The sequence below is a fragment of the Homo sapiens genome, chromosome 13 (genome assembly GCF_000001405.40).
Source record: "Homo sapiens chromosome 13, GRCh38.p14 Primary Assembly".
NCBI lineage: Eukaryota > Metazoa > Chordata > Mammalia > Primates > Hominidae > Homo > Homo sapiens.
In genome coordinates, this window is record NC_000013.11 from 22,830,677 (window position 1) to 22,974,855 (window position 144,179).

Sequence of the window (144,179 nt, forward strand, 5' to 3'; positions counted from 1 at the left end):
TTACAAACGTCCAGCTAGCCACAGAGCACTGATTGGTGCATTTTACAAACCTCTAGCTAGCCACAGAGCAACCATTGGTGTGTTTTTACAGAGCACTGATTGATTGGTGCATTTTACAAACCACGTGGAAGAAAAGTTCTTCAAGTCCTCACCCGACACAGAAGTCCAGCTGGCTTCACCTCTCACCACCATGCCTAGCTAATTTTTGTATGTTTAGTAGAGACAGGCTTTCCCCATGTTGGCCAGGCTGGTCTCAAACTCCTGACCTCAGGTGATCTGCCTGCCTCAGCCTCCCACAGTGCTGGGATTACAGGCATGAGCCACCGCACTGGCCAACTTTTCTTGAAAATCTCTCATTTTTTGAAACTCCATCTAGTTCTCAGAGACTCAGATCTCTCTGATCTTATTATTCCAGCACTTCAACATGTGTGGTTTCTTTTTTATGGTGGGGGAGTGGCGAAGTCTCGCTCTTATCCCCCAGGCTGGAGTGCAATGGCTCGATCTCCGCTCACAGCAACCTCCACCTCCAGGGTTCAAGCAATTCTCTTGCCTCAACCTCCAGAGTAGCTGGGATTACAGGCACCTGCCACCACGCCCGGCTAATTTTTGTATATTTAGTAGAGACGGGGTTTCACCATGTTGGCCAGGCTGGTCTCCATCTCCTGACCTCAGGTGATCCGCCTGCCTTGGCCTCCCAAAGTGCTGGGATTACAGGCGTGAGCCACCGCGCCCGGCCGTGGTTTCTGAGGTTTCCACGACAGAGGAAGAGTTGCCAGAGTTGCAATATTCTTAACTGCTTCATGCCAGAAGAGACATATATCCTTCTCTTCAGAGTCCATTGACAATAACTAAGCACACCGCCTGTCCTAAAAGCAGGGGAATCCAGGGAGTGTAGAGGAGAACATGGAGTATTTGGTAGCCCTTGTCTTTGCCAAACTCCTTATCCTCATTCAGCAAAATTAGGATTAAAGCTGAATTTGATGGTGAGGTCTTCATGGATGCAATAGTCCACTAATTTTGTACCTATTTAATTGTCCTCCATCTGAGTGGACTGAAGGAGACTCACATACTAGGCTACTGGCAATTTGGCCAGCACAACAGGTGCACCAGGTTCCTCCTAAGGTGGAAAAATTTGGGTCAAAATTAATGATAAATGAAAAAAAAAGAGATAATACCTGAATGCAAAGTGTGGAATATATGGACACTGTTGAAGGGAATATCCAGCACTATATCAGTGCCTTGAGAGTTCCTCAGAGCAAGAGAATAATGTTTTCTCTCAGCTTAAATTCCAGATGTTCAGAGGGGGACGTAATACTTTTGCTAACGTTGCACCAATTCTGAAATCTTACTAAGTAGAAAGGCAACCAGCATCCCTAAGTGCCATCTCTCCAGGGGACACATTTCTCCCATGTTGTGCTAAAGAAAAAGGAACAATTCCTGATGAGTAAGCAGGACTCTTTTTTTTTCTTCCAATGCAAAACATTTTAATAGGTAGTCAAATATACAGTTATTAGAATTATGTAAATATCACGTATAAAAATTGGTATAACACATTAGATGATTCTATGAAATAAAAACACAAATCACACATTGACAATAACCCCTGCAGTCCAAATACACCCCCACAATACGACAAATTACAAACACATTTAAAAAAAAAACCCTACAGACATTTATACATTTAACAAAGTAACTGTGACTAGACTAAATACATTCATTCATCAAGTACAATAAATTTAGCATTGCTGCTTATAGTCACTAATAACACAATTTTAGGTGCAATTTCACATGCTTTCATAAATCTTCCAGTACAGTTCCCATAGTAAAGTGTCTTTGTGCACACCATTTCCATTTATCTGCAGGTGCATCATACATCATACTTAAAACTATTTCACTTCACCAACTGTTAATATATATTTTAAGTGGAGAGCAGGTAAAAAATTTAAACCTCAATGATGACAAAATTTAAAATTAAAGAAAAGTCTTGAAAGCCTACAGTGATTTGTTTACTTGCATAAGTAATATTTTCACTTAGTACAGGCTATTAAAATAAGTAATGAGAATTTAAATATTAACTCAAAAAAAGATAGAGGCTCCAAACTTTTCTAAGAAATTAATGCATTTTCAATATAATCAGTCTGTAAGTCAAAAGTAATTCCATATTCATTGCCAAATTTAAAATACCAGTGATGTGAAGACTGAGGCCTAAAACTGTTGTGCTAAATTGTAAAATACAGTAAAGAAGATGCAGCTCATTTGCTTGGGAATATGTAATGGAATGTTTTCCACAGTAATGTTTATGTTAAACATTACTTTAAATGGGCAGTCTAAATAAACATACCTTTGCCAGCAAGGAAAGTGAAAAATTAAGGCTTTTCTATGCTATCTGTAACTACTACCCAAACTTAAATAGAGGTTACAATACTGCAAAATATTACTTCTAACTTCAACTATTGTTGGCTGCTTCATTTCAACCTTATTATCTTATTTACATGCCTATTTTTCTATATCTCTATTTCAATTAAGTCCCCAATCCCACCCTATCCAAAGAGAATGCTGAAAATGGTTAGGCCCTTACCTGTTTGGTTCACAGTTGTAATACTGGGGGCTAAAAATGCTTAACACATGGCATAAATCCAAGAAATACCTTTGAATGAACTAGAAGCCTGGCCTCCAAAGGCAACCCCACTTGTTTTTCCAAAGCATTAACAGATAATTGTTACCTCTTTAGATAACCAGATTGACAATTATTAAAAAGGAATCGGTGTTTCCTAGGCTATGAAAACATCAAAAACATGTAATAGAAAGGGTAACTTAGGGTACAAACGTATCAAATCAAAGCTAAAGGCACTGGAGAAAGAAGGTAAGCATTGTAAACAATTTTTAAAGCAAATCAAGTTTTAAAGTATAAAACGCCAAGCTACTAAGAGAAAATGTATTAAAATGATGACAATGTTTTACTATAGTGGACACAATTCCTGTAATTTCGCAAACAGAATTCTTTCGTTGTTCTATCGTTTTCTTTCATCCTACATCTTCTATAATATTCCAACCCCTAAAAACAAATGCATTTTCAGCTGTGTGAAACAAAAAAATGCAACTGAAGTATCTATGGAAATTCCTTTCTCTTAAATGATGTTATAAATTTGATACATAAACTTGATAGACATAAGAACATCATCTTGGAAATCATAAAATACTAAATTATGCTCAATCGAAATACAAAGGTTCTTATTCAGTTGAACAGTTTAGAGCCCCATAAGAACAAATTGTAGTGTAAAGAGGAAAAGTAAGTACAATCTTTCCAGACACACAAAACAAAGAATAATGAATACTGAGTTGAAATACCACAAGCTCCACATTAGAGCCATTTAATATACACATTTTCATAACTGTTTCTTGAAAAACTATTTAGGTAAAATATTTAGAATTTATCATTTATTTTAATTTATTTGAATCTATGCAATGTCCATCCATATTAAAATATCAATTAAATACTTTATTATAAAACTATTATACAATTTAAATTTTTATTAGAAAAAGGTATTATTCACATCCACAATTTCTTAAAGTCCTTTTTAAATACGTGTATTCCATAAGAAACACACTAAAATCATTACTTATGTTTCATAGGGGAAAAAACTGTAAGGATCCTATTAACCCAAACTATATCCGTATTATGCTTATTTCTTAAGCATTTACATGTTCAAATATGTTTGGTGAGTAGTGATCATTCATCCCCACAGTGGTAAATTTCAGCACAATATTAAGTGACTGAGAGAGACTAAAATAGTCACATGTAGATTACATAAACAGATACTTATTCTGTTATACCTAAGCTTACTTATAAAGCAACATAAAATGAGCATTGGATAACAATGATAACAAATGTAAACAAACAGAATTAAATATTAATCCCTTCCCTGAAAAACAACAGATAAAAGGGCTTCTTGCTTTATTAAAAATAAAACATGATCTATTGTATCAAAAAGGTAAGACACTGATTTTACAAAATTATATTTCCAAATACAGATAAAAAAAAGTTGAACAGTTAATTCAGATTTTATTGAGCTAAAATGTGCAAAAAATCTGATAATACTTAAGTTTATTTAATTCATTGTGCATAGGTTGATAATATCCCATCCAAAAAAAGCCTCAGTATCTTGTTAAGACTCAAAATAGTATTTAATTATCTGAGCTTAAGATTTATTGAACCACTATCCAAATAACAACAAAAGTCCATATTGTAAAAGAAAGAAGTGAAACTAAAAATTTTCTGATTGTTAATTATGACTTGAAATTCATTCATTCATAAAACTATAGCCAATATTCATTTGAAAAGTGAAGAAAAATTGGAAGTCCCTATGATAAATACATCAATTCTAAATAAAAAATTAAAATCAAATTTTTCTATTACAAAATGCACATGATCGGTTTTTTTTTTTGGATGGAGTCTCGCTCTGTCGCCCAGGCTGGAGTGCAGTGGCGCGATTTCAGCTCACTACAAGCTCCGCCTCCCGGGTCCACGTGATTCTCCTGCCTCAGCCTCCTGAGTAGCTGGGACTACAGGCACCTGCCACCGCGCCCGGCCTATTTTTCGTATTTTTAGTAGAGATGGGCTTTCACTGTGTTAGCCAGGATGGTCTCGATCTCCTGACCTCGTGATCTGCCTGCCTCGGCCTCCCAAAGTGCTGGGATTACAGGCGTGAGCCACCACACCCGGCCAAAATGCACATGATCTTTTAAATTATTCAAGTTTAATAGATTTACTAAGGATAGAGTTCATAGAGCATTTATTTGGTTCTTCTGTTTGGACTCAGGTATTTGCAAAACACCCCCAGAGAAGGTTGAGAAGGTAAAATAAAGATAAAATTGTGATAATTTTCTCCACACCACAACAAAGGTACTCAGATTTAAAAATTCAATTTGTAACTCTAGAAGAAAAATAGGAGAAACAATTTACATCCCCAAAATAATTTTCCAGAAATATGACAAAACGTATAACTCCCTAGAAATGTTATTAGTGAATCAAAGTGCAAGTAATGACAACATTCACGTCATATGTATTTGAAGACTCAAATGTTTTAAATGTTTTCAATGACAAATAACTGGTTGATTTTTTTTTAAGGTGGTGGGTGGGAAACAAAGATAATACAAATCTAATTTTTCCAGGAACTGTAGTACTGTCCCTGTCCCCATGAAATTAAGTTATAATTTCACTGTTCAAAATAATATAAAACTATTTTGAACAAGAGTGAAATAGAAGCATGAATTTAGATACGCACCAAACCCTATATGACGGACTAATTTACACATAGTATTTTTGATAACAACCTAATTAGATATTATCTTTCATTGTTTACTATAATTCCGAGAAACTGCTTTTAACAACATACATTTACACTACCACTTAACTAAATGGGGACATATAAATACATAAATTTTTAAAGAAAACAATTCAAGTTATTTAGAGGAGAAATAAAACTTCAATTATTTACTTTTTAAAGCTGCATTTAGATAAAAAGTTATATGGTTTATGATACTTTTCACAATGTTATAAATTTATATTCCAATTTTCTCATAAATGAAAGATTGTAAAGAAAAATATTTTGTTCCTTGAAAATAACCTCTCTCTTCCCCTAACCCCAGTAAGGACAATTAGTGTGCCCTTAATTTCGAGACTTTGTTGTTGTCATCCACATCAACTGTCTTTTTCATGAAGTATAATATTTTGAGAGAGAGATGTAAAAATTAAAGAGAAAACCTGCTTTTGGAATGCAGCAATTCTAAATCATTTCACTAAGAAGCACCCTTTGATATGCTGGTCCGAACTTTTAATATAAAACCTAAACACCACTTATTTCTGAAGTAGAATTTTCACCAGTTTTAGTAACTTCATACATAGCAATACTAAGAACAACAACCTGTGCTTTCGAGATCTTGGTAGGTGTTCTAATAATGGAATATTTTAGATATGGCTCATTGTCAAGGCTGGGTGGACAGAGTTGGACATGAATTGGCTACAGAAAGCTAACTAAACACTTAGTGACTGAATAATGATTTGCATTTTGCTTGAGCCAAAAAAGATGTTTAAGCCATGTACCACCACATTCCCTGCTTAACATTCCTAAGTTTCTTTATTCTTCATAGCTTTCTAATGAACAAATAATTAGTTTTCCTGAGAAAGAGTATAAAAAAGTTAACCTTTCTTCCAAAAGTATAAAGACAAATAAAATGTTGACTCACAATACAAATTTTTTACATAGCATTAAAGGTGCAGAGATATTGACTGCTCCTCTTCATTATGATTGGCCCACCCCTTAAAAAGACTGCAACAGAGGATTCAATTGTCTAAAATACTTCGAAGTACAGAAATTAAATGCTTTAGCCCATAAATATATCCCTCATCTATTGTGCTGCTAGGGAACACATGAGCAAAATCTATCATTCGCACTCCTACTTCAGCAATCTCTTGGCAACCAGTGGGAAGATGGTAGAAAACTTTTTCCAGTTGGGAAAGTACATTTCCATTTAAATGTTCTGTGACATGCTTTTCCACTCATTGTCTTGCTCCAGATTTTCAACTTTCATTGAAGTCTGACTGTGATGGTTTTTGTATACATTTTCCTGTGACGAGCATACATCTTGGACAAGTTTTTGCCCACTTAAGCCTCTATTTTTCCATTCACTGTGGAACTTAATACATGAAAGTTATTATTGTACTCTAGTACCTCTGTGTCTGACAGTTGTCCTTTGGACAAAAACTTTTCTGCCAAAGTTCTGTCATTCAATTTTGTAGTGGTTGGCTGAGATGAACTTTCATAAACCAATAGTAATGAACTTGCATAAAAGTTAAGCTGCTTCTGGTTTTCAAACCACTGCAGAATTTTCTCAATCTTCTGAATACTGGCAGCAACAGCATCTTTTCTTAAGCAGTACCCATTATGAAAAAATCCGGAGACTCCATCCTTTGTAGTTCCTTTTGTTAAGCTTCTTCCATAATGCTGGTTTTGTATATCATAGCTATCGGAATGAACATGGTAAACCCTCATGCCAAGCACCAAGAAACCCAATCTCTTCCATTAATGGGTACTTGCTGAATCTTCTCAGATGAGGCAAAAGGATCATAGCTTTTTTGCCCTATCTTTATATTCATTATACAGGGCTTATTAAATTTATGTGTCACATCTTCCAGTTTTAGGTATAAATCGTTTGGTGCAGTGGGAGGTGACCAGATGCCATATTTTGGCAAATATTTTCGTAGCTCTAGAAGAACACCATCAGAACAGTCAGCAGCATAAACCGTATGCTCTCTTGGGCCCCTTGGAGGTGGTTGTAACTGTTTCAAAGCTGTGCCATCTGAGTGTTGCAGTATACCCACTTTGTCCTTCCCGTTCATGTGTCCGGCCACCTGATACGAGAGGGGCACTTAGCCGTTGAGGAGGCGGAGTCTGCCGCCCGCCGGCTGCCCGGTGCCCTCAGGGATGGCCTCGATCGCCGGTGGGGCCCGCATTTCCGGGGGGCTGGCGCCTCGACCCGGAGGGGTGATGGTGGCTCTTTTGCCATAACCGAGAGCAGAAGCGGTAGCGGTAGCGAGAGCAGGAAAAAAATAGGGCGAGGGAGGGGGCGCCGGAGAACCCGAGGGTCGCTCAGGCTCGGGCGCGAGGAGGCCCGGGGGTTCCCGCGGCTGGTGCCCGCTGAGGCCCCGAGAGGGGGCCCATGACAACCAGGGGAGGGGGGGCGTCTGCCCAACTCTTGGCGGAGCGCGGCTCCCGGCTCCGGCTCCTGTGCAGCCGCAGGCCCCGGCGCTGCCCAGTAGACAGACTAAGCAGGACTCTCTTAATGTCCCTTAAGTCTTTTGGTTCTTGTTTTACAGGACATATCAATTAGATTGCAATTAAGGAGGGATCTCGGAGAGTTTCTCCCTTCTGGCAGCTATGATGTACAGTCATATCAGGCAGGCAGACTAATCATTGTGTCATTAATCTGATGGCCAAATGCTTAGGTTCCTGAGTATAATGGAAAACAAATAGTGGCAGCTATCTCCTAGTGTAATGTATAAAAGAACTTAAACCTTTGTCTTTATGGATGGACAGATGTCACACAAGATTAAAACAAAAAATTACTTCAGATGCTGATAAAGCATTGGGCTCACATCCCAACTGAAGTTAACTCTGCAGCGAGACAATGGGGGGTTATGGGAAGCTTTGTGGCACACTAAAATGTGTATGAATGACCACTACACATTTGACCTTAGTATAGAGGACCCGACAATTTGGGGTACAAAGTATGTATTTTTATTGTTCCCAGGCAATTAGCACTCAACAACAACAGCATGTGTAGTGGATTAAAAGACACTGGGCAACAAGATGAAAGAGAGCTCTTTGTGAAATAGGTATGGGTATAGGCATGGTAAGACAAGCAAAGTTTTCCTTCAGTATAAAGGACATTCAAAAGAAAAAGATCAATAGCAAAAATAGACAAGTTGGAAGAAATTATGTTCAAACAGTAAAGAACAGAATCTATTGATGCTGCTATGATGTGAATGCTTGTCCCCTCAGAAACTCCTATTGAAACTTGATCCCCAATGTGGCAATATTGAGAGAAGGGGCCTTTAGGAGATGATTGAGTCATGAAGGCTCTACCTTCATGAGTGAATTCATTCATTCATAGATTAATAGGTTAGGCCAGGTGTGATGACACATGGTGGATGGCTTCCAGCACTCTGGGAGGCAAGGCAGGAGGATCACTTGAAGCTAGGAGTTCGAGACCAGCCTGGGCAACAAAGCTAGACCCCACCTCTACAAAAACATACAAAAATAAGCCAGGTCTGGTGGTATGTACCTGTAGTCCCAGCTACTGGTGTGGCTGAAACAGGAATATTGCTTGAGCCCAGGAGTTCAAGACTGCAGTAAGCTATGATTGCACCACTGCACTCCAAGCTGGGTGACAGAGTAAGACCCCATCTCTAAACAAACAAGCACAGGTTAATAGGCTACTGGATTAATGGACTGTCATGGGAGAGGGACTGGTGGCTTTATAAGAAGAGGAAGAGAAACTTGAGCTAGCAGATTAGCACACTCAGCCACTTCACTATGTGATGCCTGCCTTGGGACTCTGCAGAGAGTTCCCAGCAGCAGGAAAGCTCTCACCACATGCAGCCACTCAACCTTGAACTTCTGGGGACTCCAGAACTGTAAGAAATAAATTCGTTCGCTTTATAAATTACCCAGCCTCAGATTTCAGTTATAGCAACATAAAACAGACTAAGACAGATGCCCTAGTAAATCAGGTCATAGAAACCCAATCTACCATATTAGAAAATGACAAAACACAAAAAACTCATTATCGGAAAAGAGCACACAAGCTAGTCCAACAGAGCCTTCAAATCATGTTTCTTGAAATGGAGGTCAAATGAGTCATAGGCGGTGACCTACCGTTTTAGTTGCAGCAGAAGCTCTAGAAGTACACTTCTGAAAAATACGTGATCTCCTGAACTTATGAAAATTTTCTTGAGGCAAAGGCAATTTATATCAATGTTCCCTAAATGCTCTTATTCCAAGAATAAACCAAGACGTGACATATTGTGTAAAGAATATAATAAACAACACATGTATACTCCTTGTGGAATCAAGGAGAGCTTTTTTACATATGTAACACCAGATGGGAACCTTGTATCTGTGCAAACATACTGACAGAGGCTAAGAGATTAGCTTTGTACCAGTTAGCCTGAAATCCAGAAGTAACAGAATCATAAGACACTGGTAACAATCCCAGCTCATAATAATATCTAGTATATGGGTAAAGTCCAAATCTACTAACATGATTTTAATAATGCTATAATGCTCACCCAATTATTTTCTAACAATACGAAAGTATAGCATAGGGCTGGGCGCGGTGGCTCACGCCTGTAATCCCAGCACTTTGGGAGGCCGAGGCAGGCTGATCACGAGGTCAGGAGTTCGAGACTATCCTGGCTAACACGGTGAAACCACGTCTCTACTAAAAAAATACAAAAAATTAGCCGCGCGTGGTGGCACGCGCCTGTAGTCCCAGCTACTCGGGAGGCTGAGGCAGGAGAATGGCATAAACCCAGGAGGTGGAGCTTGCAGTGAGCCGAGATCACGCCACTGCACTCCAGCCTGGGCGACAGAGCAAGACTCCATCTCAGATAAATAAATAAATATATAATAGCACTGTGGCTCATACCTGTAATCTCAGCACTTTGGGAGGCTGAGGCTGGTGGATCACAACGTCAGGAGTTCGAAACCAGCCTGGCCAACAAGGTGAAACCCATCTCTACTAAAAATATAAAAATTAGCTGGGCGTGGTGGCACTCACCTGTAGTCCCAGCTACTCGGGAGGCTGAGGCAGAAGAATTGCTTGAACCCAGGAGGCGGAGGTAGCAGTGAGCTGAGATCATGCCGCTGCACTCCAGCCAGGGCGACACAGCAAGACTCTGTCTCAAAAAAAAAATAATAATAACATAATAATACTCCAATATGGTGTAAAATTGGGATTATTGGTAAAATTTGGCTATCTTATATAAATGCATCAAATGATAGTACTAATGTTGAGTGAATATACTGAGAAATTGAGTTAAAACTTCCTTGGGTTGTAATATCAATAGAGACACTAATTGGCCTGAGGAAGAATGAGATTTAATTAATCAATTAATCACTATAATAGGTGTTTCTGCAGAGTTTTCTCATAAAGTAAGATAGCCATAGATAAGTAAAAATCAATAATTAAGTTTATATAACAGTAAAAAGAAATATGTTGTGGAACATTGAATTTAACAGATTATTTCTTTAAGTCTGCCCCCCTTCCTCACTAACTTCTGCAAATGATGCATGTATTTGCATTACCATTCCTGTTTTACCCTATAAATAAATGGTACACTACATGTAGATTTAATAGTGTTATAAATAATTTCTTTGTAAGGTGAAACTGACTAAGGGTCAGAGGTAAACTGCAAGGAATAAAATAACTCAGCAGGTCTGTTTTATCATTTTTGCTTCTTTCTGTAGCCATTGTAATGCCTCCTGGCTAAGTGCTGAGAACCAAGTCCCGGCATGTGCACATGGTAACTGGTTAATGATATTATTCTGCATGCCCAAGGCAGTGGTCAGGATGCATCAGACTGTCAGCATTATGTAAGGTAAACCTGAAGGTTCATGATGTGATCCTGATGCCTGGTTTGGGACACTATTGCTGGTCATGTAACCATGTGACCAGTATGGATCACAAGGATCAAGTGAGCTTCCCAAAGTTGAGACATCTTGGACATGACTTTTCTGTTTGCAGCTGGAACCCTCATATGCTGGTCCATGCAAGCCTCATATGTTGAGTCGCGTAATTTCTCCAGTGAATCACCAAATTTGTGAGTAGTTATATGACTTCCCTAAACAATCAAAGGATCTGCATTAAACCTATAAAGTCTTTCACTAAATTCCCTCAACATTTCTGACCCAGCACCATAGCTGTGGATGTTTCAGTGGTATTTACATATAACCCAAAGTACATTCCTAAAGAAAGTAGCCATTTTTATCTTTTTCAGCAAGATATAGTTGAATCCATCTAATATCACCATTGCCACTACAAGTAAGCTATCATTAAAAATCTTTGCTATTTTAGCCAAAAATAAAATAAAATAAAATAGGCGAGATGAAATATTTTTTCAAATAGTTATTTGCCATTTTTATTCACATTTTGGTTAAATTGTATAATTTTTGTTCTTTATCTTAGCAGTACTTTTTTATATATTTAAACAAATTCAATATTTTGCCTGTCATCTTAGTTGCAAATAATTTCCTAGCTTCCTAGATCAGAAATTTTGCTACAACAAATACAATCCTTTACTCCAATAATATATTTTACTTGGTTATTACTAACATATAAAAAGTATTGTCTTTATGTACTTATTTAGAAATTATATTAAAGTTTTCGATGGATTCAAGTGGATTCTCACTAGATTCTAACAGTTGTTTCCCAGGCAGTACTCAGTAAAGTTTAAAATGATCATTTCTCCCTTATTCATGTCCAGGTTAAATAATAATTATTCCTAACTTTAAAAGTGTCTGCTAGTATTTCTTATTTAAGAATGTTATCAGGTTTAAAATTGAGATGTTATAAAGAATATTTAGGTCAGGCACGGTGGCTCATGCCTGTAATCCCAGCACTTTGGGATGTCGAGGCGGGCAGATCACGAGGTCAGAAGTTCAAGACCAGCCTGGCCAACATGGTGAACCCCGTCTCTACTAAAAATACAAAAATTAGCCAGGCATGGTGACGGGAGCCTGTAATCCCAAAAAAAGAATATATGATAAGTTTGATTTAATGACTTCAGAAGATATTTACATAGTGATGCACTATTTCTCATTTGACAGTTGGTGTGAAATCCCGAAAGTCTGTTCTCACTCTGCACAGTAAGTAGTGCAGGACTGTAAGAATAATCCATGCTGAAATCATGCAAACCAATCTTTTTTTTTTTTTTTTTTTTTTTTGAGAGGGAGTCTTGCTCTGTCGCCCAGGCCGGAGTGCAGTGAGGCAATCTCGGCTCACTGCAAGCTCCGCCTGCCGGGTTCATGCCATTCTCTTGCCTCAACCTCCCGAGTATCTGGGACTACTGGCGCACACCACCAGGCCCGGCTAATTTTTTTGTATTTTTAGTAGAGACTGGGTTTCATCGTGTTAGCCAGGATGGTCTTGATCTCCTGACCTCGTGATCCACCAGCCTCCGCCTCCCAAAGTGCTGGGATTACAGGCGTGAGCCACCACGCCCGGCCGCAAACCAATCTTATTAACTAATGGGAAGATTATGATTATTCTAGGGCCTTAAAACTTTTGTGAATATATTGAAAAGAATCTGTTGCTGTCAGCTACTAACACACATTACTAAAGCTAAGTTTATTTAGTACACTATAATTTAAGAATTGGAAATGTTGATGATTGAAGTGTTTCATTGCTTTATTTAAAACTTCCAAAGAAAAGTTTGAATGGTGTTTGCCTTCCTCTCCTCCTCATATAACTTTTGCTATGGAGTGCTCATCTTTTCTATGCCTGGGTTTATTGTCACGCTCCACGCTCCTTTCTAAGTCTGGATCAGATGCTCACATTTAATCCTTTGCATCTTTGGTCATGCAGTATTTCTGAAAGCCCTGTAATGTGAAGCGATGTTTCGCCAATGTCACTTACTCTGGGACATCTTTGTCCTTTATATCATAACCTCTCTCCTCCTTTGTACTGATAAGCTCACCTTCACTAAGTTCCTCTGGCTGCGTATCTAGTGTCAGTAGTGTCAGCCCCATGGTCAGTTGTTTCTTCTGTAACTCCATTTACTTTTGTTTCAACTTTTACTTCCAGCATTACCTCTTTTCATTTCATTTTACTTTTATCTTCACTGTTCAACTCTCTTTTCCCATTGTCCACTTACTTTTACATTCAGAGAGCAGATTCTTTTGACTCGACAGAGTCTCACTCTGCTGCCCAGACTGGAGTGCAATGGCGCGATCTCGGCTCACTGCAACCTCCGTCTCCCGAGTTCAAGTGATTCTCCTGCCTCAGCCTCCAGAGTAGCTGGGAATACAGGCGCACGCCGCCACGCCCAGCTAATTTTTTACATTTTAGTAGAGACGTGGTTTCACCATGTTAGCCAGGCTGGTCTCGAACTCCTGAGATCAGGCGATCCACCCTCGGCCTCCCAAAGTACTAGGATTACTACAGCCGTGAGCCATCGCGCCCAGCCTTTTTCATTGTTTATTCAGCAATTTTTCATATTTATAAGTAACATCAGGCACTACTTTTTTCAGTAGCTTGTTTTTTCTACTTTCATGTGCCATTGACGTTAGAAAACTTGATGAAATGGAACAGAGGAGCTTCATGCTTTCTACGTTTCTGAACAACAAGTCGTACATCTGGGAAATAACTTTTTTTTTTTTTTTTTTTTGGCGGGGCGGGTGGGGACAGGGAACGGAGTTTCACTCTTGTCGCCCAGGCTGGAGTGAAATGGCTCAATCTCAGCTCACTGCAACCTCCACCTGCCGGGCTCAAGCAAGTATCCTGCCTCAGCCTCCCAAGGAGCTGGGATTATAGGCGCCCGCCACCACGCCCAGCTAATTTTTGTATTTTATATTTATATTTATAAATATATATATATTTTTATTTATATTTATATTTATAAATTTTGTATTTTAGTAGAGACAGGGTTTTACCATGCTGCTCAGGCTGGTCTCCAACTCCTGACCCGCCCACCTCGGCCTCTCAAAGTGCTGGGATTACAGGCGTGAGCCACCATGCCCGGCTTGGAAATAACTTTTTTTCTTTAAGTGTTTTAAAATGAACTCACATGACCCTTTTTACTAGTAGGTGCTGGATTGCCCAGCTTCCTTTAGCTGTTGTTAATATTATCACCCTCGATTTCTTTCAGTTAACATTTGCTTGGTCATTGCTATTGATTATATTCTTATTATTATGCTTCATGTTTGTTGTAAAGAGCATATACTTGAATTCTGTGTGCATACGGGTGTTTGCGTTTTAATTCTATCTGAGTCGTTTCAGGATGACTCTTTCAATTTGATCTTGCTTATGTCATTTTCTCTTATGATTTCTAAATTTACGTTTCCTTTCTAGTCTATTTTATTTTCTTCCTGAATGATGTTGTTTGCTATTTTTTTTCAATCATGTGGATGATATATAACCTGCTATAAACCCAATAATGGTTCTCCTGCCATTTAAAAAGACATTTGTAAACTGCTTTCCTGTGTGTTAGTTTAATTTTTTCATCATTCATTTTGGTATTAAAAGTTGACAAAGCATTAAATAAAATGTGAACAAATATGTAAGGGCAAATAATCTCAAAATATAGGAGCTATAGTTTGGTAGTCACATAAAAAAGGCTGCCAGATTTAGATAAGATCATGTAATTATTTTCTACTTGAATGGTTTCTGTAGTTAGGTGTCCCATTTTCCTGTCTTACTTAAAATAAGGGGAAAGAAAGGCAACAGCAGTAGTTGATCATGAAGATTCATGATCTTTTCAAAGACATCGACTCCCTACAAAACAGAAAAAGGAGTCTACAGAGACTGTCTTTGCAAATAATTATCTTTGCGCAGATGTTTCTGTACTTAGACGTACTCCTTTTCATCATTAGTTTCCAATTTACTATAGGGAAGTTGTCTTTCCAGAATATTTTACATTTCTTTATTTCTTCATTTCCTTTTTTCCTTTCTTCTCTTCTTTTTTTTTTTTTTTCTTTTTGGTATAGGGTATTAAATCTAGAAGGTATCTCAGAGAATATCTAGTTTAACCCCTTAGAAAGTCGATGTGACTTGTCAAAGTCACTGACATTCAGTAACAGAAGTAGCATTTGAGCACTGGTGTCCAGGTTTCCCGCACATCAGTCCTGTGCTCTTCCCATCACAGTTCCTTGTCTTCCCTGTCTTTCATGTTTTGTTTCTTTCATACTCAGAATAAATAACACAGTATTTTCCCATTTAATTGTCTGGATCGCCTCAACACAATTCTAGGGGCTCCTAATCTGAATGGCTTCATTCCATAGATTGTGAAACTAAACCAAACGCACACAGACACACAGTGAGGTGCTTAGAGTCAGAGGTTGCATGGGCACTTACTACACTGGAGTGACACCGCAGGCATTTCCTTTCTGATCACTCAGTCCATAGGGTGATAACCAATAAATACGAGCAAAACCAGTATAACTGAGATTGGCAAGAAGCCTCCTGGACTCCAAAAGTGTGACTTTAAAGACAGAAAATACATTATTTTCCCTATGGCTAGTAAGATTCAGATATTTTTATGAGCCATCAGAGGTACCTTTGTAGGAGTCCTTTAGAAAATCTTTCAGGCTAACATTATTTTGTATAAACCAACACTGATAGGTAATCAAAGTGAAAAAGGGAGGAACACACGTTCCTATCTATGGTTTCATTGATCTCATCTTACCTCTGGCCTTCACCAGTCTAAGTGATCATTTCCTCAGACTGACATGTCCATCACCAAGGCAGTTTCTGTAGTTTGACATATGACCTACTGAAGCAAAAATGCCCCAGGGTATACTCCAAGTGAAAACAGATAGTGAATAAATAACGTGGATTCCAAAGCAAGTAGCATGAAGTGTTGAAAAGTTCTCTGTGCCAATTCTTTGACTTTTCTCTAAATTCTGAAGAAGTTCTAAGTTAACAATTCATGATTATCCATGAAATGAATTAATCTGAACCCTGTTGACTTTTGTCTGATGCAACTGTGCTTTAATTCTTATTTTAATTAACCTGTAGATGAAGAACACATACCAGCTCAAAGCTCATTTCCCAAATGAAACATTGTTTGAGCTGGTGTGTGTTAATTTCCCAAATAAAACATTGTTGTTTCACTCTTTGAGATGTCAAATTAAATTGGTTACAAGAAAAAATTCTGACTTTGATCAGTCCTCTATGCCAGCCAGGAACATTTTTATTATAGAAAATCTGTATATGCAGTGAAGATGTTGCTTTCTCACTGATACAAGGGCGGAGTAGTCATCATCCTTTCTGATGAAACACAGATGGTCTCTGCAGAGCCCCCATTCATCTTTCTGCAACAGTGTTGCAATTATTCAGCTACCTTCTCCTGTCACCTTCTTTGAGAAAGATCATCCACTCCAAATACTCTTGCTCCCTTTTATTGGCACATATTCAGAGCCACATATGTGACATCTTGGACAAATACACCCATCTTAGGAAAAAATTTTAACAGGAGTATGCAGTAGTTAGATCTCCTAGAAAAACTTTTTTTGAGTTCCATTTATTTCTATCTTGAAAATAAAAACGATGTACTTCCAAAACAGTTGAGAATATAGAAAAGCATAGTGGCAGATAGTAAGTCACGTACAATCCCATCAGAAGGGGTAAATATTATTAATATTTTTACATATTTTATTTCAGTCTTCATTCATACATATAATATGTCTATTTATTAAACTTCAGCATTCTTTTTTGAACAATTTATGGATAATTTGCCATATCCTTGTGTATATTTCTGAAACATGATGTTTAATTGCTAATAATACTCTACTATACACTTAGCCAATCCTTACTGGTTTGTTTTTCATTTTTAACTTTTAAAAGTAATATTCTGATTAACAATGTTGTGTATAAGTATTTCTCTATGTTTATGATTAAGTTCTTGAAATAAATTCCTGGAATTACAATTAAGTCAAGTAATTAAATGTTCTCAAGACAGCATAATATAAGAACCTGTATTTTCCAAATACTCACCAGTAAAAGCTATTTTAATAAGTTAAATTTGTTTGACATTCCATTCAATATTAAAGGATTGACCTTCAAATATTTATTGTCCACTTATATTCTTCCTGTGGACATCTTTTTGTTTTGTTTTGTTTTTGAGACGGAGTCTCCCACTGTCACCCAGGCTGGAGTGCAGTGGCGGGATCTCGGCTCACTGCAAGCTCTGCCTCCCGGGTTCACGCCATTCTCCTGCCTCAGCCTCCCGAGTAGCTGGAACTGCTGGCGCCCGCCACTATGACTGGCTAATTTTTTGTATTTTTAGTAGAGACGGGGTTTCACCGTGTTAGCCAAGATGGTCTCGAGATCCTGACCTTGTGATCCGCCTGCCTCGGCCTCCCAAAGTGCAGCGTGAGCCACCGCGCCCGTCCGTTTTTTCCCTTTTTTTAAAAACACACTTTACTTTTACTTCCAGGTGAGTATTTTTAATACTGTTATATTTTTGTAAAATATTATAAAAATACTGTAATAGTTTTGTAAAATATTTTGTAAAAATTTTTAAATGAAGCTATTTAACACATATGACATGCTAATGTTACTTAATGGATTCCTATGTATTTCATAGGAATCTCGGCCCAGTCCAGGCGCCGCGCGTGGCTGGAGCTCTGGCTGGCTGCCTTAGTGTCATGCGGAGGCGTAGCGAGGATTCAGGGACAGTAAGCTCTGTTCTCGCCGAGCAGGGGGCGGGCTCGCGAGATCAGCTGCTTCTGGCCGGGCGGGGGCGTGGACTCAGCGTTCTGGGTGGCCAGGCCGTCGACCTGCGGCCTTTGTTCCGGGCCGCTGCCAGGCCTGAGGCCCTCCTGGGTTTCGGTTCAGCGTTAGTTAACAGTTAACCCGCCAGGGCAGGCTTCTGCCCAGGCACAGGAGAGCCAGTGAGCTTGTTCACCTTGAAACTTGGGCCACACCTGAGACCTGCCACCTCAGGGTGGTAAGCAGGCCGTTTCTAACAAGCTTTCATGGCATTTGTGCGCTTTAAAGTATAGAAGCTGCTCCAGGGCTTCCGCAGCCCCGGCCGTCCTGGAGATACTCGTTCCCTGGAGTCCGTAGTTGAGAATTTACAGCTCCTGGACAGCCACGTGCAGTCTCAGAACTGCAGGCGTCTTTACCGAAATGTTAAACACAGCTTGAAGTTAGGCAGGATAACTGCCAGAGCTGGATGGACCTTAGAGGTGCCAGCTAATGCGCTGTGAGCGTTTTCTGAGGTTAGGCCTGCTCTAAACATTTGATATGTGTTAAGGCATTTATGTGCTTTGCCCACACCCCTATGTGGCGGGCCCTTCTTACAGTAAAAGAAACTGCAGCACAGCGAAATTAAGCAACTTGCCCCAAATCACGCAGAACTGGGATGCAAACCCAGGTCTAGCTCACTCGTGATCACAGTTCAACATCAGACGATGATGCCAATTTCCAGAACAGCTACGTGACTTTATATAAAATTATTGGGCAAGCGTTCAATTGTAAACATTCGTGAACATAGCTGTTGCACATTAGCTTTCCTATTTTTTTTTAAATTCAGGACCATGTTTGGTGACATATAGATATCAATATTATATATATCACCAATATACATCTTTGCTTTGCTAAAAGGTTTTTGTGTCTTCAGGATAGTTTACTTGTAAGCCACATGTTTTTATAAATCCGTGGGTGCAACCTGAATAAAACTAATGCCTACCCCGTGGCGGTTTTGTGAAGAGTAATGAACTATTATATTCAAAGGGTCCAAGCAGTAGGCACTTACTGAAGGACAGCTAGTTTTATCTATTATTATTCTGCCATTCAGAGAGATATCAAAACTACTCTAAGGCATTTCTCTTCCCTGCACCTAAAAGCAAGGGTGTCATACTTGAGATAAGCATTCTGATAATGTGTAGGCAAAGTTTCCAGACTTAGTAAAAGCAGCTTAATCATGGCTCAAGAGGAGTGACAAGTTACCACCTATCTGCAATTCAAGGAGAATATAAGATAGAGAAGAAAGCAGTGAATGAATTTCATTTGATTAGCAGTAGATTGGACACTCTACTGGTCTTGCCTCTCTACAACCTCTCTTCCACCTGACCTCTAAATGTTGAAGTGCTTCAGGAAATGTCTTAGACCTTCTTCCTTATCTACACTTCCTCTCCAACATGAATCTTGATGGCTCTGCACAAGATACTGAAAAGAGGGAATATTCTTCTGTCTGGGTGGGCAGAGAAGATGACATTAAAAAATCTGAAAGAATAATAGCTGTTGTCCATGATAGAGAAGTGGTCATTTTCTATCACAAGGGAGAATATCATGCTATGGATATTCGCTGTTACCACTCAGGAGGACCTTTACATTTGGGAGATATAGAGGATTTTGATGGATGACCGTGTATAGTTTGCCGCTGGCATAAATACAAAATTACTTTGGCAACAGGAGAAGGTCTGTACCAGACTATAAACTCTAAAGATCCATCAGCAAAACCCAAGTAGTGCTCCAAAGGAATAAAGCAAAGGATTCACACAGTGACAGTAGACAATGGGAATATTTATGTGACTCTTTCTAATGAACTAATGACTCTGATTTTTATGCCACTGGATACTTCAAAGTAATTAAGAGTTCTTCCTGATAAAAAATACATAGCAATGAAAAATATTGTGTATGCTTGAAAACATTTTTAGAATAACTCTGCTTCAGTTTTAAAAGGGATGAAATTTTTCAACATAGGCACAACTATTTAAAAATCATATAAATTTGAGAGGTTTAAGAGCACACATACTTAGTATGATATAAGGATTATCATCAGGATCAATAGAATACATTTTATCAAATCCTCTGGATTAATTAGAACCTGAAGGTTATAGGTTTGGTATGTTCTGTTTAAGAAGGATGAAAATAAATTTGGAGTAAACAAAATAAATAATAGGTAAAAATTAAGGTTTAGTAAGAATTTTTTTAATTTTAAAAATTTAATTTTTAAAATAGGAAAAAATCCCTGTTTGATGTAGCAGACTTAATTCTGGAAAAGTTTTAATATATACAAAGTAAATAGACTATATAATGAACTTCCATCACTCAGCTTTAACAGTTATCAGCATTCTTCCATTCTTGTTTTATTTATACCTCTATGGATTCCCTACCTCTCCTATTTGATTGTTATTTTTACATTTTTAGGTAAAGCTTAAATACATTGAAATGTTCACATCTGAACTGTACAACTTTCCCAAATAACATAGCAGATTTTGTATACTTAAAAAATGCCTCCAAAAATGAGATAATTTTACCTGCTGAACTTGAAAATAAGAAACTTAACCACTGTGCTAGACATCAAAACCAAATAAGCCTTGGCTTAGTTTCTCTATGATCAAGGCAGATCGAGCAGTAAGGAAGCCACACACACCTGCTGCCCAGCCATGAGAGATGTAAAGTCTCCTGTTCAATGAGTCAATGTACTTTGAATGCCTATATGAAATTTTCAAATAAAGGTTTTTTAAATTTTTTTTAAATAAAAAAATAGGCCAGGCGCGGTGGCTTACGCCTGTAATCCCAGCACTTTGCAAGCCCGAGACGGGCAGATCACGAGGACAGCAGATGGAGACCATCCTGGCTAACATGATGAGACCCCTTCTCTACTAAAAATACAAAAAAATTAGCCGGGCGTGGTGGCGGGCACCTGTAGCCCCAGCTACTCGGGAGGCTGAGGCAGGAGAATGGCGTGAACCCGGGAGGCGGAGCTTGCAGTGAGCCGAGATCGCGCCACTGCACTCCAGCCTGGGTTACCGAGCGAGACTCCGTCGCAAAAGAAATAAATAAATAAAAATAAAAATAAATAAATCTCCCACCTGTGTTAAGACAGTTAAATATTTCTTGATGTTAGCTTGAGGACCAAGTGAGCCATCTTGCCAGTTAAGCAAGTCTTATTTCAGAGGACCAAATGGTTAAAAGAGGAGAATTTGTACATTTGTTGAGCTTCCCCATCTGAAGCTTGGGTTCCGTACTATCCTATTACTATCCATCTTCATACTGAATGAAACAAACTGAAAGGGAATTCATAATCTTTTTTCTTAACTGAACAGGAAAACTTATGAAAATCAACAATAAATCTGAATTTTAATTTTCATTCAACAGCTGAAAAACCATGTCTGTTGACCACATTGGACTATTGCCTAGTTAAAATCCATAAAATTCTCTATAAACCAATGAAAAGAAAGTAGTCTGGCAATAATTTCCAACTTTTTAAATCCTAATTTTTAGGTCAGGTGCAATGCCTCACGCCTGTAATCCCAGCACTTTGGGAGGCCCAGGCAGGTGGATCACGAGGTCAGAAGATAGAGACCATCCTGGCTAACATGGTGAAAACCCGTCTCTACTAAAAATACAAAAAAAAAAAAAAAATTACCCGGGTGTGGTGGCGGGCACCTGTAGTCTCAGCAACTCTGGAGGCTGAGGCAGGAGAATGGCGTGAACCTGGGAGGGGGAGCTTGCAGTGAGCCGAGATCGTGCCACTGCAGTCCAGTCTGGGCGACAGAGCCAGACTCCGTCTCAAAAAAAAAAAAAAAAAAAAATTCTAATTTTTAGTTACAAAGAAAAAGGATAGAACGAGGCTTTTCAAGGAATTCTTGCTCATCCCTTCAATAATTTGGTAGGCAACACAGTCCTAGAATTCAGCTTCCTTTTTGGTTTTATTACTATTAAATAGATACTTTCATATAAATGGAAACATTTTTCCTCAAAACATCAATTCAAAACATACTCCTTATATTAATGGCTATGGCACCACATTTTTGGTAAATTCCCTATGTGTAACTTTTTCCTGTTGGTATGTGATTTTTTTCATTTAATATGACTATCTGCTGGTGTTGGGGGCAATAGGTTTGTGAATATTCTGTGGATATGTCCATGCATAGGTGTATATATATACCTATATTTTTCCAGCTAATACCTCAAATGTGTGATTGTTTAATATATACCACACTATGTTTGCACAGAGCAGGGCTTCTATTAGCAGTGGATATTTTTATTTCTTTTTTTTTTTTTTTTTTTTTTGTTTTGAGACGGAGTCTCTCTCTGTTGCCCAGGCTGGAGTGCAGTGGCGCGATCTCCGCTCACTGCAAGCTCTGCCTCCCGGGTTCACGCCATTCTCCTACCTCAGCCTCCCGAGTAGCTGGGACTACAGGCGCCCGCCACTACGCCTGGCTAATTTTTTGTATTTTTTGTAGAGACAGGGTTTCACCGTGTTAGCCAGGATGGTCTCGATCTCCTGACCTCGTGATCCACCCGCCTCGGCCTCCCAAAGTGCTGGAATTACAGGCATGAGCCACCACGCCCAGTGGATATTTTTATTTCTAACTTTGAAAATCAGTCCACACAATTTCATTGGTGTGAATTCTTTCTGTTGCTCTTTTTCATATTTTAATGCAGAGATTCCTCTTACAAGGCCCATGCTTCAAACACAATTATATCTTTCTATATCCAGCCAGCTGGAAATATATAGGGGTAAGAAGTATTTCTTGAAAAGTCCTTGTTTAGTAAGTTAGTAACAACTGGGATGACTAGTTGCCAAGATGTCTTGTAACTGCCTAGCAGATGACACCTGCCGTGGCAAGTCTCATTCACTTCAGTACAAGACTCTGTACATTTCAATCTGATATTCTATTTTGCCATTTAAGTACGCCATTAAAATCATAGAGATTTTCAGTGACATTGGAGTACTGTAAATATTAGTTTCAAAAAGAATTATTTTGAATAGGATGATTAAACCAATAAGAAGAAAGAAACACACAGAAATGATATTTTGCAGTTTATCTGTATTAAGAAATGCTTCTTGCCAATTTCTGGTTTTGGTTTTTGGATTGCTACATAAGACTTTCTTTCCATTTACTTTATGTGTTTTTAAAAGCTGCAGGTGATTTTTAAGGTTTGATGGAATTATAATGGGAGCCTTGTATAAGTTAAATGAAACTGGTAAAGGAGAGCTTACTTTGTCTATAATGCTTTCAGGATTATAACTTAGATTTAAAAATGAAATGTCTGACTTGTAAAATATTTAATGTTATATCAGACTTCAATAAAATTTTCTGCGAGAACTCAAAGTAAATGCATTAGATTTTTAATGAATGTTCTGAATGAAATATGAATTTTTGTCTTTCAGTCTCTGTAGTTTATCTCAATATATTAATAAAAAGGTCTGTTCTCACTGTAAAAAAAAATTCATATTATAATGACATGAATATACAGACTTCCAAATTAGTTCTTTTTATATCTGTATTTTTTAAACCTCTTGAGTTGGGTTATTTTTATTTCCATTTCCTGGCTCTTCTGCCGCATGAAAATCATGCTTCCACTTTTCTTGCACCCTTTGATAAGCCTCAAAGTTACTATATGGGGTACCCGAAAGACAAGATATTGTCACTAGCCTCAAAAATTTTACTATTATGGACACACAGACACCAATGGTTTCCCTGTTTCTGAAAGCTCCCAGTTTACACAGATAGAACTTCATGCTTTATATTCTTTATCAGACTTCACATAGTTGAAAATTATTTCCTTCCAATCTGGAAAAGATGATTTTTGAGTTGTAACTGATCACAAATTGCTAGTCAGTCTGTGTGTTCATCCTACGGTTTCAACATCTTCTAAACTGTGTTTATGGTACTAGTCTTAATTCATTTTTATATTAAAAACAGTCATTTTCATCACACATACCTGCATTTCAAAATTTTTTATTAGAAGATGACACAGTACAAGGCAGTTGAACACTAACTTTTGATATTTTGATAAAAACAAAAATGGGAATCTTTCCAAGTGACTTTTGAGCAAGGATCTGGTCATCTATGTATTTGATACCAGTCGCTCAATATTTTAAGGTAAATTTAATTGAAGTATATTACACATACATAAATGTGCATAAATCATAAGTGTAAATCTCAATGAATTTTAAAAAGAAAACACAACAGAAAAACACCTTAGCATTCTCTCTAATGCCTGCCCCTAGTCATAATCCACAATCCCCCTCCTAAACAGTAACAATTATTCCTTAATTACCATAAATTATTTTTGTCTGTTTTGAAATATTTAGGTAAATGCAGTTAGATAAATGTACTCTCTTTGTTTAAGGCCTCTTTTTATAAACATTGTATTTGTGGCATTTATTCATATTTTGTATGTGGAAACAGTTCATTTATTTTTACTGGTGAATAGTATTTTTCTCCTGTGAAAACACCATAGTTGTATTCCTCTGTTCTACTTTTGGTGAGCATTTTGTTTGTTTCCAATTTTGATATTTTGATTAAGTCTGTGATGAACATTTTCTTTTCTTTTTTTTTTTTTTTTTTGAGACGGAGTCTCACTCTGTCGCCCAGACTGAAGCGCAGTGGCGGGATCTCAGCTCACTGCAAGCTCCGCCTTCTGGGTTCATGCCATTCTCCTGCCTCAGCCTCCCAAGTAGCTGGGACTACAGGCGCCCGCCACCACACTCGGCTAATTTTTTTTGTATTTTTAGTAGAGACGGGGTTTCACCATGTTAGCCAGGATGGTCTCCATCTCCTGACCTCATGATCCGCCCGCCTCGGCCTCCCAAAGTGCCGAGATTACAGGTGTGAGCCACCGCGCCCAGCCGAACATTTCCATACATCTATTTTGGTGCACAGATGTGTGGGGTTTTGTTGCAGGGTCATAGGATATGCATTCATTTACCTTTACTAGATACTGTAAAATGGTTATTCACAGTGATTGTACAGCAAAAATTTCCCCTCCTTACAATGTAAATGAGAATTCCAGAGTTCTATATCCTTGCTCAGATCTGGTAATTTCTCCTATTTTTGATTAGCTCTAATAGTGAGTGCATGAAGTTGTATTAACTTGCTATACTATTGATCCTTAATGAAGCATGCCTCCTGGTATTTTGCCATGTGTATCCCTACCCACATTGACTCTGGTCTTGGCCATGTGATTAGATTTGGCCAGTGGGTGCTTAGCAAGTATGATGCAAGAGAAGGATTTACAACCACTTATGAACACTGGGAACTCCTAATCTTTGAATGCTCCTTGTTGGAAATCAGCTTCCACACTGAGAGGAGCCCAGTAATCCACGTGGAGAGGTCTTTGGGGGAGAACCAAAACTTCTGGTCATAGTCCAAGCTAAGCTTCCAGCCAACCATGAGCACTACTTGCTAGACACATGAGTGAGGTCATTTTGGAAATTCCAGCTGTCTTAGCAATAGTCAATGTCACCGGAAGCAGAAGAACCATGGCCCAGTCAAGTCACAGAGTCATGAATAATAAATAATTGTTGTTATATTAATATGTTAACTTTGGGATGACTTGCTACCAAGTAAAAATAACTTAGACAAAAACATCTAACTGGTTTTAATGTTTATATATCTGGTGATTTTAAATGTTGATTATCTTATTGATATTTGGCCATGTTCTAGTTACTATTGATGCATAACAGGCCACCCTGGGGCATTAAGCAACAGTCAGTTTCTTATACCAGTTTTGTGGCCCAAGAAATTAGGGCTCAGCCATGAGAGTGTGTTTCTGCTACCCAGCACTGGGGGCTGAAGGCTGGAATCATCTGGAGACTCCTTACTCACTCGTATGTCTGGCTCCTGGGCTGGGATCAGTGCAAGTCTGGGCTCACCTGGCACTTGATTGGAGCACCTACACTTGGGCTGGCCATGTAGTTTGGCCTCTCACAGCATGAAGACTTGATTCTAGTATGGAGCATACCAACAGGGGGCCTCTTGAAAACGAGATGGCGCTCCATGGCCTCTTATGATCTGGCCTCAGAAATCTCATATCATCATTTCACCACACTCGATGGGTCAAAACAGTCACTGCCACAATATATTCAAGGCCACAGAACCTACTTCCTGATCAGAAGATTGTGAACGAACAAACTGGGGACCATACGTTTAACCTCTCATTTTGCATCCTCTAAAGTATGGTGCTTGTTCAAGTCCTTGGGACAGAAAAAATTTGTTTCACTTAGGCTATTTTTTTCTTGTTGCTGTGTAGCTGTTACATATATATGATATGTATGTGTTTGTATATATTCTCTTTTCCCCATTTTGTGAATTGTTTTATCTCAATAGTACATATTAATAAACAAAAGTTATAATTATAATGTAATTCCATTTGTATTAGTCTTTTTCTTTTTTTTGGAGACAGAATCTCACTCTGTTCCCCAGGCTGGAGTGCAGTGGTGCCATCTTGGCTCACTGCAACCTCCGCTTCCTGTGCTCAAGTGATTCTCCCACCTCAGCCTCCCAAGTAGCTAGGATTATAGGCACCCACCACCACACCTGGCAATGTATTAGTCTTTTTATGTCTGGTTTAAGAACAATTGGTTTAACCCAAGGTCAAAAAATTATTCTCATATGTAATATTATAGAAACTATATTTCTTTACCTTTCACACTTAAGTCTCCATTGGAATTGACTTTAGTATATGCATTAGGAAAAAGACAAATTTTTTTCCTTATGTGGTTATCTGATTGATCTAGTCTCATTTGCTAAAAAGGAAGAATCTTTTTTTCTAATTTGGGTAACTATGTATATCTGGATCTGTTTCTAGACACTCTATTCTATTCCATTAGTCTATTTTTCCTATCTATCTATCCCAACACCAGAATGTCTTAATCACTGTAGCTTTGTAGCTTTATAATACATTTTGATATCTGGTAGTACAAATCAGCTTGCCACTACACACACACACACATGCACACACACACACACAAAACCCTACTGAGATTTTCACTGGGATTACAGAAAATTTATACAAAAATTGGAAAAAATTTACAGATTATAAATAATGAGTCTTTCAATCCATGAATATGGTATATATCCCATTTATGTAATTTCTCTCAATTATGTTTTATGGCTTTCAGTGTAGAAGTTTTGCACATCTTGATTACATTTATCCTGAAGTCTGTAATGTTTGTGTTGCTATTGCAAATGATATTCTAAATTCTAACTTTTTTATAAATCTTTTTTCTATTTTTTGCTAGTATATAGGAACATAATTATTTCACTTAATCAGCAAGCTTGCTAACTATAATTATTTTTGACAGCTTTTCCAAAGATATTTTTGGATTTCCTACATAGCCACTTACGTCTGCAAGTAATGAAAGTTTATTTCTTCTTTTCTAATCTATTTAGATTCCTGCTTTTAATCATTTATACATATTTCTTGCCTTATTGCACTGACAAGACATAATGTTAAATATCGCAGTAGCAGCCGATAACTTGGTATAATTCCTGATCTCAAGGGAAAAGCTTTTATCATCTTTCAGTTTCATACTTGTGATTTTTTTAGTAATGATTATTAAAATAGAGAAAATTTATTTTTTTTGCGATGTTTCATTTTTAATGTATAACAGTTTTCTGAAATATTACCGTTGTTTTCATTGTATAGGTACATGTACATGTGCACACACAGACACATGCATGTGTGTAAATACTAATTTTTATTTATTTATTTATTTTTATTGATCATTCTTGGGTGTTCCTCGCAGAGGGGGATTTGGCAGGGTCATAGGACAATAGTGGAGGGAGGGTCAGCAGATAAACAAGTGAACAAAGGTCTCTGGTTTTCCTAGGCAGAGGACCCTGCGGCCTTCCGCAGTGTTTGTGTCCCTGGGTACTTAAGATTAGGGAGTGGTGATGACTCTTAATGAGCATGCTGCCTTCAAGCATCTGTTTAACAAAGCACATCTTGCACAGCCCTTAATCCATTTAACCCTGAGTGGACACAGCACATGTTTCAGAGAGCACAGGGTTGGGGGTAAGGTCACAGATCAACAGGATCCCACGGCAGAAGAATTTTTCTTAGTACAGAACAAAATGAAAAGTCTCCCATGTCTACTACTTTCCACACAGACATGGCAACCATCCGATTTCTCAATCTTTTCCCCACCTTTCCCCCCTTTCCATTCCACAAAACCGCCATTGTCATCATGGCCCATTCTCAATGAGCTGTTGGGTACACCTCCCAGACGGGGTGGTGGCCGGGCAGAGGGGCTCCTCACTTCCCAGTAGGGGCGGCCGGGCAGAGGCGCCCCTCACCTCCCGGACGGGGCGGCTGGCCTGGCGGGGGCTGACCCCCACCTCCCTCCCGGACGGGGCGGCTGGCCTGGCGGGGGCTGACCCCTACCTCCCTCCCAGACGGGGTGGCTGCCGGGCGGAGACGCTCCTCACTTCCCAGACGGGGTGGCTGCCGGACGGAGGGGCTCCTTACTTCTCAGAGGGGGCGGCTGCCGGGCAGAGGGTCTCCTCCCTTCTCAGACGGGGCGGCCGGGCAGAGACGCTCCTCACCTCCCAGACAGGGTCACAGCCGGGCAGAGGCACCCCTCACATCCCAGACGGGGCGGCAGGGCAGAGGCGCTCCCCACATCTCAGACGATGGGCGGCCGGGCAGAGACGCTCCTCACTTCCTAGATGGGATGGCGGCCGGGAAGAGATGCTCCTCACTTTCCAGACTGGGCAGCCAGGCAGAGGGGCTCCTCACATCCCAGACGATGGGTGGCCAGGCAGAGACGCTCCTCACTTCCCAGACAGGGTGGCGGCCTGGCAGAGGCTGCAATCTCGGCTCTTTGGGAGGCCAAGGCAGGCAGCTGGGAGGTGGTTGTAGCGAGCCCAGATCACGCCACTGCACTCCAGCCTGGGCACCATTGAGCACTGAGTGAACGAGACTCGGTCTGCAATCCCGGCACCTCGGGAGGCCGAGGCTGGCGGATCACTTGCGGTTAGGAGCTGGAGACCAGCCCGGCCAACACAGCCAAACCCCGTCTCCACCAAAAAAATACGAAAACCAGTCAGGCGTGGCGGCGCACGCCTGCAATTTTCGCAGGCACTTGGCAGGCTGAGGCAGGAGAATCAGGCAGGGAGGTTGCAGTGAGCGGAGATGGCAGCAGTACAGTCCAGCTTCGGCTCGGCATCAGAGGGAGACCGTGGAAAGAGAGGGAGAGGGAGACTGTGGGGAGAGGGAGAGGGAGACGGAGAGGGAGAGGGAGAGGGAGACGGAGAGGGAGAGGGAGAGGGAGAGGGAGAATACTAATTCGAAAATTTATTTTTTAATTGTACATTTTTATGGGAGCTTCCTGATTGAGGTATACTCCACCCAGTCTTAAATCTGAGCTCCATAGAAACTGAGGCAAAGACAGAATCATGACTAATTACATAGCCATCATTGTTTACTAGAAGGAATCATACCCAAATGAATGAAAGCTCCATGAGAAAAAGAACTTCACATGGAGTCTTCAATGTCATGTAACAAGTGCCTAGAATAGGGCCAGGCAAACAGTAAACATTCAATTAACATTTGCTGGCTGGGTGCGGCGGCTCACACCTGTAATCCCAGCACTTTGGGAGGCCGAGGAGGGTGGATCACAAGGTCAGGAGATCGAGACCATCCTGGCTAACATGGTGAAACCCCGTCTCTACTAAAGATACAAAAAAATTAGCCGGGCATGGTGGCAGGCACCTGTAGTCCCAGCTAGTTGGGAGGCTGAGGCAGGAAAATGGCGTGAACCCAGGGGGCAAAGCTTGCAGTGAGCCAAGATTGCGCCACTGCACTCCAGCCTGGGTGACACAGCAAGAATCCATGTCAAAAACAAACAAACAAAAACATTTGCTGAATGAATATCGATTATGTGGGTCCTAAGAGGACTTTGTTTTGCCTAAAGTTCTTTGTTAGAAGTTCTAATCAACTAATAATGACACCCTTGCAGAAATTTTATTTTTAAATGAAGACATGTTTTATATTTGGCTGTTTCTTAAATGAGCCTCCGTGAAAGTCATGGGCAGTAGAGTAAATTGTACTTGTGGGAAATGCAATTGTACTTGTACTTAATGCAAGGCCAAAGTGATGTAGTTTGGGTTTGCAGCTTATTGGTTCAGTACAGGTTTAGTGCCAACTTTCCAATAACTTTAAATAATAAATGCTGCTCAGAATGGAATAATCTATTATTCTAAAGCACAGTTCCATTTGCTTAAGAATATGTAAATATCGCACCTTCTTGTATAACTTCTATAAAAAGATTTTGAAGTTTTAATTATTTAAAGGTTATATACAAAAAGCTACTTTAGAGGGAACTTTTTTATAACACGGTGTTCTTTTATTTTCCAGGAAGAGAGAAAAGCCAAAAAGTAATTAAAATAATGAAGGTGAAAGTGATTATTATCTCCATAGTATCTCCAAAAACGAAATAGAATGAAACACAACGAAAAACGAATTTAAACAATACAGAAAATAATTAAAACCTTGCTAAAATTGTTTAGGTTCTCTGGCTTCCAGTGAAAAATCAGACTAAAGGATGACCAATTAAATCAGTGTTTTCACTGTAGGAAATGCTAACGTCTAAAGAGGCAGAAGAAGAAAAAAATATTTTACAGGTCAGGGATAAGTCATGAAAAGGATAATAGGGAAAAAGGATAAAATAGTCAAAAACAGGTAAGGAAGGGATTAAATGACAGTAATACTGCTCTTTTAGAAACTCTATTTAATTGACTTTGCCACCATGAAAGCTTTCATATTCTCCAAATATCACTAGGGAGTCCTCAGAATTATTTATATATGACTTAATGACTCATAATAGAAAATATATTCGATATAACATGGGACTCTGTGTAAACTGGGGGCTTTTTCAGAGTAACAGCTTGTCAATAATTCATCTTGTCCATGGTCAAATCTCGTCAAAGTTCACCTCATGGCTATACATTCGAAGTTCAAATCTCTCACCAAAATACAACATAAATTTCAGAGAAACAGACCTGCTCTTGTATATGTATATATACATATCAATTAAGTGGTGCATTTTCTTTTTTTTTTAATAATGAACATCGTTTATTTTCATAAAGGAAAAATACCTTTTTTTTATTATTATTATACTTTAAGTTTTAGGGTACATGTGCACAATGTGCAGGTTAGTTACATATGTATACATGTGCCATGCTGGTTTGTAATAGAAGTAACAGCTGCAAGAACTATCTGACAAGGTATTATAAAACTCTAACCTACTGCATCAACACTTAGTATCATAAAGCTATTGTCCTGCCAGTCTCTCAGAGGTAACTATGAATAAAATCAGGTTAAGAATTCTACCATATCATCCTCCTATTGATGATTTGCATAGGAACTATGGCAAGCAGCTTAGGCACTGGAATATTTCAAATAAATTAATAATGCTGAAATAAGTCAAACACCATTTTGCTTACTACTGCAGAAAATATAATGCTATGACTGCTGATAATCTCTGAAAGTTATTCATTGTGTATAACTGAAACTGTATATACATTGAACAGCAACTGCCTAATTCCCCTTCCCTGCAGCCCTGGGCAGCTACCATTCTACTTTCTGTTTCTCTGAATTTGACTATGTTAGATATCCTATATGAGTGAAATTATGTAATATTTGTCATTATGCTGCTGGCTAATATCAATTAGCATCATATCCTCCAGGTTCATCTATGTTGTAGCATGTGACAGGATTTTCTTGTTTTTTTAAGGCTGAAAAATATTCCATGGTATGCATTTACCACATTTTCTTCATTCAACCATTAATGGACATTTAGTTTATTTGTATATCTTAGCTACTGTGAATAGTGCTACAGTGAACATGAAATCCTTTCTCAAAAAAAGTAAAAATAGAACTACCATGTGCATTTCCACTCTGCAATCTCACTCAGATTACATAACCCAAAAAAATTGGAAACAAGATCTTAAACCACTTTTTTTTAACAAATGGTGATTTGAGTCAAGAGAGTAGTAACTTGAGAGATCACATAGCTAAGAAATGGTGGAGTTAGAAATCAGATCCAGATGTGTCTAACTCTAGTATGTATTCTTAAACAAAACATTAATAATTGTTTCAGAAATAAGTAATATATATCTTTTTATCATTTTTTAAAAAACTGTGAATGCATAATAGCAGATTACCTGATGACCATATGAGCCTGTCAGAAAATGAATTTGTAGTGTCTGTTTTAGCATAAGGAATAAAGGAATATAAATGTACAGAAACACTTATGTAAATCCCATTGTGCTGGCAGAATTGGCTAACTGGAAGAAAATGCTGACCACTTACTGCATATCATTAAAAAAATTAAATTTTAAATGGTTTCAAGTTCAAAATATGAAGAGTGATAATTAAGAAAGTAAGGCTGATGCCATGTCTCAAGCCTGTACTCCCAACACTTTGGGAGGCCGAGGTGGGCCGATCACTTGAGATCAGGAGTTCAAGACTAGCCTGGCCAATATGGTGAAACCCCCATCTCTACTAAAAATACAAAAATTAGCCGGGCGCGGTGTTGGGTGCCTGTAGTCCCAGCTACTCGGGAGGCTGAGGCAGGAGAATTGAATTGCTGGAGCGCAAGAGGCGGAGGTTGCAGTGAGCCAAGATCGCACCAGTGCACTCCAGCCTGGGCAACAGAGCAAGACTCTGTCTCAAAAATAAATAAATAAGAAAGTGAAAAACTAAAGAGTTCAGGGGAACATCTTAAAATAATGGAATGGAGCCTACTGAAGCAGGATGTGATTACAAATGAATTTGAATTCATTTATATGACAATATGAATTGGGTACTTACCATGTATCAGACACTCTTCTAGGTACTAGGGTTATGGTATGAACAAAGCAGACAATAATACCTGTATGTGGAATTTATATTTTACTGGGGAAAAGACATGATAAATACAATAATTAAGAAAAATAATATGAAATGGTGATTAGTGCTAAAGAGAACAAAAAGAAAATGGGACAGAGAATGCTGGAGCAGGACTGATGGATTTTCACTGAGATGGACACGAGAAGCAGTCCTGCAATGGGACGTTTAAACAGAGATCTGAACAAGGCAAGGGAGTGTACCATCGCGGTAAGTGGCGAATGAGCTCTCCCAGGAGAGAGGCGCACATGAAGTCCTGGAGGTAACAGTATAAGTACCAAGCTGGAGCAAAGTTAGCAATGGGGAGGGGCTAGTATGCACAGAGCTGCTCCTATATTTTAATGGTTGCAGAGCTGCCGAGAAGTCCGTGTGCACATATTTTTCTTAATAATTAATAATCAGTGTTCTGAGGTCTTTGTAAAACACACAACTTTTAGCAGAATGACTGCCCAGCTGAAAAGTTGAGCGTTGACTACAGGGATCCACTCAGAGGAGGAGGCCAATCCCAGGGCAGTTCACCTCATACCCGGGCAGGCTGGTCTGTAAGGTCCCTCAGCCCTGCTGTTGACTATGAACAACTCTGGAAGGTGAGCATTCGTAAGAAATGAGCAATGTCGGCCAGGCGCGGTGGCTCACGCCTGTAATCCCAGCACTTTGGGAGGCCAAGACGGGCGGATCACGAGGTCAGGAGATCGAGACCATCCTGGCTAACATGGTGAAACCCCGTCTCTACTAAAAATACAAAAAAATTAGCCAGGCATGGTGTTGGGCACCTGTAGTCCCAGCTACTCGGGAGGCTGAGGCAGGAGAATGGCGTGAACCCGGGAGGTGGAGCTTGCAGTGAGCCGAGATGGCGCCACTGCACTCCAGCCTGGGCGACAGAGCGAGACTCCATCTCAAAAAAAGAAAAAAGAAATGAGCAATGTCTTCTGCAAGCTATACGTCCACTCTACCAGAGGGTGCCTCCCCTGGGAAACAGCCTTCCCAGGAAGCCCTTTATCCCAAATTCCTTTTTGTTCTTGGACAAAGAAGAGAAGGTTCAAGTTCCTACTTCACACCTCTCCCTGGCTTCAGATAATGGACCCCAGATTGGGAATGAGATTGAGAAAAGGGGAACAAGAGAAAAAGGAATCCAGAACCGGCCACTTCACAAGCAGTAACAACCAAATTTGAAAGGACTACAGTGTTGTTGCCAGTACTGCCCTCCGTGGGCCTCCATTGGCCCTTCCACTGGTGGGCCCCAGGGTACTTGGTTCATACTCAGGCTCTGAGTATGAATGGAAGGGCCAATCTCTTAAGCCTGACACTCTTCAAACCAGAGAAAGGAAATCACCTGCACCATTCTTTGACTGGAAAATAATCAAAGTTGAGGTATTTTATAAACTTTAAGTTTATTCTTAATATTATTACAAATACTTTAAGTGTATCAATATATGTTCTATCAAAACCAATCAACCTCATTTTAAAAAGCACATTTTCTTCACAAACATTTCTGTCATCTTTAAAAAGTCTCCCTTTTGAGACAGGCCTTGCTCTGTCACTCAGGCCACAGTGCAGTAGCATGATCATGGTTCACTGTAACCTTGAACTCCTGGCCTCAAGCAATCCTCTCACCTCGGCCTCCCAAAGCACTGGGATAATAGGCGTGAGCCACTGCACTCAGCCAAAATCTCTTTTTTTTTTTTTTTTTTTGAGACAGTCTCGCTCTGTCACCCAGGCTGGAGTACACTGGCGTGATCTCTGCTCACGGCAAGCTCCGCCTCCTGGGTTCATGCCATTCTCCTGCCTCGGCCTCCCGAGTAGCTGGGACTACAGGTGCCTGCCACCTCACCCAACTAATTTTTTTTTTTTTGTATTTTTAGTAGAGACGGGGTTTCACCATGTTAGCCAGGATGGTCTCGATCTCCTGACCTCGTGATCCACCCGCCTCGGCCTCCCAAAGTGTTGGGATTACAGGCGTGAGCCACCGCTCCCAGCCAAAAAATCTCTTTTAAATGTACTCGTCTGAGCAGCTCATCTTAGCCCTCTGAGAAAGCCAATACACTGTTACAGAAATCAAAACTCTCTCTCCTTTGTTCATGACCTAGGACACCAAGAATCAATCCTGCTTATACATACAGTCGATCAGTTATAGAACTTTGTTTTAGCCTATTTCCCCCTACACACCACACAGGCTTCTGACTCAGTTTTGCTCTGTGTGGAAGAATTTCAATCCAAATCTGTTGGGGTATGGTAGCAAGGCCATGTTTTCCAATTCTTTGGAAGTTGGTGGTAACTAAAATGGAAAAGAGATTCTTAGCACAAGGAAAATTAGAGATTTGATTAGCTATATGAAATTTAGTCAATCAAATATTCCATGGTATGCATTTACCACATTTTCTTCATTCATCCATCAATGGACACTTAGTTTATGTGTATATCTTGGCTACTGTGAATAATGCTACAATCAACATGAAACCCTTTCTTAAAAAAATTAAAAATAGAACGACCATGGGTAATTCTACTCTGCAATCACACTCAGATTACATAACCCAAGAAAACTAGAATCAAGATCTTACACCACTTTTTTTTTAACAAATGGTGATCTCAAGAGAGGAAAAGTTCAGATTCAAACGACTCAAAGAGGTAAATTTGTAGGTAAAAAAAAACTGAGGGCCTCAATATGATAGTTTCTCTTCCTTGTGCTGGTACCGTGTACAGCAGTGTGGCATGCCATATGACAAAGGTGACTGAAAAACAAATTCCAATGCTACAGTGTCCAGGACCTAGCTCATTCTTTATAGTCTGTGATCCACATCACCACCACAAAGTTCATCCCTGCACTTTGAAGGTCCCAACTTATGTAAATTCCACACATCACAGGACAATAAAAACAAGTTATTCTAAATACTTAGAAGGGAGGAAAGAATACAAAGTATGAAAGAAAATATGTTGGCCGGGCGCGGTGGCTCACGCCCGTAATCGCAGCACTTTGGGAGGCTGAGGCGGGCAGATCATGAGGTCAGGAGATCGAGACTATCCTGACTAACATGGTGAAACTCCTTCTCTACTAAAAATACAAAAAATTAGCCAGGCGTGGTGGCGGGCACCTGTAGCCCCAGCTACTCAGGAGGCTGAGGCAGGAGTATGGCGTGAACCCAGGAGGCAGAGCTTGCAGTGAGCAGAGATCGCACCACTGCACTCGAGCCTGGGCGACAGAGCGAGACTCCGTCTCAAAAAAAAAAAAAAAGAAAATATGTTATGCACATTTCTTTCCAGTTATAGCCAGTGACAGCTCTTCTACTGGATCAGCTATCGATTGCCACAACAAAGCTGCATAACAAACAACCACTCAAGCTCAGTGCTCTCTTGGCAGCCACAGAGGAGCTAGAGAGGAAGTGGAAATATGCAAGGGCCTTGTTGAGGCTCTGTTTTTGTCATGTCTGTTAGTATCCCTTTACCAAAGCAATGCACATGGGCAAGGCCAGTGTGAGAATGGGAAGGCACTGCAAAGTCACGTGACTGAGGGCAACAGGCAGAAAGGAATGATCAGATGCTTAACGTGTTACTATATTTCAGTTATTGAATACTCATTTGATTATTGTTTTTAGATTCAATCTCTTAATGATGTTTTCCACCTTGGCATCTATCTTCCTGAATATACTAATCACTATTATGTCAGTCTGCCTCTGTTAACTTCAATTTCTGGATCAACTCTGCATCTGTTTCTATTATCTGTTTTTTCTTGGTCTTATACCTTAGAATGCCTAATAGTTTTCTGGTTCTTTCTTTAATTTAATAACTGATGTTGTGGATGAAAAAATATCAATTCATTAGAGAGCATTATCTTCTTTTAGAATGAATTTTTGAGGCATCTGGCAGGGCAGTTATGTTAAGGGAAATTTCCATCATCTTAACACAATGAGGCATGGGGCTGGTTTGAGATTGGATTTCAGTCTTTCTAAGTCCTAATATAATTCTTATTTCCCCTGACTCCTATGGTGTTGTCCTTCTGGCAGCACAACTAAAGTTGAGGGTAATTACCAGTGAACTTCAGAATCCAAAATTCCAATGTTCACCTTTTCAGCACTCATGAGACAGCTAATAGTTCAGCTGAAATTTTCTGACTTTTTTCACTTGGCATCATTCCCTAGAATGATGTTCCATAGAAATTGTTGTGTACATCATTGTTCATTTCTTTGTATTACTGAGTAGTATTCCATGTTATGGGTGCATCATAGTTTGTGTAACCATTCACCTATTGAAGGACATTTTGACTGTTTCCAATATTTGGCTATTTCACATAAAGTTACTATGAATGCTTGTGTACAATTTTTAGTGTGGACATAAGTTGTTATTTCTCTTGGATGAATACCCAGGAATGCAACTGCTGAGTTGTGTAGTAAGTGCATATTTAGTTTTATCAGAAACTGCTGAATGATTTTCCAGAGTGGCTGTGTCATTTTTAACTTCCACCAGCAACATCTGAGTAATCCAGTTTTTCTGCATCCTCACCAGTACCTGGTGTCATCAACATTTTTTATTTTAGTCATGCTGATAGGTATATAGTGACATCTCATTGTGATTTTACTTTTGTATTTCTCTAATGGCTGTTAGATAACTTTTTGTGTGCTATTAATCATCTATATATCTTCATCAGCGAAATATCTGTGCATTTCTTTTGCCCATTTCCCAATTGGATTCTTTATGTTTTACTGCTTATTTTGAGGCTTCTTTATATATTCTAAATACTAGTCTTTTGCCAGATACGTGAGTTGAAAATATTATATTACTGTCTGTAGCTTATCTTTTCATTCTCTTTACAGGGTTTTAATTTGATAATGATCAAGGATTTTGACTCCTAGGTAATTCCTCAAGAAGCTACATATCTAATAGAACCTAATTCTACATTTGCTAGGGGACACATGAAAGAGTGTTCCAAGCAGAACCGTTCACAGTACAAAAACCCTAGAGATAATATGTCCACTGACACAAGTAAATGAGTAAGTGCTAAGATATTCACAGAAAGGAATCGTATAAAGGAATCAAAGGGAATAACCAACCATGTGGTTGAATTTTAGAAATAAACTATTATATTTCTAAATATAATATAATATATATTATATTTCTAAATATAATATAATATATATTATATTTCTAAATATAATATAATATATATTATATTTCTAAATATAATATAATATATATTATATTTCTAAATATAATATAATATATATTATATTTCTAAATATAATATAATATATATTATATTTCTAAATAGTATATTTAGAAATATACTATTGAGTGGGGAAAGAAGATTGCTTAGTATATGTTTTCTATAAAGTTAGAAATAAAATATATTGGCAAAATTATAGAAGCAACAAAAATACATAAATAAAAATGGGTTAATTAACAAAGTGGTGGGATGACTGTTACTTTTGGTGGGAAGAAGAGAAGGTTTTGAAATGTAGGGGGACTATAAAGCTAAATGTAAATTATGGCCAGGTTAAAGCAATGAGTAGTAGACTCACAGGTGCTTCTTACCTTAACAAGTAAGCAGTCTGTTGAAAAAAACAAAAAAATTAAGTAAACCAGCACACTAAATTCAGTGTGTTGTGAACATGAGTCACATTCAAAAATTTTTAAGGGGAAGAAATAGCAAATACATGATTTCAGTTTTATGTGGCATTAGTTTATTATGAGATGGATGAATGGATGGATGGATGGATGGATGGATGGACGGAGGACAAAATGGAAAGATTTTAGTGTATCAGTTACTATTTATTGCCTACCTGACATTCAAAGCTGCTTCTTTCTTTCTGACATGATATTGATTTTTTTTTTAGGTATCCACCCTCCTTTATTTAACTCATGCTTGCTTCACAGATTCTAAAAGGCAGGTTTGGATTCCTTTTATGTGTTCATAAGGGCCCCACTCCCTTTGCAGCTAATTGATGTAGACAAGCAATTAAGTGGTTCTTGCTAAACAGATTTGAATGTTACTCTACTAAGAATCTTCTGAAAATGTATCTTCATTCTTTTTTTTTTTTTTTTTTTTTTTTTTTTTGAGACAGAGTCTTGCTCTATCGCCCAGGCTGGAGTGCAGTGGCACAATCTCCACTCACTGCAAGCTCCGCCTCCCGGGTTCACACCATTCTCCTGCCTCAGCCTCCCAAGTAGCTGGGACTACAGGTGACTGCCACCACACCCGGCTAATTTTTTTGTGTGTGTTTTTAGTAGAGATGGGGTTTACCATGTTAGCCAGGATGGTCTTGATCTCCTGACCTCATGATCCGCCTGCCTTGGCCTCCCAAAGTGCTGGGATTACAGACGTGAGCCACTGTACCTGGCCCCCAGTATCTTCATTCTTAAGAAGGTACATTATTTTATTTTTTGCCTATCAATGCTTCCTAGCCTGGAGGATATGAAAATATATCTAAATCAACTGCAAGGACCATGCCACCTTTAGAGAGTGATCTAGAAGATCAAGCCCACACATTGAGTTTGGCAGAGAAGAAAGAGGGCCTTAGCCTTACTGAACTGCTGGACTTAAAAAACCTTGGACCTAACCTGCCTTTGCACTTATTTTGACATTTACTTTCCTATTAATCCAGTTGATTTTTTTTAACTTACAATGTAGATATATAGATGATACATAAATCACTTTAAATGACAGGTTAGAAAACATTTACTTCAAGTAGCCATATTATATGGTGAATACTGTCAAAAGATTCAAAATCATTATGTGATGGGCCTGGCCAAGACAATGGTATGCATCAGGGATCTGGAAGAACCAGCACATTCAAATTGGGCAGGCTGAGACCAGCTTACAAAGGTCTGGGTAGGATGCAGGGAATTCCCAAGTGATATGGTTCGGCTGTGTCCTCACCCAAATCTTATCTTGCATTGTAGCTCTCATAATCCCTGTGTGTCATGGGAGGGACCCAGTGGGAGGTATCTGAATCATGGGGGCAGGTTTTTCCCATGTCGTTCTCATGATAGTGAATGTCTCACTAGATTGGATGGTTTTATAAAGGGCAGTTCCCCTACACATGGTCTCTTGCCTGCCGCCGTGTAAGACATACCTTTGTTCCTCCTTCACCTTCCTCCATGATTATGAGGCTTCCCCCGCCATGTGGAACTGTGATTCCATTAAACCTCTTTTTCTTTATAAATTACCCAGTCTCGAGGTATGTCTTAATGCAGTGTGAGAATGAACTAATATAGTAAACTGGTACCAGTAGAGTGTGGTGCCGCTGTAAAGATACCCAAAATGTGGAAGTGAATTTGGAACTAGGTAACAGGCAGAGGGTGGAATAGTTTGGAGGGCTCAGAAGAAGAAAGGAAAATGTGGGAAAGTTTGGAACTTCCTAGAGACTGTTGAATGGCTTTGACCAAAATGTTGATAGTGATATGCACAATAAAGTCCAGGCTGAGGTGGTCTCAGATGGAGATGAGGAACTTGTTGGGAACTGGAGTAAAGGTCACTCTTGCTATGCAAAGAGACTGGTGACATTTTGCCCCTGCCCTAGAGATCTGTGGAACTTTGAACTTGAGAGAGATGATTTAAAGTATCTGGTAGAAGAAATTTCAAAGTGGCAAAGTGTTCAAGATGAAGCAGAGCTTAAAAGTTTGAAAAATTTGCAGCCTGACAATGCAGCACAAAAGCAAAACCCATTTTCTGAGGATAAATTCAAGCCAGCTGCAGAAATTTGCATAAGTAACAAGGAGCCAAATGCTAATCACCAAGACAATGGGGAAAATATTTCCAGGGCAAGTCAGAGACCTTTGCAACAGCCCCTACCATCACAGGCCCAGAGGCCTGGGAGGGAAAATGGTTTCCTGGGCTGGGTCCAGGGCCCGCCTGCTGTGTGCAGCCTTTAGACTTGGTGCCCTGCATCCCAGCTGCTCCAGCCATGGCTAAAAGGGCCAAGGTACAGCCCAGGCCGTGGATTCAGAGGGTGCAAGCCCTAAGCTTTGGCAGCTTCCACATGGTGTGTTGAGCCTGTAGGTGCATAGCAGTCAAGAATTGAAGTTTGGAAACCTCTGCCTAGATTTCAGAGGATGTATGGAAATGCCTGGATGTCCAGACAGAGGTGTGCTGCAGGGGCAGAGCCTTCATGGAGAACCTCTGCTAGGGCAGTGTGGAAGGGAAATGTGGGGTGGAAGCCCCTATACAGAGTCTCCATTGGGCACTGCCTAGTGGAGCTGTGAGAAGAGGGCCACTGTCCTCCAGACCCCAGAATGGTCGATCCACTGACAGTTTGCACCATGAACCTGGAAAAGCCACAGCCACTCAATGCCAGCCCGCGAAAGCAGCTGGGAGGGGAGCTGTGCCCTGCAAAGTCACAAGGATGGAGCTACCCAAGACCATGGGAACCCACCTCTTGCATCAATGTGACCTGGATGTGAGACATGGAGTCAAAAGAGATCATTTTGGAGCTTTAAGATTTGACTGCCCTGCTGGATTTTAGACTTGCATGGGGCCTGGAGCCCCTTTGTTTTGGCCAATTTCTCTTATTTGGAATGGGAATATTTATTCAATGCCTGTACCCCCATTGTATATAGAAAATAACTAACTTGCTTTTGATTTTACAGACTCATAGGCGAAAGGGACTTGCCTTGTCTCAGATGAGACTTTGGACTTGGACTTTTGGGTTAATGTTGAAATGAGTTAAGACATTGGAGGACTGTTGGGAAGGCATGATTGTATTTTGAAATGTGAGGACATGACATTTGGGAGGGGCCCAGGGAAGAATGATATGGTTTGGCTATGCCCTTCCCCCAAAATCTCATCTTGAATTGCAGCTCCCATAATCCCCATGTGTCATGGGAGGGATTCAGTGGGAAGTAATTGAATCATGCGGGCGGGTTTTTCCCATGCTGTTCTCATGATAGTGAATAAGTCTCATGAGATCTGATGGTTTTATAAAGGGCAATTCCCCTGCACATGCTCTCTGTCTTGCCACCATGTAAGATGTGCCTTTGATCCTCCTTCACCTTCCTCCATGATTGTGAGGTCTCCCCAGCCATATGTAACAGTGAGTCCATTAAACCTCTTTTTCTTTATACATTACCCAGTCTCAGATATATCTTTATTAGCAGCCTAAGAATGGACTAATACACCAAGAGAGAGTATAATGCCCCAGGGCCAGGGCCACTGTGACCTGTGGTAACAATGGATGGGCACAGTTACTGGGACCTGGAGCACAGAACATGTGTCAAGATGCCAGTTGTCAGGAGCTGTGTGGCAGTTATCTATTCCACAATAAAACTGGGGATATCAATATCCACAAGATATCAATAAAATTGATTATCTCACAGTTTCTGTGGTTCAGGAATCTGAGAAGGGCTTACCTGGAGGCCTCTGGCTCAGTCTCTCAAAAGCTGCCATCAAGTCACAGGCCAGGGTCATCTCAAGGCTCACCTGGGGAAGGATCCTCTTCTAAGCTCACACATGTGGTTGCTGGTATTTGGAAATGGAGTCCTTGGAGGTTATAGGTTTAGGCGAGGTCATGAGGGTGGGACCCTCATGAATGGGGTTAGTGTCCTTATAAAAAGGAATACCAGCAAATTCTCTCTCTTTTTCCCATGTGAGGACACAGCAAGAAAGCAGACATCTGCAAATCAGGGAGACAGCCCTCAGCAGACACAAGACCTGTTGACGCCTTAATCTTGGACTTCCCAGCCTTCAGAACTGTGGAAAATAAATGTTTGTGGTTTAAGCCACCCAGTCTATGATGTTTTGTTATAGCAGCCTGAATTGACTAAGACAGATACCTTGAAAACCACCATCCCCTGCTGAGCAATATTGTTCTGCTCCTTAGGCTGATTTCAGTTTTCTTTCACTTAGCATTTCATAACTTTAATTTGCTTGTTAAAAAATTTATCTGGATCTTTTATTCCCTTTATCCTAAACTTCAAACCACCCACTTTCTTTTGCAAGTTTTCTGTTTGACACCATTCACTTCCTTTTCTTTCTCCTTCATTCATTTCTCCCTTTCTCCCTCTTTCCCTCCCTCCCTCCATTCCTTTTGTCCTTTCTTCCTTCCTTTCTTCTTTCTTCCTTTATTTTTTTCATCTGACTCTTTCCCTGGCAATTGTCCTTGGCTCCTTCGTTTACAGTAGTCACTCTTGATGGTGAGCATTTTGAATCTCCAAATGACTATGAAATCTTTTTATTTCTCATTAGCGCATGCAGGTAGTACATGTGTTTCAGTAAAATTGAGGAAGCCTGGCAGACACTCTGTGGTCTCTGCTGCATTTTCTCTGGAATAGCTACAGCTCTGTGTAGCAATATGGTTAAGGCACCATATTGTGTGAAGGCCCACCTAGCCTGGGCATCACTGTATCTCTGTCTTCCTAACAAAATGAAGTGGAAATTTCAAAAAAATCAGGAGATGGAACAAAAGTTTTCTCATGTTTTTTACTGCTTATTAAATGAACAACGAACAATAATCCAATGTTAAATGTAAAGTTTTCAGCCCTCTGCCTGAATAGGCTCACCTAGTTATTTGAACATGCCTCACTCCAAATCTTGTCCTCAGCAACTGTGGATAAATCATGACAGAGAAGTTCCCCTAACCTACAGCAGAGGCTCCTCAAGCTATGCCACCCTACTGATATAGAAGTGGAGAAAGAGTGCTGGGCGTGGTGGCTCACGCCTGTAATCCCAACACTTTGGGAGTCTGAGGCAGCGGCTCACGAGGTCAGGAAATCGAGACCATCCTGGCTAACACTGTGAAACCCGGTCTCTAATAAAAATACAAAAAATTAGCCGGGCGTGGTGGTGGGCGCTTGTAGTCCCAGCTACTTGGGAGGCTGAGGCAGGAGAATGGAGCGAACCCGGGAGGCGGAGCTTGCAGTGAGCCGAGATTGTGCCGCTGCACTCCAGCCTGGGCGACAGAGCGAGAGTCCGTCTCAAAAAAAAAAAAAAAAAAAAAAAAAGAAAGAGAAAAAGAAAAAAAAATAATGGAGAAAGAGGTGTTCTGGCCCATTTAGTTACATTTTCCAGGGCAAAAATCACGGATACATGGTGAAATTCAACTATATTCTCTGCCCAAGATAAAATCCAATTACAGCCTCTGCTCAATGAGGAAATCCCATCACAGGTTCCTTTTGCTTCACTAGGAGACAAAGAGACAAGTTTGTTTATAATCTATTTATAGAGGCATACACACCTTAAAAAAAAGTGGTCCTCAAGTAGGAGATTTGCATTTGTTGGTCATTTTATTTCTGGGCAGATGTTCAGTCTTTCTAACTTGAAAAGTGTCTAGCAACTTTGGCTGACCTTATTAAGATTAATGGTCATAATGTATTTAAATCCCCTGTTGTTCTAAGAAGGATTAAACAAAAGTTATGGGAGGCCCTTGTTTTAGACTGAGCTATTACAAATTGGGCCACAAGAGACCAGACTAAACCAAAATGGAGTCACTCATGCTAAATACCATATAATTAAACTGGAACTCTAAGGAAACAGGTAGATCCCACATCAGACTTGTTTTTCCTGAAATCAGGGGATACAAGTCTGAGTCAGTATACTAAAAAAGTCCCCTCTGCTTTAACGCTTATGAACAAAGTAACCTGCAGGAACCTGAAGTTAACCAGTCAGCTTTTGTTCTATTGTTCTACTTCCTTGTTCTCAGTATGACCTCTCATTCTATTTTGTAGTATGGAGGCATCTCTGATTAACAAATCATGAGAAGAAAGCCAATTAGATAACCAAATAATTATTATCTCTTACTGAAATAACTCCCAAGGACCTTTGGCAAGATCTAGCACTAACCAAATTTTCCCAGAAAAAAATTTTGGGAAAGGACTATTTGTGGATTGTAAACCACTACTAGGGCAGATCCCAACTGATTAGAGATGGATTTTGAGGATGCACTCAAGAAAAAGAAGCACAAGTTAAAGTAGTACCTGTCACCTGTGCTTTTTCCAAAGAAGGTTTTGTGAACTTCAATATTTAAACAGGAAAGAGTAAGAAGGAGTGGAAGAAACAAAAGGAGGGAGGGTAGGCATTGATGCAAGTGGTGAGGCATTGATTAGCACTCAGTGAATCTATATTTTACACATGCAAAGAAGGGCGTAGAGGAAAAAGTCAATTATGCATTCATTTCATGCTCAGTAAATCTATATTTTCCGTAAGATAAAGCAAGCATGTGAAATCATGGTTCTTTCTGTTTGGGAACAAAAAGAAGGCAGTTTTATGCGTGACTCAGTTCCCACTCTTAACTTTTCGCTTTGGCATAGTGAGACGGGAGTCCTAAGACGTTATTTATTTATTTATTTATTTATTTATTTATTGACGGAGTTTCACTCTGTCGCCCAGGATGGAGTGCAGTGGTGCCATCCCTGCTCACTGCAACCTCTGCCTCCCAGGTTCAAGCGATTCTGTTGCCTCAGCCTCCTAAGTAGCTGGGACTACAGGCACCTGCCACCACACAGGCTAATTTTTGTTTTTTCAGTAGAGACAAGGTTTTACCATGTTGGCCAGGCTGGTCTTGAACTCCTGACCTCAAGTGATCTGCCCACCTCGGCCTCCCAAAGTGCTGGGATTACAGGCTTGAGCCACCGCCCCTGGCCCAGCCAAGGATTTATTTGTGCCTGCAGATAGCTGTATGAACAGACACCTGTAAGAATTGGGGGAATTCCTCTCTTCTCAATGTTCCAAAGTAACTTGAGGTTCCGGGCCATTCAAAGGTGAAATTTTTTACTCACCACAGGTCAGGAGCTTTGTAAAGGAATTGCATGCAGAGGGTACCATGCCAGTTTTTCCAAGGGGTTTTTCTCAGCCCTTAAAGTCAATTTTAATTCCTCAAAGCAGTCTGGTTATTTCTGAAAAAATGTCATTCCAGTCAAAGACTTGATAAAATATCCAACGTCTCCAATTGGGTTCTGTTACAAGAGAAAACAGATTCTTATTGAACTTATGCAAATAATTATATTGCCATAAATTAAGGATTGTCAAAAATAGTTTCCAAATTCGGCTGGGCGCAGTGGCTCATGCCTGTAATCCCAGCACTTTGGGGAGGCCGAGGAGGGCGGATCATGAGGTCAGGAGATCGAGACCATCCTGGCTAACACAGAGAAACCCCGTCTCTACTAAAAATACAAAAAAATTAGCCGGGCGTGGTGGCGGGGGCCTGTAGTCCCAGCTACTTGGGAGGCTGAGGCAGGAAAATGGCGTAAACCCGGGAGGCAGAGCTTGCAGTGAGCGGAGATCGTGCCACTGCACTTCAGCCTGGGTGACAGAGTCAGAGTCCATCTCAAAAAAAAAAAAAAAAAAAAAAAGTTTCCAAATTCTGGAGAAATCAGGTAAAAGAAAAAGAAACGTGGCTGGGCGCTGTGGCTCACACCTGTAATCCCAGCACTTTGGGAGGTTGAGGCAGGTGGATCACAAGGTCAGGAGATCGAGACCATCCTGGCTAACATGGTGAAACCCTGTTTCTACTAAAAATACAAAAAAATTAGCTGGGTGTGGTGGCGGGTGCTTGTAGTCCCAGCTACTCAGCAGGCTGAGGCAGGAAAATGGTGAACCCGGGAGGTGGAGCTTGCAGTGAGCTGAGATCGCACCACTGCACTCCAGCCTGGGTAACAGAGCAAGACTCCGTCTCAAAAAAGAAAATAAAAGAAGAAAAAGAAAAAGAAACGTGTTTCAGATTCTGGTCATAAGAGTATACTTTACTCAATTGTTAAAAATTATAAATAGATCAAAAGAAAAAAGCTATCTTTTTAAAGTAATTTCTATTTTTATTTTAGATTCAGGGGGTATATGCACAGGTTTGCTACCTGGGTATATTGCATGGTGCTGAGGTTTTGGGTACAAATGTTCCCATCACCCAGGTAGTGAATATAATACTCAGTAGTTTTCAACCTATGCGTCCTCCTTCCCTCCTACCTCTAGTAGTCCCCAGTGCATATCATTGCCATCTTTATGTCCATGAGCTCCCAAATGTTTAGCTCCCACTTGTAAATGAGAACATGTGGTATTCAGTTTCCTATTCCTGCATTAATTCACTTAGGATAGTGGCTGCATCCATGTTGCCGCAAAGAACATGATTTCATTTTTTATGGCTGCATAGTACTCCATGGTGTATATGTACCACGTTTTCTTTATCCAATCCACTATTGATGGACGCCTAGGTTGATTTCATGTCTAAAAGTTTTCTTGACTGAAAAAAAAAATCAACAATGCTTCAAACAAAAAGGGTTATAAAATATATTTCAGTCCTCTGTTAGTTCAGTTCTATGAAATTAATTCATTTCATTTGATATTGGGATTAGTAATCCTCATGAACACAGTAGCTCTACAATGAGAGTTCTGGAAGTTTGTTTCTCTACTCTACTGATGAAATCTCCAAGGTTGTCAGAAACTTACATTTGAAGCACCCATCAGAATCCTTTCTGTGAACTACCCTAAAGAAGCAAGTTTTGGACTATAGCTGATTATTAACTGCTTTTTGAGAAGAATCAAATAAAATAATAATTGTCTGTGGATGACAAAAGTTTTAGGACAGCCATGGTTAAAGATAAGGAAATTTGGTTATTTCTGTGTCATACTAAAATTTAACTTAATAATACTTATTTTGATTATTATGATTATCAGACAAATCAGAACTATAGGATCTCATTGTGCCACGGCATTCCGCCTGGGTGACAGAATGAGACTCTTTCTCAAAAAAAAAAAAATTATAAGATCTCATACAATTTTGGAACACATGTTAATAACACACTTATGTAAGTAGAACCCAAAGAAACTTAAAAACCATTTCATATTTGAATGTTTCCTATATGATTTTAACATATCGAATAAGCCAAATGTGTTTCTTTTAGACTTCAGGGGACCTATTATCTAAAAAAGCTAATGAAGTAAAAAAAATACTGAATTACAATTGAAATTTTAATGTTTGAAAGTTTCTCAAATGTCAAATGTTTAAAACACTCTACACCGCAAGATAGAATTACAGGTCACTATAAAATAAATTATTCACTTAGCCACAATCATAATTCAAAGACTTTAAAAATCATTCACTTTTTGATAGAGCAGAGACTCAGTTTCCCAAACAATATGACCTAATAAAGATCGAATGAGGCGAACTGAATATCTCCCTCTCTCCCTCTTTATTTTATAGTTTACTCAAGAGGTAAACAAAAATCTTTCTTTATCAAAATAGAAAACCAGCCGGGCGCGATGGCTCACGCCTATAATCCCAGCACTTTGGGAGGCTGAAGCAGGTGGATCACTTGAGTTCGGGAGTTCGAGACCAGCCTGGCCAACATGGCAAAATCCTGTCTCTACTAAAAATATAAAAATTAGGCAGACATGGTGGCAGGCGCCTGTAATCCCAGCTACTCTGGAGGCTGAGGCAGGAGAATCGCTTGAACCTGGCGGAGGTTTCAGTGAGCCCAGATCAGGCCACTGCACTCCAGCCTGGGTGACAAGAGCGAAACTCTGTGTCAAAAAAAAAAAGAGAGAGAGAAAACCAAATTTTACTTTTACATTAGTGTAGCATTAACACTAAAGATAATTTTTTTTTTTAAATTTAGAGACAGGGTCTCGCTATGTTGCCTAGGCTGGAGGGCAGTGGCTATTCACAGGCCCATCCCATTACTGATCAGCACGAATTTTGCCCTGCCCCATTTCCGACCTAGGCCAGTTCACCCCTCTGTTGGCAACCTGGTAGTCCCCTGCTCCCAGGAGGTCACCATGCTAAAACTAATTTTTAATGAAACCTTATAAACAAATTCATCCAATCTTAATAAGTTTGATCATAAGGTAAGATTTCCATAAACCTCTCATAGCCTGTTATAGTTTTCTATTAAAGAACAGATTAATGCTCCAAGGAAACCATTGTTGTCACACAGGAGCCCAGACTGTGGCATCAGTGTGCTTTTGATATTAATCCTGAATTTATAGAAAAACTAAATAATATCTTTTAAATTTTAGCCAACTTGATCACACACAGAATTCCTTTTACAAGATCTGTCTTCCACAAACCTTCTTCAATTTCCTAACACCTTTAGCCTTATCCTATCATTCTGCCTTAGCACAAAAATTTACTTTCTTTTCAACTTTCTATATCCGTTTAGTTTTTAGTTTTATTCATCTTTTTTCCTCTTTTAATTTAAGAAAACCTCTAGACTAGGCAAAATTACTTCCCCTTTAAGAGAAAACATATTTCCATGCCTTCTCATAAGCTTTTTACCAAAACGTATCTACTTTTCTAAGTTTGCATATTAAATTGTTTCTTTTATATCTAGTAGTTTTCACTACATACATTGATTATGTTAACTGTTAGTAACTCTTATTTTTAGTGAAAAACTTAGGAAGTAATTTTTACTGTGTACTAGATGCAGAGTCCAGAACAAAGGACAATGCCTGGAAATAGGGCTTGTTATATTTTAGAGGCTCAAATCTAAAACCATAAGTTTATTTAAGAGTTATGTATCAAAAATTACATAAAAGCAAGTTTTGACCTTAAAACATCTAGCAGATATAGTATCAAACCAGTAGACCAATAGTCTCAGACAAAATGTCTAAATTCTGAAGATGTTTCCATTTTATTTTACCAATAATTTTAAAACTGTCTTTATTTACTAAAGATTATTAAAGTCACATGAACTAAAAGGCATTTAAGTTTCTATTTTTATGATAAAATATTTGATTTAACACATTTTCATTAAGCCAATTAGAGTGCTTTCATATTGAAGGAAGACCCTCTCATATTATTTTATATTGTTTTATACTCAGTACCTGTTTTAAGAAAAAACAACAAGGAAGTAAAACCAAAGACAGGCAGCCCAGCGCCAGGCCCGAAACCAGGCCTGGGCCTGACTGGCCTAAACCCAGTAGTTAAAAATCAACTCATAACTTAGAAACCGATGTTATTCATAGATTCCAGACATTGTATAGAAGAACACTGTGCAACTCCCTGCCCTGTTCTGTTTCTTTCTGACCACCGGTGCATGCAGCCCCTGTCATGTACCCCCTGCTTGCTCAAATCAATCACGACCCTTTCATGTGAAATCTTTAGTGTTTTGAGCCCTTAAAAGGGATAGAAATTGTGCACTCGGGGAGCTCGGATTTTAAGGCAGTAGCTTGCCGATGCTCCCAGCTGAATAAAGCCCTTCCTTCTACAACTCGGTGTCTGAGAGGGTTTGTCTGTGGCTCGTCCTGCTACAATATATTTTGGTAGTGAAACATCACATACACATACAACATATAAATAAATAGATAAACAGAAACATAGAAGCAGTTCTTACAGATGTATAAGATTTTTCATCCATCAGTTTTAAATAGTTCGGTTTTTTTAATTCATCCTACAATGACCTGTTTTACTGCCCTAGGCAATTGTTAGCTAGGCAACCCTAAATTTGCATTTCTAAAGGAGAAAATTTGCATCTCAAAGTATAGAAAGAGACTGGGAATTTAAGCTTTTTTTAAAAAAAAGAAATTTGGCTGTGCTAGAGGACAATTTGAAAATTAATGCCAGGGTAATACAAAATTATATAAATGTATTAAAAGATTTTATAAGGAGATCAATTTCCTTTACATAGGTCTCTACCTTTTAACTGGACCGCTGAACTTAGGACAGAGCCCACACTGAATTTTAGGTCTGCAAAAAGAGACATGCCATGGGGACGGGACCATACAATGTTTTCACAGTGCATTTCATCACAAAGACATTCCCCTTGGGCAACCCAACACCAATCAGCCCATTCTGTGATCTGCCCATTCCCTAGCCATTATACACACCAGAGTCAAGTTTTTCAAAATACAAAATAATTTCTGTTACCACCCCGCCCCTCAACCAAAAAGATCAGGTAATGCAATACAAAAGAGAGTAGAGTTTTAGATACGAGAATACTCTGTTGCAGAAGGTAGTCAGGCAGACATGAGCAGGGCAGGAGAAGGGCCCCCCACCAGGATTGTCAGGCAACCATCAAGTGATGGTCAGGCAGTTGTTAAACAGTCGCTCTAAAATAATAATTGGTTGCAGCTGGCGCCAGGGAACGACAATCTCCCAATAAATAGAAACACCTGTAACTAGTGATCAGCAGCTTCCAAATAAGATCTCAGAAGTTAGGTGTGTGAAGGAAAAATATCTTGGGTCCCTTCAAGATGTGAACCGCTCAGGGAAATCTGCCTCCTATTCTGTTCAAGTCATCCATTTGCTCACAGAGACAGATGCATATTCTGATTGCCTCCTTTGGAAAGACTTATCAGAAACTCAAAAGAATGCAACCATCTGTCTCTCACCTACCTGTGACCTGGAAGCCCCCAGTAGGGGGGCCTTGCTTTGAGCTGTCACCGCCTTTCTGGACGGAACTAATGTACTTCTTATATATTGATTGATGTCTCATGTCTCCCTAAAATGTATAAAACCAAGCTGTGGCCGGACCACCTTGGGCACATGTCATCAGGACTTCCTGAGGCTGTGTGGTGGGCGCGGCCTCAACTGTGGCAAACAAGCTTTCCAAGTTAACCGAGACCACTCTCCTAAGGCCTTGCTTTTTTTTTGAGCAAAAGTTTGCTTTTGTATTCTTCTCAGTTGACTGAATTCTGTTTTCACCTGATGTTTTGACTAAAATAGTATTGCAACAGAAGCTACTCTTGGATTTTTAAAGAAGAATGTAGTTTAGACACTCAAAAATGTCTTTAAAAAAAAAAGTACACTGTAAAAGCATCTCCCTCTAGCACTACCAGACGTTTTTTTCTGTACCTTATGATGTAAATTTTGCTATTTGATTTTCACCTGAGTTGTTTCCTTTAATGTGCAAATTTAAGGCTATTTAGCTGACAACTGCCTAGGGCTGTGAAACCAGTTATCTGGAATCTGAAAGTCTAAGACAGAAAAAATGCAAAATGCAGGGGTCTTTTGTCGTTTTTTTGTTTTTGGTTTTTTTTTTTTGAGACAAAGTTTCACTCTTGTTACCCAGGCTAAAATGCAATAGCACCATCTCGGCTCACCACAACCTCCTGGGTTCAAGTGATTCTCCTGCCTCAGCCTCCTGAGTAGCTGGGATTACCAGCATGTGCCACCATGCCCAGCTTTTTTTTTTTTTTTTTTTTGTATTTTTAGTAGAGACAGGGTTTCTCCATGCTGGTCAGGCTTGTCTCCAACTCCTACCTCAGGTGATCCACCTGCCTCGGCCTCCCAGAGTGCTGGGATTACAGTCATGAGCCACCACACCCGACTGGGTCTTTATAAATCTATAAAATGTACTTCCATCTGTATGCCTAATACGTCTTTTTGTGTATTTATGTGTTGTATACAAAATGTTTCACTACTAAAAAGAGCTCTAGTTAATTGACATAAAAATAAAAGTGCTTAAATCAAATACTAAAAAATGACTAGTCAAATGCTTTTTCAAGTTTATGTAACAAATAAAATCTTTAATAAATAAGCTAGCTTTAAAATTATTGGCAAAGTAATATTAGAAATGTGTTAAGAATTGCCAGCAGACATTTTTGTTTGTATTTGTTAATCAAGCAATTTCATACTTACCCCCACCAAATACTATAAGGTGTCAAAATTTGGCATAAGGGTTATAAAACCCAACCCAAATCAGAATGATCTTTGCTTGTGTAATTTTTAATAAATAGGACATTGACATGGGTATAATGAAAATAGCTGCATCTTGAATTTAGCAAGATTACTATAACTTCTAATCCTGCGGCTGTAGGCAGTCTAATTCACAGACAATGGGAAGGTTTGTTGGGAAAGGGCTGTTATCATCTTTGTTTCATAGCTAAATTGTAAACTAAGTTCCTCCCAAAGTTAGTTCGGTCTATGCCCAGGAATGAACAAGGACAGCTTGGAGGTTAAGAGCAAGATGGAGTCAATTAGGTCAAATCTTTTTTTTTTTTTTGAGATGGAGTTTTGCTCTTGTTGCCCAGGCAGGAGGGCAATGGCACCATCTCGGCTCACCGCAACCTCCACCTCCAGGTTCAAGCAATTCTCCTGCCTCAGCCTGCCTGAGGGAAGAAAGAGACCCTCTCATATTGCTTTATACTCAGTAGCTATTTAAATAAAAAAATAAGGAAGTGAAATCAAAGACAGGCAGCCCAGCCCCAGGTCTGAAACCAGGCCTGGGCCTGCCTGGCCTAAACCCATTAGTTAAAAATCAACTCATAACTTAGAAACCGATGTTATTCATAGATTCCCGACATTGTATAAAAGAACATTGTGAAACGCCCTACCCTGTTCTGTTTCTTTCTGACCACCGGTGCATGCAGCCCCTGTCATGTACCCCCTGCTTGCTCAAATCAATCACGACCCTTTCATGTGAAATCTTCAGTGTTGTGAGCCCTTAAAAGGGACAGAAATTGTGCACTCAGGGAGCTCAGATTTTGAGGCAGTAGCTTGCTGATGCTCCCAGCTGAATAAAGCCCTTCCTTCTACGACTCGTTGTCTGAGAGGTTTTGTCTGTGGCTCGTCCTGCTACATTTCTTGGTTCCCTGACAGGGAAACGAGGTGACTGATGGATGGCCGAGGCAGCCCCTTAGGCAGCTTAGGCCTGCCCCGCGGAGCATCCCTGCAGGGGACTCCGGCCAGCCTGAGTGACGCGATCCAAAGAGCGCTCCCGGTTAGGAAATTGCCCCCATTGGAACGCCTTGCCAGAGCAGCACGTAGCAGGCCCCCGTGGAGGATCCACACAGTGGCTGAACACTGGGAAGGAACTGGCGCTTGGAGTCTGGACATCTAAAAGTTGGTAAGACTAGTCTTTGGAACTTGCCCCACTCCATCTGAGTGGAAGCGTGGCTTGATCACCCACGGTGTGCCTGCATTGGCACTTTTGTTCTGGATTTGACTTGATTTGAATTGCTGGATACTTTGGTTTGGTTTTGGTTTTGACTTGGCTTGAATTTTTTGGTACTCGGATTTTGAATTTCGTGATTTTGGTTTGGCTTAAACGGTAAAAGTGTGTGTTTGCCCTCTTTGCCCGTTCTTTGTCTTGTGGTGAGTGTGTGTGGTGTGAGCGTGGTATTCTGTCTTGGAGAAAAAAAAAATTTTTTCAAGAAAGAACTTAAGGGAGATTACAGTGCTACTGTGACACCAGGAAAACTTAGAACTTTGCGTGAAACAGACTGGCCAGCATTAAAGGTGGGTTGGCCATCTGAAGGAAGCCTGGACAGGTCCCTTGTTTCAAAGGTATGGCACAAGGTAACCTGTAAGCCAAGGCACCCAGACCAGTTTCCATACATAGACAGTTACAGCTGGTTTTAGACCCCCTTCCCCCCTACAGAAGTTAAGAGAACAGCAGCATGAGCAGCTGGCAGAGGCAAGGAAAGACCAGCAGAGAGAAAAAAAAGACCATCTATACCAATTCTAGGTTAATTTAGACTAAACAAGGTCTTATTAATAGCAAAGGATAATTGAAATCCCAAACTTACAAGGTTTTCAACAAAAGTGAAGTTTGCTAAAAGTTAAAAGTGTAGCATGTATTATGGTAACTTCTAATCTTGTGGCCTTAGACAGTCTAGTCCAAAGACATAAAGAAAATTCGCTTTAAAAAAGGGGAAAAAAGGGGGGAGGCAGAATTTATATAAAAAGAATGTTATATGGTAAATTCTTGTCCTGAAATAAATTAACTGATTGTTTAAAGAAAAAAAGTTTGTAATAAGTCAGAAAGTTAAGACATGTTAAAAAATTGTCTGTGAAAGTTGTGAAAGAAAAAATGTTATCAAAAATTTTATGCAAAAAATGTTGTATAACTTAAAAGTAATAAGGCCTCCTGAGTACTACTGAAGAAACAGTTTATGTGCAAGGTGTATAAAAAAATATACCTTTGATAAAAAGATTATAAGGAGGCATAAGAATGTGAATTTTTACCTACATTAAAAGGTTAAAAAAATATTGTTTTAAAAGTTTAAGCAAGTTTTAAAACGTTAATTGTAAAGAAAATTCTGTGTGTAAACATATTAACTAAAGTTAAAAAGGTATCATCCAGTTTTTCTGTAGACTAGACATTAAAGTAAAAATGCAACAGATTTTTCTTAAAGCATCAACCTGCTCTTTAACAAAAATTATAAAAGGTTAAAGAGTCTATAAAATCTTACCTTATAGTCAAACATGAAAAATTGGATAAATATGTCTACAAGGTTTTATTAAAATTAAGTTTAACATTAATAACACACTAATATAAAGATAAAATTTAGCTTCTCTGGTATAAAAATCATACAAGAAGCATTATTAAATATAAAATGGTGTTTAGCTTTCTTTGGTCTAAAAACTAACAAAAATAGGTGCTAAAGGAAGCATTCATTTTACTAAAGGATCATAGAAGTTAAAGACTTAAAACAAACTTTGGCAATTAAGACAGGATACCAAGATGCAAATGCCTGGATGAAATGGATCAAATATTCCATCTGCACGTTAAACAAAAGCAATTGTTATGCTTGTGCACATGGCAGGGCAGAGGCTCAGAATGTCCCCTTTCCACTAGGTGGTCCTCCAGTCGACCAGGTGTGGGCTGCATGGTAGCTCTTTTCCAGGATTCTACAGCCTGGAATAATAAGTCATGCCAAGCTCTCTCTGCTATATTCCGAAGTCCCTGGGGGCAGCCACCGAGGGCCATCCAGCTTCCATCTCCCAACACTAACTTCACTTCGTGTCTCTCACGGCAGGGAGGAGACTTAGCATTCCTTGGAGACCTGAAGGGATGCAGTGAGCTTAAGAATTTTCAAGAGTTTATCAATCAGTCAGCCCTTGCTCATCCCCGAGCGGATGTGTGGTGGTATTGCGGTGGACCTTTACTGGACTTACTGGACACTCTGCCGAATAACCAGAAGTGGCACTTGTGCTTTAGTCCATTTGGCTATCCCTTTCACCCTGGCATTTCATCAACCAGAGGAAAAAAAAAATAAGACATCATAAAGTGAGAGAAGCCCCTTATGGGTCTTTCAACTCTCGTATATATTTAGATGCAATTGGAGCCCCGCAAGGAATACCAGATCAATTTAAAGCTTGAAATCAAATAGTTACAGGACTGAAGTCAATATTTTGGTAGATGACAGTCAATAAAAATGTAAATTAGATACACTACATCTATTACAACCAACAGCAACGAGCTTTTCATGAGTTAAAAAGAAAAACTCATGTCGGCCCCAGCCCTGGGGCTACCTGACCTGACAAAACTCTTTACACTCCATGTGTCAAAAAGAAAAAAAATGGCAGTTGGAGTTTTAACCCAGACTGTAGGGCCCTGGCCAAGGCCAGTGGCCTATCTCTCAAAACAACTAGATGGGGTTTCCAAAGGCTGGCCCCCATGTCTAAGGGCCCTGGCAGCAATGGCCCTGTTAGCATAAGAAGCAGATAAGCTAACTCTTGGGCAAAACCTAAAGTCCCCCCATGCTGTGATGATTTTAATAAATACCAAAGGATACCATTAGCTAACGAATGCTAGACTAACTAGATACCAAAGCTTGCTCTGTGAAAATTCCCGCATAACCACTGAAGTTTGCGACACCCTAACCCTGCACACCTTACTCCTGGTATCAGAGAGCCCAGTTGAACATAAACTGTGTAGAGGTGTTAGACTCAGTCTACCCTAGTAGGCCCAACCTCCGAGACCAACCTTAAACATCAGTAGACTGCGAGCTGTATGTGGATAGGAGCAGTTTCGCCAACCCCTGCAAAGTGACTCTGAAAAAGACGACAAGCCCTGCTCCAGTCGCACCCGGAAGCTGACTGGTCCACGCACGGCCAAAACATGAGGAAACTCATCGCGGGACTCATTTTCCTTAAAATTTGGACTTGTATAGTAAGGACTTCAACTGACCTTCCTCAGACTGAAGGCTGTTTCCAGTATATACATCAAGTCACTGAAGTAGGACAAAAGATTGCTACAGTCCTATTATTTTATAGTTATTATGAATGCCTAGGAACTCCAAAAGGAACCTGTTTGTATAATAACACCCAATACAAAGTATGTAATCCAGGAAGTGACCAGCCCGATGTGTGCTATGACCCCTTTGAACCTCCTATGATCACAGTCTTTGAAGTAGGACTGAGAACTGGTCATTCTCTAAGTGACACAAGTAAAGTAATAGCTAGAACAGAAGAAAAAGGGGTCCCAAAAATGTAACCTTAAAATTTGACGCTTGTGCCACTATTGATAGTAAGCAGCATGGAATAGGATGCGGTTCTCTAAATTGGAAAAAAAAGTTACACGGTAAAAAAAAAAATAGGTATATCTGTCCAGAATCATATGTGAGATGTGTCAATACTGGTCTTGTGTCATCTGGGCTACTTGAACAGAAGATAAAAAAGATCCTGTTTGGCTCCAAAAAGGAAAAGTCAGCCCCTCCTGCACAAGTGGGAGCTGCAACCTTTTAGAAATGATAATCACAAACCCCTCAGAACCAGAATGTAATAAAGGAAAATATGTATCTTTAGGCATTGATGGAAAGGGACTAGATCCTAGCGTGAACATCCTAATAAAAGGAGAGGTTCAAAGACACTCTCCAGAACCAGTATTTCAGACTTTCTATGATGAACTAAATGTGCCAGTACCAGAGACTCCAGGAAAAATCAAAAATTTGTTTTTGCAATTAGCCGAGCACGTAGCCCAGTCTCTAAATGTCACTTCATATTATGTTTGTAAAACAACTGTAATAAGAGATCAATGGCCATAAGAAGCCTGAGAATTAGTGCCTACAGACCCAGTTCCTGATGAATTCTCAGCCCAAAAGAATCACCCTGATCATTTCTAGGTTCTAAAAGTTTCAATTATTGGACAATATTGCATAGCTAGAAAAAAAAAAAGAATTCACTCATTCTGTAGGATGACTTAGTTGCCTAGGACAAAAACTATAATAGTACCACACACACACAAAACAGTTACATGGTGGAGCTCCAATTACACAGAAAGAGATCCATTCAGTAAATTTCCAAGGTTGCAGACTGTCTGGGCTCACCCAGAATTTCACCGGGACTGGGCTGCCCCCACCGGGTTATACTGGATATGTGGACACAGAGCTTATGCTAAGCTGCCTGATCGGTGGACAGGTAGCTGTGTAATTGGCACCATTAAACCATCTTTCTTTTTACTGCCCATAAAAACAGGTGAACTCCTGGGCTTCCCTATCTATGCTTCTCATGAAAAATGAAGCATAGCCATAGGTAATTAAAAAGATGATGAATGACCTCCTAAAAAATTATATAATACTACGGACCCCCCACTTGGGCACAAGATGGCTCGTGGGGATATCGGACCCCCATCTACATGCTCAACCAAATCATATGGTTACAAGCTGTTTCAGAAATCATCACTAATAAAACTGGTCAAGCCTTGACTATTCTGGCCCGGCAAGAAACTCAGATAAAAAATGCTATCTATCAAAATAGATTGGCTCTCAGCTACTTGCTAGCAGCTGAAAGAGAGGTCTATAAGACATTTAACCTTACTAATTACTGTCTATACATAGATAATCAAAGGCAAGTAGTTAAAGACATAGTTAAAAATATGACAAAACTGACACATGTGCCTGTACAAGTGTGGCACGAATTTGGCCCTGAAGCCATGTTTAAAAATTAGTTCCCAGCACTAGGAGAATTTAAAACTCTTATAATAAAAGTTATAATAGTAATAAGAACCTGCTTACTGCTCCCTTGTTTACTACCTGTACTTCTTCAAATGATAAAAAGCTTCATCACTACCTTAGTTCACCAAAATGCTTCAGCACAAGTGTACTATATGAATAACTATCAATTTATTGCACAAAAAGACATAAGTAGCAAAAATAAGAGTGAGAACTCCCACTAATAAAAAGTGAGAGTCTCAAAGGGGGAAATGAGGGAAGAGAGAGACCCTCTCATATTGTTTTATACTCAGTACCTGTTTAAAGAAAAAAAACAAGGACATGAAATCAAAGACAGGCAGCCTGATGCCAGGCCCAAAACCAGGCCTGGGCCTGCCTGGCCTAAACCCAGTAGTTAAAAATCAACTCATAACTTAGAAACCGATGTTACTCATAGATTCCCAACATTGTATAAAAGAACATTGTGCAACTCCCTGCCCTGTTCTGTTTCTCTGACCACCAGTACATGGAGCCCCTGTCACGTACCCCCTGCTTGCTCAAATCAATCACGACCCTTTCATGTGAAATCTTTAGCGTTGTGAGCCCTTAAAAGGGACAGAAATTGTGTACTCGGGGAGCTCAGATTTTGAGGCAGTAGCTTGATGATGCTCCCAGCTGAATAAAGCCCTTCCTTCTACAACTCGGTGTCTGAGAGGTTTTGCCTGCAGCTTGTCCTGCTACATCCCAAGTAACTGGGATTACAGCATGCACCACCATGCCAGGCTAATTTTGCATTTTTTTTCTTTTTTTTTTTAAATAGAGACGGGGTTTCTCCATGTTGGTCAGGCTGGTCTCAAACTCCCAACCTCAGGTGATCCACCCACCTCAGCCTCCCAAAGTGCTGGGATTACAGGCATGAGCCACCGTGCCCGGCCTAGATCAAATCTTTTTTCACTGTCTCAGTTATAATTTTTCTTTCTTTTTTTTTTTTTTTTTTTTTTTTTTTTTTTTGAGACAGAGTCTCGCTCAGTCGCCCAGGCTGCAATGCAGTGGTGCGATCTTGGCTCACTGCAAGCTCTGCCTCCCGGGTTCATGCCATTCTCCTGCCTCAGCCTCCCAAGTAGCTGGGACTACAGACACCCCGCCACCACGCCTGGCTAATTTTTTGTATTTTTAGTAGAAACAGGGTTTGACCATGTTAGCCAGGATGGTCTCGATCTCCTGATCTCGTGATCCACCTGCCTCAGCCTCCCAAAGTGCTGGGATTACAGGCGTGAGCCACTATGCCTGGCTGGTTATAATTTTTCAATAGCAGTTTCATAACTTTAAATTCATGACTATTACAGTATTCATAAATAATCTAGGTAAATAATTAAAATAGATAATTAGGCAAATGTAATGGGAAAAATACTTGTAGACAAACTGGTCATAATTTAGAATATAAAGTTATATTAAATTAAATAATAGATGTTTCATTACTTGGGTATTTTCCAATAAATATATATTGCAGGAAAACATTCTTGCTAAAAAAAAAAAACAAAAACAGAGAAGTGTGTCCTTTTAAAAAGAAAAGTGAAAAATTTATGTCTAATTCAAAGCTTATTTAAACATTATGTATAAAACAAGGTAAATGGAACCAGGAAATAAAAAATATGTAAAGAAAGTTGTAAAAATAAAGAGGTATTTTTCTGAGGTAAAAAAAGCTTGAAGAAAAATAATTTTATATAAGAAAAAAAGTCTTGTGCCAGGCACCAAATACCCGGCATCATAATTGTTATGTTAAAATTATTGTGTGCCACAGAGGCAACAAATTTCCTTGTCAATTGTGCCTTTCGACTATGGCTGCCTTAAAACTTTTTTTTTCAGCCGGGCTGGTGGCTTACGCCTGTAATCCCTGTACTTTGGGAGGCTGAGACAGGCGATCACGAGGTCAGGAGATCAAGACCATCCTGACTAACACGGTGAAAACCTCATCTCTACTAAAAATAGAAAAAAATTAGCTTGGCATGGTGGCGGGTGCCTGTAGTCCCAGCTACTCAGGAGGCTGAGGCAGGAGAATGGGGTGAACCTGGGAGGCAGAGCTTGCAGTGAGCAGAGATCACACCACTGCACTCCAGCCTGGGCGACTCAGGGAGCCTCCGTCTCAAAAACAACTTTTTTTCATCCATGGACAATTGTTGTCTTGTTTTGGTCCTCTTTAGGAGGTGGTTTTATAATCAGCTATAAAACTCCAATAGGTGCTCTTGAATGCAGGTTTCTGATAACTTTGGAGATTGTGACAACAGAATAGAGGAAGAACCTTCAGGACTCATGGAGAGCTAAATGTTCATGAGTATCAAGCAGGAATTAACAGGAATTAACTGCATGGACTGAACCAATCTTTTTTACTTTTTGCTCAAAATATTTGCTGGTCCTTTGTTTTGCGTTTCCGAGTCTTATGACTTTTCTTTTGAGCTACTGACAGATTTTAACAATTTAGTATACTCCTATGAACAAAATTTGTGGCATAGTTGTTTCTATCTGATTTATCCAGAATTTGGAAACTATTTGTGAGTATTCTTAACTTATGGCAATACAGTTATTTGCATAAGTGCAGTAAGAATCTGTTTTCATTTGTAACAGGACACATTTGGAGAATTTGGTTATTTTACCAAGGCTTTGACTGGAATCATGTGCTTTCCTTATAAGGAATCAAACTTGACTTACGGAGCCAATAAAGCCCTTGGAAAAACTGGCCTCATATTCTGTATACACAGTCCCTGAACAGGGTTTCTGACTGTGTAAGTAAAGAATATCACTTTTTGACAAGTGCAGACGCCCCAGGTTTATCTTGGGCCCTCAAAAGGAGAGGAAATTTCACCCAACTCATGGGTATTTAATGGCATAAATCCATGGCTCGGCTGGGTTTTACGGGTTTTACAAAGTCTTATCTGAGATTCCTGCTATGGAACAAAGTTCCATCAGAGCCTACTTAAAAGCCTAAGTAAAAAATAATCATTCTTGCTGCATTGTATACAAATAGTTAGGCCAAGTATAATAAACAAACCAATCCTACCATGATTTGTCTTTAGTAATATGCGAAACTGAAGAGAGAAAAACAAATTATCTTCTAAAACAATTGTACACCTGTTGTTAGAGTCTAGTCTTGCCTATTTTTTTTCAATTTTTATTATTTTTCTAGAGTTTGGACTGAATTCTAATTTTTCTTGGCTACAAGCCTTCAAAATAATGTTTTCAATTTTTTTCCTTCTTTTTTTTTTCTCAATTTTTCCCAATTTGGAGTCACTGAAAACTAAGCTATGCTTTCTAAAAACCCTGGGAACTGAAGCCAGACAACTTAAACTTCAGAAAAATATAACATAACCTATTTACGTACATAAGCCACTTTCATACCTGCCTACTATTATGGACTGCAGAGTAATGTGGCCTATATCAATTTTTTCAGGATTGTTCTTTTGTTTGTTGTTTTTTTCATCCCTTCCTCCCCCATATTTTCTCTTCACAGGACATGAGACTTCACAACCTGCTAAAAATGAACTTTCCAGACCTACCAATCTAGGAATAAACCGTCCTAGCCAGGAAAGGTCAGATGACCTTTCCTGAGACTGGAGACTCATTCTGTTGTAAAAATGCTTTCTCCAAAGATGTTAAAAAAGAAAAGGGGAAAATGTGAAAGAAAAATATCTTGGGTCCCTTCAAGATGGGAACTGCTCAGGGCAAATCTGCCTTCTATTCTATTCAAGTCATCCATTTGCTCACAGAGACAGATGCATATTCTGATTGCCTCCTTTGGAAAGACTTATCAGAAACTCAAAAGAATGCAACCATCTGTCTCTCACCTACCTGTTACTTCGAAGCCCCCAATAGGGGGTCTTGCTTTGAGCTGTCTCCGCCTTTCCGGACGGAACTAATGTACTTCTTACATAGTGATTGATGTCTCATGTCTCCCTAAAATGTATAAAACCAAGCTGTGGCCGGACCACCTTGGGCACATGTCATCAGGACTTCTTGAGGCTATGTCACTGGGCATGTCTTCAACCTTGGCAAAATAAACTTTCTAAATTAATTGAGACCTGTCTCAAATTTTGGGGGTTCACAGGTGAGTGGGCTCAGGCATGTGCACTAGTATGACTAAAGGTCATAGACTATTAGACTATTAGTCTATGACCTTCCTCTAGAAACACTCGACTGGTAAGGGAAGAATGCCTCAACTGAGCATGTGCACAACTCCCATAAACACACTTGTGCTTGCGGAGCCTCTCAAGTGCTGGCAGGCCACTGCTCAGGTGGATTCTTCCCTCCTACCCGGAGGGAAGAATCAGGGGAGAAGGGACACAAGCCCCTGAATGCATGCCAACACGTAAAACCTCAAATCAAAACTCAAACCATGCAGTTTAACCTCTCAAGTTGCCCACTTGGCCCTCTTCCAAGTGTACTTTACTTCCTTTCATTCCTGCTCTAATACTGTTTAGTACATTTTCACTCCTGCTCTAAAACTTGCCTCAGTCTCTCACTGTGCCTTATGCCCCTCAGCTGAATTCTTTCTTCTGAGCAGGCAGGAATTGAGGTTGCTGCAGACGTGTATGCATTTGCCACCAGTAACATACTTTGGTGCCACATGACTAGGATATGTTCTCTAGTGCTAACATGTTCGTTTACAGTTCTTAGGACTCCCTGATAGAAAAAAACACAAAAAAAAACACAAAAAAACCCAACCAACCAAACAAACAAACAAAAAAAAAACACAGGAGTTTCTCCCAAAAAGAAGTCTGCAGTGTCTTTTCTGTTTTCTCTGAAGGTATCCCAGGGTGTTAGATTTCTGTTGTTTTTCCCTTATGTGGCACCGAAGTTGGCAAGAAGAAGGAAGTGCTGATATAAATAAATAGGGAAATGAACAGAGAGAGTACATGTGGTTAGCAGGAGTTTAGGATGAGAGAAATTTAGTGGACCGAGAAATAGTCTAAATATCAGTTTTAATTTGTGAAAGAAAAATAAAAACCTGGGACCCCAATTCACTATGCCTAAAGGAAAAAAATTAAGCTAAAAGCTGAATCATGCAAGAAGCTGTTTTTTCCTTTGTTCTTAAGCAGAGCACTACAGATAAAAAGGTGAAATATCTCCCCAGGTAGCTACTCTATGTTCACCTGAACTTATGTAAAGTTCTGATTTACTGAGCATGAGAAGAACACATAATTGACTATTCCTGTACCTGCTCCATTTCTCCTGCAACATGTGGATACAGTAATATGATCATACCCTCCCTTGTTCCCCTCTAGGCCACTTTCCCCTTTAAATATTAACACCATCATAATCATCTTTGGAGAAAGACACCTGGATCTGTCCTGAACCTTGGCAAAAAATAAATAAATAAATAAAAATAAAAAACTCTTCTCAATTGATTAATACCTGTCACAGATACATTTTGGTTTACAAATCAATGAACAATGGAGGGAACTCTGTCCTTAATCTTGGTACGAGACAATGAACCCCAGGTACTTACCCCAGACAACGACGCCGCTTCACCATGATGATGGACAACAGGCAACTTTTTTTTTGGAGTTTCAGCTTGCTTCCAACAGGGACGGTGAGTGTGAGGTTTATTCCCATTTCTAAGACGATAGAAGTTTTCAGCCTAAGCCGTATTCCTAGGTAAGCAGCTGGATTGCAGTTTTGTCTTGGAAATTCTCCTTAATGACTAAAAGTTAAGATTAACAACTAGCTGGTCTTAATTTCTCCTTACCATTAGAGTACCCAGTAATCACATAAATTCTGCAATCATCTGTTTATTTAGCTTAACTGTTTTTTTTTATTTGTTGAAGTTGTTGTTGTTATTTCAGTCTTTTTCTTATTGGGTTGACCAGACTTGGTAAAATCTGTAAGAAAGTTCCATAATTATGGGGAAGATTTCCTCTGAATTGGCTAAATTCCTGTAGCTGAAAAAAAAAAGAAAAGAAAAAAACACCAGCAAAAGTAAAAAAAGAAACATTTTGATTACCTGAGAGGCTTTATTTACATGGCAAGACCACCTTCTGCTAGCCAAACTAAACTAAAGGAGCAATGGTAGTCACCCTATGCAGTAGTTCAGCAGCAAAGATTCTGCCCTTTTTTTTAGCATGACAGCCTGGGTTGGTTGGTTATGAATCAAGTCCTTTCTGGTTTGAGATTTATTTTACCTTTGAAATATCAGCAGCTTTTCCCAGCTAAAATATGGTAATAATATTTAAAAGGATTTTTTAAGACCTCAACAGTTAAAAGGCAGCTTAATTAAAAGATAGTATCCGCAATCCGTGTGTGTGTGTGTGTGTGTGTGTGTGTGTGTGTATGTAAAAGGACTTTATGTTTTTTTGTCTTCTAGGAACGTGTTTTTGTAAAAAAGTTTTTTTCTTCTCAGTCAACTGAATTCTGCTTTTTCTATTTACTTCTGCCTGTCTCTCCTTTCTCTTCCCACCCTCTGCTGCATGAGGCACTGGAAATAATTTTAACAATGGTAATGAGACAAATTATCAAGAAATTGGAGCTGGGATTCCTTAAAGAAAACAGAGAAGATGCCAGACTCCTTCTGGGGGCAAAACCTCTGTTTTTCCTTATGGAACCCTAAGAGTATAAACAAGTTCCTCTCAGATCTTAAACTCCTTGCTTCTATATTTTGTTTTCTGATTTTTTTTAACTGAAATAGTTATTATTACAGGGGCTACTCTTGGGAGTTTAGAATAAGAAAGGGTGCTTAGACACTCAAGCAACATCTTTGTAACAAAGTAACACCATAAAAGCATTATGTGGCCTAGTCCCATGATTTCTCTCTCCTTTTTGGAGACCCAGGATTGAATGTGGGCTGTGCTCAGAGCTCAGAGATCCAGTTAAAACAGAGACTACGTTTAAAACTATCTAAGTGTGATTGGTCTCTTTATACAATCCTGTGGTAGATTTCTGTAATTTTATGTTTGACTTGGTATCCATTTTTTAATCACCCTGTTAACACAACAGATTCTCTCTCTCTCTTTCCTTTGAGAAGTAAATTTTGCTGATTTTCACCTGAGAGTTGTTCCTTCGGTATACAAATTTAGGGCTATCTACCTGACAATTGCCTAGGGTAATGAAACAAATTATCAAGAAATTGGAGCCAGGCAAGGTGGCTCGTGCCTGTAATCCCAGCCCTTTTGGAGGCCAAGGCTGGCGGATCACTTAAGGCCAGGAATTCAAGACCACCCTGGCCAACATGGCAAAACCCTGTCTCTACTAAAAATACAAAAATTACCTGAGCGTGGTGGTGCTTGCCTGTAATTCCAACTATTTAGGAGGCTGAGACAGGAGAATTGCTTGAACTCAGGAGATGGAGGTTGCAGTGAGCCAAGATCACGCCACTGCACTCCAGCCTGGGCCACAGAGTGAGACTGCATCTAAAAAAAAAAAAAATTGGAAGTCTAAAATAAGAGGGGAAAAAAGAGGAGGTCTTACAAATCTAAGATCTATTTCTACCTGTGTGTCTAATACATGTCTGTATTTATGTGTCATGTATATGTTTCATTATCAAAGATATATAAAACAGCTCTAATTATTTGGCCTTAAAGGGAAAAAAGGGGCTTAAATCAAATACTTTATTAGAAAAATAGAAACCTTAAGCCCAAATGCTTTTTCAAGTTTATGTAACTTAAGTAAATTCTTAATAAATAAGCTGGTTTTAAAGTTATTGGTAAAATAAAATTAGAAATATCTTCAGAATTGTCAATATACATTGTTGTTTAGAGTCATTGGTCAGGCAGTTTAACATTTACCTCTACTAGATATTATAAGTTGTCAAAATTTGGCATGAGGTTTATAAAGCTAGAAATGCAGCCCACAAGAGTACTATATTTGTTGGTGTAATTTGTTGATAAATAGGGCATTTGATATCGTTGATTTAATGAAAACAGCTAAATCCTGAGTTAATCCAGGACTTCTTGGTAAAGTTGACTGAAGCTATATTAGATATTTCCCCACAAAAATACTATTTGCATTCTCCCACTCCCTCCCTCCCTTGATGGGACAACATCCTTTATTTTTCCTTGGGCATACATATCATTACTTCCAATTTGAAACAAGTTAGTATAAGAGGGAGAGAGAGAGGAGAGGAGAGGCAGAGAGAGAGGAGAGGAGAGAGAGAGAGAGGAGAGAGAGAAAGGAGAGGAGAGAGAGAGAAAAGATTGAGAGAGGGGAGACTGTTTTAAGTGGTATTATTTTTCCCATAGGCTGTCCTTGTCACTCTTTCATGGCTACAGTTTGATCGGAATTAGCTGCCAGGGCCTCCGCCGGCTTGGGCTCTTCTGCGGAGGCTGTGGGGGCCCGGGCCTTGGGTGTGGAACTAGGGGCTTCCTGGCTGCGGGGGGTCTCCTTGGAAGAGGGGGCAGCCTCCGAGCTGCTGCGGTTTGCGTATCATGCTGGAGCCCGTCACTTATGGTCTCCTGGGTGGCAGGAGCTGCAGGCGCCTTAGTCTTTTTAGGTTTCCCTTCCTCCTTGCTGGGCTCCTCCCCAGTGGTAGGGTCCGCGCTCTTGGCCCGGGCCGTGGTGACTTCGGCAGCTTTGGGGGCCTCGCCGCCATTAGCAGGGACGGGGGCTGCCTGCTCTTTCTCGGGGGGTCAGCCTTGGCCTCTGCGCGCTCTCTGTCTTCTCGGGCTCTTCCTTCGGGGTCTCCTCCTTGGCAGCCGTGGCATCCTTCTTGCCCTCTGTCTCCTCGGCCTTGCCCTCCGCGTCCTGGTCAGACTTCTTGCCCTCCATGGCCTCGGCGGGCTCTGCAGCTGCCTGGGGCTCACTCTCCTTCGGGGACCCTCCTCTTCCCTTGCCACGCCCTCATCCTTCTTGTCTTTGTCCTTGGCTTTCTCGTCGTTCACATTGTAGCCCTTCTTCTTGCTGAGTTTGCCTGTCATCTTGGAGTTTGGCTCTGGGTGCCTGTGCAGCCCCTGGGTGAGCGCGGTGCCCCCAAGAGGCCAGGGTCCCTGGCGGTGTCTAGCTCATGCCTGGCCGCTGGCGGAGGCTCTCTCCTGGCTCCATGGCGGAGGCCAGAGCGAGGAGCCAGTTGTAGTGCTAGCTCCGCCTTTGTCGCAGCTGCCACTACTGCCACCGGGAAAACATTTTTCTTAAAAAATGTGTTCTTATGGCCGGGCGTGGCGGCTCATGCCTGTTATCTCAGCACTTTGGGAGGCCAAGGCGGGCGGATCACGAGGTCAGGAGAACAAGACCATCCTGGCTAACATGGTGAAACCTCGTCTTTACTAAAAATACAAAAAATTTGCCAGGGTGGTGGCAGGCGCCAGTAGTTCGACCTACTCAGGAGGCTGAGGCAGGAGAATGGCGTGAACCTGGGAGGCCGAGCTTGCAGTGAGCCGAGATTGCACTACTGCACTCCAGCCTGAGCAACGGAGCAAGACTCCATCTCAAAAAAAAAAAAAGTGTTCTTATTTAAAGGAAAATTATTTTTGTGTAATTTAAAGGTTATTCATGAAACAGGATAAAAGGAACCAGTAAATAGGAGAGATGTAAAGACAGATACAAATATAAAGAGGTATTCTGGTGTAAGGAAGATTAAAAAGAAAATTATTTTATATGAGAAAGAATCTTGTATGGTAAATTTTTGTCCTAAAATAAAATGACTGGTTATTTAGAAAAGAAGGATGTTTAGAATAAAACAGGAAGTCCAAACATGTCATAAGTGGTTTGTGTATGTCATAATAAGGGATTATAAAAAGAAGATTTATGTGAAAAAAATTTTATGTGATCAAGTTGTCTACAATTACAAGGAAATTATTTATAATAGACTTTCTAGAGATCTATATGAAAAATACACTAATACACTAAGGAATTGGTTAGAACAACAAAACTTTCTTAACATATTATTTTAATAAAATTATGAGATTTTCATTTTTTTTACACCAGAAGTTCAATTTATATTGCATCTTGCTGTTTTTAGCTATCTCACCTTTGAGAAGGACAGCAATGATATCTCTCTCTCTCTCAACTTTGTCAGCTCCTGTAAATTTTTCGTTCAGGTTTTAACTGCTATTGTGGCCTGATACTAAAACATTTTATCTTAAAGTTATAAAGGAAATATTTTCTCCCAGTATAACATTCTGTGCTTTGGCTTTAAATTGTTCTATGAAACCAAAAATGTTCACTTAATGTTTCCTGTAACCCAGGAAACACTCTTCCTATGTCTAACTAGTTCAAATACATTTTCATTAGTTTTGACTTTCAGGTTCTCTAAATAGACTCCCTATATGGAAAAGCAGTCACACTGCAGAGGGTGTTTTTTTTTTTTCTTTGTTTGACTTTTAGTAACTAGACTAACAAAAAAGATTTATGTTTTATCGAAATAAGTCCTACATAATTGTTATTAAGTTTTGATTTACTTACAAAAACTGAGTTACATTTATTTTTAAAGTTAAAGTTACTGTGTCAGGAATTGGTGGGTTCTTGGTCTCACTGACTTCAAGAATGAGGCCGCGGCCCCTCGCGGTGAGTGTTACAGTTCTTAAAGGCGGCATGTCCAGAGTTTGTTCTTTCTGACATTCGGATGTGTTCAAAGTTTCTTCCTCCTGGTGGGTTCGTAGTCTTGCTGGATCACGAGTGAAGCTGCAGACCTTCGCGGGAGTGAAGCTGCAGACCTTCGCGGTGAGTGTTACAGCTCTTAAGGTGGTGCGTCTGGAGTCGTTTGTTTCTGCCAGTGCCTTCATGGTCTCACTGGCTTCAGAAGTGAAGCTGCAGACCTTCGTGGTAAGTGTTACAGCTCATAAAGGCAGTGAGGACCCAAAGAGTGAGCAACAGCAAAATTTATTGCAAAGAGCGAAAGAACACCGCAGTGTGGAAGGGGACTCAAAGCCAGAAGTTCCCACTACTGGCTCAGGCAGCCTGCTTTTATTCTCTTATATGGCCCCACCCACATCCTACTGACTGGTCCATTTTAGAGAGAGCCAATTGGTCTGTTTTACAGAGAGCTGATTGGTCCGTTTTGACAGGGTGCTGATCGGTGCGTTTACAATCCCTGAGCTAGACACAAAAGTTCTCCACCTACCCACTAGATTAGCTAGATACAGAGTGTGGACACAAAGGTTCTCTAAGTCCCCACCAGAGTAGCTAGATACAGAGTGTCGATTGGTGCATTCACAAACCCTGAGCTAGACACAGTGTGCTGATTGGTGTGTTTACAAACCTTGAGCTAGATACAGACTGCCAATTGGTGTATTTACAATCCCTTAGCTAGACATAAAGGTTCTCCAAGTCTCCGCCAGACTCATGAGCCCAGCTGGCTTCACCCAGTGGATCCCGCAACAGGGCCACAGGTGGAGCTGCCTGCCAGTTCCGTGCCATGCGCCTGCACTCCTCAGCCCTTGGGTGGTCAATGGGACTGGGCGCCCTGGAGCAGCGGGCGGGGCTCCTCAGGAAGGCTGGGGCTGGGCAGGAGCCCACGGCTGGGGCGGGAGCAAGCTCAGGCATGGTGGGCTGCGGGTCCCCAGCCCTGCCCCACAGGGAGGCAGCTAAGGCCCTCGGAGAAGTTGAGCACAGCAGCTGCTGGTCCAGGTGATAAGCCCCTCACTGCCCCGGCCAGCGGGGCCAGCTTGCTGCTCCGAGTGCGGGCCGGCGCCCACGCCCACCCGGAACTGGCATTGGCCCGCAATTGCTGCGCGCAGCCCCGATTCCCGCCCACACCTCTCCCTCCACACCTCCCCGCAAGCTGAGGGAGCCAGCTCTGGCCTTGGCCAGCCCAGAAAGGGGCTCCCACAGTGCAGTGGCGGGCTGAAGGGCTCCTCAAGCATGGCCAGAGTGGGCGTCAAGGCCGAGGAGGTGCCGAGAGTGAGCGAGGGCTGTGAGGGCTGCCAGCACGCTGTCACCTCTCATTATTACATCTATTTAACTTTGTGTTGCTTTTGAAATCCTTGTGCTGTTAAGTTACAGGGCTTTGACTCCATTGATTCCTGGGTCTGAAAAAGACACCAAACCCTGCTAACTTTTAAACATTGACAGCAGTTAAAGCCTCATCTTCAGACCCAGGAGAAGATGACAGTCAAAACAAAGTGTGTTTATAATAAGACACAGGGACAGAAATTAAAACTCTTCAACTCCCCAATCCCAGGGACTACTGCAGAAGAGGTGAGCACGTGAGATTGTAAGGGCCAATTTTGAGAAAGAAAATTAGTTCAGGGTTTCTCTATAAATTAAACATTAGTATCAAAGGTACACTGATGCAAGACCAGCAACTGGGCCCCTGTGTCAGATTAATATGGCTTTTGTGGAGCATTAATCCACTTTTTTAAAAAATATAAAAGGTTATAAAAAGGCTTATTGAATTATATCTTTTAGTCAAGTTGTTTAAAATTTAGTAGATTTATTTATAAGATTTGAGAGACATTTAATTGGTCTTGACCTAATGCTATCTTTATTAGAGCTTACTGTTTGGGAAATTAAGTCTCCTGTCTCAAAGTATAAAGGGTTTGGCCATTTATTTTTACATCTTTGAGTTATCATTTTGGCTAAATGAATGACTTATTTATTTTACAATGACCTGTGATCCTATTTCGTGATATCCTGTGTTTTAAACTTTTCATATTTGACAAACTTTCTAAAATCAAATACTAAATTCAGTCCTTTTGACCTCACTAATGTTTTGATATTAGGTCCCCTGAAGTCCAAAACAGACATATTTGGCTTATTTTCTACAGAAAAAAATTATACAGGAAGCATTGTTAAATATGAAATGGTGTTTAACCTACTTTGGGTTATATTTACATAAATGTGTTATTAGTGTGTGTCCTAAAATCATAGAATATTCCTGTGATTCTGATATGTCTCAATATATGTTGTCAGTAGTAATTACGATTATTATGTGTAAAATTGTCATATGCCACAAAAGTAACCAAATTTCCTTGTCAGTTGTGTCTCTAACTATGGCTGCTCTACAACTTTTGTCATCTACAATTGTTGATTACTTTGATCCTTTCATAGTGTGGTTTATAATCAGCTATAGAACTTTGTGGAATTCACATTTAGAGACCGTGTAATTGAAATGGAGAGAAAATCTTCCAGGACTCTCATGGAGAGCTGATGTTTTCATGAGGATTCCTGATCCAATATTGACCAGAAGTTAACTGCATGGACTGAACTAACAGACAATTGAAATAATCTTTTATGACTCTTTGTTTAAAACATTTGCTGATTTTGTTTTTCAGAGTCAAGAAACCTTTTTTATCTTTTAAGCTATTTACAGCTTTTAACATTTGAGTAAAGTATATATATATATATATATATATATATATATATATATATATATTTATATTTTAATTGAGGCAGAGTCTCGCACTGTCACCTAGGCTGGAATGCAGTGGCACAATCTCAGCTCAATGCAACCTCTGCCACCCAGGTTCAAGTGATCCTCTCACTTCAGCCTCCTGAGTAGCTGGGGTTACAGGCACCTGCCACCATGCCCAGCTAATTTTTGTATTTTTAGTAAAGATCTGGTTTCACCATGTTGGCCAGGCTGGTCTCGAAAACCTGACCTCAAGTGATCCGCCCAGCTTGGCCTCCCAAAGTACTGGGATTACAGGTTTGAGCCACCATGGCCAGCCTGAGTAAAGTGTACTCTTATGAGCAAAATTTAAAACACCTTCTCCTGTGAAAGAAAAATAACACCTTGGGACCCCAAATTCATTATGCCAAAGGGAAAGTTAAGCTTGGGAATTGAGTCATGCAAAAAACTATCTTCCTTTTGTTCCCAAACAGATAGCTGCCATTTCACATGCTTACTTTATTTTATGTAACGTGCAGGTTTACTGAGCATGAGAATAGTGCTTAAGTAACTTTTTCTTATACTACCTTCTTTGCACATTTAAAACTGTTGGGAGCAAGCCCCCCAAAGTCTGGCCATAAACTGACCCCAAAACTGGCCATAAATAAAATCTCTGCAGCAATGTAACATGTCCATAATGGCCATAACACCCATGCTGGAAGGTTGTGGGTTTACGGGAATGAGGGTAAGGAACACCTGGCCCACCCAAGGTGGAAAACTGCTTAAAGGCATTTTTAAGCCACAAACAAAAGCTGAGCAATCTGTGTCTTAAGGGCTTGTTCCTGCTGCAATTAATTTGGCCCATCCCTTCTTTTCCCTTAAAGGATACTTTTAGTTAATTTAATATCTATAGAAATAATGCTAATGACTGGTTTGCTGTTAATAAATATGTGGGTAAATCTCTGTTCGGGGCTCTCAGCTCTGAAGGCTGTGAGACCCCTGATTTCCCACTTCACACCTCTGTATTTCTGTGTGTATGTCCTTAATTCCTCTAGCTCCATTGGGTTAGAGTCTCCCCGAGCGAGCTGGTCTCGGCAAGTGGCGTCCATTCGTGGAGGCTCGAATCCAGGTCAAAGGGTTGCTGGAGCGACGGTTGGAATGGAAAACTAGCTGGAAGACACCCAAGTACTCTTAAAGCAATCCCCGTGGTGAGTAAGAAGGGGAGCTTTCTGTTCCCAAACAGATAGCTGCAATTTCACATGCTTTATTTTATGTAAAATGCAGATGTACTGAGCATGAGAATAGTGCTTAAGTGACTTTTTTTCTACTACCTTCTTTGCACATTTAAAACATAGACTCACTGAATGCTAATCAAACGTCACAAGAATGTAACCACTTGCCTCATTGCCTATCCTGCCTCTTTTTCTTCACCCCACCCCCACCTCCCCGCTTGCTCTTTCCTATTTAAATATTGAAGTTCCCAAAACCATACTTGGAAAATGCATGGATCACAGATCCTACAGTAACTTGCATCTGTTTCCTAAGTGTGTCCTCAACCTTGGCAAAATAAACCTCTAGTCAATTGAGATCTGCCTCAGTCACTTACTGGTTTACATTTTGGCAACAAGGGAATTATCTGACTGGAGTTTGGCCCTGACCTGCAGCAACTCTCCTATCAGGGCCCTGGTACTTGCTGAAGCTCTTTATCACTTTGACCAATTGGACAATTGGCTGAGGTCTGGAGGCTTCTTCCTCCAGAGATTGCTGATCTCACAAAAGTTTGTGGTTGAGATCTGAGGTTTACTCTGCTGAAGAGCTCCTTTTCTTAGAGTTTACTGCTTCTATGATGAAGAGCAATCTTCAGCTTGGTCCCCATCTCCAATAACAAACTCATTTGGAGTTTCATTTTGAGATTTGGTAGCTGAAGATCAAGGTTTACTATCAGCTGGCTCTGACCTCTTCTTATGCTCAGAGATCTTGACTGTATTTAAACTGTGTGATCACTTTCTCAGCTTTTTGGGGTTTTTTTTACTACCTAAGAGGTTTCATTTACATAAAAAGGCTGCTTTCCCAGCCTCTCTCTCTGTGCTATTAATTTAAAATTTTAGAGAGATCTTATTCTAAGTAAGTAATGAAAAGAACAGATTTTGAAAAGGACACATAGCAGTGTCGCAGCAAGCCTTAAAAATTCTCTTGATAAAACTAAGAGCAAACTGTATGGCCTAAAACAGATCTGGTAGTTAAAATTCTGTGACAGTGTTTTCCACCTAAAATGTGCTACAGAGGTTGTGTCTATGATACTATTTGGTTTCATTGCAAGAGTACCAAAAGTAAACTGGGTAGAATCCAAAGGAAATTGTATACAAATCTAACAGTCAGTTTATAGCATTTTTGTTGCCAAATTATAAGTAAATTGTAGGTATTTATTAATATCATTCCAAGGAATGACTAGCAGTGCAAAAAATAGGTACTTTAGTGGTAACAATTATTTGCTAATAATCCAGAACCTACAAATAACAGAAGGAAACAGCACACTCTTAAATAAATAATGGGACAAGGAAGAAACTACAAAGTCAATTAGAAAATACTTTAAGATTATGTAGAATGAGGGCCCAACAAACGAAAATGTATTGAATGCAGTGAAATGGTGCATAAAGGGAAATTTATTATTTAAATGTTTGTATCTAAAAAAGAAGTAAGGGCTCATATAAATAAACCCAATCTTCCACATACAATTCTGGAAAAAGAAGAGCAACTAAACCTAAAGTGAGCAGAAGGAAAGAACTAATAAAATGTTAAGTGAAAAATAAAGGAGAGAATACAAAAACAATAGGTAGAATAAACAAATCTAAAAGTTGGTACCTTGAAAACATCAACAAAATTAACAAACTTTTCACAAGGATGAGCAAGAGAAAAAGAGAGAAGGCTCAAATTATTAAAATCAGGAGTGAAAGGGGGAACATTACTACAGACCTTATGGAAATAAAAAGAATACTGAGGGAATACTACAAAAAACTGTATGCCAATAAGTTAGACAACATAGACAACATTGACAAATTCCTAGAAAGACATAAACTACTAAAGATTACTCAAGAAAAAAATAGAATATCTGAATAGACCTGTAATAAATAAATAGGTTAAATTAGTAATTTTCAAATTTTCCACACACAAAAAAGCTCAGCCCTGGGTGGCTTTAATGCTTAATAAAACCAAAAATTTAAAGAAGAATTAGTACCAATTCTTCTCAAAAGGTAGAGAGGAGGAGCAGACACTTCCCAACTCTTTCTGTGAGGCTAGTATTATCCTGATACCAAAACCAAACAAAGATAGCACAAAAAAGAAAACTACAGAACAATATATTTTAGGAATATATGTGCAAAAATCCTCAAAAAGTACTTGTAGACCAAATCCAGCAACAAATAAAAAGGTTATATTCCATTCCAAGTGGAGTTTGTTCCAAGAATGCAAGATTGGTTTGGCATCTGAAAACCAATTAATATAATATATCAGATTAACAGAATAAAGGACAAAACCATGTGACCATTTGAATAGATGTAGAAAAATGAATTGACAAAGTCCAGCACCCATTAAGGATAGGGGAAAAAACAACTCAACAAACTAGGAATAGAAGAGAACTTTCTCAACATGATAAAGAACATCTACAAAAAATGATCTGAATAGACATTTCTTTGAAGAAGGTATACAAATGACAAATAAGTATAATAACAGATGCTCAACATTATTAGCTGTCAATTAAATCTGAATCAAAATTACAATGATATATCACTTCACAACTGCTGGTATGGCTATAATAAAAAAACAAAGGGATACTATATGGTCCATTAGTTTTACTTCCAGGTGTCTACACAAGAGAAATAAAAACGTATGTCCACATAAAAACTTGTACACAAGTTTTCATTGTACACTATTTTAATAACATCCAAAAAGTGCAAACAATCTAAATGTTGATCAACTGATAAACAGGCAAATAAAACGTGGGATATTCATAAAATGTAGTATTCGGGTAAAAAAATGAAGTACTAATACATGCTACAATATGGATGAACCTTAAAAATATGATGCCAAGTGAAAGAAACCAAATAATAAAAGTTCAATATTGTATGATTTCACTCATATGAAATGTCCAGAACAGGAATATCTATACAGACATAAAGTAGATTACTGGTTACTTATGGCTAGAGATGATGAGAGAACAGGGGAGTGACTGTAAGTGGGTACAGGGCTTCTTTGGGGAATGATGAAAATGTTCTAAAATTAATTGTGGGGATAGTCATACAACTCTGTGAATGGACTAAAAACATTGTATTTATATACACTTTAAATTACTGAAGTGTACAGAATGTAAATTATATCTCAATAAAGCTGATATGTGCATACACACACACACACACACACCCAACAGCAGAAGAAAATACCTAAAAGGTAATGAACAAAAGCATTCAGATTAAAGCATGAGAATCTGAAGGTTTGGTCATCTACATCTTGTTCCATAGATAAGCATAGACTGTCTACTAAACACAGTTGTCAACTTGATCCAAAAATCTTCGCTGGATTCTGTTTCTTTCAAGACTGTTTCTAGAGGGGTCCACAAATAATTATCTTTGAAGTTTCTGATTAGGACATCTTTCCAGGGATTCTAAGATTATTTATGCCTCTTTAATTAAAAGACTTTAAGGATCAATATATTGGAGTTGCCCTCTTGTGTCCATTATTAGCAGTATTTGATATCAACTTTTTCATTCGTGTTCTAGAGCTTTTTCTCTTATTTCTTTAAGTCAGAACACCAGATCTTCAGGTTTACGATCATGCAAGTTTTTAGGAAGATTATGAGAAAAGGTTGCCTGTGCCTGTGGATCATAAGGTTGAATGTGTTGCATTAATTCCTTGCAATATTTCGCAGTATCCATTTGCAATATGTTAGAGTCTACAATCAGAGGTGACATTTGTAGATATTTGTGTAGGCCAGTCTGTTACTAATGTATAAGGGAAGAGTTTATGAACCTCAAAGAAATTGATGGCATTGACATTAAAGCCATGGCAATACCTCGGGCTATGGAATTTTGAAGGTTTCTGAGAGCTTTCCTGATTTTAGTTTCTGAATCTTCTTTTTTTTTTTTTTTAATCTTTCTTGAATAGTGAAGCTGATATGGGCAGTGAAGTTTCTGAGTAAGTGTTAAGGTTTTGTAAAGGTTTTTAATGACAGTGCCAGTACAATGGTTTTTTTCTGTCACTTGAAAAATGGGTTAGAATTTTGTAGGTTGGGAACACAAAATCAAGTAATATTTTTGCTGCCATTGGAACTGAAAGTATTCAGAAAGGAAATGCTTCAATTCAATCCCCAAAATAAATGAACAATGAGAAGAACACGTTTAAAATCTACTGAGTGTGTAGTGATCATCTGTAGTTGTTCAAACGCTCTCTGAAGCTTATGCTCTTGTTCATGTCCCATTTTTGAGTTGTGCCTACATGATGCTGGCAACAGATAAGACATGTAGTTTTAATAAATCACTAACCTTTATATTCTGCTTATTTTTAAATTATAAATTCCATCTGTGTAAATAGTTTCTCTCTTCTTGCACTTTACTAAAAGCAGTTAAAAGAAACCATTCTGAGGCTGGGCACGGTGGCTCATGCCTGTAATCCCAGCACTTTGGGAGGCTGAGGTGGGCGGATCACCTGAGATCAGGAGTTGGAGACCAGCCTGGCCAACATGCTGAAACCCCATCTCTACTAAAAATACAAAAATTAGCTGGACGTGGTGGCGTGTACCTTTAATCCCAGCTACTTGAGAGGCTGAGGCAGGAGAATTGCTTGAAGCTAGGAGGTGGAGGTTGCAGTGAGCCAAGATCACGCCACTGCACTCCAGCCTGGGTGATAGAATGAGACTTGTCTCAAAAAAAAAAAAAAAAAAAGAAAAGAAAAGAAAAAAAGAGAGGAAAAAAAAGAAAAGAAGCCATTCTAAGTTCTTACTGCTTAGAGATTTCTTCATTCGTAAGTTCATTGCTCTTAAGTTCCACCTTCCATAAAGTCCTAGGATATGGACATAATTCAGCCAAGTTCTTTGACACTTTATAACAAGAATGACCTTTCTTCCAGTCTCCAATACCTTGTTCCTCATGTCCATCTGAGACCTCATTAGAAGAAACTTCACTGTCATGACCACTTAAATAATCTCTGAGAAGATTCAGGATTTCCCTACAGCTTTTGTCTTCCGAGCCCTCACCAAAATTGCCCTTAGTGCTCAGTTCATGGCAATTTAGGTTTTTTCTAGCATTAACTTCAATACTGTGCCATCCTCTCTCCCCATTACCTGGTTCCAAATCCACGTCCACGTTTTTAGGTATTTTTCATAACAACACCTTACTTCTCTGGTACCAATTTTTGTCTTAGAACATTTGTGCTGCTATAATAGAATATCTAGCTATTTTAATAACAGAGACTGGATAATTTATAAAGAAGATAAATTAATTCTCTTACAGTTCTGGAGGCTGGGAAGTCCAAGGTCAAGATGCTGACAAATGATGAGAGCTTTCTTGCTGCATCCTCACATGGAAGAAGGTGGAAGGGCAAGAGAGAAGAAACTAATGCTAGGAAATGCCTCTTTTAAAAGGGACTTAGTCCCATTAACAAAGAAGCAGGTCTTATGGCCTAATCATCTCATAAAAGCACCACCTCTTAATACTATCACATTGGCAATACCTTGATTTTGGAGGGGACACATTCAAACCATAGCAGAGACCACTAAGTATAGGGAAGACTAAACCCGAGAACCAAGTGGCCAGAAGCCTGCACTAGCTCAGCTGATTCTGCTATTAGACTTAGATAAAGTATGAGCCTTTTGCTACTGAATCAACAGAAAGGCTGCCCGAAAGCAGTGAGTCTCAGATGCCTCCCATGAAGTTCACACATCACACCAGGGACTTCTACTCATACGTGAAAAGCTAGAGAATCATGTTTAGGTAGGCAAGGGGAGAGAGGTCCTGGACAGGTTATTGAAGGACTGATTTTAAATTACAAAATACCTCTTTATGTTTAGTTTGCAAACAAAAGGAGTCAATTAGTGAAGGCTTGGCTGAGCTGATTTCAGAAACAGTAGGGACCCACTTTTTGCAGTAGTTAGGAAGCCTCAGGATCTTTTTAAATGTATCCTAATTACTAGCCTAGGAAAGTCTTAAAAGAGCTATAGTTTGTTGGGAGAAAGGGATTTGCCTTCTTTAGAAAAATCTATCTTTGGTAATGCACTTGGTTTTGACAAAACCAAGTGCATTGGTTTTGTTACTTTCCTTTAAAAATTCTATCTTTTTAAAACATTCCTGGAACTCATCTGTTCTTTTTTTTTTTTTTTTTTTTTTTGAGATGAAGTTTTGCTCTTGTTGCCCAGGATGGAGTGCAATGGTGCAATCTCAGCTCACTGCAACCTCCGCCTCCTGGGTTCAAGTGATTCTCCTGCCTCATCCTTCCTAGTAGCTGGGATTACAGGTGCCCACCACCACACCCAGCTAATTTTTGTATTTTTAGTAGAGATGGGGTTTCACCATGTTGGCCAGGCTGGTCTCAAACTCCTGACCTTAGGTGATCCACCTTCGTCTGCCTCCCAAAGTGCTGGGATTACAGGCGTGAGCCACTACACCCGGCCTCACCTGCTCTTTAGGATATGGCAGCAGATCATCTATATATCAGATAACAATAGAACCACAGAAAAATTTAAGATCCTTAAAATTCTTGGTTAAGGATTATTATAAAATAGAATGGTATTTCAGTAAATCCCTGAGGCTTAGGAGTCCAGGTACAATGTTGGTTCTCAATTAAAATATAAATCATGTCTAGGGACACTTAGGAACACAGAACATATATTTAGAGCTAGAAAATATACAGCTTCAGACCAGGCATGGTGGCTCATCCCAGCACTTTGGGAGGCTGAGGCAGGTGGATCATCTGAGGTGAGGAGTTTGAGACCCTGTCTCTACTAAAAATACAAAAAATTTGCTGGGTGTGGTGGCACATGCCTATAATCCCAGCTACTCGGGAGGCTGAGGCAGGAGAATTGCTTGAACCCAGGAGGTGGAGGCTGCAGTGAGCTGAGATTGTGCCACTGCACTCCAGCCTCAGCAACTCTGTCTCAAAAAAAAAAAAAATACAGCCTCAAATAGGACTAAAAATAAGATTATATATAAATTTGGTTTTCCAAGTGTATGAGGAATAACTATGAGGCTGAGGTCATGAACAAATGTATATTCTCGCATTGTTTTTTTTTTTTTTTTTGAGATGGAGTCTCACTCGGTCGCCTGGGCTGGAGTGCAGTGGCGCGATCTCGGCTCACTGCAACCTCTGCCTCCTGGGTTCAAGGAATTCTCCTGCCTCAGCCTCCTGAGTAGCTGGGACTACAGGCACACGCCATCACACCTGGGTAATTTTTGCATTTTTAGTAGAGACAGGGTTTTATCGTGTTAGCCAGGATGGTCTTGATCTCATGACCTCGTGATCCACCTGCCTCGGCCTCCCAAAGTGCTGGGATTACAGGCGTGAGCCACCACGCTCGTCCTCACATGGGGTTTTATTATTAGGATGGTAAGAGTATTATAAGGATTGGTACAAGGCATGATGAGTCCTTTTGCTTTTAGGCTTTTGACTTCTGGTTTTAGACTTTCTTTAGCTTCTGTTGTTAGACAACATTGTGCAAGCTTGGTTTTTATAAGTTTGCATGGATTAAACTGAACTTAATGAAATTGTCCCTCCCCCCAAATTCTCAGCACAATTTTTAGGCCCACAAGGAGTCAAGCACCTCAAGGAGATCTTCAGTTTGAACTTGGTGTAGACACAGGGATACTGATGAATCAATATTCAAATTAGCTGTTACCTACTTAAGAAAGAGAGGAGACCTTGGGGATTTCGAGGAAGGGTTCGTAAGGGAGATTTTAGCTGAGAAATACCATTTGCACAGTCAATCACTTCTGACCAAGTTATCAGAAAAAGGAGAAAAGAATGTCTCCCCACTAAATGTTCTAGGGTGGTGAGAAATCTAGGGTGGTTATCTAAATCAACAATATTTAGATATTCCAATATCTAAATATTGTTGGAAATACTCTCCTGAAGTGTTCATTGAACTCTAAGAGAGACAGCTTGTGTATCAGTGGCAGGGTTTAAGGTTCATTTTTTATTCCCATATTAATCCTTTAATATTTAGACAAATTTCCTTCTGAGTTTAAGGATAAAATGGGATGGGTTCTGCCTGGGCCTGGCCCTCATGGGGACATCAAAGGGCAATGTTGCAAAAAAAAAAAAAAAAAAAAAAAAAAAATCAGACCATCAGATTGCATGGGGGGAACCACCCCCATAATTAAATTACCTCCACCCAGTCCCACCCTTGACACCTGGAGATTATGGGGATTGCAATTCAAGGTGAGATTTGGGTGGAGACATAGAGCCAAAGTATATTATTCAAATAAGAAATCAAAAGAGAAATTGGAAAGTTCATTGAGCTGAAAATGAAAACACGATATATCAGAATCAGGGAGTTGCAGCTAATGTATGCTTGGAGGCAAATTTAAGCACTAAGATCCTATATTATAACAAAAAAGAAAGGTCTCAAATCAGTGACCTGAGTTTTCACCTTCAGAAACTGGAAAGAGAAGAGCAAATTAAACACAATGTAAGCAGATAAAGAAAATAATAAAAAAAACAGAAATCAATGAAAGAAAAAAGGGAAAATTATAAGAAAAATCCAAGAAAGTAAATGCTAATCATTTTAAACAATCAATTAAATTGTTAGACTTCTAGTCAGCTGATCAAGAAAAAAGTAAAAAGGCACGAATTACCAATACCAGGAATGAAAGGGTGGGTGTCACCAAATCTTCTACAGTAATTATAAGGAAACAATGGACTACTGTAAGCCATTTTTTTCTAATAAATTTGATAACTTAGATGAAATGAACACATTCCTTGGAGGGCATAAACTATCAAAGTTCACTCAAGAAGAAATAGATAACAAGAGTATCTATTGACAAAATCAAGTTTTTAATTAAAATCCTAATGACAAAGAAAACTAAAGGCCCAGGTGGTTTTCATGGTGAAGTCTAACAATATTTAAGGAAACAATAACAATTCTACGCAAATCCTTCCAGACAATAGAAAAGGAAAAGGTCTTTCCTTTATTTGATGAAGATAGCATTACTTTCTTACTAAATCAAACAGACATCATAAGAAACAACAACAGAGACCAATAACCCTCATGAACAATGATGAAAATATTCTTACTAAAATTTTAGCAAATCTAGTTCATCTATATCATGACAAAGTGTACTTTATTGCAGGAAGATAAAGTTGATTTAACATTCAAAAATCAATAAATGAACTTTACCATATTAGTGGACTAAAAAGAAAAATGCATATGATCATCTTAATAGAAAAAGCACTTAGTAAAACCCAACATTGAGTCATGATTAAAAGCCCTCACAAAACCAGGGATAAAATGAAGAGTCCTCATAGGATGCAGGCCATCTACACAAAAATCTATGTCTTCCTAAAATTGAGAACAAGGTAAAGATATCTACTCTCATCACTTTTATTAAACATTGTACTGGAGGTTCTAACTCATGAAATAAGGCAAGAAAAAGAAATAAATCATCTAGATTGGAAAGAGTAACACTTTCCTTATCATTTGTGTACACCAGTCCATGGAATCCATGAAATAAAAGCTATTAGAACTAATAAGTGAGTTAGCAAGGTGGCAGAGTTCAAGATTAATATACACAAATCAAGGGTATTTTTATATAAAACAATCAGAAATTGAAATTTTAAAAATGTTATTTCCAATACCATTAACAAATATAAAATTGTTAGCCATAAACCAAATAAAACATGTGGAAGACTTGTACATTGAAAACTGCAAAACATTGCTGAGAGAAATTAAAGAAGACCTAACTAAATGGAACATGTACCATGTTCATGGACAGGAAGACTTGAAGTTGTTAAGATGTCAATTCTCCCAAGTTGAGTTATAGATCAATTGAATATCAATCAAAATTCCAGAAGGCTTTTAAAAGTGAAAATCAATAATTGAACTTTAAGTTTTATATGGAAAAAATGAAGGACCTAGAATAGTGAAAATAACTTTGCAAAAGAAGAATAAAGTTGGAGGACTTACTTATCTGATTTCAAGGCTAAATATAAAGCTATATTAAAACAGTATGGTATTGCCATACATATAGACAAATAGATCAATGAAACACAATAGAGATTCCAGAAATAGACTCACATATATATGGCCAATAGATTCTTGACAAAGTACAAAGACAATTCAATGGAGAAAGTATTGTCTTTTCAACAAATGATGCTGAATCCCCAAAAAAGTGAACTTTGATTCGTACCTCACAGCATATACAAACTTTAATTCAAAGGAATTCATAGACCTTAAACTATAACATTTTTAGAAGAAAATAGAGCAGAAATCTTTGTGACCTTGGATACAACATAAAAAGCATAATTCATAAGAGAACAAATTGATAATATGCATTTCATCAAAATTAAAAACTTCCACTCTTCAAAATACACTGTTAAGAGAATGAAAAGACATAGATCAAGAGGACGTATTTTTAAATCACGTATCTGTAAAGGACTTCTATGCAGAACATATAAAACCCTTGAACCTCAATAATAAAATGCAAACATGCAATAAAAAGAGGAACGAAAGATTTGAACAGACACTTCACCAACAGAAATATTGATGGCAAACAAGATCAGGAAAAGATGCTTAATATCATTATTCAATAAAGAGATGCAAATTGAAACTACAAGTTGATACCACTACACACCTGCTAGAAGGTGTAAAATTAAACAGACTGATATACCAAGTGATGGCAAGGATGTAGAGAAATTAGAAACCTCCTACACTGCTCATGGGAAGGTAAAAATGGCACAACCACTTTGGAAAACAGTTTGGCAGTTTATTAAATAGCTAAATACACCTACCATATGATCCAGCCATTCCACTCCTAGAGAGAGAAAAGCATATGTCTATATAAAGGTTTGTATGCAAATGTTTATAACAGCTTTATTTGTAATAACCAAAAGCTGGAACCAATCCAAATGTTCATCAACTCCTGAATGCATTAACAAATTGCGTTTACTGATAAAATTGAAGACTCTTCAGCCATAGAAAGAAATGGGTTGTTGATACTGCCAAAAACATGGATGAATCTTAAAATAACTTCGCTGAAGCAAAGAAGCCAGAGCTCACAAAAGTATGAGGACATACACTATGCTTCCAGGTATATAAAATTATAGAAAATGCAAACTAACCTATGATAACTGAAAGTATGTCAGTGGTTGCCTGGGGACAGGCTGAGGGTGGAGAAGTGGAGGGAAGGATTACAAAGGGCACAAGGAGAGACTAGGGTGATGAATATGTTTATTATCTTTTTTTTTTTTTTTCCCCGAGACGGAGTCTTGCTCTGTCACGTAGGCTAGAGTGCAGTGGCGCAATCTCGGCTCACTGCAACCTTTGCCTCCCGGGTTCAAGCGATTCTCCTGCCTCAGCCTCCCGAGTAGCTGGGATTACAGGCGTGTGCCACCACGCCTGGCTAATTTTTGTATTTTTAGTAAAGGCGGGGTTTCACCATGTTGGCCAGGCTGGTCTCCAACTCCTGACCTCATGATCCACCCGCCTTCACCTCCCAAAGTGCTGGGATTACAGGCGTGAGCCACTGAGCCTGGCCGATCTGTTTATTATCTTAACTGTAGTGATGGTTTCACAAGCATAAACACACATCAAATTTTGCACTTTCAATATGCGCGGTTTAGTGTATGTCAATCATCCCTCAATAACACTGTTAAAAAAAGAAACATTAAAATTAAATTGTAAATTATCAAAGAAAAAAACACTAAAAGCACTTTTAAAAAGGCATAACTGTAAAGGGACTCTGATTAGATTGAGAGCAAACTTCACAACTGCAGCAATCACGACCACACACAGTGGAACAGTATATTCCAAGTGCTGATGAAAATAATCATCAAAATGGAATCTACCCTGCTGAACAGTGTTCAAGAGATAGTATAAAATGAATGCTTTTTAAAATTATTTATTTTTAGGGCGGGGCTGCCAAGGGAGGAGGAAGATGGCGGCGGGGGCGAGGTGAGGTGTTGGCAGTGGAAAGGGGTTCGGGCTTAGGGGGCGGGGGGACGCGGAGCGATGCCCGCGCCGGCGCAGGGGCGGATAAAAAGCCGTAGCGCCACGGGAGTGGGCGGGAGGGAGAGGGGGTACCCGAGGGCCACAAGAGTATGACGGGGCTGTAAGAGCTGGTGTGGCGGGTGCTGCCCCCCTGCTCTGTCTGCACCGCAAGCTCACCTCCTGGCTCCGCGTTCGGTTCGGCACTTGGAACTGGATCTGGCGACTGTGCCGGCGCGCCGCCTCTGCCGCGGTCCTAGCGCCGCTCGGCTTCACGCTCCGCAAGTCCCAGGCGTCTGCAGGAACCGCCATCACCACCCGCACCCGCGCCGGGGGTCGTGCCTGCCCGCAGCCCACCACCAGGTGCGCTGGCGCGCGGACGGCCCTTCCCTGGAGAAGCTGCCTGTGCACATGGGCCTGGTGATCACCGAGGTGGAGCAGGAACCCAGCTTCTCGGACATCGAGAGCCTCGTGGTGTGGTGTATGGCCGTGGGCATCTCCTACATTAGCGTCTACGACCACCAAGGTATTTTCAAAAGAAATAATTCCAGATTGATGGATGGAATTTTAAAACAACAGCAAGAACTTCTGGGCCTAGATTGTTCAAAATGCTCACCAGAGTTTGCAAATAGTAATGACAAAGATGATCAAGTTTTAAATTGCCATTTGGCAGTGAAGGTGCTATTGCCGGAAGATGGAAAAGCAGATATTGTGAGAGCCGCTCAGGACTTTTGCCAGTGAGTAGCCCAGAAGCAAAGGAGACCCACAGATGTGGATGTAGATATGTTAGTTTACTCAGTTCAAATGGTTGTCCTGATCCTGATTTAGTACTGAAGTTCGGTCCTGTGGACAGCACACGAGGCTTTCTTCTCTGGCACATCAGATTGACTGAGATTGTCTCTTTGCCTTCCCATGTAAACATCAGTTATGGGGACTTTTTCTCTGCCCTTCGTCATTATGCAGCCTGTGAACAGCGTCTGGGAAAGTGGTGGTCATTGGTTGCATAATTTGATCTGAGGCTTATGGAGGAAAGGACCCAAGTGACTCTGATGTTTAGAAAGCACCTATGAAACCCTGTACACACCTAGTTCATAATCCTCATAATTTATCAACAAACACAAAGAAGTGTCTTACTTGAGAGTGAGTGTGTGCGTGTGTGCGTGCACACATGTGCACGTTTGTATGTGTGGAAATAAACATAAATGGGGACGTGTTGGAGAAGGAAATACATAGACCTACAACTTTGAGCATATAGCAGTGATGTTTTAGGAACTGAAATGTCACACTTAATAAAGTCTTCAGCCCAGCTACTTCCCTGTTTTCGTGGGGAGAAGGGGGCCTGATTAGAACTGTTCTGGTTGTGTTTGGCGGGAGGGGAATAAATTTTGTTCAGTCCTTCTTAGTGACCAAACTTTAATTTTTAGGAATAACATATTGACTTACTGAACTGAAGCATTCTGAGTTGAAAGGAGCCCCAGAGGAAAGGAGTTCTGTGTTGCTCACATGTTAAAAGCTTGCTCACCTTCAGAGCAGAGGGAATACCTATCTTCAGATATCCGCCCATTTTCATCTCTTCATTATAGTCAAACAGTGTGACTTGAGAGTGTTGCTCTGGTGTCTGTATTCTGGCTTATGAAGATTATTTGAAAAAGAACTCTTACTACATTGAAATGCAGACTTTTAAAAATTTAAATATTGGATTAGGCAGTCAAAAAACCAAACAAGCATAAAAGGTCAGTAAGTTGTAATCTTAAAAGTAAAGGTGGAAAACTCATTATAAATGGAAGAAAAGTTTTGATTTCCTTTTTTGTTTGATGGGCAGTATGCCATATTATATCCAAAGTTGGTTTAAAAAATACTTCCATCAACTATTTTTATTTAAAATAAACATTTGAGGGAAGTTACCAAGGCAGCTTTTTTCCTCAAAAGTAACCTGTTCCTCTTTGGAACAGCACATTTTAGGGGCATGGTTAATACCTGAGATTTTTACTCAGTAAACCTGATGGTTACCGTGTGTAAAATATCTTTAAGTAGGATTGAAGGCCTCTGTGGGGAATATAATGTTACCAAAGCCTATAAAAATAAATTTTACATGTTCTTTTTTATGACAGAGAGCAGCACTGGTTCTGTTATTTTTTAAAATGAATAACTGATTTCTTGACAGGTGTTTAGTATTTCTTCCCTCACTGCTGATTCTTGGATAGAAACCATTCTTTGTATTTGATAGACTGTTTTCAGAAAACTCTTATCAACAAGTGTACAATAGTTATCTAAAACTGTACATTTAGAATGGAGCAGTTTAATACTAGATCTCAGAAATTTGAAAAATAGCAAAGAAGAGTGGATTTGGAAAGCATGGTCTACAATTGCTTGTCAATTCTGAAGCTATGAAGAATAAATGTTTCAGCTTTGGATTATGAAACCCCGTTTATGATTTTTAAAACACACTTGAAATAAAAATGATTGAACTAAATTTTGGTCCGGTGACATCATTTTGCACTGCATAGCCCATTATACATTGTAAGTCTTTTTGTTTTAATTTATTACTGAGAGTTTTCTGTGAAGCTACAGCATATCTAATCAGAGAATTTCTGATTTGTTTCCTTATACTGTGATTATGTTATATTAAGGCATTTGTAGTGCAGCTTAAGACTGAATTTATGCTTTTTGTAAACATGATCGGTGTAAATGTCTTATAAACATTCTGGAGTATGTATAACTTTAATGAATGAAATTTAATGGACCTGATTAAAATAAAGGGATTTAATCTTTGTTAAAGTGAAGTTAGTGGAATAAATTACCTACTGGAATATAGTCCAAGTCACTAAAGGTTTAATATTTGCATTTTTGTGCTTTTATTTTCTCCTTCCATTCATAATTATATACTTGAAAGTACATCTGTAGCCTATGACTTGAGTCTCTTGAACTTCTAGGAAGAGGCAAACTACAAACTACTAGGATTCTGATTTCAGATATAGGCATTCCAGAATCTTCTCTTTACGAGTTCACCTGCTAGTATAATCTCCACAACTTGAATGGCCTTGGTTGTTCTGTAATTGCTGCCAAAATCATCACAAGCTGTACGTCATCAAGGCTCCCTTTGCACTCCCAAGAAGAACTGTTCATTTTAAACAAAAGTGTATGTCTTTATTTGTATTGGAAAATATTGTCTTTAAATTGTTTCTTGTTGACACTTCCCACAATGGAAAAATTACCAAATTAAACCTGTTTTATGGATGGCAGCTTGGAGCATAGCAAGAAGTTGGAGGATTTGAATTCCATTCCCAGTTCTCATTGCGTTTTGTTTCTTAAAACTATAATAATTGGTTACTGTTATAAAGTTTAAAAGGTGGTTTTAATATGAATAGCAAATTCTGGTATATTGTGACTAACGCTTAAGAATGCCTGTCTTTGAGAGGAAGGTGTTATAATATTAATCAACAGTGCCAAATACACTGTGCATATCTACAATTTAATCTTTGAATGTTTGTTACTGGATTAGCTCCCTCCTCCTTCTGTGTGATGGTACCATGCATAGAGTCAATCAAATCCTTGTGATGTTTTGTATGGACTTTGACAACATGTAACTAATGTGTAAAGCAAGTTTTTATGATTAAGGAATCAAATTTATTGAATTTTATTATTGAAAGTTGAAACTTAACATGTATAAACAAAAAACAATAAAATAATAAACTATTTTCATTGACTATAAAAATTATTTATTTTTAAAAATTCATACATAATACTGTATGTATTTGTGGGGTACGTATTGGTGTTTCTATACATACAATGTATAGTAATCAGATCAGGGATATTAGCATATCTGCCATCTGAAATATTGATCATTTTTTGTGTTGGGAGAATTCAATGTCCTCTTTTAGCTATTTGAAAATATATATTCTTGACTACAGTCATCCTACAGTGCTATAAAACATTAGAACTTATTCCACCTAACTGTAATTTTTTGTCCTTTAACAAATCTCTCCCTATATCCCCCTTCCCTTTCCACCCTTGAATAACCTGGATTCTACTCTTTACTTCTATGAGATCAACTATTTTAGCTTCTATATATGAGTGAGAACATGTTTAACTTCCTGTTCCTGGCTCATTTCACTTAACACCATTTCCTCCAGGCTCATCCATGTTTCCATGGAGGACAAGAATTCATTCTTTTTATTGCTGAATAGTATTCCACTGTGTGTGTGTGTGTGTGTGTGTGTGTGTGTGTAGGTGTGTGTATGTGTGTGTATAAAATCATATTTTCTTTAGCCATTCATCTGTTGATGGAGACTTGGGTTGACTCCATAGCTTGGCTATTGTGAATAGTGCTGCAATGGACATGGAGTATGGACAACTCTTGGATGTACTGATTTTCTTTGCTTTGGTTCTTTACCCAGTAGTAGGGCTGCTAGATCATATGCTAGTTCTATTTTTGTTTTTTTGAGGAAACTCTATACTATTCTCTACAGTGGCTGTAGTAGTTTACATTCCCACCAATAGTGTGTAAGAATTCCCTTTTCTCCACCTCCTCACCAGCATTTGTTTTTTGGTTTTTTTTTTGTATTTTTGACAATGGCCATTCTAACTGAAGTGAGATGATACCTCACTGTGGTTTTGATTTGCATTTATCTGATGATTAGTGATACTGAACTTTTTCCATATATTTGTTAGTCATTTGCATGTCCTTCTGAGAACTATCTGTTTGAATCATTTGCCCATTTTTAATTTTTTTTTTTTTTTGCTGTTGAGATGTTTGAATTCCTTGTGTATTCTAGATACAAATCCCTTGTTGGATGAATAGTTTGCAGGTATCTCTCGCCCTATGCAGAAGTTAACTCAAAATGGATCAAAGACTTAAATGTAAAACCTGAAACTATAAAAACTACTAGAAGAAAACACAGGGAAAATGCTTTATGATATTGGTCTTGGAAAAGATTTTATGAATAAGACCTCAAAGCACAGGCAACAAAAGCAAAAATAAACAAATGGGATTACATAAAAGTAAAACGCTTCAGCATACCAAAGGAAACAATCAATGTAGTGAAAAGAGAACTAACAGAATGGATGAAATGAAGACTTTCAGAACCAAAACATCCTGAGAGAGTGTCCCACTGAAGACCTACACACAATACCCTACTAAGAGGTATTCTTTGACCAAAAGTAAATTGAACCTGGGAAGATGGAATAAGATACATGAAGCTCGGGTGAGCAAAGAAAATGCAAGATAATACAGGTAAATCTAAAGGAGCACTGAGTGTGTAAAATAATAATAATCGTAACTAATAATGCAGGTAAAAAAATACTACTGAACTAAAACCTTATAGAAGATAAACACTAACTTATGATTTAAGGAGAACAACAACCTCTTAACCTAAGAATACAAGAGAATTTCCTTATCCTGATAAAGAGGATTAAATCATATAGAAAGTATTATCTTTCATTGTAAAATTCAGTGCTGCTCTAAAATCAGCTCCATTTTTATGTTTCATTGTGCTAGAGACCCTAGAAGCAGATTGTGAGATAAAAAGAAATCTGTTATTGGGTCTAGGAAGGAAAAAAACTAAGCTATTACTATGTGCAGAACATTTTTGAAGAGGAAATTAAAGATAATCTAGAGACAGCTGTTAGAATTAACTAGGGAGTTCAATGAATTGCAGGATATAAATTCAGCATAAAAATTACTAGCAAAAATTAGATAAGTATATAAGATTCCATTAACAGTGAAGAACCCCACAAGGTTCCTAGAGATACATGTAATAATAATGTGCAAGACGTTTCTAATAGGAGGAAATGGGTAAACTTTGTTGGAAGGCATGAAAGAAGACCTAAGTGAATGGAGAAATATGCCATATTCATGAATAGAGAGACTCGTTAATGATGGAAACTATCATTACATTGATCTAAAGATAAAATGTATTTCCAAAATCTTTTCCCAAAATGTGTTTTTCATGCTGATTTACAAAATTAACATACAAGAGCAATGAGCCAAAAATAGCCAAGACATACCTAAATATAAAGGCGAGAGAGATAACAGATATCACAACTTATTTTATAGAGCTACAAGTCTTAAGAGAGTGTGATATGGTTCAGAGATGGGTAAATAAAATAATGAAACTGAGGCTACAGCTAGAAAAAGAACCATGAATACATGTGAACTTGGTATATGATGGGGGCATTACCCTTCAATGGGGAAGGGGTGCACTACTTGGCACGTGGTGCTGGAGCAACAGAAAACAAATTCATCAAGAAAAAATAAATCACAGGTAGGTCAGCACCTACACGTGAGAATGCAAAGCTATAAAAGATAACATGAGTTTATACCAATATCACAAAACAGGAGGAACAGTTTGAGGTATCAGACACATTAAAATTTAAAATTCTGTTCAGAAAAAGGCACCATCAATAAAGCAAAAAAATGTACAAGCCTCAGTCTGAGAGGATATATTTGCAATCCACATAACCGATGAAGTATCACTATCCAGATACATAAATAGTTCTGAAAATCAGTAAGAAAAAGGCAAGTGACCCAATGGAAAAATGAGCGAATGATAAGAAACAATAAATATCAAGAGAAAACAATGGGCAATAAATAGTGAAAAGAGGCTGAACTTCACTGCTAACACTGAGAAACACAAATTAAAACAACTAGATGCCATTTTTCACCCATTAGAGTGTAAAAAATTAAGAAGTTTGATACTACAGAGTGTTGCCATGAATCTGTGGAAATGGAAACTCTGCTGCTGGAAGGCGTATAAACTGGTATAACCACTTTGGACAGCAATGCAGCAATACCTAATAATAATGGTAATGATAGCGCTAATGTTTAATACTTATTGAACATTTATAAAGTGCCAGGCATTGTTAAAAGCTGGCATGGAAAGCTGATGACACACATTCCCAGAAGCCAGGGGCTCTTCCTACAGTGGCCTGGCCCAAGGACCCCTGCACATGGCACCAGCAGACACAAGCAAGGCTGCTCATGGTGTGGTGGGAAAGCAGAACTCGTTTGTAAGTTCCTGAGTGGGGAAGGATCACTAATCTGTGCCTCATTGGCACAACAGAATATTCTACTCCAGCTAACAGAAACACACTGAATTGATGTCCGTCAATATGGATAAATTTCAAAAACTTGATTTTGAGTGAAAAAAAGCAAGTTGCAAGAATCTTTACACCATTTGGCCATTTATGTCAACTTTAAGGCACATAAAATATTGTTGGAGGATGCAAGCATGTGATAGAAAAGTACGAACTTGTAGGTGGGAAATATGGACACCAGCCCTCCTCCATAGAGAGCTGACAGCTAGCTGGGGAGCTAGCATTGGTCCTTCTGTCCATCCATCCACAGGAGCCAGGCCATCTCCAAGGAGGGAACACCGGCTAAGGGAAGCAAGAGCCAGCCTTGAGGAGCTGGAACCTGGAGGAAGGTTATTCTAGGAATTCAAGGACTTAAGACATTTGAAATCTACTAACCTCATTTGTTATGATTCATTATACATTAAAAAGTCAGGAAACAGCAGATGCTGGAGAGGATGTGGAGAAGTAGGAATGCTTTTACACTGCTAGTGGGAGTCTAAATTAGTTCAACCATTGTGGAAGACAGTGTGGCGTTTCCCAAGGATCTAGAACCAGAAATATCATTTGACCCAGCACTCCCATTACTGGGTATATACCCAAAGGACTCTAAATCATTCTACCATAAAGACACATGCACACGTATGTTTATTGTGGCACTGTTCACAATAGCAAAGCCTTGGAACTAACCCAAATGCCCATTAATGATAGACTGGATAAAGAAAATGTGGCACATATACATCATGGAATACTATGCAGCCATAAAAAAGGATGAGTTCGACCGGGCGCGGTGGCTCACGCCTGTAATCCCAGCACTTTGGGAGGCGGAGGCTGGTGGATCATGAGGTCAGGAGATCCAGACCATCCTGGCTAACATGGTGAAACTCCATCTCTACTAAAAATACAAAAAATTAGCCAGGCATGATGGCGGGTGCCTGTAGTCCCAGCTACTTGGGAGGCTGAGACAGGAGAACGGCATGAACGCAGGAGGCAGAGCTTGCAGTGAACCGAGATCATGCCACTGCACTCCAGCCTGGGCGACAGAGCGAGACTCCATCTCAAAAAAAATAAATAAATAAAATAAAAGGATGAGTTCATGTCCTTTGCAGGGACATGGATGAAGCTGGAAACTATCATTCTTAGCAAACTAACACAAGAACAGAAAACCAAACACCACATGTTCTCACTCGGAAGTGGGAGCTGAACAGTGAGAATACGTGGACACAGGGAGGGGAACATCACATACTGGGGCCTGTCGGGGTGGAGGGGAAGGGGAGGGATAGCATTAGGAGAAATACCTAATGTAGATGACGGGTTGATGGGTGCAGCAAACCACCATGGCACGTGTATACCTATGTAACAAACCTGTACATTTTGCACATGTATCCCAGAACTTAAAGTATAATAAAAAAAATTTTTTTAATTAAAAAAAAAACATGGGCTCAATTAACATGCAGCCAAGGTAACACTTGTTAAAAATCCTACCTCCATGCAGGATGAGAATTCCTCTGGAGGTGGGAACAGAGAAAACTTCATGCTTGGTAAAGCACCTGAGGCACCCATTACAATCTGGGACAAGATGAGGACATCAACACTCATGCTGTATTCCACATGGGAGGCCAAGTCAACTCAAGATGATTTTTAAGAGATATAAGAGCCAGGCATGGTAGCTGATACCTGTAATCCCAGCACTTTGGGAGGCTGAGGTGGGAGGCTTACTTGAGTCCAGGAGATCAAGACCAGCCTAGGCAACAAAGCAAGACCAAGACGCCTTCTCTACAAAAAAATAAGAAAATTAGCCTGGCATGGCAGTGCACACCTGTGGTTCCAGCTACACTAGAAGCTGAAGGGGGAGGTTCACTTGAGCCCCGAGTTTGAGGCTGCAGTGAGCCACATTAGTGCCACCGCACTATAGCCTGGGTGACAGAGCAAAAGCCTGTCTCCAAAAAAATAAATAAATAAATAAAAGCTATAAATACTGCAAAGAGGCAAAACCTGCTGTTGTTTGCTGACAAGCTAATCATATCTAGCAAATCCAAGAAAAAAAAAACAGTAAAAAATGAATAAGAGAATTCAGTAATATAGTCAGAGATGAGGCCAACATATAAAAATCCATGTCTTTCTATATACACAAGAAATAACCATTTGAAAGAAGCTGTCCTATTTACAATAGCTAGAAAAACTGTGAAATATCTGGGGGCAGAGGTTGGAAGAAACAAAAATGCACACAAAACTTGTGAGAGGAAAACCAAACCTTTATTGGCAGGCACAAAATAAACTTTCTGAGTAAATGGAAAAACATTCTCTTCTTGAATGAGGAAATTAACATTGTAAAGATGTCAACGGTCTCCCAAAGTGATCGAGATGCGCCCTGTGCAGTGGAATCCCAAACTGTAATTGCATCTTTCACGGAATTTGACACACTGACTGAAATTCACCTGGAAAAGAACATGCTTAGTAAACATGGTTTCCTGAGGGGGAAAAAAAAAAGAAAATTGGTTTTGCAGACAAGGTTCAAGTTAGAGATCCCAGAAAGAAACGGATGTATCTCCATGCGGTGAGGTACGCTGGGAAGGGCATGTCCCGCGGAAAGAGCAGGGTGGACGATGGACCGTCTGGAAAACAGGCTGCCAGGGGACAGAATCAACACAGATTTCCAAGTCACAAAAACACGTAAATTCTGTGGATTAAAGAAAGATATCTAGAGATCTACAAACACAAATCTAAAGAATCCTTGATTTCACTGAAAATCAAAGATGTTGATGAGGGTAATCATGAGCTATTGTTTTTCACTCATAAAATTGGGGGTGAAAGACAAGGATTAACCTTTCTAGCGATGATAAAGGTGTAAAAAGTATTTGGCTGCGCGGCTGGTGGTGAATAATTTTTACAACCTTCTCAGAAAACAATATGGAAACGTCCAGCACAAGCCAGCAGAGAAAGCCTGTTTGAGGCCTCTGCTGTGGATAGGGACGCCTGCCTGAACACAGGGGAATCATGCGCATCCATGCTAGCTGCAGTCATTTTGGTAATAGAAAAAAAAAAAAAAAAGAATTAGAAGGGGAAGGAAAGAGAAGCACCTTAACTCTTCGCCGGCAGAGATCTTGTTACACAGCAGCATCGCCCCACAGGGCAGAGGCCTCTGCAGCCATCAAAGAAAATGAGATCGAGCTAAGTGGGCCAACGTGGAAAGCTCCCGGGACATGGTGTTATATGTAAAAAGCAAGTTGCAGACGACGCATGAAATATGTATGATTCCATTTGTGAAAAAGCAGCATCGCTAGAAAAAAACTGTATATTTTATTTCGTATGTACACACAGTGTGTAGATCCATGTAAAGAAAGCAGTCCAGACGGTGGGGCGGGGTTGGAGATGCAGCCAGCCCTGCTTTGTGTCTAGATACTCCGGCATGCTTGGCGCCCCCATGCCCGAGGTCATGTGCTCCTGCCATAATTTAAACAAATGCCTGAACAGCAAAATGAAATTAGAATAGGCAGCTAGACGTGGTCTGGAGCGCAAGAGGAAGGTGCGGTGCGGTGAGGTGAGAAGAGAGACCGCGCTAGACCAGGCGATGTCTTAGGGACGGGAGAGGGGTGAGGCCCACGGCGGTCCTGGGGAGCGGCCCACGACCGGCCCACGCAGAGCTTGTAGCCAGTGAACAGGAAGTATTGGCGAGAGGGACTGAGAAACCCAAGAGAGTGTGGGGTGAGGAAAAGGTCAAGGAAGGCCCAGGCTTCCAGGAAGGGCCTGGGCCGGGGCGGGGCGGGTGGTGGGAGGCAGTGGTTAGGACGGGCGGGGGTGGGGGTGGGGGTGGGGGTAGGGGTGGGGGTGCCACAGGAGGCCGGCGTGGCCTTGGAAGCCGCTCAGCCGCGCGGGGGAGCCCGGGGATCCGAGGAGCTGCGGAGGGAAGGGGAGGAGCAGGGCGTGGTTGGAAAGGCGGTGGGACAGGGAGGGCTGGGCTGTGCGGCTGTCCCGTCCTCGTGAAGAGGAGCGTTGGGAGGAGCCGGGAGAGACAAGGCTATGGGCGGCGGGCGGGGACGGCTGTCCCTCCCTCAAGGAGTGGAGTTAGCGAGGCTGCGCTGGGGTGCTCCGTTGCCGAGGATGGGCCGAGTTCGAGGCGGCAAAGGTGCGGGTGTGCAGGGGGGAGGCGGCGCCCTCCTCGCTGGGTCTGGGGTCCCGCAGCGCCTCGGGCCGGAGCAGTGAGCGAGCGTGGGTGGGAGCTGCGGCCTGGGTCCTTGAGCCCGGCTGCCCCGACGGCAGGTGCACCGGGGTTGCGGGGGACTCGGCGCATCTCCAGGGCGAGTGAGTCCAGGGCCTTCGGCCTACAGGCTGAGCAACGCGGACAACAGCGAGGGGGCTCCGTGGCACAGCTGGCGGGGTCACGGCGCACGCCTGGGCGCCCTGGAGCCCGGAGACTCAGCAGCCATCGCTCGGGGCTACCACGGCCCTCCAGGCTCCTGAGCCACCCGCACGGAGGACGAGCTGCGGAGCGCGGTGTGCGGATAGCCAAGCTCCTGCCGCCAAGGCCACCCCGAGCCCAGGCTGCCAGGGCGGCATCCACAGCCGGCGGCCCGCGGGCCTGGGCCTGAGACCCGCGCAGCAGCCCCGCCTGCCCTGCCGTGAGAGGGAAGTAGACCGCGCTTGGTTTCCGCAGGTTAGAGTCTCAGATGCATTGTTACAGCTGCACAAACTACCCTACCCCGACAGTGCGTGGGTGCCGGAGCCTTGGTCCATAAGGGAGCCTTGTGGGCAGTGGCTTAGGCAAGAGCCTGACTGGTGTCATCCTGTCCACTTGTTTACTAAAACCCTCTGCTGTGGTCATTCATTGCTGACCATTCACATAGGACAGACATATCTTCATGATTTTTGCCCATTCGCGAGGCCTATTCACATATCTTTTCCCCAAATATCTTCACCACCAATTTTTCCAATCGTTCTTTCCATGTCTCTGACCATCCAGCATAAACATTGAGCACAGCTGGCGAAATAGTCCATCACTGCACAACTGGCCACTGCTCCTTCTAAGCAAAGTGCACAGCCAGGTGCACTGCCTGCAGCTCTGCCCAGGAGGACTTCCCTTCCCCACTGTCTTTCAGGGACGTCCCAGGAAGGGGCTGTAGTTCTGCAGCATCCACTTTCAGGTGGTGCCTGCATATGGGGCAGAGCCGTCTGTAAACCAGGCCTGAGTCATCTCTTCCTCTGTCAGATATCATGGGGACCTCCCCAGGAGGTCACAGGCTCAGGCTGGGAGAGAGGGTCTCAGCTGAGAAAGGCGGTGGGGCAGGAGTGGGGACCATGGGCACTTGGGCCACTGCTTCATGTAACCTACTTGAGCATTCAGGGGCTGATTGGGCCTAATCACATACATACCACTTCCATTCGATGACAGAGTGTTGCTGTGCACACCTAACTGTATGGCTTGTTGGGTCAGATAACACCCTCTGACACCACCCTCTGACACATAGACGTCTCACCGATAAATGTAGAATAGTTGCTACTTCTTGCTCACTAAGTCCAATCAGCATGATGTCATCAATGTAATGCACCAGTGTGACATCTCATGGAAGGGAAAAGCAACCAAGATTCCTGCAGACTAAATTATAATGTAGGGCTGGAGAATTGATGGGACACTCCCTGAGGTGGGACAGTGAATGCGTATTGCTGGCCTTGCCAGCTGAAAGAAAACTGCTTCTGGTCAGCCTTCTGGACAGGGATGGACAAAAGGTATTTGCTAGATCAATAGCTGTGTACCAGGTAACAGAAGATGTGTTAATTTGCTCAAGCAATGAAACGACATCTGGTACAGCAGCTGAAATTGGAGTTACCACCTGGTTAAGCTTATGATATTTCAGTCATTCTTCAAGATCTATCTGTGTTCCCTACAGGCCAAATAGGAGAGTCAAATGGGAATGGGGTAGGAATCGCCAGCCCTACATCTTTCAAGTTCCTGAGGGTGGCATGAATCTCCACAGTCCTTCCAGGAATGTGGCATTGTTTTTGACTTACAGTAGTCACCCCTTATCCCTGGTTTCACTTTCCACATTTTAAGTTACCTGTTGCACAGTACAAGATATTTTGAGAGAGAGAAATCACATTCGCATAGCTTTTATTGCAGTATATTCTTCTAATTGTTTGATTTTATTATTGTTGATAGTCTACTGTGCCAAATTTATAAATTAAACTTTATCATCAGTATGTATGTATCAGAAAAAACATAGTATAGCTAGGCTTTGGTGGTTTATATGTCCATAGTTTCAGGCATCCACTGGGGTCTCAGAACACATCCCCTGCAGATAAAGGGGGGCTACTGCATTATTTTCCCAGGCTAAAGCAGTTCTAGTGGCTTCTGCTTGGTCTTCTTCACTGTAATAGTCCTTACTCCACAGGTCAGGTACCCAGTGTGTAGATGCTACCAGCTCCTCAGTATGCCTCTTCCAATTATGCATTCTGGAATGGGGAAATAACTACAGGATGGGTTTGGGGACCCACTTGACCCACTGTAAAATGAACCTGAGCTAAAACTCCATTGATCATTGAGCTCCATAAGCCCCTACTCTGCCTGGGTGGCCACAGTGACCTTTTCAATCTTCTGGAATCAATGTCAGTGCAGATCCAGTGTCCAGTAGTCCCTGAAAGGTCTGAGTCCCTGAAAAGGTAAGGTAGGTCCCTTTGGAGGAGGCTGGGGAAAAGATTAAGAGTATACATTTCGGGTAGTGTACCAGGGTTGTTTTCCAAGGCGACATTGTTGTCCCTTCATTCACGAGTTCCAAGTCTGTAAATTGGCTCAGGTCTGAGAATTGAGGGGCTGTAACTCTCTGCTTTGAGAGAATGATTTTATGATTTGAATTTGACTTCTGTTTTAGAGACTGGGTCTCATTATATCACCCAGGCTAGAGTGCAGTAATGTGATCATAGCTCACTGCAGCCTCAAATTCCCAGGCTCAACAGATCCCCCTGCCTCAACCTCCTGAGTCACTGGGACCACAGGCATGTGCTGCTATGCCCAGATTCGACTTAGACTTTTATTCACTTGATCTAAAACTTTTCTGCTTATACAGATCACGGCTTCTAATCAAATCCCCTTCCAGGAGCCCCATGATAACGGGCCAGAGCCATGAGTCTCATGAGCCAGGCTGTTCTGATTGCTGCTGTGCCACTCCTGCCCATTGCTATACCCGCACCCACCTCGCTGTGGCCCTGACAGCTGGATCCAGTTGCTTCCCTTGCACTTAGGTTTCCAGCTGAGTGGCTGTGGTTCCCACCGTAAGGTCTGACCTACAGAGAAGAGTTATGGCAGAGCTCTTCAAGGAAGCTGGGGCCCCCTCACACAGTTCTTTCTCAAGGTGTTAGTGAAAGGCTGTCTTCCAGACCCCCCAGCGTGGGTGAGTAGGTCTGAAATGACAAACCCACTCTAACACATCAGCCTCCCTAGCCCTTTAAGCTCCCTCTACATTAAACTTGGGGAGATTGGATCTTTCCAGTTTGCTCACAGCAGGGCAGACTATCTTTTGACCCCTGTTCAGCCATCCAACCAAACTTCGCCCTTTCTAACTCACTGAGCTGCAACTTTAAATCCACAATATCTGCTTACTGAGCCCATATCAATAAATTTGGCCTGATCCAACTTTATGTTCCTTCCACTACCATCTCACATCCTTAATATTCATTCTCACCTGTGTTCCCTGGATTTCCACTTGTATAAATTAGAAACCCATGTTGTTCTTTTGGAGTGCAACATACCTTCTTGTGGGTCACAATTTGTCCCTCACCTTCAGGGGCCTTCTGGGGTTTGGGTCTAGTTATAGGTCTAGAGGCAAAGTGGGGTGGTGAGGCTGGGTCCTGAAAAGAATCAGCATTGTCCCACTTTGCCACCACCTCAGAGGAAGATATGACTCAGGATGCGGGGGACTCCCACAAATCAGGTGGAAAGGCTATACCAGTATTGGCAGGGATGCTGCTGCCACTGGGGATGTGAAGGCCACTTTGTTTGAGGGTTGGGGGGACCTCTTCCACTGGCAAAGAATACATCAGAATTTAGGAGCTCGATACCCCCAGCTTCATCAGGGTCTTCCCACATGTCCCCATTCCAACTTACAGTATCCCATTCTTTCCCAATCCATTTCCCCACTTAAGAGTAGACATCCTAGGAGACTGGGAGCTCAACTTGCATTGAATTAATAATTTGGCCAATTGCTGGATGAGATCCTGAGTTTGATTTTCAGAAACTTCAGCCCTGTGCTTGTATGAAATAAGGCTCTTGGGGCACACATAGAAACTCTTAGGTCACTTTTGTGGCTCTTGAGCTGGGAATTTGAATCCCTGAGCTCATCTTTTTCTTTTACCACTTTGTGCAATGACATTAGAAGCAACAAATGTCATTATATTCCTCAGTTTTCCTAAAATGTTCAAAAGTATCATATACAGAGTCATGTAGCTCCTTGCTTCTTATAAGTGGTTTATTAGGAGGATCCAATGCAGATAGTTTGCATATCTCTATAGTTTATGCCATGGGTGATCAGTGCTCTCTTTACTACTGGAAGTAGAATCATTAGTGTCTTTACATATAGTCTGATTAAAGATCCAATTCCAGAAACTCCAGGAAGAATTCAGAAAACTCATCCTCAAAATTCTGGTCCTCTAGATCCACTCTTGGTACCAAAATCTATATTAGAGTTCTACAAAGAAACAGAATCAATAGAATATGAATATATATAAATATATATACATATATATATATAGAGAGAGAGAGAGAGATTTATTATAGGAGTTATGTAGTTACGGAGGACAAGAAGTCCCACAGTCTGCCATCTGCCAGCTAGAGACCCAGGAAAGTCAATGGTGTTATTCCATCTGAGTGCAAAGACTAGAGAACCAGAAGCACCAATGTTCAAGGGCAGGAGAAGATGGATGTCCCAGCTAAAGAAGAAAGTGAATTCACCCTTCCTCAGCCTTTTGTTCTATTCAAGCCCTCCATGGATTAAGTGATGCTTGCTCACTTTGAGGAGGGCAGGTCTGTACTCAGTCTACTGACTCAAATGTTAATCTCTTCCAGAGACACCCTCATAGACACATGCAGAAATGATGTTTTATCAGCTATCTAGGCAACCCTTAATGCAGTCAAGTTGACACCTAAAATTAAACATCACAAGCAGGGAAGATGGTGTGGGAGGTGAGGTGTGTCTGTGAGCAGAAGCTGGGTGGGTCTCTGCATGAACATGTAGGTACGGGTGCAAGCATGTGGGAGCTGTTGGTGGCAAAACTCAACAGAATCAACTCATATTTAGGAAGTGAATCAGATGTCCCATCCTCTGAGCCCTGTGACATTTCATGATCTGGAGCAATAAAAAACTCTCAGAGCAAGATGTATAATAAAAAGCTAAATTTTCAAGTATGGTTTTTGGAAGAATGTGACTTCTGACTTTTAACAAAAAGCAGAAACAAACACTTTCTTTCATACTTAGGAATTGTCTGCCAGGCTTCTGGAGGCACCTGGGCCGTGTGGGTTCACAGCGGTCATCCAGGGAATGGATGGACATGGTGAGTTTCTGAAGCACGGGCATCACCCTTAGGGTAGGGGGAGGGCTCCAACACCAAGGCCCCCAGCACACATTTCACAAGGAAAAATGACCGTGTCGTGCCTGTGTTGGTAGGTGATCAACTGTGCTTAACCGAGAAGGGAATTTTCTCTAGTTAGAGGCCTCACATTAAGCATGCATTGGCTTCATCTGGAGTGTGCAGAACAGAATCATTCTCTTCCCCATTCCTCACCAAGAACAGTAATTAGAATGCAAGTTCATCTCCATATAATGCATTATGACTTTAATATCAGTAAATGCTTCTTACATATTAGATGCAGTGAGGAAATATTAGTTGAAAATTCACAGACTGGTATGATCAGTTTCCTCTAGGATAAAATGTGATAAATGGGTTTTAATAAACTGAGGAGAATTATAGGCACCATCATCTTGGTTCCTGTCAATTTTACTTAGAGTAAAATGCCATTGCAATAATTAGTTGGTTTTTACTGTATTCATTAAAAGTTTTTCTAATGACCACTTGAGGAATAAGTAAAATTAATTTCTTTCTTGAACATCAAAGGAATTCATCAATCAAACAAAAAGCAAACTTCAGGGATTATGCGAGACAGGGTGAGGACCAGTGGTTTTCCGTGCCCACTGTGGGGACAGCGCTTTCCCGCCGTATGTCATTGGCATGGAAGCTCGAGGCCATTCCCCCGAGGTGTGCTGATGGAGAGGGATGCAGGCCCCGGGTGGAGGCCCTGGCCGTCCTTCTCAGGTGCCATTGAGCTGTGACTCCAAGGCCTCCTCCTCCAGGCAGCTTTCCTTGACTGCTCCAACTTCAGGGCTCTCTCCTGCCTGGCCCACACACTTGAACTAGGGCTCCTCAGTCTCAGAGGCTGAGGCCAGTTTCTCTCTCTGCCTGTGGCCCCTCAGATTCCAGCATAGGGCCAGGCACTCTAGAGGGCTCAAGGGCCACTACCCCCGTCCTAGCTCCTGCAGTGCTCGGCCAAGCTCAGCCCTTGTTCAGCACACCAGCCCTGTGAGCCACGCTGTCCCTGGAGCCTGGCTCGGAGGATGCGAGGAGGATTCTCCAGCAGGCAAGCATGGTCAGAGGGGCCACTGGGTCGCCAGATGGAGTCCCTGTGCCGATCCCACAGTACACGGAGAGGAGCAGAAAAGCGGGTGAGGCCTGGGGAGATGACATCACATGGCTGGGGCTACTCAGTGGTGAAGGGAGAGACAAAGCCGGACACCGCTCTGGCTACTGGGGGGAGCAATGGTCCTTCCCACCTCTTGTGCCAGGTACAGCACTGGGGCCTGGGACCAGGACGAGCCTCAGAACACGGCTGGTGAGCACACCCACCTCCACCTGCACCCATCCCCGCTCCCCACACACACCACACACACACTCATCACACACACACTCATCACACAACCACACACTCATCACACACGCTCATCACACACACCACACACTCATCACACACATTTTACACACACCACACACACTCGTCACACACATGCTCATCACACACTCATCACACACCACACGCTCATAATACTCATCACACACATTCATTACACACATACACCACACACATGCTCATCACACACATTCTCATCACACACACCATACGCACTCATCACACACACTCATCACACACATGCTCATCACACATGCATCACATGCTCATAACACACTCATCACACACATGCACCACACACATGCTCATCACACACATATCACACACAGCACACACACTCATCACACACGCTCATCACACACTGATCACAGACACACGCTCATCACACACCACACACACAGTCATACAAACTCATCACACACACCACACATATACTCATCACTCATGCTCATCACACACATTCATCAAACACTACACACATGTTCACACACTCATCACATGCACACCACACACTCATCACACACATTCATCACATACACCATACACACATTCATCACACACGGCACACACATGCTCATCACACACACACCATGCACACTCATCACACTCACACACACATCACACACGATCACAGACATCACACACACCACACACATGCTCATTATGCACACTCGTCACACGCACACCACACACAGTCATCACACACACATCCCAGACACCACACACACCACACCATATATACACTCAACCATCACACGCACACACACCACACACACACACCTCATCACGCATACACCTGCACACAGAGCCACACACACTGGGCCATCACACAGACACCATGCACCACACACACACACACTCATCACACACAAACCCAATCACCTCACACACCCATCCACCCCCATCACAGCCCCCACCTCTGCTGAATGGAGCCCCACCATCCTTCAATGACCAGCTGGCACCTCGTCCTTGACGTGCCCCATCGCACTTCCTTCTCCCGCCCACGAGGACCTCGGTAATGTCGCCCCTGAAACTGCTGCGGAACCTGGAGCCCACTGTAACCCAGAATTGGAATCCCAGCTCAGCCCCTGCACACCTGATTGCCCGGAGAAATGCCTTATTCCTGACAGCCTCTTGGTTCTTTTCCGTCTCCGGTTAGGTGAGAAGGTCAATCTGGCCCTGCGGGTTATGTTGGGGGTTACATGAGAACCTCATTGGCATGAAGAGGCCAGGCAGGTCCTCCGACAGTGCCACAGCCCCAGGCTTGTGCCGCCAAATCACGGAGGCCTTCCGGGCCCTGAACACGAACCGGACGGGGCCTTCCCGCATTACTACCCGAATGACACTGCTGGGGGGACCGCTCTCTGGATGCCATTGTGGCCACGTGTCGGGACGGTCGGCTGCTTGACTCCACGACTTAAAGCTAGATTTGGCCTTTTAAGCCTCTGTCTCAGTGCCCTCGGGTCCCTTCTGCAGCTCACCTACCTGTCCCTCGGCCTCTGGGGTGGGCTGGCAGGGCTCGTTCTGGGACCTACGTGGGGTGGCAGCAATGGCTGTCATGGTGCAGAGCCGGCTTCTCGGAGTGCCTGGTCTGGGGATCCCCAGGGAAGGCACTGAAGCTGTCTCCTAGGCTCCCGGGCCTGTGAGGCCCAGCCAGCTCCACCCCTGCCCCACCCACCCCAAGCCCCACAGGGGTCCCCTACCTGGCAGCTCAAGCCCAGCCCCCTTTCCTGGTACCCTGAGAGGCCCCACCACCACCTCGTGCCAGTCAAGGGTGATGTGTGGGCCGCTGGGCCTTTGATCCCTGTCAGGGTCACTCAGAGAAGCCTGGGTGAACATGAAAGTTCGATGCTAAGCCACATCCAAGCCAAGACTCAGGAACAAGCAGGGACCTTGCCTGTAGTGTCCCCAACTCCTGAGCAGCTCTCCAGCTTCTGGATCCCCTGGCTCTTTTTGGCTGAGGGGGCTCCTCTGTGTAACTCGGCCAGGCCCTCTTTCCAGGCTTTTATTCTTCCTGCAGCCAGAGAGGGGGGCAGAGGGAGCCTCTGGTGCCAGCTCTGAGGCCTCTCTTGAAGCCCAGCCTGAAGGTGTCTGTCCCCACCTGCTGCTACCCCCACCCTGAGATGGGGGCTTAGAACCTTTGCCCTGGTGGCTTGCCCTGCTGGGACCCCTTCTTCTAATCTCAGAATGACCGACCCCTCGCCTCCCTCACGTCGCTGTTTCAGAGCTACTTTCTCACCCAGATCCCCGACCTGGTGCTCCTAGTTTCCCCACCCACCTGTGCTACGTGTTCCCAGGTGTCTGCCACCTGCAGCAGGCTGCCCAGTCATTCCTCCCTCCCCGTGTGCTTTCATCATCGAGCCCCTTCTGGCCCCATCCTCCAGCTCCCGCCGTGTTGCTCAGAGCAGCTCACGGTGCACGGCGACTCCGGGGAATGGGGTTCCCACAGCTCCCCGGCTTCCATAAAGGCCACGGCGGGCTCTGCAGGGCAAGCTGGCCTCTGCGATCACTGCGCAGTGACCCCTCACAAGTAGCATTTTTGCACTTGGGAGTCTACACGTTTTTTCATTTTAAAAGGAGTTTGTCCCTGCTGTTTGAGAAATATGCCCAGGAACACAGCCCTTCTCAGAGAGTCTGGTTACTTAAAAGGAAAGCTCTTGATTACATAGGGGAGTTCACCGTGGTGCAATGTTGACGGAGGCATGGCCAGCACAGGGCAGGAGCTGGGGGACTGACACCTCTGAGGACAGGTAGACACTCATCATAGCAGCAACACACTGCTTGCACCTGCAGAGGCCACAGGCTCAGCAGAGCTGCCCTGGCGATGCTGGTGATTTCAGGAGGTCTCTCTAGAGTGCCGGGAGATGCTGCACCCTCAGAAGTGGCCGCCAGGAGTGGCTCTGGCAGATTGAGATGGTGATTTAGCTGATCATGCCGCCGTCCGTGTTCACTCTCCATCAGAAGCCACACCTCACTCTCTTAGAGCGAGGGAGAGACACACTCAAGCTGGGGGCAAATGGCATCTGCAGAGCCAGATCCAGGGGCCAGGAGGATCGGGGACTCCCCGGGAGGAGTCTCCATGCCACGTGAGTCAATCAGGGAACCCTAATTGGAAAGCAGTAATACAAAGTAATTGAGTTTAATACATAATTTAGATGGTTACTCGTTAAGCTAATGCCTCCCGCTTAGGTGTGGGGAGAAAATTATCTAGTAGACGGGGAAGATTTCATTTGTTTTTATAATGGTATGCTCGCCAATTGACTTTAGTAAGAGCAGTTTGTTAAATCAGATTTTGAATTGGTGCATAGATTTGAAGTTCATAAGTTAGTTTTTGATGTGATATACTTAGCGCCTCCCTTCTTCCCTTAAAGTGGCTGGATTTATTCTCCCATGAGGCTGTGCGCTCATTGTTGTCCTGCATTATGGAAATTACATCAGTTCTCCGTGGTGTCTTCATGAGAGGCAATTTTACTCCTGACTTCTACCTGTTTTTTTTTTTTTTAATTTAGGAAGGGACATTAAAGAGACTCTGCTTGCTTCTTTGCGGGGCCTTTTTCCTCTTGAAAACAGTCCCAGGGCTGCAAACAAATGCTTTGGTTAAATATCAGAAAGGAACTTACTAACAACTCCTTACTAGGGTCCAACCGTCATTCATTAACCTGTCTGATTTTCTCAGCAATCCTGTGAAGTCAAGCGGCCGCTAGGAACCCAGCTCCTGTGTGTACACATCGAGGCCGTGGGCCTGGTCACGATCGGTAGCTGGGTGCTGGCCTGGCAGTGGGGACCAGGCCACACCCACAAAGCAGGTCCGCCTGGGCCTGGACCCAAGTTCATCTGGCCAGCCCAGTGATGGCGACCCTGACTCAGTTTCCCTATCAACAAAATAGGAATAAGATACTGAGTACCTAAAGGGTTTTAGGATGGAAGGAGGCGATGCCTGCCCACGGCACGTAACAGAGCCAGTGCCAAGAGCTGAGCTGTGGGCACTGCAACTACCCCAGTAGAATGGCTCCTGGACCCCTCCCCGAACCAGCTCCCCCTCCTCCAGCAGCCATACCACCAGGCCGACAGCATCTGACCCATAGGGCCCCACCCTCACGCCTGCTTCTCACCAGCTTTGGGGACTCCAGTGGGCATCCCTGTTCTCCAGGCCTCAGCATCCTCAGCTATGAAACAGGCTGCTGAGGCCTCCCTTGGGCAACCAGCATCCCGGCCGCAGGCAGAGGGGAATCTTGCTGACAGGAGGCAGGAGACCACCCCAGGAACCAGGGTTTGCCCGGTCTCCTCTTGGGGCAGCTATCCAGGCAGAACCTCAGCCCTCAGATAGCAGGATCACGGCGAAAACTAAGTCATCATGTGTCTGAAATTGGTGGGTTCTTGGTCTCACTGACTTCAAAAACAAAGCCGCAGACCCTCCCAGTAAGTGTTACAATTCTTAAAGACGGTGTGTCCAGAGTTTGTTCCTTCTGACATTAGGATGCATTTGGAGCTTTTTCCGTTGGTGGATTGCTGGTCTGGCTAGCCTCAAGAGTGAAGCTGCAGACCTTGCAGTGAGTGTTACAGCTCATAGACACAGCACGGACTCAGTGAGCAGCAACAAGATTTATTGCAAAGAACAAAAGAACAGAGCTTCCACACTGTGGAAGGCTATCTGAGCAGCTTGCCACTGTTGGCTAGGGCAGCCTGCTTTTATTCCTTTATCTGACCCCACCCACATCTTGCTGATTGGCCCATTTTACAGAGAGCTGATTGGTCCGTTTTGACAGGGTGCTGATTGGTGCATTTACAATCCCTGAGCTAGACACAGAGCGCTGACTGGTGTATTTACAATCCTCTAGCTAGAGGTAAAAGTTCTCCAAGCCCCGACCAGATAAGCTAGATACAGAGTGCTGATTGGTGTATCCACAAACCCCAAGCTAGACACAGAGTGCTGATTGGTGCATATACAATCCTCCGGCTAGACATAAAAGTACTCCAAGTCCCCACCCCACTCAGGAGCCCAGCTGGCTTCTCCTAGTGGATCCCGTGCCAGGGCCATAGGCGGAGCTGCCCACCAGTCCAGTGCTATGTGCCTGCACTCCTCAGTCCTTGGGTGGTCAATGGGACCAGGCACTATAGAACAAGGGGCGGTGCCCGTGGGGGAGGCTTGGGCCACACGGGAGCCCAGGAGTTGCGGCGGGGGCGGTGTTGCTTGGGCATGGGGGTGCTGCAGGTCCCAAGCCCTGCAGCATGGGAAGGCGGCTGAGGTTCGGCGAGAATTCAACCACAGCGCGGGTGGGCCGTCAGTGCTGAGGGACCCGGCGCACCCTCCTCAGCTGCTGGTCTGGGTGCTAAGCCCCTTACTGCCTGGGGCCGGCGGCACCAGCCGGCTGCTGGGAGTGTGGGGCCCGCTGAGCCCGCGCCCACCAGGAACTCATGCTGGCCTGCGAGCACTGTGCACAACCTCGGTTCCCACCTGTGCCTTTTTCTCCACACCTCCCAGCAAGCAGAGGGAGCTGGCTCTGGCCTCAGCCAGACCAGAGAGGGGCTCCCACAGTGCAGCGGCAGGCTGAAGGGCTCCTCAAGCGTGGCCAGAGTGGACTCCATGGCCTGAGGAGTTGCCGAGAGTGAGCGAGGGCTGCTAGCACTTTGTCACTTCTCAATCAGGACCCCAGGCCTGAAGGTCATCCCTGCCTGGTTCCTGCAGCAGCCTCAGTGACAGGTGCTGGGGAAGGCCCTGATGCAGGCAGCCTTTATCTTGGCCTCCCTTGGACCCCCAGCCCCTCCAGCTCCAGTCACTGTGTTCCAATAGAGACCCCCCAGGGCACTGCAGGGAGTGCTTTCCACAGCCCCAGCTGCACCCCACTTCCAGCTTGCCTCTGGAAACAGCCACGAATGGCAGGGTGGCACCAGAAGGTAAGCCTTTAGGGAGAATGAACACAGGTCTCCACCCTCAGACAAACACAGGCCTCCACCCTCAGACAAACACAGGCCTCCACCCTCAGACGAACACAGGTCTCCACCCTCAGACGAACACAGGCCTCCACCCTCAGACGAACACAGGCCTCCACCCTCAGATGAACACAGGCCTCCACCCTCACATGAACACAGGCCTCCACCCTCAGAAACAGAAGCTCCACAGAGCCCCCAAGGGACCCTGGGGCACCCTGGAAGCATCCAATGTGCACTGGAGTCACCTCAAGAGCCATGGGGACTTGGAGCCGCTTGATTCTGGGAAAGCTCTCCCCGATGGAACATTGGAATAAATGTGTGTAGCTGTGAAACCCCCCTTTGCATAAAATCAAAAAGAGAGCCTGTGTAAAACAGATTTCTAAATACCCAAGACCTTAAGACACAGCCTCTCCTCCTGGGCACCTCCACAGCCTCTTCCTGCCCTTCTTGCCTCCAAGCCGGTGCAGCTCCTTCTAAAACATCTTGGTGCACCCAGGGTCCCCAGAGGAAGGCGGGAGCCCACGGGAGACACGTGGACAGGAGTCAGCCCCTCCACCAGCCTGCCGGGAGGCAGATGGTCGGGAAAGGGGTGCCCTACCACTCTACTACAGAAGAATCTGTTACCATGGAAGCATCCGGAGCAATAAGGAGGAGGTGACTTTGCTCCCCAGGAAGTGGGGCCCTCTGCCCCAGGGATGGGTGCGCTCGTTTGCTAGGAGGGCCGTTCAGACTGAGGCACCTGGGGTGGGGGGTGCAAATCCTGGTCTTGTCCCCAAGGGCCCTGGGCATGGATGCCTTCAGCAAACTCTCCCCAAGACCCAGGCATGGGGCGAGGCAGGACCTGTCCTGGAGCTCCCAGGCTGGGGCAGCAGGGAGGGCCAAGGCGAGGGGCCCTGGTGTGTGGGAACTGCCCCAATCACCCCCCAGTCCCTGACCTGAAGCTGCCCCTGGGGCTGAGGAGCCTCACTCTGTCCCTGGGCCAGGGTCCCGGGCTCCCCAGCCTGTGGAGTGAGAGCCGCAGGGCAGGGATGGTCAAGCACCACCACCCATGGCTGTGGCCCCAGCCCCATCGCCTCAGCCTCCAGAGCCCCCAAGCCTTCACCCAGCCTTATGGGCCCCGCTGCCCACACCCTGGTTCATGGATTTGAGCCAAGCTCACCCGTCTGCCCAGTGGCTTTGGATTCAAGAGTGTCCTTGGCTCCCCCTGTCCCCCAGCCATGTCTCATAGTCCCCTGGGGTAGGCTGAAGGTCTCTGAGGGAAACCCGCTTTCACTGTGTGGAGCACAGGCCCTGGCCCACTGCGGGCCCACAGGACTTTCTAGGAGGAGGAAACGCCTTCTTTCTTGGCTTCTCGTATGCTCCCGTGTGGGCCATGGGTGCGTGTGGCTGGCGCCCAATGTCAGTTCCTTTCATTCACTTCCCTCTAAGCACCTCCGTGGATGAGCAGCCACCGTCCTGGACACACACAAAGTCTCAGCTGGCGTGTGGCAGGCTGTGGGGAGCTCAGCCCCTCCACTCAGACGTGGTGGCCGTGGCCACTGTCTCGAACAAAAGGAAGAGCTTGTTTACAAATTGTTCATTGAAAATTGAGTTGCAAACATTGGCATCAGGCCTCGCCTGCCAGGCCACCTGGATTGGAGGGTAACTTATGAAGATTGCTTTACCTGGGGGCATGCTGGTCTATGCCTGTGAGTAATTCACACCAGGCTCATTTCAGATGCAGTCAAAGACCCCCATATTTCACCACAACAATGTAATCACAGAGCCACGTTAAAAAGTCATTACTGTTTAGAATCCAGCTTGGTTTGAAAAACACTTACTATAAAATTCAACAGCCTTTGTAAATTACCAAAAGGTTTACTTAAGAATCCTAGGTGCCGTGATTTAGACCGGGAACTTACCACTTTATTAATTCTGTGGGATTTTGTCGGTCCCTGCATTTATAAGGCATGATTAGTGAGTGATGAGATAATAAACTCCTCCGTGCTGGTTCGGAAATAATGATGAGTTGAGTTTGCATCCTCAAATTTCTCATGCAAACCACTCCTGCTCCAAAGAGTCCCAGATGCAACTTTGGGTGGTTTTGCAGGCAGTATGGCCATCATCTCCCAAGGGGAGAGAGCACAGGGGGAGCTGGCTCCTCCGCTCACCTCTTTGTGGGATCCCGGCAGGCCTGCCCACCGCATCCCAGGAGAGCAGCCATGGAGCCCGATTCTGTTTCCAGGCCAGCTCGAAGGGTGCTGGGAAGCACTGGCAGAGCTCCTGCAGATGCAGATGCTCCTCTGCCTCTTTCGTGGCAGTCCAGGGACCAGATGTGTGTCTGCACAAGCCCTCATCACTTACACGTGGTTGAACAGGCAGGACTTGGTGAATTCCTTCTCAGTTTTGTCCTGAGAGGCAGACAGCGTGCCCCTGGCAGCCTTGAAATGAGGGGTCATTTGGGGATCCTGAAAGCTGAGGTTCTAGCCCAGGAAGTGCCCCAGAGCCCGGCCATCCTGACACACTGACTCTCCTTCCATGCTGGGAGACAGCAGCTCTGCCCTGCCCACCTGCCCAGAAGTGGCCAGCTGGCTTTTTGCCAGGTTCTGCCCTCTGCAGCCCCAGAGCTACACCTGTCCTTTCTTAGAAGCTGCCAATGGCCATGAGTGTCCAGGACACTCTGGGAAGGACTGTAGTAAAATAGTCAATGTGTTTAATCCATGTTTCCCACTGGCCCACCCATGCCTTTGACCCACAGGACAGTGGCCACGCATGTGCTTGGGAAAACCACCATAACAGGTCCAGACAAGAGTGCTGGCCTGAGCATGGGTCACGCTAACGTGGGTGGCTCAATTAAGGAACAGGGATGGACTTCCTGTCCTGTCGCCCCCACACACTCCTGCTTCTTCTAGTGGCCATTTCTGTGTGAGGCTGGAGCACAGTGGAAGGTCTGTGAACCTGTATTAAGCAAAATAGAAACTAAATGTGGACTTGGACTGAAAGGAAATTGAGTTAGACAATGAAAATGGATGGGAATGGAATGGAATTCGGATTTGAACTGAATGGAATTGAATTGGAAGTGGATTAAAATGGAATTGAACTATAATCTAAACCCCAGTAGGGCAGAAAAAAATGGACAGGCTGAGCCAGGGGAGCTGCCCTCACCCCATCTGTTCCCTGCCCTGGGGAACCCTCTGGTCAATACTGCTAATAGGAACTGAAAATTAAAATGGTGCTGATGGATTTTCTTTAATATGCACAGACGCATCTCAGAGTATTTCTGTAAAAGCAGTGACCGAGCCTGTAGAGGTCATGAGGCACCTGGGCCAAGCCCCGAGATGCTCCCAGAAACAGCACTTGAGTCGTGCACTTGAAATTCAAAGCGCTGTCCACCTTTGACAGAGCAAGCTCCTCTTGTCCGGCCACGTACAGTCCCTGAGCCACAGAAGAGGCCCCCAGAAGCCTCCTCCAGCAGACAGGAATGAGGAGTCACTGCCCGTGGGGAGGGTGCGCGGCGGCCTGCAGCCTGAGGAACACACGTGACATGGAACAGCAAGGATTTTCCACCACGGGGTTGCTCCGTCTGTGCAGGGACCCAAGGGTGCCAAGAACACTGAAGACTTCAAGGGCCTGGCATCAAACACTGCTCTGGGGGGTAAACAGACACCTGCTGAGAGCAAAGGGAGGGCCCCCTAGAGAGCAAGAAGACTCAGCCCTCCAGCGCCTGCTGGAACGTGGAGCTGCGAGGCCACTCATCAAGAAACGGAGCAGCGTCTGGAAGTGGGAATGGCCCTGAGACGACAGCAGCAAGAACACAGAGAATTTTGTCCCGCAACCTCAAAGAACTCAGTCCTGGTCATGGCACTTGTCACCAGTGAGATCTGGTCTTATTTTTACAGGAAATAAACACAGTCTATGAGAATTTTAGCAGGTCCATGGCCTTTCACCCAGCATCCCTCGGCCTGCTTCTCTTGTGTGAGAACATTCTCTTAATCAGCACCACACCATCAGCACGTTCAGGAGGCTTACAGGACCCTGTTCTGCCATCTCTCACGGTGTGGTGTTGGTCAAGAAAGTGTTCCCGGAGCAAAGCGTGCTCAGCTGACACCCGGACTGGTGGCTTTCTCTGCAACAGGGACTGTCTTCATTCTCCTGCGTCTTTTGGGCTGGATGGTTGGTCCAGCATCCACTCCACATTTCCCTGGTTTCAAGTTCTTTCCTGTGTTGAGAGGGAGAATCCAGGAAGGACCCCCAGGCCCCATCCCCTGGATGACTCCAGTGAGGTTGGCAACGGGAGGAGCCAGGTGAAATTTGGAAGATGAGGGGGACCCAGGACCTTTCCACCAGCTGGTGGCTTCTCCAGGTTTTCCCCCCATTCCCCCTTCACCACTACAGATGGGCTCGAGATTTTTGGCAGTTTTCTGGGTAACCCCTGAGGATCCCTGCCACAGTGATTCAGGCTGGGCCCATCCCGGCTTTCTTTCCAGCCCTTCCCACCTCACCTCCCTTCACTGGACCCTCTGCTCTACTGCTTGGAGCCCTCCATTTCCCAGCCCCGCCCAAACCCATCCATGCTTGAATTATTTTCCTATTTTTTTGTTGTTCTTCTTTCTTCTTTTTGTTTTCTTTGGAGGCAGAAACAGAAAGATGCCTCTTCTCCCTAAGCGCCTTTATCTCCATGCTCCTCTGTTCTCCCTGTGGTTCCTAGGCCACGCCACTGCATAAGGTTGCCACTCTGATGTTTCCCAAAGCTTGAGGCTCCCTTTCCCTACTGGGCTTCCAGCTCCCCAGGAAGCTCACTCCCTACCCATAGCTCCCCCGCACGTCCTGGGTGGCCCTGATGTCCCCGCTCAAACACCCATGGAGATGAACTGTTCCAGCTCTAGCGAGAGCTCCAGGTCCACACCTTGGCTGGAGAGGACCGGAGCCTCCTCTCATCCCCCAGCCAAGTAGGCGCCTTTCTCTTCCCAGGCCCGCCAAGCCCCCTCCAGCCAGCGCTGCATTGGCCACTCCTGCTGCCAGCACCAAGCTGGCGAGGCTCTGAGCGCCGGCCCTGCTGTCCTGGGTCCTGGGTCCACCCCTGCAGAGCAAGCCCACCCATCCAGTCCCCGCCGCACCACCAGGCACAGCCCTCCACAGCCCTCAGCAGTACAATCTGAAATCTTCGGCACTTGTTCTTCCTGGCTGTTTGCCTCTCTCCCCGCGGGGAGGCGCCTCTGAGTCCCCAGGGCCTGACTCTCACAGTGCTCAGTGATTATTTGTTGAATGAATAAATGTCCTTGACACCCCATCCAGCAGTCTCCCCTGCTTGCTTCTGAGCTGGTTTCTCTCTTTCACGACTGTCCTGACTCCGCTGGCTCACTTTCCCACCCTATTCTGCGACCCTATCATCTTTTGTTTTCTTGTATTTCTTCTTAGGTTTTGTTTTTCTTCATGATCTGTGTTCTTTGTCCCAATGTTTTATTATGGGATAGTTCCAACATTAGGGACAAATTACATAGGGTAATATGAACCCACCACCTGGACTGGACAAATATTAGCATTCTGCCATATTCGCTTTAGGTAATCATTTTTAGAAGTGAAACATTATGCATAGACCCCTGGTATATCATTCACCAATCCCATTTTCCTCTCCCCTCGACAGCCTTCTCAATCATGTTTGATATCTTTACCACAATCTATCCTGTTGTTTAATAAAGATATGTTGTAATACTTTACACAAATGGTATCCCACGGTGCATATCATGTGTGCCCTTTGTTTCTTTTTTAACTCAACATTACATTTTCAGATTGATCTGCGTCTGTGCAGGACCAACTGTTGCAGATGCCTCTGTCTTACTAATTTCTGTGAGTTCTTTACACACGCTGGATGATGAACACTGGTCTGTCATGTGTAAGCAGACCAACTACTGGATAGTACTTTGTACACATATGCCATGGATGTATAGCCTGTGTTCACTCGCCAGCCCTCATTGTTCTGATGGGTCACTGTCATAAGGGGGGCAGTGGACACATTCCTGGGGAGACCTTCTTGTGCAAACATGCAACAAGGTCTCCAGTCTAGAGAGAGGGACTTGCCAGGTGGAGGAACATGCCTGGTTCCAGCTTCACTAGGAGTAGCTAAATGGCTCTCCAAAGGGTGGAGCCAACGAACCTTCCCTTTAGCATGAGCCTAGCGCTCCCTTGCCCACTGCCAGCTTTGTTACTCTTAGATCCTTAATCTCTGTTAATCTGATGACTATAAAGCAAAAGGTTACTTTAATTTTCATTTTCCTGGTAACTGGGGAGAGGCTGCATCTTTTCAGGTCATTGCGTGTCTCGTTTCCTCTTCTGATAATTGCGAGTTTGTATCACTTGCCTGGTTTTCACTAAGTTCGTTATACAGTAAACATGCATATGTAAACGTATATATCTTTACTAAAACAATGGGATACATTGTGGTAAAGATATCAAACATGATTGATAAGGCTGTCAAGGAGAGAAGATAATGGGATTGGTAACTGACATACCAGGGCTCCACTCTATTCATAAATGTTTCACTTCTATTTGTCTTTTTGATTTATGTGAGCTCTTTTTATGAGATGGATAACCATCATCTCTCTGTTTTGTTTATAGCAAATATTTCCTCCTGAGTGTGGCTGGTCTTTTGGCTTTCAGCTTTGTGGCACCTCTTGTTGTATAGAAGCTATTAATCATAACATAGTCAGCTTTATCAAACTTCAGTTTTATGTGGTTTATGTTTGTCTGTCTTGCTGGAGAAACTTTTATGGGCCAGGTGCAGTGGCTCACGCCTGTAATTCCAGCACTTTGGGATGCTGAGGCAGGTGGATCACTTGAAGTCAGGAGTTCAAGACCAGCCTGGCCAACATGGCGAAACCCATCTCTACTAAAAATACAAAAATTAGCCTGCTGTGGTGGCGTGTGCCTGTAATCCCAGCTAGTCAGGATGCTGAGGCAGGAGAATCACTTGAACCTGGGAAGTGAAGGTTGCAGTGAGCCACTGCACTCCCGTCTGGGCAACAGAGTGAGACTCCATCTCAAAAAAGAAAAAAGAAAGAAAGAAAGAAAAAGGAACTTTTCTGTACTTTGACATCATAAAGCTATTTCACTATAGTTTATTCTAAATGTTTTAAAGTTTTGCATTTCATATGTAGGACTTTAACCCATCTGAACTTTATTCCTGGTGCAGTGTTAGATAATAATATGAATATTTTACCTCTCTGTCAGTGACATTTGACCAACGAACAGTTGTTCCTGTTGATGTATGGATCCCTGTGGTGCGTACCGGGTTTCCACTCTGTGCAGGTCTGCTTTTGCCTTTCTGTTCTGTTCTGCTGATCTGTTTATTCTTGAATAGTCTCTATCAAAACTCTAGAGGAAATCTCTTGGTATTTGGTAGAGAAAACATATCTACCCTCTGCTTCTTCTTCAAACCTGTCTTCACCATCCTGGGTCCTTTACTATTCCATGCGAAGGGGTAATCCATCTTATCAGGTGCCATGAGAAAACGCTGCTAGGATTTTAATGAAATTGCATTTAATTTATTGATTATTTTAGAGGAGAGCTGAACATTTGAAACTGAGTTTTTGTATTCATGATGTAGCCTTCCAATTAGTTAAATCTTCATCTATAGCCCTCAAAAAAATTGTATTAGTTTCTCATTTAAAATGTCCCACATCTTTATTATACTTATTTCTAAATACCTTAGAGTTTTATTGCTATTGCGAATGGTGTGTTTTTTCTATTACAGTCTCCTGTTAGTGTTGGCTAGTGCATAGCAGTGCTGTGGATTTTTATATCTTCTTATATTAAACCTCATTAGCTCTCATTGTAAAGTCTTAAAAATTTTTGTATGCAGAAAGTTATATTGTCTACCCCAAAAATATGAAAATTTATGTCTCCTCCTTTCCAATCCTCACTCCTCTTTTTCCATCTTGTCTTGCAACGTTGGCTGGATCATCAGACCATGCTGAGTGATGGCTATGAGAGAGTCAACTCCCTGCTTTCCACTTTAATGGGACTGCATCTGGAGTTTCATGGGAAGCTTGAGCTTTGATACAGGCTGGCTGTGGCTGCGTTTTATCAGGCTAAGGTCATCCTTGTAGCTCTTGTTATCTAAGAGCCTCTGCTGGGAAGGAGGGTAAAATAAACCCAGGCTATATCCTCTGAGATGATGGTAAGTTTATCTCCTGAGACTTGTTGATGAGGCTGACAATAAAAGTGGATTGCCTAGAGATACTTTATGCTTATGTTCCCAGGACAAAGCCCGTCATAACTGATTCTGCAGCCGGTTCCCCATCCTCACCCCTGGTGTGACCAGCCAGCCTGGCCATGTGCCCACCCTCTGCTGACCACTGGCTCTTGTTGATGACTCCCACCCCCACATATACACATAGTTCAATGGACAAAAAATTCTAGGAAGAGAGTGGAGCCGTTATCCAGGTATCTTTTTTTTTTTTTTTTTTGAGACGGAGTCTGGCTCTGTCGCCCAGGCTGGAGTGCAGTGGCGCAATCTCGGCTCACTGCAAGCTCTGCCTCCCGGGTTCACGCCATTCTCCTGCCTCAGCCTCCCAAGTAGCTGGGACTACAGGCGCCCGCCACCACACCGGCTAATTATTTGTATTTTTAGTAGAGACAGGATTTCACCATGTTAGCCAGGATGGTCTCAATCTCCTGACCTCATGATCCGCCTGACTCGGCCTCCCAAAGTGCTGGGATTAAAGGTGTGAGCCACCGTGCCCGGCTGCCATTATCCAGGTATCTATTACCAAAGAGCCTCCCACAGGGGGGTAGTTCCATCAAAAGTAGTAACCAACCCAGGGAATAAGTGTATGTATTTCTCTCCAGAGCAAAAAGGTTGATGTATACACATCTGTTCCACCAAATAGGCAATCTGGTGACTGTTGGGCTAACCGTCCAGGGATCTGAGGGCCTCTCTGGGTTCTCCAAGTGCACTCCTCCCCCAATGCCAGGATTCAGGGACTGCCTCCTGAGTGGCTCTCATCCACTCTGTCTCTAGGACGATGCACCCACAGCACCATCGGCCCAGCACAGCACCCCCTGCGTTCCTTGCTGCCCTCCAATTGCTCGGGTGTCCCAGATGATGGGTGCAGCCTAGCAGTGGGGTGGGCAGGGCCGTGACTGGGCTTCTCGCATCTCTTGTGTTAAATTTCTTTCTTCTGCTCAATGCTTCCCACCCTGAAAGAAAAAGGTATGCTCCAGGGCAGAGGATGCGAGGTGAATTCTCACATTGAAGTTAGGGGTACCATTGACGGGCAGCGGTCAGACACAGCCGCGGGTCAGCAGCGCTTAAAAAGGGTTTGAGAGTCGTGAGGCTCAGGATGGCATCTGAGGCCACAGGAGCATATCTCACTCACTCACACGCCTGCCACGGGGCTGAGGGTGAGCTGATGAAGGAGGAAAGGAAGGAGGAGCTGACAAATAAATTGCTTTTAAAATGACTTACAATGTTGTGATTCAGTGGTTATTCCCTGAGCCTCCCCTCACCTGCTCCTGACACCGGGACTCGCCGCAGAGGTGTCTGGACCATGGTCCGGGGGGCGGCTCTGAGCGTCCCCTCCGAGCATCCCTCGGTGTCTCCTTTAGCCATTCTCCTTACTCTGCTCCACTGGTCCCTGACCAGTCACTGCTGTGAGAGAGAAAAGCTATCCCTTTATGTCACTTCGTTGCAGACTTTGTGACTCGCAAAATATTAACTGACTGATGTTTAGAGACACTTCATCCTTGGCAGAATCGGAGGCACAACTTCCCTTGAAAAGCTCCAGAGGTTTTTGGGAGGCCGAGGTGGGCGAATCACAAGGTCAGGAGATCAAGACCATCCTGGCTAACACAGTGAAACCCTGTCTCTACTAAAAATAAAAAATAAAAAATAAATTAGCCAGGCGTGGTGGTGGGCGCCTGTAGTCCCAGCTACTTGGGAGGCTGAGGCAGGAGAATGGCGTGAACCCGGGAGACAGAGCTTGCAGTGAGCCAAGATTGCACCACTGCACTCCAGCCTGGGCGACAGAGCGAGACTCTGTCTCAAAAAAAAAAAAAAAAAAGAAAAGAAAAAAGAAAAGAAAAGCTCCAGAGGTAGGTGGCTTTGGCCACCTGGTCCTCCTAGGGGCATCTGGTCTCTTTCTTTCAAGTCAAGGGCAGAGACTTGGGGCATTTGAAGAGAGGTCTGATGTGACTTTCCACTTTAAATCGTGGAAGAGGGATGCTGGAAGCATGGCTTTATCCCTCCCTTCTCAAATCAACCTACCTACCTCTTCTGAAATGGATGCTGGCTACTGGGTGGGCTGAGTCCTCCCTGCTCCAGACAGGTGGCAGTAGAAAGAGGTTGAGAGTGGCAGCAACTCGGAAGACTTACAAGGCTTACTCCTAAATATGTAGATTGCCTAGTGATAATGTAGATTGCCTAGTGACAAAAGTATCATTAGGCAATCTACATTAGACATACATATGCATATGTATATATACTACTTTATATATAACATATATATACATATATGCACATATTATATATATCAGTAAGGATTCGTGAACATTTATTTTTATTTATTTATTGTGAGACAGAGTCTCACTCTGTCGCCAGACTGGAGTGCAGTGGTGCAATCTCAGCTCACTGCAACCTCCGCCTCCCAGGTTCAAGTGATTCCCCTGCCTCAGCTTTCCAAGTAGCTGGGACTACTCCCATCTGGTGTATTAGTAGTAGCTGGTGGCATGCACCACCACGCCTGGCTAATTTGTTTTTGTATTTTGGTAAAGATGAGGTTTCACCATGTTGGCCAGGATGGTCTCGATCTCCTATTTTGCATTGCATGTGCTTTATTTTGTTGCTCAGATTATTCCAGCTTTGGCTACTGGGAACTCTTTCAGTGGTTCCTGTGTCCCTCCGGCATAATCTCATTCTTGTGGGGTTTTTAAACGCTTCTTTACTTCCTGGCACTACACGATGCTCTAGCCTTCTTTTGTATAATCCTTACCCCAGCCCTAGAATCAGCCATTTATCTAAGGATTTCTGATTCCTTTTATTGGAGAAAGGCATTAGAAACCAAGATGTGGGCACTGGGTGTGCTTATTGTGACTGGAGTGTCAATGGAAATTCTGGAGATTAAAAGTATAGTGATTAAAGTAGAAAATTTACTAGAGAGGTTTGACGGTAGATTTGAATTGGCAGAAGAGGTAATGAACTAATTTAATGATAAATAAATACAGAGTATTCAATTTGAAGAACAGATAGATAGAAAAAAAACTAACAGAGCTTCAGTGAAATGTGGAACACCACTAAGCACCCCAACCTACATGTATTGGGAGTGCCAGAAGGGAGGAGAAATAGAAGGAGACAGGAAAAGTACTTGAAGAAATAATGGCTAAAAACTTTCCAAATCTGATGAAAAATACTAGCCTCACATCCAGGAAGCTCAATACTGCAAGTGGGATAAAAACAAAGAGAAACACCCAAACACATCATAATCAAAACATTAAAGACAAACACAAACAGAAAATTTTGAAAGCAGTTGATGACAGAAAAATCCAAATTTTGCCAAAATATATTTAAAGAGGTTTATTCTGGGCTAATATGTGTGACTATGGCCCAGGTTACACAATCTCAAGAGGTCCTGAGAAAGTGTACCTGAGGTGGTGGGGTTATAATTTGGTTTTGTGTTGGGAACAACACCCACACTGAAGGTTGTGGGTTTACCGGAATGAGGGCAAGGAACACCTGTCCCACCCAGGGGGGAAAACCACTTAAGGCATTAGTGATCTGTGCCTTAAGGGCATGTTCCTGCTGCAGATAACTAGCCAGAGCCCATCCCTTTGTTTCCTGTTTTAGTTAATCTATAATCTATAGAAACAATGCTTATCACTGGCTTGCTGTCAATAAATATGTGGGTAAAACTCTGTTCATGGCTCTCAGCTCAGAAGGCTGTCAGCCCCCTGATTTCCCACTTCACACTTTATATTTCTGTGTGTGTGTCTTTAATTCTTCTAGTACTGCTGGGTTAGGTTCTCCATGACTGAGCTGGCCTTGGCAGTTTTACAGATTTCAGGGAGACAGGAATTGCAGGTAAAATAATAAATTGATATGAGAAGGGTGCACATTGGTTTGGCCAGAACAGGTGGGACTTCTCAAAGCGGGGGCTTACAAGTCATAGGTGGGTTTAGGGGATTCTTCAGTTGCCAGTTGGTTGAGACAGTTAAGCTATTGTCTAAGGACTTGAAATCAGTAGAAAGGAAGGCCTGAGTTAAGATTAGGAAGTTTTGGAGGCTGAGGTTATTGTGTAGATGAAGCCTCATGGGTGGCAGCTCTCAGAGCTATAATAGTTGGTGAATGACTCTTTTCAGACTTTAAAGGTGTCAGGCTCTCAGTTAATCTCTCCTAGAGCTGAGAAAGCCTGGAAGGGAAAATACCTGGTTACATTCATGGAGACTTTCTATAGCTGCAAATTTTCCCCATAAAAGGTGGCTTTGCAGGGTCATTTTAATCTGTTGGCACTATGGCAGCCATTTCAAGGTATGTTTAAAAAATATATTTTGTGGTAAAATACTTTTATTAATATTTCCTTTAGAGTCTGCTACTTGTCATGTGATATTATACCAAAGTCAAGTGGAAAGCAAGCCACATTTAATAAAAACCTGTCTGATGAGATTTTTATGGTTTGTAGAGCATGACTCCCCAGTCCCCTTAGATAGGAATTTGGGCAAGAGAAAAAAACAAAAAAACAATTCATGCAAAGGGACACCAATAAGATTAACAACTAACTTCATCAGAAATAATAGAAGCCAGATGGCAATGGAATGAAGTAGTGTTGAAAGACAAAACACTGTCAACCAAAAATCTTATTTCCAGCAAAACCATCTTGAAATATAAAGGTGAAATAAAGACATTCCAAGATAAAAACTGAGATAATTTATTGCCAGCAAATCTGACTTACAAGAAGTACTAAAGGAAGTTCTTCAGACTGAAAGCAAGCAACACAAGACAGTAATTCAAATCCACACAAATAAACAAAAGTGTCAGTAAAAGTACTTATATAGGTAATTACAAAAGACTGCATAATTGCACACTTTCCCTTTGTTTTCTTGCCTTACTTAAAAAGTAATTACATAAAACAATATATGTAATATACAGGTGTATTGTTGGGCCTCAAAATGACATCACAAAATGGGGAGAGAATGGAGAAATATAAGGGTAAATATAGCTTTACCCTTATATTCCTCAAGAGTAAACTAAAACCAAAGCAAACAAAAGGAAGGAAATAAAAAAGATTAGAGTAGAAATAAAGGAAATAAAGAATATAAAAGAATAAAGTCAACAAAATCTACGGTTTTGTTCTTTTGAACACAGGTTTGGTTCTTTGAAAAGATGAATAAAAGTGACAAATCTTTAGCTATACTGTCCATGAAAAAGAGAGAAGACTCAAACCACTAAAAGCTATAAGATTACTGACCTTACAGAAATAAAAAGGAGAATAAGAGAATGCTATAAACAACTGTCTGCCACCAAATTATATAATTTATATGAAATAGACAAATTCCTGGAAAAAGAAAACTACCACAACTGGTTCAAGATAAAAATAGAAAACCTTAATAGACTTATAACAAGTAAAGAGATTTAATTAGAATTAAAAACCAAATTGAAACAAAAGAAAACTTCCCATTAAGAAGAGCCCAGGTCCTAGATTAACCGCCAAATTCTACGAAATGGTCATAGAATTAATATCAATCTATAAATTCAGTATTAACCTGATATAAAAACCTGACAAAGATATCATAAGGAAAAAAAATAGCTCTGGTGAATTATCTTCTGAATAGAGATGGGAAAATTCTTTAAAAAAATACTAGTAAACTAAATCCAGCAACATATAAAAAGGATTATGTACCATGACCAAGTAGGATTTATCCCAGGAGCACAAGGTTAACTTATCATTAAAAATCAATTAATGTAACACACCATATTAATAGAATAAGGGACAAAAGTCATATTATCATCTCAATGCAGAAAAAGTATTTAACAAGCAACATTTTTGTGATAAAAAAATTCAACAAACTAGAAATAAAAGGGAACTTCCCCAATCTGATAAAAAGCATGTACATGGCCAGATGTGGTGGCTCACACCTGTAATCCCAGCACTTTGGGAGGCTGAGGCAGGCAGATCACGAGGTCAGGAGTTCAAGACCAGCCTGATCATCATGGTGAAACCCTGTCTCTGTGAAAAATACAAAAATTAACCAGGCATGGAAGCACCCGCCTGTAATCCCAGCTACTCAAGAGGCTGAGGCAGGAGAACTGCTTGAAGCTGGGACGTGGAGGTTGCAGTAAGCCGAGATCATGCCACTGCACTGCAGCCTGGGCAACAGAGTGAGACTCCATCTCGGGGGAAAAAAAAATGTACAAAAAACGTACAGCAAACTTCAAACTCAATGGTGGAAGATTGAAAACATTGCCCTCTATAATCAGGAATAAGACAAGGATGTCTCCTGTTGCCATTTCTATTCGACATTGTATTGGAGTTTCTAGCCAGGACAATTAGGAAAGGAAATGAAATAAAAGCATTCAGATTAGAAAAGATGATGTAAAACTATCTCTGTTTGCAAATAATATTATTTTGTATGTAAAAACACCTCAAAGAATCCACAAAATAAAAATTATTAGAGGTAATAAATTGCTTAAACCAATTTGAAGGATATAAGATTAATATATTAAGACAAAAATCAGTGTATTTCTGTACACTAGAAATGAAAACTCTGAAAATAAAATTAGGAGAAAAATACGTTTATAATTGCATTCAAAATATAAAATACTTAAGTATAAACAAAATAAGTGTAAACCTTGTACACTGAAAACTATAAACATTGTTGAAAGAAACTGAAAACAATCAAAATTAATGGAGACATACTATCTTCATGGGTCAGAAGATTTAATATTGTTAAAATGACAGTACTGCCCAAATCAACCTGCAGAGTCATCTCAATCCCTATCAAAATCCCAACTGACTGTTTTATAGAAATTGACAAACTGACTCTAAAATTCATATGAAAACACAAGAGACTCGGAATAGCAAGGAAAACAAATTGAAAAGAAAGGATAAAGTTGAAAGACTCACACTTCCTGATTTCAAAACTTACTACAAAGTGACAGTAATTGAGACAATGTGATACTGTCATGAAGACAGACATACAAATCAATAGAATAGAATTCAGAGTCCAGAAATTAACCTATTCATTCATCGTCAATTGGTTTTCAACAAGCTGCTGAGACAGTTAAGTGGGGGAAAGAAGTGTCTTTTCAATAAATGGCTTTGAACAGCTGTATTTCCATATGCAAAATAATGAATAACTTCTAACTGATACCATACACAAAAATTAAAACTCAAAATGGATTATAGACCTCACCGTCTATGAGATTAAAGAGTTAAAACTACAAAACTCTTAGAAGAAAACATAAAAGTCAATCTTCATGACCTTGGGTTAGGCAATGGTTTCTTAAATAGGACACCAAGAGCACAAAAACATCATCCAAAAACAGATAAACTGGGCCAATCAAAATTTAAACTTTTATGCTGCAAATAATACCACCAAGAAAGCAAAAGTCCACCACCATAGAATTGGAGAAAATATTTTCAAATCATATATCTGGTAGAAGTCTTATATCCACTATATATTTACAAATTCTTATAGCTCAATAACAAAAAGACAAAAAATACTATTTAAAGGGGGACAAAGGACTTAAATAGACATTTCTTCAAAGTAAATATACAAAAGGCCAATAAGCACATGAAAAGCTGCGCAATATCTTTCCTTATCAGGAAAGTACAAAGCAAAACCACAACCAGATTCTACTCCACATCCTGAGGACGCCTAGGATCAAGAAGACAGATAATGACAGCTGCAGATGAGGATGTGAAGGAACTGGAAGCCTGTTTTGCTGATGGGGTTGCAACATGCTGCAGCTGCTTTGGAAACAGGTTGGCAATTTCTTATAATGTTAAACATAGATTTACAATATGACCTGGTAATTCCACTCTTAAGTGTATATACCCAAAATAAATGAAAACACATGTCCACAATTTTACATGCAAATTTTCATAGCAGCACTATTCATAATAGACAAAAATTGAAATAACTCAAATATTCATCAACTGATAAATAAATAAAATGCATTATATCAGTACAAAGAAATATTATTTGGCAATGAAAAGGAAATAAAATACTGATACATTCCACAAAATGTTGACAGGGATGAACCTTGAAAACACGCTAAGTGCAAGAAGTTGGTAACAAAGAGACACATATTATAGGATTGCATTTGTAATGAAGTGTTTAAAACAGGCCAATCCATAGAGAGAGAAAATGGATTAGAATTTGCTTAGAGCTGGGAAGTGGGCAGAGAGGAATATGAGTGACTGTTAATGGATAAAGGTTTTCTTTTATGAGAAACAAAAATGTTCTAAAGTTAGATTATGATGATGGTTGCACAACCCTGTGAATATACTGAAACACATCAATTTGTACTCTTTAGGTGACCCACATGGTATGCAAATTGTATCTCCATGATACTGTTTCTTTTTAAAAAAAAACATCACCAGGTTTAAACAGGTCAAGGCTGGCTTTCTCTATATAATAGTACAAATAATTTCAGTGTTCTTTTGAATATTCTGGGACATGGGAAAAGATGGGAAATTTTAATTGTATAAGTGAAACTTTAATTGTATAATTAAAAAAGAACAGAAAAAGATAACCATAAACTGACTCACAATATACATGCAAAAAGAATCTGAATAAAATATTAGCAAATAGAATCCAGAAATATATTTCTAAAAATCCGCTATGACCAAGTATTATGAATTGTTTTTCAGGAATGCAAGGTAGTTCAATACCAAGAAACTAGCTACAAAATTTAGTATATCCATCGACCATATGATCCCATCAATAGACACAGAAAAAGCATTTGGGAAAACTCAGCAATCGGTCCTGCAAAAAAAGTCTTGAGAAAAGTAATACTAAAAAGAAACTACCACAAAAGAGATCTCAAAACCCGGCAGCAATTTGCAGGGGAATGGCTCTCCCATGGTGCCTCTACCACGTTGCACCTCTCCTTACAGGCCTCCTAGAGGAGGCTTGGCCACAGTCTAAGCTGAGTCCTGGGCATGATTCCTCCTGAAGCAAGGGGAGATTAGCCTGGGGAGGAGTCAGTGAGGGCAGCCCCCAATCCGCATGAGAATGCCTCCAAGGGTTGCTCATCCATCTCCCCAGTTTCCATTGAGCACAAAGCTCTTCCTCACCACTCCCCTGTCCTGTGGAGCTGCCGGCTTCCGTGTAGTCTGTGCAAATGCTTGGCTGTAGTTCAGAGAGGACTCCTCAATGGCAGAGTGACCCACCACTCAAGCCGGCCATCACCTGACCTTTCTGTTTCAGTCGACCTGTGGAGTAGGGGCCCAGGGACCTGACACCGCACTGCTCATGGCTTTGCTGTCTGTGTGAGTCATAAACTGTCTTGATTCCTCTTGGGCGCACTGTCTTCTTGGCAGCCAGGTCTATGGGAATGAAGCCTGCTGACCTCACAGCTGCAGCCATGCTCCCTTTAGGGATGACTTGGCCATCTGACACAGATGATATCCAAATCATGAAACACCAAACTAATACAATTAAAACCAGAACTTAGCCTGCGAGGCCCACTATTCTTATTTGATATTGCACTGAGGGTTCAAGCAGATGCAAATGGCCAAGAAAATAAAACATATAGTTTAAGCATTGGAAAAGATATAGCTATTAGTTTTTACAACCCAGATATTGTATGAAAAATTAGAATTAAAAAGAAAATGTGATAGGATGAGACAATGTCATATAATTATGCAGAAACCAATGCATTATCTCTTTTCAAATGATAGGCATCTAGAAACGGAAAGGGGAAGAATCAGTCTGTTCACAACAGTGACAAAACCGTGAGCTACTTAGGGATCAGAGGAACAGGACCCAGGAACTGTGTGCCTGGCATCTGCTCACAGCCACTCAGAGCCATTTTCTGTCCCGCCCTGCTCCATACTCTAGTCTCCCTTCCCCTCTGTCTTCCAGCAGATTTGGTCAATGGGTGGTGCTGACCCAAGATTGAAGAGTGGGATGAAAGGATACATGAGGCCCTCCTCTCCCTCTCTCTGTTCCAGTGGCACCTCCAGCTGCAGCTGGGTCTCCTCGGTGGTTGTGGGCTCCCACCTGAAAGCCCCTTTCTCCATGGTCCCAGATGGGGCTGAAGTCTTAATATGATTAGAGCATGCTCCACACTGACCCTCCAGGCCCAGCCCTGGGGTAGAAGTATCCTCACCACCATACAGATTAACCCCTACAACCAGTTCCTTGCATTAAATTCCCTGTGCTTGAAAGATTTGGAGAGATTTCTGGTTTCCAGGTCAAAGCCTGATTGATACAATCCCTATGGAAAAAAATGATAAAATCTTATTTAAAGACACAAAACAGACACATTTTTCTGGATAAGAACTTTCAATTTAAAAATGTCAATTTTCCTGAAATTTATCTTTAAGTTGAATGCCATTTCATTAGATTCCCAACAGAGTTTTAGGGGTTTTGGTGTGGTCTTGGTGGGTAGAATTAACGTTGACATTTTTATGGGAGGATAAATACTCATGCAAGATGAGACAACCCTGCCACTGTACACACATTGACAACACACCACGGGATGGGACAGAAAACCAGAAAATGGCCTCAGGATAAGCAAGAAGGTAGACCAAGCTTCATTTGTTTCAGGGTAAAAGGAAGCACCATTTAATTAATGGGACTAGCACACCCAGCGGCAAGCTAGAAGAAAATAAAAGTGGATCCACTCCTTCATCTTAATCAGAAATAAATTCTAAGTGGATGAAAGACTTAAATGTAAAAGAAAGTAAAACAAAATAAAAATACTGCAAGAAAATCTAGAAGACCATGCCATCTAGGGTAAGGATTCCTCATTAAGCAAGACTGAAAACTCAGAAATTCTTAGAAGAAAGTATAAATATGCTGGACTATAAAACAATTTAAAACTCATCTATGCAGAGATACCTACAACAGACAAAATATAAGTTTAGAAAAACAAAAACTGGGCCAGGTGTGGTGGCTCACGCCTGTAATCCCAGCACTTTGGGAGGCCAAGGTGAGAGGATTACCTGAGATCAGGAGTTTGAAACCAGCCTGGCCAGCATGGTGAAACCCGGTCTCTACTAAAAATACAAAATGAGCTAAGCGTGGTGGTGCATGCCTGTAATTCCAGCTACTTGGAAGGCTGAGGCAGGAGAATTGCTTGAACCCAGGAGGCAGAGGTTTTGGTGATCCAAGATCGCGCCATTGCACTCCAGCCTGGGCAACAAGAGTGAAAAACTCTGTCTCAAAGTTTTTTGGGAAAAAGCCAAAACAAAACAAACAAAAGAAACACAAGAAGTGATTTATGATTAAAACAACGTTCAAAAAGCTGTTATCTGTAAGATATGAAAAGTGCTTATGAATTGATAGGAGAAAAAAATCCAATCGAGAAAGGGTCAAAAAAATACACATACACAAGAGTAAATCCAAACGGCTAACATCATATAAGAAATGTTCAAAATTACCAATAATTGGTGAAATACAAGTTAAAGTCACAAGGGGCTGTCACTTAAAACCCACCTGACTGGCAAATTAAAAGAAAAGGGCAGCGCGACGGATTTGGGGAGAGAATTTGAAGAAGAGAGAGCGTGCATCACTACTGCTGGGAAACAGACATTCTGCGGCATTTTTGGAAGGTTATCTAGGAATGTCAGTTCAAAGAAACACCATCTATGCTTTTTAACCTCCAAATCCCATTTTGTAGTATCTGCTTGGGCAGCCACAGCACAGCAGCGCAGATGGCGCCTTACACGGCAGGAAGAGATTCTCTCATGCTCCTGGCAGCTGAAGGTCTGAGGTCAAGGCGTCCGCAGGGCTGCTTTCTCCTGAGGCCTCCCTCCTGGGCATGTGACGTGGTCTTTTCCCTGGGTCCTCACATGGTTGTTCATCTGTGTGTGTGTGTGTGTGTGTGTGTGTATGTGTGCACGCGCGTGTGTGCACACACTTGTGTGCTAATCACCTGTTCTTTTAGGGACACTAGTCATCAGGGCCCACCCTAATGAGCTCATTTTAATTTATTACTTCTTTAGAGACCCCATCTCCAAACTCAAGCACACTCTGCATACCAGGGTGGGGGCTTTACTGTAGGAAACTGGAGGGGACCCAGCTCGACCCCTTGCAGAGTCCTTGTGCTTGTTTCTGTAGAAATGAAAGCACTGGTCTGCTAAGATGTAAGAACAAGGATGTTTCTACCCACAGCGTTGTTTGTAGAATCAGGAAGAATAACCCTAAAACTGAAAACAAGGGGATCCCCAGAGATGCAGTTCCTCCATGAATCAGGAGGGCCAGCTCAGCCATGGAATATGAGACCATGGTGCTAAGGTGGCTGGCGGGGTTTCCCAAAAGGTGAGGCCGTTGAGCACAGAGGGGAAGACCACGGCGTCTGGTCCCCGCAGGCCCCACGAGGCCCAGTGATGGTGATGAAGGCAGGAACATGAGCAGTTGCCTGGCAGGGAGACCACGTGCCGGCAGACAGTGGCTGTGGCCTCCGTGGGGACGCCAGTCAAGGGGACCATGCGGGAGGGGAAGGGCAGAGGGAGGAAAGCCACTGATGGAAGGAAGAGGAAGACCACAGTGGGAGTGACCTGCCCGGAGATGGCCCCCTCATGAGTGTCCGGGCCCTCGGGCTGAGGCAGCAGGCACCCTCTGACCCAGGCCTGGCGGGGAAGGAGAGCCTGGGCCTGGACCTGTGAAGGAGACCGCTGGAGGGCCCCAGCGAAGGGGACCCTTCGGGGACCTGACTTTGCAGGCAGGGAAGGGCTGGGCACCCAGGAGAGAGGCCTCTGCTCCCTGCTCCTGTCCCTCTGTCTATGGCCATGTTGTTAACAAGCAGAGAGGCACAGTTTGGCTCTCCGGGGACGGCAGAGGCCTTCTTAACACTGGCTCAGCACACAGCTCCTCCTGAGTGTCCCTGATGGTGGCGGCTCTGCGAAGCTTAGCCACCAGGGCAGTCTCCTCCTCTAGGGCCAGCAGGGTCCCTGCTGGAAGCGCTCTGCCCGCTCAAGGGAGGCCCACCCAGAAAAATCTCCCTTTGGAGTAACTCAAAGTCAACTGCTCCGTACCCTGTCCCCTCCAGGGGAGAGGACTGCACAGGGCATGCCAGAGGGGGCCTCAGGGGTCCCCTTAGAATCCTGGGAGGAGGAGAGGTGAGGGTGAAGGGAAGAGGAAAAGGGATAAGGACGGCCCCAAGGAAGGAAAGGGCATTCAAGCACTGCTCACCCAACCCTCCCCTCAGTCCTGGCAATGGGTGTCCCAGCTGAGGGGACAGGTAGGTTGCTGGAAGAACACCCCCAACATGCAATGCTGTGCTCGGGATGCCCTCCAGACCCCTGCCCCTCCCAGGAAGGCCCCGTAGCCCACCTCCCCTCCAAGTCCCTGTCCCAGCAGTGGGGAACCCGGGCTTTGTCCGCAGATGGGCCCAGGGCCTCTACCCAGCACGTGACGCTAGAGCCCCAGGTGAGGTTCTGCCATGGACAGGGTCTCTGACCAGCACCTTGTTCACTGCTCATGTGGTGCCCTGCAGGCTTGGCATCCCTTGCCCCCACCAGCCCCTTTTCACAGCCCTGTTTTCCCGGGAATGTCCACTGTTCACGGAAGTCCTTGCAGCTAGAGGTCATCCAGGCTGTTTGTCCTCATCTGTCACATTGGAGTGGCCGGCTCCAATAGCATCTCAATCTGCCCACCACAGCACACATGACATCCTACGCCAAAGGTGACATCCTAGGCCTGGGGGTCCCCGGGCAATGAGAACTGGATCCGAGCCCGAATCAGCCTCCTCCTGCATGAAAGGAGTGAGGTGAGGGGCGTGTGAAGGAATCCGAAACAGGACAGCTTCATCTCGCGGCTCCGTGGCAGAGGGAAGTGTGGGCGCTCGGAGACGGGCCTCTCGCTTTGTCTGGGTGAGGGGAGGAGGCCTCCTTGTGGTTCTTGGTCTCACTTCCTCCCTCCCACTGGCAAAGCCTTCCTCCCTGGGTTGGAGGTCAGTGTTCGGGCCGGGCACAGGGTTCATTATGAACCAAATATTTGAGTCCCCCAGAATTTCTGTGTTGAAATCTTCACCCCCATTGTAATGGTCTTAGGAGGTGGGGGCTTTGGGAGGTGATGAGGTAATGAGGGGGGAGCTGCAGGAACAAGACTCGTGCCCTTGTGAAGGGGCCTAGTGAGACACTTGCTGCTCCCCATGTGACGATACAGTGAGGAGACGCCATGGAGAAGCCAGGAGGCGACTCTCCCAGACACCAGATGCGCCATGCCACGATCTTGGGCTTGCAGCCTCCAGGGCTGTGAAGAATAAATATCTGTCGCTCACAACCCCCAAGTGTGTGACACATAGTCACAGCAGCCTGGAGGGGCTAAGAGAGGGCTCATAGCGAGGGCTCAAGCTCTGGGCTCTGGAGGCACATGCTGTGTGACCTTGGGCAGGTACGTGACCTCTCTGTTCCCTGGTTTTCTAAGGTGTAAAGTGGTGGTGGGAATCACTACCTAACAGGGTTGTTGTGAAGACAGGTGTGGGAGGCCTGCGGCACCTGCGCAGGGAAAAGGCTGTGGGTGTCAGTCCAAGCAACAGTCAGGGCTGGGTGGCCACCCCTGGCTGCGGGATCCACAGGGCTGGAAGTCTGCCTCTGGTGATTGTGTGACCCTGGGCGGGTCTCCCTGGCCCTGGCTGCAAGAGGGCCCCAGAGTGGCCCTCCACGGTTTCCTGGTAAGGGCACAGGAAGGGGCTTCCCAGCCGTGGATGACGTCAGAAGAGGCTGTGGGAGCAGCAGGGGCAGAGAGGATGCCAAGAGCAGCCCCCACCCTCCATGGGGCCTTCCCCAGGCCTCCCCAACCCGGGGATCGGGGATACGCCCTCTCCACCCACCTCTCCAGGGACCTGGGAATAGGAAAGCTGTTTGCTCAAACACGCCTGGGCCCCCAGACACAGAACCCAGTCAGTGTTCCTGGGGGCAGTGCCAAGGGTGGCTGGGGGCGAGCTGAGGCCCAGCCTTCCTCCCTGATGTCAGGCGTGTCTGGAAGCCGTTTCAGCATTCATCAGCCCTTCGACTTCTCCCTCGGTGGCCCTGCAGGTAACTATCTCTAGGTTGATTTGTGTTCTCTGCCCCTTAGGAGAGCCTGGGGTCTGCGGTGACTCTCAAATGACGCTGTCAGAGATGTCAACCCCTCTCCCAGTGATAAGAGTCGCACACCTGGTCAGTGGCCACCCTGGAGTTGGGTCCAACCCTGCCTTTTCTGCAAAGTGTGGACAAAACTCAGAAAGCCTGGAGAGAGAGGGAGCCAGGGACAGAAGAGGGGAGGAGAGAGGAACTGGGGTTGGGGGATCCGAAGGAGAACAGGGCTCCTGGCTCCGTGGCTTCCCGCTAGCTCAAGATGGTCCCCTTGGTCCCACATTGAAGTCTCACAAAACTCCTAGGAGCTACACACCAGCATCAAAAAGACAAACAACCCAACCAGGAGCTGGGCACAGGAGTTTAAAAGACATTTCTCTGAAGAAGACCTGCAAATGGCCAGCAAGCACATGAAAAGACTCAACGCCATTAGTCATTAGAGAATCCACCAAAACCACAGCGAGATGCCACTTCTCACTCCCCAGGATGGTGAGGAGGAGTAGAAGGGGAAGGAGGGGAAGGAGGGAATGAAGGAGAGAGGGAGGGAGAGAAGAAAGGAAAGAAAGAGGGAAGGAAGAAGGGAAGGAAGGAGGGAGGGAAGGAAGGAAGGAAGGAGGGAAAAAAGGAGGGTGGGAAGGGAAAGAGGGCAAGAGGGAGAGAAAGAAGGGAGAGAGGAAGGGAGGGAGGGTGGGAAGGAAGGAGGGAGGGAGAGAAGGAAGGTAGGAGGGAGGCAAGGAGGGTTAAAAGGAAGGAGGGAGGGAGGGAAGGAAGGAAGGAAGGAAAGAAGGAAGGAAGGAGGGAAGGAAGGAAGGAAAGAAGGAAGGAGAGAAGGAAGGAAGGAAGGAGGGAAGGAAGAAAAGAGAGAAGGAAGGAAGGAGGGAAGGAAGGAAGGAAGGAGGGAGGGAAGAAGGAATGAAGGAGGGAGGGAGGGAAGGAAGGGTCACAGGAGGGACTCCAAGGCCCTGGGCTCCCATTAGGGGCTGCTGGGCAGGCAGGTTGTGCTGGAAATGCAGGTGGAAACAGGCATGGGGACCCTGGAGGCAGGAGATGGTCACAGCACCAGCTGCTCTCTGTTGAAAATAGCGAGTGTTGGCGAGGACATGGAGGAATTGGAGCCTCGCCTGCTGCTGACGGGAATGTAGAAGGATGCAGCCACTGGGTGGAACCCAGCAGGAGCCTGGGAGGCCTTCGATGTGACTTGGTAACCAGCGGAGTGAGGCACCAACCACATGCTAACAGGGGCTGAGCACACCATGCTGGGCGAGGCAGCCAGTCACAAAGGCCACACAGCAAATGGCCCCTTCTATACGAAGTGCCTAGAACAGGCAAAGCTGTTGAAGACAGAAAGTAGCTTTGTGGTTGCCAGGGGCTGGGGTTGGGGCAGATGGGAAGTGGCCACGATGGATATGGAGGTTTCTTTTGGGGGTGGTGGAAAGGTTCTAACATCAGATGATGGTAATGGTTTGATTGTGCAGCTTTGTAGATATACTAAAAACCATTGAATTCTGCACGGGCAAAAAGCCTGGGAGGTATGAGGCAGAATCAACATCTTACAGAAGAGGAAACTGAGGCTCGGGCATTTTAAATAAAAGTCGTCTTACTGCTGTGCCCGATGCCTTGAAAAGCCGGCTAAGACTTCTCATGGGAACTGTCTCCGCAACAGGCCCCAGCTGGCCCCTCTCCAGCCCTTCCCCAGGGAACCTTCCCTGCCAGAGCCCGCCCTGACTCCCTGCTCACAGGCAGCGCCTCACCAGGAGCAGGTCTGGGGACAGTAGTGGGTGGCTGCATATCCAGCTGCCATGGCTCCTTCAGCCTTCTCCTGAGAAGGGAAGGGAGGTGGCACTGCAGGGGAGAGGAGGGTGCAGAGGAGATGCCACTGGCAGCAGGAGGATGGATGCAGCCCAGCTGCTCTCTCAGGAGTGCAGAGGGGCTGAGTCCCCACACCAACGGCCCAGAAGCATGGGGTCTCACTAGCATAGGACTGGTGTTACATGGGAGAGACTCCGAGGCCCCCGGCTCCCATCAGGGGCTCCCGGGCAGGCAGCTTGTGCTGGAAGATGCAGGTAGGGACAGGCATGGGGACCCTGGAACAAGGCAGGTCCCGCCTGTCTGCATGAGCCCCAGGACAGCCATGGCCCCTGCCTATGAACCTCCTCTCTGCTCTTGGTTAAAAAGCCCCATGTCATGGAGGCAGCAGCCTTTTCAGGCACTGGGGCCCCTCCAGACAGAAAGGGGCCCCTCCAGACAGAAAGAAACCCCTATGGCATGGAGCCAGAATCACCATAGACACCCTCTTTCAGAGTTTTCAATTTTATGTTCACTTACTTTTAGGCAAATGGGAAAAGGTTGGAGGTACCCAGCCTGCCCAGCCTGCGTGGTTTTGCGGTGGTCCCACACTGAATCATCTGTCAGAGGGCTGTCTGTGGTCCCTCGGGGCTGGGGTCTGACACCCCCTTGTCAGGACTGCAGGCCTGGCACTGCTGTGTGGCTCAGGGCTGCCGCCTTCCTGCACTGGTGAAGGGCTGACCGCGCCTGACGCCGTTAATTGAGCTTCCTCCGAGTGGGACAAGTGAGCGATCTCATTTCTAGGATGATCAAATTTTGCCAGAGCTTGAGCAAAGCTACTCAATCATGGGATTGGAAGGTGGGAGCCCCACGTGGGTGGAACTTCATTCCTGCAGAGAAGATTCCTCCAGAGAGGCCCCAGGCACAGCTACGGAAATAAAAGCGGCCACACCCCATTCCTCTTGAGATGACACGGACTCCCCAGATGCCCCGCTGTCAGCCCAGCGCTCAGCTTCACGGTTGTCTCTCCCCCGGCTCACCCGGTGAGCCTCTGCCCTGGAGCTGACAGGGCCACAGCCAAGGCCCATCCCTTCATCCTGGCTGGGGCGGAACCTCTCTGCCGCCATGGGCAGCACTTCTCAGAGGGCCAGGGGCTGCTGTGTGGACTACCGTCCTCGCACAAGGCAGCAAGTGCTCCATGTCCGTGGCGCTGGGGGATGGAGAGGGTCGCCAAGGACCTGCCTGCCTGCCTGCCTTGGGATGTTCTGGGTTCTCAACTAGATGCTGCCTGGACCTGTGGAGTGGCCCCAGGACCCCATCCACGCTGCCTGGGCCCTGCCAGCTGGGGCCTCCAGTCTGCCGGTGCGACCTCACTGGCCCCTGGGGCTGGGGTCCCCTGGGTCTGCTATGGGAGGCAAGGGGGCACCGTGAGATGCCACTTCTCACTTCTCAGGATGGCAGAAACTCAGCCCTGAGAGAGGCTATGTCCAGACACCACATTTAGGGCACTGGCGCGTGACAGGTGTGGCAGTGGGTGGGGTGTGCTCAGTGACCTGGACCGAGAGCAGGCCCGAGGCCCAGCAGGGACTCAGAGAAACATGAAGTGCCAGGCAGGAGGCCCAGGGGCCAGGAGGGGCCACGGTGCTCCCAGGCCTCGCATCTACCCATTTCAGCCTTCTAAGATCTGCAGCCAGAGGTCCAAGAACAGGCAGAGGAGGCCCGTATGGGGGTGCTGCAGCAGAGGGAGTGGGGTTACCAGCCAGCGGCCAAGGCTCACAGGAGCAGGACCTCCCAGGCCACGCAAGGGAGAGGACATTTCCAGTAACGGCGTTTCAGAATTCCTCCTCCCTCGGGGTCCAGGGCCTTCCTCTGCTCCGAGGAATTCTCAGGCCAGTCCCTGAGACAAGACAGGCTGGAGGGAGGCATGCTGAGCAGGCAGGGCCCGGTGTGGGACCCTCCGCGGGAATCGTCCGAGCAGCATCTGGAGAAGGCGGAGGGTGGGAAGCTCAGTGGAGTGTACCCTCTAGTCCGCCTCTCTTGCTCCCCTCCTGCCCCGCGAGGCTCCCTGCAGGACTCCCCGACCTGCCTGCCTCTCACCCATAAGGTAGGTCTACAGCAGGTCAGTCTGCTGGGGGCCCAGGTGTGGGACTTGAGTTCTCCTGGGGCCACCAATGGCTTGAAGGGTGGCCTCAGGCGGGGTTGGCGACCCCTCCCTAGTCTGAGTTTTTGCTTCTAGGAGACTAGAAGTCCCTGGAGTCCCCCAGGTGTTAAAGTCTGGGAGGAGAGACTCTGCCTAGCGCCTCGTGTGGGATGTCCTGAAGTCCAGGCCAGCCCAGGAGCCTTCCTGGGGGTTTGGAATCACTGCTGGAGGATACTCACCCCTGCAGGGAGCTGTCCAATGGAGCTGGGGCCTCTCTGAGGCAGTGGCCTGACAGGCTGGGCCACCCAGGGCCGCCACCCGGGAGCCCCAGGACCTTAGGCATGTCCAGCTCACCTTGCGGAAACATCTCTTGACTGCCGCAGTGGGTGTGGCTGCAGAATTCCCATCCGTCTCCACGCTCCTTTGAGAGCGCACAGCAGAACTGCTGCCCGCGCAGCCTCGTGGGTCCCTCCTGACCCTAGATGAGGCGGGCTCCTCCTCCCTGGGCACCAGGTGCTCCTGGGACCCGGGCTTAGCACGCTTCTGCATGAGACGGGTTTCGTGATCACTCCATACTGTAATTAGATATTAAAAATCTCACTGTGCCTTCATAAAATAACGTTGAATGAATAATAGAGTATCACAGTTGGAAAGTCATCAAAATGTAATAAAATGGTGTTATTACAAAGGCTTAAATTTTAATGATGTTTTTTAGTATGTCACTTATTGTATAATTACAAAATAAGATAGAGTAATTAAACGGAGACTTGGGGCTTTGCAGGGGGCTGGGGCTGGGAGGCTCCTGATTCTATCCAGAGTGGGCACTGGAGAGGGAGCAGCCAGCCTCCTGGCGGCAGGGCCTGGGTTGGGGGTGTGGCCAGGCATGGGCTGACCTTCTGCCGTCCTGGAGGTGAGGGGCTCGGGAGGACAAGGCCTTGGGACTTGTAGAGCCCCCCCTGTATCTCAGCACACAGGGCCGACCTCAGGCTGCCAACGCCCACAGCTCTTTGCCAAATGCCCTGGGACCTCCTGCTGTCTCTGTCACAGGGCAGAAGTGCCATGAAGTTAGCCTTCTCGGGAGCTGGCCTGGAACAGGGAGCCTGGGATATGTGGCTGGATGTCCCAGCTCCCGGGCTCTCGGGCGGATCATGCTGCTGCTCCCCCTCCCACAGGGAGCCCTTCGTGGCTGCGCTCCCTCCTTGACTCACTTGTCTCAAGCAAGCCCCTCACCTGACCCATGGTTCCCAGGGACCCATGGGTGCTCAGTGGACACCTGGGGAGTTGGCTATGTGCCAGCTGTGCTGGATGCAGGGCTCACAGGGGACCAGTGTTCAGGCAGCCTATGGGCAGGGTGTGCTGAGTAAAGGAAGTGATGACCTATGGGTTGCCTCCACCCAGCCCAGGAAGAATGACCTGGCAGGGGGAACAGTAACAGAGCTCGGAGGAGCAAGCTCAGGAAGGACAAGTCATTCTAGGAGGGCAGAGGCAGGGGTTCCTGAATTAAATGACAGCTAGGTCACTTCACACTGAGGAAAGCTATCCTGTGCACAGATTGAAACTGAGACCTCCTAATTAACTAAGGGTGGGCCCTGGTCTCAGGTTGAGCCAGCCTGAGCCTGAATCCTGATGTCAGACAGCACCTGAGTCCTGTTCCCAGACTGAATCTAAGTCCTGGTATCATTCAGACTGAGTCCAAATCCTGATCTCAGACTGAGCCTGAATCCTTATTTCAGAATAAGCCCTAAAAATTCTGACTCAGGTTGAGCTCTGACCCTGGTCTCACAGAGCCTGAATACTGATCTCAAACTAAGCCCAAATCTTGATCTCAGACTAAGCCTGAATCCTGACTTCAGACTAAGCCTGTATTAGTTCATTTTCACACTGCTATGAAGAACTTCCCAGAGACTGGGTAATTTATAAAGGAAAGAGGTTTAATTGACTCGCAGTTCCACATGGCTGGGGATGGGGAGAACTCAGGAAACTTACAATCATGGAGGAGGGTGAAGGGGAAGCAAGTACCTTCTTTGCAAGGTGGCAGGAGAGAAGGGTGAAGGAGGAACTTCCAAACACTTACGAAAGCATCAGATCTCATGAGAACTCACTCAGTATCACAAGAACAGCATGGGGGAACTGACCCATGATTCAATCACCTCCCTCCCTCAACACGTGGGGATTACAATTCAAGATGAGATTTGGGTGGGGACCCAGAGCCAAACCATATCAAAACCCAAATCCTGATCTCAGAGTGAGCCTGATACTGATTTCAGACTGAGCCCTGAATCCTGATCTCAAACTAAGCCTGAATCTTGATCTCAGGCTGAGCCATAAATCCTTGTCTCAGACTGAACTCTGATTGCAGCTACATTTCCAGACCTTTCTGACCCCCAATTTTATTGCCATCTGAGGTCACCTGGGAGCTTCACTCTGGGCTGGTGGATGCCCTAATGTTCTAGAACAGGAGCTCTGGAGTACCTGTTCACTTTCTAGTCCCCTTTTCTCATGTCCTCTCCCAGTTGTCCTCTTGCAGCCTGAAGAAGTCTCATGGTTCTAGATTGCAGACTTCTGCTGGGGCAGCTTGCTTACCTAGCAGAAAAGGCCAGGGCCCAGGTGACCGGGGAAGGAGTTCCCTGCAGTGAAACTCCCCCTGGGGACTGATCATTCACCATCGCCTGCCCACCTGGGGAGGAACGGCTCCCTCCCACTTCCTTCTTGGGCGGCCCCACCCTTGCATCCTCTGGTTGCCATAAAACTCTTTTGCACAGGAGGCTCATGCCTACCCCTGTGTCACCTTTGGGATCAGCCTCCAGGCCTGCCCAGTGCTGTAACTCTGCTCAGGACAGCAAGATGATTTCAGAAGAAGAGGTCGGGCACTCTCAGCCTCCCTGAGGCTAGTCAGAGCAGCCCTGGCTCACGCAGCTGCTGCCATGGACTTGGATCCCAGGCTGCTCTCCACCTCTCTCCTTCCTGGGAAGCACCGCCGGTCCTTGTTCCTCCAAATGACCAGGACAGGAGCTCAGAGGGGAGGTCATCCCCACAGATGGGCTCCCAGGACAGCACCTGCAAAGGTACCCTCTGTGGTCCCAAGAGCCAGTGCCTGGCATGGCCGCCCGCTTTAGGCTGTGGCTGTGGGCAAGTGTGTGCTCTCCAGGAAGAAGGGGCCTGTTGCCTCACTGTAGATCATCCTTAAAAAAGAAACTAGAGACACGCCGAGTGCCTCTCTGTGGCCCCATAAATCTGGAGAGGAGGGAGCTGAACAGAGAGAGCTTAGGCTTTTGAATTTTAAATGGCCAATTTGGTCAATGAATCAGTTTCACTGGGCTGAGACTGCGTGGAGACGAAAGTGGTTTTAAGACCTATTGAAAGCAGTGAGAGCCTCTTTGTCCACATTTTCTCAGACTGCCACCCTCTAATATTTCATCTATATTCATTTTTATGGCTTCCTAAATTACAGATGTCAGTTAAAAAACTGAAAAATAGAGGGTGGGGAGGGGGGAAATTCATCACTGTTGAAAAGAAAGGTGAAGTTATCCCTCCCAAAGCCAGTGTGCTGGGACGTGACCCAGAACTCACAGCTGGTCCTTCCTTATCTGGGCTCATTCTTCACCTGGTCCATGACCCAAGGCTGGGCCTTTGCTGCCCATGGGACAAAGAATGAGGCAGACAGATGTCCCTCCAGTGGGGAGCTCATGTTCTAGTGGGAGGAGAGAGACCTCCTAAAAGTGAGCAAGACAAAGACCCTAGTACTCGGGGCAACACAGAGTGGGTGAGGCAGGGCCATGGAGGAGGGAGATGAGAGTAGGGTAGGAATGACAGATGGCAGTAGCACGCTCACGAGGTTGGTACTCCACAAGTCTCCGGGCTCAGAGGTGTGGAGTATGTCAAGCTCCTGCCTCCAGGGTGAATACAAGATGCTGCACTTCACACCATCTTTGTGAGCGTGCTACTGCCATCTGTCCACAGAGTCATGGTTTTTTGGGTTCCGTGGACCACATTGAGGGGCAATTGTGCAGATGTTTGCTGCCATTTAGAAGATCGTCTGCCTCTTCCAGCTACTTTCAAGATTTTTCCCTGTCTTCTGGTTTCTACATTTTAAGAGGGTTTTGTTGGTTCACTCTTGCTCTTACTTGGGTCTGTAGAGCCCCTGGGGGCTGCAGCCTGGCCACTGCGGTAGCCACAGACAGCCGCTGTCTGTCACTCCCAGGTCTGCCCATCCACCTCGGGTCAGTGTGGGCAGTGGGAGCCACCTAAGGAGGCTGTGCACGGAGAGTCAGAAGTGAAAGCGTCTCAGGGAAGGTTTCCTGAGCTGGGTCAGCACCACACCGCGCCAGGCTGCTGGGGCCACACAAAACTGAGCATCTGCTCAGCCTCAGAGGTGGACAGGGGCCTTCTGCTTCATCTCCTTGGGGCAGTTCAGGCCTCTCCCCATCAGCTCCACAGGGCCCCAGGCCACAGGCCAGACTTTCTCATCCTCTCCCTGGCTGTGGATGCAGGTCTCCTCAGGGCACCTTCCCAGCAGCCATCCCAGTCCTGGAGATCAGGCTTGGGGCCTGGTTTCCTGACCTCCCATGGCCATTTTCCCTGTGGCCTCTAGGCTCCTCCTTCTCTTAGGACAGGAGACTTGCTGCCACAAGTATTGCTCAGTGATAACATCCTGCCAAGGCCTCTGGGGTAAAGTCACAGGCCTGCAGTGGGCTGGTCTCCCCTCACAGGCCTGTGATCCCCCAGGGACTCAAGCAGGAACCCCTCCTGCTTCCCCCAGCTTCTGGGGGCTCCAGCGTTCCTTGGCTTGTGGCTGCCTTCCTCCAACTGTTCTTCTGTCTCCATGCGAGCTTCTTCTGCCTCTGTGTGTCTCCACCATGTTCTCTTACAAGGACATTTTCCACTGGATTCGAGGCCTGCCAGGTCAGCTAGGATGGTTTCATCCCAAGCACGGGAAGCCAAAAGGACCAGTCCCCCTCAGAGCCCTGAGGCCCAGTGTGGGGATGGCAGCAGCCTCCACTAGAGGCTGGGGTCTGTGGCTGTGGGCGGTGTAGGGACCCCCGGCCCTCAGTGCTGCCGCCTTCCAACCAGTCTCCTCCCACACAGACCCGCATCATCTGGCTCCCCCAGCACGGGCCTTCCCCGCACACCCAGCCAGGCTGGGACCTGGGGCTCTTCCTCCAGGATAACAGCAACATCTGGATTGTGGCCATGTAGCTGGGACAGACACAAAGGTCACTGGAGAGGCTGCCACTGGCCAAGAGACCAAGAGCCCTCTGAAGTCCAGCACTCATCTCCATAATGAGCTCTGAACCAGGCTCGCTCAGCCGGCTGCCCTGAGTCGGGAGGCATCCTGGCCTCCGTCCCACCCAGACTCACACGGATTCCATGGCCACCTTTCTCACCAACACCAGGAATTCCTTTGTACCCTGGCTCCTCCACTGTACCTGTCCGACAAACCCCAACATAAATCCCCAGCTGTATTAAGCCATTCTTCCATTGCTATGAAGAAATACCTGAGACTGGGCAATTTATAAAGAAAAATAGTATAATTGGCTCAGGGTTCTGCAGGAAGCATGGCATCCACATCTGCTCGGCTCCTGGGGAGGCCTCAGAAGCTTTCAGTCACAGTAGAAGGCAAAGGGAGAACAGGCACACCACAGGAAGAAAGCAGGAGCAGGCAGGGGCTGGCAGTGTGCCATGTCAATTTACTGTTGCCATGGCAATGCCCAGGCGTTACCCCTCTTTCCATGGCACCCAGTGATCCAAAAGTTACTACCCCTTCCCTGCATACCCCTTAATCTGAATGCAATTAAAAATGGGAACCAGGGTGTGGTGGCTCACACCTGTAATCCCAGCACTTTGGGAGGCCGAGGCGACTGGATCACCTGAGATCAGGGGTTCAAGACCAGCCTGGCTAACACAGCAAAACCCTATCTCTATTAAAAATACAAAAATTTGCCAGGTGCAATGGCACGTGCCTGTAATCCCAGCTACTTGGGAGACTGAGGCAGGAGGTTATGTAAGAGGCAGGAGAATTGCCTGAACCTGGGAGGCGGAGGATGCAGTGAGCTGAGATCGCGCCACCGCATTCCAGCCTGGGCAACAGAGTGAGACTCTGTCTTAAGAAAAAAGAAGTGGGTATAAACATGAGCAGAACAGCCCTGAGCTGCTCTTCTCTGCCTGTGTGGTAGCCCAGCCCAGCAGGCGCAGTCATGGAACTGTAACACCACCAGAGCTGTGACACTGCTGCTTCAATAAAGCCATTTTCTTCTGCCTCTGGCTTGCCCTTGAAATCTTTCCTGGGCAAAGCCAAGAACCTTCTTGGGCTGAGCCCCACTTTAGGGCTTGCCTGTCCTACATCACCAGCATAGTTGTTCATAGCACTCTTGCTCTAAAAAGTGCTCAAGTTTGAGAGGGAAAGGGTGCTACAAAGGACATCATTAGAGGCTGGATATGGTGGCGCACACCTGTGGTCCCAGCTACTCAGGAGGCTGAGGTGGGAGGATCACTTGAGCCTGGTTTGTTGAGGCTGCGGCAAACCATGATTGAACAACTAGACTTCAGCCTGGGAAACAGAGCAAGACCTCATTTTTCAATTAATTAATTAAAGGATGTTATCAGAACAACTGACAACATTGGAATACAGATGGTCTATCATGTAAAAATACTTCTTAATACTAGTGGAGATGTATGAAGTTGATGACTGTTGAGGTTATGTAGGAGAATACCTCTGTTCTTACAACACAAATGATACAGCAAATGGGATAGAATAATAGGTGAATCTGAGCAGCGGATATATGGCTATTCCTTGCACTATTTTTGCTTTTGCGACTTTATGTAAGTCTGATATCACTTCCAGATAAAAAGTCTAAAAAGTAGAAGCCAAGTGCTCCAGGTTGGACGATAAATTATATGGTGAGCCAGCACAGGAGCCTCTCCAGCAACCTCAGGTGACAAAATCCAGGTGACAAACGCTGCTGAAGACAAAATTCAAGGGGGCAAGAACCACAGCCAAGGCTGCAGACAAGCTCTGAAATCATTTGATGTCAAACCGAGTGACACTGACAGTAGAAACCACTGGGTGAAGAACAGACGTTACATGTTACGAACTTTGATCACATACAAACAATAATAATACTAGAAAGCGTGGAGGGGTTGGGAGTAAAAATATAACTTCTAAACCTGGAACATCTGGTTTACAAAAGCACAAGTCCCTTTGTTCTCATGCTCTTTCACGGTAGCTTTTAGCATGTCTTCCAGTGTCTGTGTCCCATGTAGAGGTGAAGCTTTTATCTCAAGTGTTTCCTTCAGCTTCACTTTGGTTCATTCTTGTGAAATCCAAATGCAGGGAATGCTTTTTCTGATAAACTGTGCCTGTGACTAACATTTCTACTTCTGTTCCTCTTTCCAGTTCTACTAGACCCATGGGGAGAGTTGTCCTTTGTGAGATTGAACAAAGTTGACTATCTGGAAGGAGACCTTGGAGAATGCTTTTGACTTCCTCTTGGTCTCCTGTGTTACTGTTATTAAATAGGAAGCCAGGCCTTTCTTACAAAACAAAACCATGATTCTTATTTTTAAAGGGGAGGAAGAGGCTTAGCACCCCATGCCATCTGTCTGAGATCTGAGGGCCATGACACTGCTGAACGTCCCTCGGTCTCCAGGGGCTTTCTTTCCCACACAACAATGGAGGGGATCCCTGCCGTGTGGTCACCGGAGTTCTTGCTCCGATGTGGAGCAGTCCAGCCCTGCCCCTGCCTAATCAGCAGAATAACAGACAGGCATGGCTTTCTGCATCCTGAGTTAATGCATGTGGGCAGTAGGACCAACTCACATTTCACCTCCAGGGGAAATGAGAGGTGTGTTTGTTCCAAACACTGGGATTCCAAACACAGACCTGTGAATGGCTTTCATTGTTATGAAGTCTTCACCTTTCATGAAAACGACTTCATAAGGGCTGCTCCCCATTCTTCAAAGCACCCACCCACGGGCTGCATGCATGTTGCTTATAGTTTTTTAAGCTGACTTTATTTTTAGAACAGTTTTGATTGATAGGAATATTGACAAGACGTCACAGTGTCCCTGTATCGCCCTCACACAGCTTCCCTTATTATTAAAATTTTACATTAGTGCTGTACATCTGCCACCACTGATGAAACAGTATTGAAACATGAGTATTGACTGAAGTCCATGTTCTCCATGTTGAATTCAGATTTCCCTAATTTCTCCCTAATGTCCTTGC

General features: G+C 43.1%; 2 long non-coding RNA genes, 1 other non-coding gene and 4 pseudogenes across 14 annotated transcripts, besides 5 other annotated features; 4 read left to right on the plus strand and 3 right to left on the minus strand.

The window, feature by feature from the left end:
• IPMKP1 (inositol polyphosphate multikinase pseudogene 1) lies at nt 1,468–7,824 on the minus strand (annotated as a pseudogene).
• On the plus strand, nt 18,074–20,764 carry RFESDP1 (Rieske (Fe-S) domain containing pseudogene 1; annotated as a pseudogene).
• Nucleotides 28,470–29,257: an enhancer, noted in NCBI's record as "H3K27ac hESC enhancer chr13:23433285-23434072 (GRCh37/hg19 assembly coordinates)". NCBI's record gives its function as "activates a minimal SCP1, AML or CMV promoter by ChIP-STARR-seq in primed H9 embryonic stem cells {active_cell/tissue: H9 hESC(primed)}" and the evidence as "EXISTENCE:reporter gene assay evidence [ECO:0000049][PMID:30033119]".
• LINC00621 (long intergenic non-protein coding RNA 621) lies at nt 45,716–85,693 on the minus strand. Its single transcript, NR_138043.1, has 3 exons — nt 85,042–85,693; nt 63,930–64,362; nt 45,716–45,798 (listed from the first exon to the last, which is right to left on the minus strand). It is a non-coding gene; the product is annotated as a long intergenic non-protein coding RNA 621 (long non-coding RNA).
• Nucleotides 53,017–53,066: an enhancer, noted in NCBI's record as "active region_7448". NCBI's record gives its function as "activates an Ori minimal core promoter by ATAC-STARR-seq in GM12878 lymphoblastoid cells {active_cell/tissue: GM12878}" and the evidence as "EXISTENCE:reporter gene assay evidence [ECO:0000049][PMID:35858748]".
• LOC105370109 (uncharacterized) lies at nt 53,511–78,383 on the plus strand. Its single transcript, NR_187640.1, has 3 exons — nt 53,511–53,619; nt 72,734–72,886; nt 78,179–78,383. It is a non-coding gene; the product is annotated as an uncharacterized LOC105370109 (long non-coding RNA).
• Nucleotides 55,991–56,492: an enhancer, noted in NCBI's record as "NANOG hESC enhancer chr13:23460806-23461307 (GRCh37/hg19 assembly coordinates)". NCBI's record gives its function as "activates a minimal SCP1, AML or CMV promoter by ChIP-STARR-seq in naive H9 embryonic stem cells {active_cell/tissue: H9 hESC(naive)}" and the evidence as "EXISTENCE:reporter gene assay evidence [ECO:0000049][PMID:30033119]".
• Nucleotides 66,354–67,505, minus strand: BASP1P1 (BASP1 pseudogene 1; annotated as a pseudogene). Its single transcript, NR_033774.1, has one exon. The product of NR_033774.1 is annotated as a BASP1 pseudogene 1 (transcript).
• Nucleotides 84,500–85,413: an enhancer, noted in NCBI's record as "H3K27ac hESC enhancer chr13:23489315-23490228 (GRCh37/hg19 assembly coordinates)". NCBI's record gives its function as "activates a minimal SCP1, AML or CMV promoter by ChIP-STARR-seq in naive H9 embryonic stem cells {active_cell/tissue: H9 hESC(naive)}" and the evidence as "EXISTENCE:reporter gene assay evidence [ECO:0000049][PMID:30033119]".
• On the plus strand, nt 84,785–86,870 carry NUS1P2 (NUS1 pseudogene 2; annotated as a pseudogene).
• Nucleotides 86,871–95,941: 9,071 nt separating this feature from the next.
• On the plus strand, nt 95,942–113,630 carry LOC124903230 (collagen alpha-1(III) chain-like). Of its 11 annotated transcripts, none has more exons than XR_007063898.1 (4): nt 95,942–96,586; nt 101,394–101,469; nt 102,444–102,635; nt 102,756–113,630. It is a non-coding gene; the product is annotated as a collagen alpha-1(III) chain-like (transcript). The 11 variants fall into 11 exon arrangements; XR_007063903.1 differs by having other exon boundaries at nt 103,788–113,630; XR_007063906.1 differs by having other exon boundaries at nt 95,942–96,058.
• Nucleotides 117,470–117,639: an enhancer, noted in NCBI's record as "experimental_32642 CRE fragment used in MPRA reporter constructs". NCBI's record gives its function as "activates a minimal promoter by MPRAs in K562 erythroleukemia cells, with activity observed for the introgressed 13:23522370 variant allele {active_cell/tissue: K562}" and the evidence as "EXISTENCE:reporter gene assay evidence [ECO:0000049][PMID:34662402]".